The sequence below is a fragment of the Taurulus bubalis genome, assembly GCF_910589615.1.
Source record: "Taurulus bubalis genome assembly, chromosome: 7".
NCBI lineage: Eukaryota > Metazoa > Chordata > Actinopteri > Perciformes > Cottidae > Taurulus > Taurulus bubalis.
Window position 1 is genome coordinate 21,932,746 of NC_136595.1, and position 129,394 is coordinate 22,062,139.

The 129,394-nt window shown below is 41.9% G+C and overlaps 9 protein-coding genes and 1 long non-coding RNA gene across 11 annotated transcripts; 5 read left to right on the forward strand and 5 right to left on the reverse strand.

Moving 5' to 3' along the window:
- Positions 1-2,522: 2,522 nt before the first annotated feature.
- LOC306739205 lies at positions 2,523-3,252 on the reverse strand. Its single transcript, XR_013771030.1, has 4 exons — positions 3,196-3,252; positions 2,807-2,884; positions 2,655-2,698; positions 2,523-2,552 (listed from the first exon to the last, which is right to left on the reverse strand). It is a non-coding gene; the product is annotated as an uncharacterized lncRNA (long non-coding RNA).
- A 5,190-nt stretch (positions 3,253-8,442) lies between these two features.
- On the reverse strand, positions 8,443-9,450 carry LOC306738873 (chemokine XC receptor 1-like; the record flags this gene model as incomplete). Its single annotated transcript, XM_079220802.1, has 1 exon — positions 8,443-9,450. One exon carries the CDS (start codon positions 9,448-9,450, stop codon positions 8,443-8,445), a length of 1,008 nt encoding a protein of 335 aa, XP_079076928.1.
- A 3,764-nt stretch (positions 9,451-13,214) lies between these two features.
- On the forward strand, positions 13,215-28,604 carry fyco1a (FYVE and coiled-coil domain autophagy adaptor 1a). The gene is made up of 17 exons (XM_079221065.1): positions 13,215-13,317; positions 14,059-14,165; positions 14,316-14,441; positions 15,167-15,273; positions 15,741-15,884; positions 16,041-16,134; positions 16,243-18,717; positions 19,791-19,883; positions 20,795-20,913; positions 20,989-21,156; positions 22,362-22,514; positions 22,678-22,907; positions 23,302-23,452; positions 24,737-24,826; positions 25,368-25,578; positions 26,705-26,814; positions 26,915-28,604. The coding sequence occupies exons 1-17, from the start codon at positions 13,257-13,259 to the stop codon at positions 26,988-26,990; spliced, it is 4,515 nt and encodes a 1,504-aa protein (XP_079077191.1). The 5' UTR covers positions 13,215-13,256; the 3' UTR covers positions 26,991-28,604.
- An 855-nt stretch (positions 28,605-29,459) lies between these two features.
- ghrhrl (growth hormone releasing hormone receptor, like) lies at positions 29,460-45,384 on the forward strand (the record flags this gene model as incomplete). Its single annotated transcript, XM_079221338.1, has 13 exons — positions 29,460-29,513; positions 35,941-36,046; positions 36,592-36,699; positions 37,365-37,456; positions 38,120-38,223; positions 39,794-39,926; positions 40,082-40,235; positions 41,050-41,110; positions 41,472-41,541; positions 42,204-42,295; positions 42,956-43,085; positions 43,911-43,952; positions 45,283-45,384. 13 exons carry the CDS (start codon positions 29,460-29,462, stop codon positions 45,382-45,384), a joined length of 1,248 nt encoding a protein of 415 aa, XP_079077464.1.
- A 3,815-nt stretch (positions 45,385-49,199) lies between these two features.
- On the forward strand, positions 49,200-58,977 carry LOC306738874 (uncharacterized protein; the record flags this gene model as incomplete). Its single annotated transcript, XM_079220803.1, has 20 exons — positions 49,200-49,340; positions 49,463-49,523; positions 49,605-49,778; positions 50,446-50,586; positions 50,792-50,917; positions 51,264-51,296; positions 52,052-52,174; positions 52,377-52,499; positions 52,642-52,764; positions 53,020-53,142; positions 53,461-53,583; positions 54,178-54,303; positions 54,780-54,908; positions 55,023-55,115; positions 55,220-55,315; positions 55,499-55,594; positions 57,518-57,619; positions 57,757-57,862; positions 58,402-58,518; positions 58,816-58,977. 20 exons carry the CDS (start codon positions 49,200-49,202, stop codon positions 58,892-58,894), a joined length of 2,235 nt encoding a protein of 744 aa, XP_079076929.1. The 3' UTR covers positions 58,895-58,977.
- Positions 58,978-59,906: 929 nt separating this feature from the next.
- On the reverse strand, positions 59,907-64,014 carry LOC306738875 (cytochrome P450 2J4-like; the record flags this gene model as incomplete). The annotated part of the gene is made up of 9 exons (XM_079220804.1): positions 59,907-60,088; positions 60,412-60,553; positions 60,637-60,824; positions 60,951-61,104; positions 61,822-61,998; positions 62,157-62,317; positions 62,452-62,601; positions 62,894-63,053; positions 63,811-64,014. 9 exons carry the CDS (start codon positions 64,012-64,014, stop codon positions 59,907-59,909), a joined length of 1,518 nt encoding a protein of 505 aa, XP_079076930.1.
- Positions 64,015-65,160: 1,146 nt separating this feature from the next.
- On the reverse strand, positions 65,161-96,535 carry LOC306738876 (uncharacterized protein; the record flags this gene model as incomplete). The annotated part of the gene is made up of 23 exons (XM_079220805.1): positions 65,161-65,336; positions 79,212-79,353; positions 79,437-79,624; positions 80,591-80,732; positions 81,583-81,759; positions 81,989-82,149; positions 82,238-82,387; positions 82,839-83,001; positions 83,107-83,311; positions 84,394-84,544; positions 84,802-84,865; positions 85,055-85,283; positions 88,823-89,017; positions 89,840-90,030; positions 91,760-91,914; positions 92,398-92,539; positions 92,623-92,810; positions 93,794-93,935; positions 94,787-94,963; positions 95,216-95,376; positions 95,465-95,614; positions 96,066-96,228; positions 96,332-96,535. 23 exons carry the CDS (start codon positions 96,533-96,535, stop codon positions 65,161-65,163), a joined length of 3,816 nt encoding a protein of 1,271 aa, XP_079076931.1.
- Positions 96,536-99,074: 2,539 nt separating this feature from the next.
- LOC306738545 (cytochrome P450 2J4-like) lies at positions 99,075-104,556 on the reverse strand (the record flags this gene model as incomplete). Its single annotated transcript, XM_079220413.1, has 9 exons — positions 99,075-99,250; positions 99,734-99,875; positions 99,959-100,146; positions 102,633-102,774; positions 103,073-103,249; positions 103,556-103,716; positions 103,805-103,954; positions 104,087-104,249; positions 104,353-104,556. The coding sequence occupies 9 exons, from the start codon at positions 104,554-104,556 to the stop codon at positions 99,075-99,077; spliced, it is 1,503 nt and encodes a 500-aa protein (XP_079076539.1).
- Positions 104,557-111,986: 7,430 nt separating this feature from the next.
- uqcrh (ubiquinol-cytochrome c reductase hinge protein) lies at positions 111,987-113,910 on the forward strand. 2 transcript variants are annotated; one of them, XM_079221028.1, is made up of 4 exons: positions 111,987-112,114; positions 112,377-112,412; positions 113,092-113,253; positions 113,690-113,910. In XM_079221028.1, the coding sequence occupies exons 1-4, from the start codon at positions 112,070-112,072 to the stop codon at positions 113,720-113,722; spliced, it is 276 nt and encodes a 91-aa protein (XP_079077154.1). In that variant the 5' UTR covers positions 111,987-112,069; the 3' UTR covers positions 113,723-113,910. The 2 variants fall into 2 exon arrangements, with proteins under 2 accessions (XP_079077154.1, XP_079077155.1); XM_079221029.1 differs by having other exon boundaries at positions 111,991-112,114; positions 112,380-112,412.
- Positions 113,911-115,827: 1,917 nt separating this feature from the next.
- faah (fatty acid amide hydrolase) lies at positions 115,828-124,245 on the forward strand. The gene is made up of 15 exons (XM_079221337.1): positions 115,828-116,180; positions 116,616-116,729; positions 117,033-117,173; positions 117,756-117,889; positions 117,978-118,184; positions 118,301-118,341; positions 118,477-118,601; positions 120,674-120,799; positions 120,961-121,058; positions 121,528-121,627; positions 121,763-121,806; positions 121,909-121,948; positions 122,037-122,145; positions 122,498-122,643; positions 123,428-124,245. The coding sequence occupies exons 1-15, from the start codon at positions 115,965-115,967 to the stop codon at positions 123,548-123,550; spliced, it is 1,764 nt and encodes a 587-aa protein (XP_079077463.1). The 5' UTR covers positions 115,828-115,964; the 3' UTR covers positions 123,551-124,245.
- Positions 124,246-129,394: the final 5,149 nt, after the last annotated feature.

The window sequence follows — 129,394 nt, forward strand, 5'->3', positions numbered from 1 at the left end:
GTGAATAAATTGTGATAAAGTGATAGAGTAGGTCCCACAATATCTTGAGTACAGTATAAAGCATTGGAACCAGGAAGTTTCAACTGTACAACACAGCAGCTGTTCAATCATTTACTAAGAGCTTAATCAGTCAGAATTGTCTATTTGCAAAGTACATTCCACATACAAGGAATTTGTCTAGGACCTAGACAAATTCCTTGTATGTGGAATGTACTTTGCAATGAACCTTTCACCGAGTCTCTAGGTAAAGACATGGAATAAAACAATGAAAACAAACATAATTGAGACATAATTTAAAGATACATATGGTAAACAACAAGCAGTGCACCACTATATGTTCTAAATGGAACTAAAATTATTCATAAGAAATATTTATTATAAAATAAAAGTGGCATATGTATTTTAATAAAGAAAAGAACGGATGTGCAAGGGTGTTGAAGGAAATAGTCCTGGGGATGTGAGTCAGTCAGGGGGTCCTGGGCTTTGTCTTGGTCCTGATGGACCGCAGCCTACTGCCAGAGGGAAGGGACTCGAGCAGGTTGTGTTCAGGGTGCAATCTTCCTTGCCCGTTTCAGGATCCACAAGTCGTGGAGGGAAGGCAGTTTGCAGCCAATCACCCTCTCAGCTTGGATGATGCGCTGCAGTCTGGCCTTGTTGTCCTCGGCAGTGGCTGCAGCGTACCAGACGCTCTGGAGGAGCAGAGGATGGACGTAATGATGGCAGTGTAGAAGTGCACCGTCATGGTCTTTGGCAGGTTGAACTTATTCAGCTGCCTCAGGAAGAACATCCTCTGCTGAGCCTTCTTGGTGATGGAGCTGATGTTCGGCTTCTACTTGAGGTCCTGGGTTAGGATGGAGCCCAGGAAGCAGAAGGACTCCACAGCGTCAATGGGCAGTCACAGAGAGTGATGGGGGCGGGCAGGGCTGCGTTCTTCCAGAAATCCACAACCATCTCCACTGTCTTTAGAACGTTGAGCTCCAAATTGTTAAGTCCACACCAGATCACCAGATGTTCAGTCTCCCACCTGGAGGCAGACTCATCCCCACCAGAGACGAGTCCAATTAGGGTTTAATCAGCTAAGTTATTGATAGGTGTGCATTGTTATCTAGTTGGAAAAAGTTGAATAATTAGGTGAGTTATCTACCTGAATATGCACATACGTAGTTAATAGATAAGCTCCCTTCCACGGAACCATAAAAGTGAATAATCATGAATGCACGCTTTGCGGTATGACTGTAGATACAAATGTAGGGCCAAATTATTTTTAAAGTCACAGTACATAAATATTTGTTAACATATTAAACTGTGATTTAGGCTGCACGGCTAACACTGTCACCTCACAGCACAGTCCAAAGACATGCTCAGCTTAATCGGACTCTAAAACGCCCGTAGACGTGAGTGTGAATGGTTATCTGTCTCTGCGATAAACTGCCGACCTGTCCAGGGTTGAACTGCCTTCGCCCAATGTCCGCTGGGATCGGCTCCAGGTCCCTCACAACCCTAAATAGGATAGGCATGAGGTTGCCTTTGTTTCTGGATATATGTGTATATTTCTCTTTTTGGGTATATGTGTAGATTATTGCTATTGCAATTAAGTTAAATCTTGTCTCCTGGTTGAACGTCATTTGTTTTATTCCTCCTTGCACACTGAGCTTGCACACGTTGCAATGATTTTTATATTCTCTTGACAGAAGCAACAACAGGCTGAGTCATGACTTTATGATCCATATCGTGGACTGAAGTTTCCTTCAATGGACTTACCTTTGCCCGTAAGCACAAGGGGAGATTTATGCCATGATTGTGTGCTCAACATGTATCCTTCTTATCTCAATCTAGTATCCATCTATGTTAGTATTTCAGCAATATAATGTATAACTAAGTTTGTTTTTCATATGAGAAGTATAGTTACTAGCTGAGGACAAGGAAATACTTAACTATGAGTGAATGTAACTTCAATAAATATTTGCAGTTTGACCTTGATGACAGGCGTAACTCTGTTAATAAAAAGTTTAAAGATGTTATATGTAAACACGGAAACATTTATTCCAAGTGGTTTATACTGGTAGGCAGCATTTTCTATTTAGGATTTTTATTGTTGCTTTGAGATTGCTTTGAATCACTCATGACGCACCAACCAGGAAAACACAGTTTCACATTATCAACATACATTTTCATAAGCTATTTAGATTTTTTTTTAAATGAATATATATTTTATATATAAAAAATATTTTGAATGTGCAAGTCACAGCAGCAGTGTACAAACAAGATACAGAAAATAGTGCAAAAAAAAATAAGCAACACACACACAAGTACTCGCATACAATTACAAAAGGATGCCGTTTTAAACATGAGCATGCATACAAGTGTGCAACTGGCAATAAGGAATCTGGGATTTTAATAAAATTTGTATTCATGAATATCTTTTAAAAGCACACCTTCATGCACCGGGCTAATCAAAGTATCCCAACAGCGATAGCAACAGCGAAGCACAAGCCTCCAAAGATGAAGATGACTGAGACAGCGGTGACGATCCTTTCAGCTCCACTGAGCTTCTTCTGGGATTCAGAGGTGGAAAAAAATCAATTAACTGGCATCTTAACTGTAATGCATAACAACATGTCATCAAAACACACTATATTGTCATTGGCTCTCACCTCTTTGCTTTGTTGCCTCCATCTCTGACTGTTTAGTGGATTCCCTGTAACAGAAAATAGTGACAAATATTTTGGTCGTCACAAGATTCCGTATTGTATTTAATGTGTTTATTTACTCATTTTCAGACAGCACAATAGTGTAAGTCATTCACCTTGTTTGCTTCTCCCCAGTATTGTGTTTCTTTGAGTACTGCTTACAACATCCCAAATTAAAAACAGGAAAATCCAGACTGTGAAAGTGATCATCATTATCAGAAGCCAAGTGTTGGTGATGTACTTTCTGCAGTTCTCGATCTCCAAAACACCAACAAAGATGACAGCCACTGTGTGTAAAACATATTTGGAAATAAAACCAATGCAATAACAAGGCAGTGGCAACTAAGAGACAAGCTGTGACATTAGTTAGCAAGAATGCAAATAAGCGTATTTCCCAAAATGTGAAACTACTGCATTGAATACATTTAACATGTCTTCTCACAGAGAAAAATCAATGCATCTAAGTGTATTACTTCATAGATTAAAATCAGGGGAATCTCCTCACTTGTAAAAATCAGATGGACGATAGAACACACTTGGACAGCATGGTCGCAGATCTCCTTTCTTGAGCAGAACCAAAGAGAAACAATAACGGCTGAGCACAAAGGGTTGCAGTTGACTTCCAGGTCAAACATTCAGGCACAAGAAGGGGAAGTTGAACTTACAGTTCATGGCTGGGTCCAATTGGCAGACAGACGATTACCAGCTTTATTAAATTAATCACTATCGCCACACACAGAAGAGCCACGAGAGTGACCTAAACGTGTCCAAACAGACACACAGGCGTAAACACACAGTCAATATGACCTCATACAACTAAGACATTGATATAGATGTAGATACAGAGAAATGTTGCACACCTCTTATTATGAGCTACCTGTATAGGAGGAGTCACACAAAACCAGACCACAGAGAATATTTCAAATGCTGCACACAGCAGACTGCAACATATCTGTGACACCTACACAGGAAATAAAATGCACTTTCACTTATCTCTATAAACATGAATAATTAGTATTCAATATGTGTTTGTATACACACAAGCACAGCATAGGGACTGAGCCTACAAATGCCATATTTGTATAAGATGTTCTGATTTGCGATACCTGTCTCTATATGGAGGTTTTACATTCGAAAAATGAATTTACATTTTCAAAAAGACGTTTTTCAGAAAAAAATGCACTTATACCAAATGCAAACAATAAACACAGCATGCAAATGCCTACACTACATAGATTAACTCTACCATTAAAGTTCTGTGCAATTTTTATTAAATCAAATACCCTTTTTTGGTTGGCGTTCTCAAAAAGTAATTCAATGTCTTCAATTTCTATAATTACCTCTCTATAGTTTTTACTATACATTATGGGAGGACAGGGGTGACAACACAAGCTCCCCAACTCATGCCTTACCTTATTGAAACGACAAAGAATGGGGCCGCTGGGGAGGACGGTAAAGAATATATTAGGCAGTCCCTGGTGAGAGATAGAGAGAATCATTTTTTGGGGGTATAATTTTCTGTAATAGCACTATTGTGGAAATAGCATTCACTGTGTGACATAAATGTATAAATACCATACCGTATTGAGTACCCCAAGACCACTATTGATACTGATCGCCACAATTCCAAAGGGCTGTGTCTCATTTCCGCAGATCTATTTGCAGAAAAGGAATATCATATTCACTATATTTTCATTTGTGTATAATCACCTGAAAATAGGAATTGTTTTGTTTTCATCAGCTTAGAATGAGCCCTCCATATTCTACATAGGGATCTCTTCATGGAGTCTACCATGTTGCACCGCCATGTTTTTACAGTAGCCAAGAAAGGACAAACCAAACACTGGCTCAAGTCTGACCGGATTGGGAAATTAAAAAACATAGTGCTGCCAGCCACGATCTGAATTTTGTTAGTAGCGCTATCATGGTAATGCTGGCCTCCTAGCAAGGCGAATGGCGTTGCCACTGTTTTGCACTCAGCGGCTCACCGCAGCCTTGGAAAGGGATAATTAAGCGGAGGGGTATTCAGATGATTGCAATCTTCAATCACACAGCTAGATACCACAAAATCCCACGCACTGTTCTTTTTTACTGCATAGATTTCTGCACAATGTGGACAAAACTCAAAAATACATCACCTCCTTACCAATGGGTTTGAAATATTGGGTACTTGCTGAGTAGTCATGTCTATCCCTGTATCAAATGAAATAGTAGTACTTGCAGTAGTAATTGTACTAGTAGTAGTAATAGGAGTACTGGATGCTGGTGTGGTGGTTGAAGGGAAAACGAGATTCGTTTCCACTTCTTCCCAGAATGTATCAAAAGTCTGAAGAAATGTGGCTCTGAAACATATCAGACACATGTTGAAGAAAATTGTTTTGCTTTGCATTGTAATATTAACCATTGCAGGGCAGTCAAAGTGTACGAATACCTGAAAGTTATATCTACATTTTGATCCTGTGTGGTCCAGTTAACTTGAATCGAAGTCTTTCTTTGATTATTCCTTTGACTAACAGCCGCGCCCTGAGGAGAGAGACAAAAGTAAAGCAAGCGTCACATCCATAAATGTAGTAAGGCTTTGACCTTAAATTTCAATTAAATGTGTTAATTAAAATAGAAATGGAAAGTATTAAATTCATCAATGTAATGCATTTAATACCTGTAATAGTGACAACATGGGGTGGTTACTTACTTTTGAATTATGACAAGTCAAGAGTCGAGTCTGATCAGGCACAAGCGCGATAAACTGTCCAACACTACGGTTTCCGACGGTTCCATTTATTCTCTCTCGAGCCTCCAACATAAACCCATAAAACCTGGCCTGTGTCTTTCTCCTGAGAGAAACTGGAAAACAGTTTGAAGATGTATTGGGGAGAAGGTGGAGGGACAGAAAATGAAGACAGCGTTAGTAGTGGGGAATGACAACGGCAACATATATTGATAGTGAAAAACAAGCTTCCAGGAAAATGGATCCATTAGTCTCTATACCTGTAGTGGGGTGTCCCTTATTTCCGTTTTCGACAACTACCTCAAAGGGCGCCCAAGAGGTCTGAGCAAGAATAAGTGGCCCACCTAGTTTTCGATGCACAGGTGACATTGAGTCACACACTTCTGGGAAGTTACCACTTGAGTACCCATACACCTTTGTGATGATGTTAAGGCCAATCAAAATCCACAATCTCATCTGTAAAACAAAACAACTTCTTCATAAACATGCAGTCACTGGGGATTAATAATCTTGACCTGAAACACCGTCACCGTGATATTCCACTGATGCATTGGCACCATAAGTATCATCATACAAACTCCCCAAAGCCTTTGAACAATGTAGAAGGACAACAACAAATGTACAATTCCACACTGTTCATTCAATATGCCTTTAAACGAACCCATTAAACTCCGCTCTTTCATTTTGGAAAATGGCAATAATAAAGATAGGCCCAAAAGTTAACAGCAAGCATTTCTATAGTTTCATTCAGTCAAACTTGGATTTATAGCCTTCTAAGTCCTCAGTGGCAAATAATTAAACACACATTAACAACAACAACTCTTTTCTCTTACCTTAAAATATATCGATACAATTACCTTAAAAAAGTAAAGATGTCACACTCCAGACCCCAGAACTTGCTGTTTAAGTCTCTTGGAGGACAAAAAGAAGAATCTTGAGAAATGGATCCTCCTTCTGTGACAGTTAGGCGTGCAGTGGGTGCTTGAGAACAGCGCAACAAGTCAACAGACCGAAGGAGGAAGTTAGAAAGGGCAATCTAAGTGCACAGCTGATCCCACCCACATGCACAGCTAAATGATACAGTTTCCCTTTACTGCGCATTCGACCTGTGTCTCAGATTGTTCTCATAGTTTGTTGGTTTCCCAAAAGCAATGCAAGGTCCTTCATTTCTCCATATTCCTAATAACACGACACACAACACAGATCCAAGTCTGCAGTGCCGATAGAAAAACAGTTTCTTGATGAGAACCTCAAATCAAAATAACTGTCAACTCAAAATCAACCCAGAATGAAACAGAGTTAGCTTCTTCCCTTGGAAAGTGATACGTATGTATCTGCTCTTAGTTTAAATGACCAGACATCTGCTTCATAAACATACGTTTTTGTATTTTCAAGATTTAACATTATTTGGCAACGCAAAGAGGGTATAACAGATGTGAAAGCATCATCAGTCTTTATTTGGCACTGAAACCTGAGGGTAGGTAGAGGGCCATGGCGAAATGTAATACTATTCCAATATGTTGAGTATTATATCACTATGCTCGTCTTTGGCTCATGCCTAACAATGATTCAGCAAAGCCCAACCTAAGCATAATAATGATCACCGGGGAACTTCTGTTGAAAGGGTGTGTCCAGATTGAGGTGCCATGCCACCTGTAGAGGGCACATTTACAAAACAAAATGATGAGCAGGTTTGACTTTTTTCTACAAAGGCTGGACTGCATTTGAAGAAGAGAAATAAATGGTCCTTTATTAATCCCCTTGGGGAAATTATTCTCTGAATTTAACCCATCCTTAGTAATTGAGGAGCATTGTGCTACCGTGAAGCGCAACTGTGGGTTCAGTGTCTTGCTTAAGGACGCTTCAACATGCAAACTATGGGGAGACCAGGGATCGAACCGGCTACCTTGTGGTTTCAGAACACCCACTCTCCCCATGAGCTACAGCCGTCCCTTTGCATTATTTTTATGACTTTAAGCAAAACCTATTTTTTGTATTGTTTTTTAATACGTTTATGTGAAAACATGGCATGAACAAGATTGTATACATGTCATGAACAAGAATGTATATGTTGCTCTTGAAATTAAATGTGTTTTATTTCTCTTTAAAGAGAGATAAAACAAGATATATATATATAATCTATGACAATTGTTAAATACATACATTTGCTGGTAATGATAAATTGACTTTTTAAAATACATAGAGCGCCTTTCAACGCGCTTTACAACTTATCAACATTATTATTAATAATTATTACTTCAACATTCACCCTCACTCACTCTACCTCCTGAGCCACATCCGCTCCGTCCATTAGTGGACATTTAATTCGGTAAAGATGTATTTTGACCATTAATTGACATCTCAACCACTTGGTAGAGACTCATTATAAAAAACAACATGTGGTCAGTTGAAAAAAGCCATTGGGTTTTTTATTGCACAGAGAGACTCAAAATTTCAAATATGTGTACATTGCTTTTTACAGGGTGGGACCATTACCGGACTAAATATTATATACAAGCATATTCAGTAGCATTACAACATGTAGGCCATAAAGAAACCCCTTCCTTTTAAAATATGGGGGAAAACATTTAGCTGTCGTACACAATGACACATTGTATTAAATTCACAGAATAAATCCTAATTAAAGAGAGAAGTGAAAACATCCTCACAACAGCGAGATTGTGCATCATTTTAAATGAACATCATAATAATGAATTTAAACAGTTTCTATACCGGCTCCACTGTAACTAATTATTGATATGTTTATGTCCATAACAAACATGACTCTCTTTAAAGTGTCAGTAAATAAATGTATGTAACAATTCAAGATGCACGTTCCCATACAAACTATATAATATGAGGTTTGACACAAATAGATAAAGTCAGAATTGAATATTGAGTGCAGATTGCTACAAACTGAAAAGGATGAACCCTGTATTCATATATTTCGATACAATGGATTTTAATCAAGCGCACCCTGGACTTCAGCAAATGCAGCAAGGAAGTGGAATACATAACCAGCAACTAGAGCATTGATGCACGTGAGAAGTTTTGAATTCTAACCTGCTGTTCTTCAGCTGGACTTCGAATGAACAATCGGAGCAGCAACGACTTCAAATGACTCCTAAACTTCACACCAACAAATGCATAAAAGACGGGGTTCAGGCAGCAGTTGGAGAAAGCAATGAGCCGGCACACAAAGAAGGCGTAGTCAAGATTGATACTTAAGTCACAGTCATCGAATGGTGCAACCACATTGTCGGCCAAAACCCTCAGAAAGATGACCACATTGTACGGCACCCAGCCGAGGAAGAACACAGCCACGATGCAGAAGACTAACTTCACTGCTCTGTTTTTCGTGTGGGATCTTGTTCTTGTGATTTTCCACAGTAATTGAATGTAGCAGAAAGCCATCACTGCAAAAGTGACCAAGAAGAAAATGTTCTGTTGGAAGACACCAATGTTTTTCCACAGGGAGTCTTCGTACTCACAGCCCAGAGAGTGTATACCGTTGTGAGGGATCGGGACAAGGGAGCTGTAGAGCAGAGAGGGAATGGCTGCTCCAATGCTGATTGTCCACAGAAGGAAAGACACATAAAACCCGGTGCTGAGTCTCAGTGTGCTCAGGTTAGACTGTGGGTGAACCACTACCAGATACCTGTAGATGGTCATGATGGTCAGGGAGAGGATGCTGCTGTAAAACCCAGTGAAGAAGACGAAAGTCACTATTTTGCAAAGGGCCTCTGAAAACAACCATCCCCAGATGTGGTAAATCGCCCAAAAGGGCAGACCGGTGGTGAAGACGAGGTCGGAGATGGCCAGGTTCAGGATGAAAATGTTGGTGAAAGACTTGAGGTGTTCGTACATAACGAGGATTACGAGGACAAGCAGGTTTCCCGTGACACTCAGTGTGATCACAACGGAGAAGAACACAGGAATGGCAATGGATCCAAACTTGACCACCTCACCTTTTTCACAGACCTGATCATCATAGACCACGTCATATTCGCTGTCATTGAAAGTGTCATTCATTGCCGTTAAACTGGATTCTAGAAAGAAGAAAAAAGACAGGATTAGTTTGTGAATTACTGCAGGCGATTTCAAGTCATGTCATTGTTAAATCAAAATAAAATAGAGACAAGAGGGGTAATTACAGTAATAATAAGAAAAAATATATTTTCCATGTTGCACTGGATCTCCTTAAATGTGAGCATATGTCACTTGTGTAATGTTACTATCTTTAGTGTGCATAGAAAATAACTGACTTACCTCTTGCTTGGTGGGACTAATATGTTGAAGTCGTGCCTTCTGTATTCTCAGAGAGCTCGGAACGGTGTAGCTATTATAATCTCGTGACAGGTCGCGTTTTCTGTTCCTGATCTAGTAACCTGCTCTGTTTATAATCATAGGCTCCTCCTGTCCTCTGGTGTGTGCTTGTTTAGTTGGACCACATCTCGGGAAAAACAATGTGCAGACTTTCTCATAACTCCCCCCCCAAAAAAACAGTACATTATAGGACATCTATGACATGTGTGTGTGTGTGTGTGTGTGTGTGTGTGTGTGTGTGTGTGTGTGTGTGTGTGTGTGTGTGTGTGTGTGTATGTGCTTGAGCCAATACTAAAAATGACACACAAAAAAGGGTCATAACACTCGATATGCCTTGACTTTGAGTTGATAGTTTGGGTCCCCTTAAGAAACGAGAACCCACTCAAATTGACCAATAATCTGGGTGTCATATTAAATATCAGGCTATTTTACTTTCTAAGTGTATGCTATACAACGGCTTTGCAAGTAATAAAAGGCAAATCATTTTGTTGTTGTTTTAAAAATAATGAATGGTGTAGGGGGGTGCATTTGTACGGAAGCGCATTGCATTCACTGGATAAAAAAAAAAATAGACCCCTTTTCTCGTAATTACGACATCCTGATCTCGTAAATACAAGATCTTTTCTCGTAATTACGAGATCTTTTCTCGTAATTACAACATCCTGATCTCGTAATTACGACATCTTTTCTCGTAATTACGACATCCTGATCTCGTAATTACGACATCTTTTCTCGTAATTACGACATCCTGATCTCGTAATTACGACATCTTTTCTCGTAATTACGACATCCTGATCTCGTAATTACGACATCCTGACCTGATTACGAAAGGTGCCATACTGGCCACTGTATGTATGTGTACAGGCGTCTTCTTAGACGGTTCCGTTGCCTTAGCTACTCCTTGGGGATCTAGGATTTTTAACAGGTGCCGCACAGTTATTTGAGTCACTGTAGCATCCCCGGCAGAATTATAGTCTGGAGTCTTTAAGTGATGGTTCGTAAAGGTTTATTGAAGTCACCGTAATGCCGTGTTCACACCGGACGCGACGCGAATTTGCGGCGCCGCGTCCACCGCCGAAGTTTACTCGCGCGAGTAGAAAGAGGGTGTTCACACCAAACGCGAATTTGCGGCGCGACCAAAGGGGCGTGGCTTAGCTCTGTTGCTTGCCTCTGTGAGAGACAAGCGACGAAGCTTTCATTTTCGCTATCGACCATGGAATAAATAACCACTAGTTCTGCTTTATATTTGTTGTGGAAGTCCCAAACATGTCGGAACATGAAACGCCCTCGTATTTGGGTTCATAACATCATCCGTAGCCGCACACAGCTCGGTGAATTTCACCGACTCCTCCAGGAACAGCGTCTCGCGTATCTCCGTAAAACGATACCGATTATGCCAAAAAAAAATAAAAAATAACTTGAACAGGTGCAAACCTTGTGCCCATATCAGCCAGGTGCTAAACTAATACATCCGTAACCTTTTTATCACTGTTTTCCGTTGTTATGGCAACTTTTCCTTTCTGACCGTTTCTTACTAACAACTTCCGTTTTTTGTACCTTCAAAATAAGAGCGCAACCGGAAATGCACCGACTGCAGTAACAAAACGGACTAAAATAGACAACAAAAAAGGAACAAACTATTACAATACTTTAAACTCTCAGAGGTCCGTTACAGTCACTACCAAACCAGATTGGATGCATTTCAAATGCATGCATTTGTATCCATGAAGCATCCCGTGTTGGTTCAACTGCTCCTGCAGAAACAGAGCGACATCCAGCACGTCAGACTGGGCTTTCCGCCTGAACAATCCTAACGCCTTGAGATGCCTGCGCAGTGTTGACATACTGAATTTAATACCATCCTCATTTTTTAGAAACATCAGTATTTCCCAGTGTCTCAAACCGAGAAGGTAATAATAGCCGATTATCATCATTGCCACTGAGAGAGAATTTACAGACGTTTTCTTTTTCTTTATCTTCTCTTGTAATTACGAGATCAGGATGTCGTAATTACAATATCAGGATGTCGTAATTACGAGAAAAGATCTCGTAATTACGAGATCAGGATGTCGTAATTACGAGAAAAGGATGTCGTAATTACGAGAAAAGGGGTCTATTTTTTTTATCCAGTGAATGCAATGCGCTTCCGTACATTTGCGTTAACACTGATGTGCAATAACCGATAACAAAGGACCAACGCCATTGGGATCACATGACACCTCTGTTTACTCTGTTACGACAACTAAACTATGCAGCTTTAAGGTCCCGCCTCCCAACCTCTAGCCATTGGTCGGAGGGCTACATGTCGCTCTGTGAGTGGACGACTCAATGTCCATCACGACACTTTCAGCAAGATTGTACGATCACATTAAATATCTGGTTTGTTATGGACTTGAGTCATATCTGTAAAAGTATGTAAAAGTTATTTTTGTTTTCTTATTATTTCACCTGAAACTATAAGCCATAGCCTGTATGTATCGTTTCTCGTCGACGTCACGGTTATTTTCAAAATGTCTCTTCAAAAGTTCACTGTGTCAAAGCTAGTTAAATATACGTTAACTTCACCGTGACAGCCTCAAAAAGAACACACCCCGTCTGTAAAAAGAGCCAGCTAACTTCTTGTCTGTCGTTGTTTGGTGTTAGATAACATTGTTAGCGCTGAACGAGCTGACAGTTAAGGTTGTTAAACTGTTTTCCAACTGTTGAAACCCAACCAACCTCAACCTAGTTAGCTGTTAGCTAACGTTACACAAGGTTTAGCTAGCTAACCTAGTTATTAATAAGCCTGTGTCGATGGATGCTTGTGTGTTAACGTGGTTTTCATCATAGCTCACGGACAGGAGTTTACAGGAGGAGGACACTGCAACAATAGCTCCTACAAACTATCCAGTTAACCTATCATACCAACATGAGTAGCTACTTCCTCTGAATGTTATGATTTTCAGTTCAGTTGAAACTAGAGAGGAGTTGACTAACCTTCTTGGTAATCATGGCAGCCATAATTTGTGGAGATGGTGTTTCATGGACATTTGAGGTTGAAGCAGTACATATCATTCTTTACATGTGGGGGGTTTACCTGTGGGACCAAACAAAGACAGTCCTGGCTGATCCAAATTTCATCAGGATGCAGGACATTTGACTCTCTTGTTGTTCTTACAGTGATCAAGTTGTTATGCAAATGCCCTCCTTTGTGATTATTATTCTTCAGTAAATCAAAAACCCTGGAATGTGCATCCCTGTTCATAATTTGATCCATAAATTATGAATGTTGCAGTTAAATAGGAATGTAATTATGTGTAAAGTAACATTTATTATACAGATCATACACTATCCTTCATGAGAACTCTCATTAATGTGTCACACATTTTTGTGTATCAAGTGTGTCACGAGAGAGTACAGTATGTTGGAGCATTCATGTCCATCTTTTGTTCCTGACTGCTTCTGATTCTCTGAATCAGCAGACTGGATGTGACCCTGTGACCCCTGGTTGCCAGGGAGAGAGCGGTGGGACCATGGCTGCTGGGGCTACAGTCGGGGAGAGCCAACTCCAGAGGATTATCCGGGATCTGCATGGTACGACGGCTTTATGTGTGTGTGCCTGTTCGCGTGAATATGTGTGAATAGATTGGCTGCCGGCAGTTGTTGGCTGGCATGGTGTGACTGAAGAGAGGAGAAAGAAGAGACGTGATGTGATGTCATGACCAGAGTCTCAGCATCAAGTCTAAGTACAATCTTTACATCTGGAACTATCTGACCTTTCCTGGTCATCAAATCATTTGTAAAAATGTGCAGCTGATCTCATGACCCTGTAGAAAGGGTGTGGTGGAAGCCTCTGTCAGCATGCAGCGAGACAGAGAGTGCGTACTGAGGCTGCACCCATCACGGGTGTCTTTCCAGTTTTTGCGATGGATACGAGGCAAGTGGTTGATTTACAGACTAGCTGTGCTTGAAGAGGGTAGAAATAGAAGGGAAACATTAATAGATTGTTAGACACCAGGAGTGTTTGGGTGTGAGTGTGTAACCAAAATGCACCAAGAGGTGAAAATACTATGAATTTATTTTTATTTTGTTTTAAGCCTTGTGACATTAGGTAAAAGGAGATATTATGTACTGCCTTTCTGCTTCAATGCTTGTTCCCTAATATATTTTCTGACTGAAAACACATTTTTATATATTATATAAGTATCTGTAAGAAGCATATGTCTTTTGCCATTTATGTGTGTCGGTCAATCGACATGCCACCTGTTTGTATGAACTCTGTGCCATTATTATAATGACCGATCTTTTTTCATTTTTCAACCACGTGAATTGCAGAGGCTGTTGCAGAGCTTGCAAAGGAGTACAGGGAAAGTGGGGAGCCAATCACAGATGACAGTCCCAACCTGCACAAGTTCTCCTACAAACTGGAGTACCTGCTGCAGGTGTGATTCATTTAGCTTATATTGTCGCATCTGACCCATTGAATCCCAAAGGAAGATGTGAATACATAGATGATTAATGGCATGCCTCAAAATATCTGTTCAACAGTTTTCTGTTCTGACTGCATCTATATATATGTTTTTATCTTTCAGTTTGACCAGAAGGATAAGACTACATTTCTTGGTACAAAGAAGGATTATTGGGAATACTTTACTGACTGTCTGGCTAAACTCAAAGGAGCCAATGACGGGATCCGCTTTGTCAAATCCATCACTGAGGTAAGAAGAGTGGTTTGTTTTTTACAATGACACCACTAATATAACACGGATTACATGAATACACTGATTATTAACTCCTGAAACCATTAGAGAGTGATTGTATTGTTTTTTTTTCCCTCCAGTCACTTTTTACTCAATTTTCTCTCATCTTTTACAGTGCATGAAACGAGTTAAAGGGATAGTTTGGGTTATTAGAAGTGAGGTTGTATGAGACTTATCTATAGTCAACATATTACCTATGCTGACTATACACAGACTGGAGAACTAGCACGGGAGCAAAGCAGTATACTGCTATGGACTGGGGCAGCAGCACAAGTATTTTAGTCACCTAAAGGTTCAACTCAAGAACATTGATATCAGTTTAAGTATGCTATGTTTAGAATATTTTCTGAAGAGGAACTGAAGTGAAAGTGAAACTTATTTATACTGTTTTACTCAATGGAGTAATGTTGCTTTGAAAAGAGCTTAGATAAGTCAAAATGATCTAACTTATCTCGTCTTATGCTTTTGTAAATGACAAAAGATGCAACAACATTTGTTGCATTTAAAATATCTCCATCTGCAAGCGTTGCATCTTGAACAGATTGCAATTATCATTTAGATTAAATAATGAATTGTCATTTACTTTTTAGTTTTTGATGTGCGGGATGTCGCTGCAGATTGAGTACGAAGTTAACACTTACTAAAAGTTCCACATTAAACAATGTCTTTCTTTGCTTTGATAGCTGAAGACATCTCTGGGGAAAGGACGAGCGTTCATCCGATACTCCCTCGTACATCAGCGACTGGCTGACACCCTGCAGCAGTGCCTGATGAACCAGAGACTCACCAGGTAAATCTGTCAGAGCACAACAAGTCTCTGTGATGTTTTATTTGTCAGGTAGATATGAAGAATGATGGGCAAGTAAACTGAAGATAAAAATGGAACTGCGTCTGTTTTTGGATCACAAGGAAACTATTTTACAGAAATTGGCATTTGATTTCCTTATTTTAGCTGAGCTGAATGTTGTGCTGTTTTACGTCACCATTTTCCCTCTCCGTCAGCGGTAGTTGAATATGAAGAGCAGTCCAACAAAGAAGAATTAAGATACTGTTTTTAATGATTTGTCCGAGTTCAAAATGGGTGCCCTACAGTGTTATTGTTAGAAAAACAAACTACAAGGGAACATCTTCATTTTAAGGAGCCATACAGCTATCATTTGGTCAAAATATGGAACAAAACTTTATTAGCCACCCTTATTGTTCCTTGTTGTTTCGCGATGTTCTGCTGTGACCTCTTCCTGATCTCTTTTCCCACAGTGACTGGTACTATGCAAGAAGCCCCTTCTTGAAGCCCCACCTTAGTGTTGACATAATCAATCACCTGTACGAACTCAATGAGGTCCAGTTTGATGTGGCCTCTAGGGGTCATGACCTTGATGCGTCCTGGCCCACATTTGCAAGGTAACAAACAAAACAAGTCATGACAACAACATGTAGAGCAGATAAATACGACAAAAAAAAACCTAGATACTATTACAGAAACACATGTTTCTAAATACAACCATTTCTTTGCACCTACTTTGGAGAACAGTATCAGTTTTATTTTCTGATCAACAGGAGAACACTGGGAAGTGCAAATTCCCCTGGCCACATGTGGAAACCACCCAGTCGCAGTTCCAGTATTAACAGTCTGGCCAGCACCTACTCCCAGGTAACACACGTTATAGCATCCTGTCATTTAATCATAATAGTAAAATAATTCCATGATGTTCATCGCTCTTCCTCCCCTTCTCCTCTGGTTTCCATTGCAATCATCTAGCAAGCACACGAGTTCCCCTCCAGCCCTGACTATGGCCAGGGTCTGCTAAGTGACCTGAACGAGTCTCTGCCTGCCTGCAACGAGGATGTCAGCACAGTTGAAGATCTTCGCCTGGAGCTGGACCAGTCAGAGCTGAAGCAGCGAGAACTCCTAGATAAGGTGCATCAGCTGGGCGAGGAAGGTGCTGAGCTCAGGGGCGTAGTCGTGCAGCTCCAAGGGCAGCTGGATGTGTCCCTGGCTGCCCAAGAGCAGCAACAGGGCTTGCAGGGCGACCTCAAAGCTCTGCAGGGAAGAGAAGAAGCCCTGTCCAGAGAGGTGGAAGCACTCAGGACTGGGGAAAAAGCCAGGGAGGCTGAACAACAACTGCTTCAGGAAAAGTTGGCAGCTGCTGAGGGGAAGAACATAGAGCTCCTGGCCAAGTTGGACGGAGTTCTCAATGAGAAGGGCCAGCAGGCAGCCAGTTACTTTGATTCAGCTCAAAAGATACACGAGTTGCTGGACAGATTGAAAGAGGCAGAGAGAGGGACGATGGAAGCTGTAGCTGAGCAAGAGGAGAAGAAGAGACTGGCAGAAAGGCTTGAGGATGAGCTCAGAGTCAAGGAGGCAGCTGCAAAGCATGAAGAAACAAAACTCGGAGCCTTAGTTACATCCTCGTCTGAGGAGAAGGCCAAGTTAGAGGCGAAAGTGGAGGAACAGTGCCGAGCCATTGATAAGCTGCAGGGGGCCATGACAGTGAGAGAGAAAGAGGCGAGCAACCTACAAAGGCAACTGCAGGACCTTCAAGGATCTCTAGAGGAGAAGGAAAAAGAGGTGCAGGAGGTGAAGATAAGGGCACACAAAGATAAAGATGAAATGCAGAAGAATGCTCGTGGCTTAAAAGAGTCTTTAGAAGCCAAAGTCACTGCTCTTCAGGAGAATCTAAAGAGGAAAGAGGCAGAGTTTACCTCCAGCTGCAAGACACTACAACAGCTAGAAGCCAAGAACCAAAGCCTGATCACAGAGAGGGGCAAATTGACCACTAACCTTGTTGAGCTGGAGGGTGATGTGAAAGAACAAGTCATGAAGATAGAAGACTACAAGATGCAGTGCACCAATCTAATTGAAGTAAATAGGAAACTGATGATCACAGTGAGGAGAAACGAGGAGCTAAAGAAGGACATGGCGGAAAACCGAACAGTGCTTGAAGCTGAATTAGCAGCTCTAAGAGCTTCTGAGAAACAGCTTCGCGGTCAGCTGGATGATACCAAGATGACAGTGGATGAAAAAGAGAGGTGCCTGCGTGAGGAGAACCGCAAGCTGGATGAGAGTCTGCAGCGAGCCATCATGGCCGTAAAGCGGCAGGAGCATGAGAACCAGAGTCTGAGAGAGGAGCAGGAAACCGTGAAAGCAGCTCTTAGCCGCATGCAAGCTGACCTGAAGAGTGTTAACGAGCAGATCGGAGATTTTGAGAAGAACTTAGGAGCGTCACGCAAGAATGAAGCAAGCCTTCAAGAACAGCTTCAAGCCAAAGAGACCCAGCTAGAAAGTAAAGAGAAGAACCTTGCGGAGCTGTTGTCCAGCTTAAAATCTCTTGAGGCCAGGGAGAAGGAACTCGAGATTGCCAAAGCTGATGCAGAAGCAACTTGCGCTAAGCAGACAGAGATGATTGAAAGGGTTACCTCTGACAAGCGGGCAATGGAGGAATCTCAGCTGGAGAGGAGCACAGTCCAAGCAAAAGAGAGCCACGAAATGACAGGTAAACTTGAAGGCCAATTGGAGGTGTGCATGAAAGAAGTGTCTAGGTTCCAGGCAGAGATCCTGGACCTCAGGGTGCGGGTCCAGAGGTCTGAGGAGGAAAGGTTCAAATCACAAGCACAGCTGGAGGTGACGGAGGCCCAAAGAGATGAGCTCAGGACTCTGACCAAGCATGTTAAAGCCCAGAACGAGGCACTGAATCAAAAGCATGTAACAGAGCTTATGGAGTGCAAAAAGAAAGAGGAGGCTCTGATCGAACAGCGTGACAGAGAAGTAGCCGCCCATGCCGAGTTGTCTATCTCTGCGGCTGCCATCCGAGAAGAGCTTTCCACCCTCAAGGCACAAAATGTCAGGCTAGCCTCAGAGACCAGCGAGACACGTGAGGGTCTACACAGGGCAAACACGGAGATGGCAGAGCTTGGGATGACCATCTGTAAGATAAGTGCAGAGAAGGAGGAGGTTAGAGAGCATTGGGCGGGGGACGCTGCCAGGATTGAAGAACTGGAGAAAGAGGTGGCGCGACTAGAAGAGAGCATGGCAGGACTACAGCTGGAGAATACCAAAGTAAGAGAGGAGCTGACACAGAAGGTGAAACTCCCAGAGACCATCATCAAGCTCCAGGAGCAGCTGGACAAGGCCAAGAGCCAAATGAAGAGTGTCAAGGTCTCTAACCGAGAGGAGGTGGAGGCCACCAAGTTCCAAATGAGCTCGGAGAGCATGAGTCATCAGGTCCAGATGAAGGTGAGTCAGTCAGAAACTGTATTACACTTAAGACATTATTAATTTTTGCCGTTATGATTCTTTGCACTATAGATTTGAGTTTATTGGCCCCATTAATACCTGGTTTGAACATGTGATGTGTTACTGAATAATATATCTGGATAATGACATGTGATGGTTCTATTAATTTACAACTGGTATTAAAATGCATTGTTGCTATCTCGATTGTGCCATATGTAAATTAATTAGCTCTCAATGCCAGGAACGGACGTCAATCCTTTTTTGATTACCTTCGTGAGGGAAGTATTGTGAGCCAATGCTACTCATTATAGCTTTTCATAAACTTGTTTAAACCAACAGAAAAAAGTGTCCTTTCAATTTGCTGGGCAAAAACTTGGATCAGATCTCAATGCCGGCCTGAGCAGCTCCAAATGGGGTCTGACTGATACCATGCATGCATTTACACCTTGCATTAACATGCGTTTCGTCTCCAGATAAGTAATCCAGACACAGATTGCATTTGAACTCTGATCCCAAGGCAGTTTAATAGTCACATTTTACTCACTGATGCTTTTTCTTCCCATTGCAATCTATAAGCCCTGCGTGTTTATGGCACAGTCGTGGCCACGTAATAAATCATTAAAAAAAAAAAATAGGAAGGAAAATTACTTTGTATGCATTTTACAACTGGGATTCAATGATTTAAAAATGTCCAAGTTTTTGTACTGTTAAGTTGTTTTCTCGAAAAACTTAAATCATCCACTGATTTACAGATGTCTCTTTGTTAACTGACATCTAATGCCATCGTCAGATCAAAATTTTGATTTGTCCAATACTTATTTAATACTTTTGGTAAAAATATTTGGTATTTATGACCAGGAAAACTAAAGTCGTTCCTATCAGGCTCAGTTTTAAGTTTAGTGTTAATTATCAAATTTAAGCATGCCAACGCACTCCTAAGATTGTGAGCATTACATCTGATTAGCAGCACCATCATTGTAAGCATATTAGCATTTAGCTCAAAGCACCGCTGTGCCTTTACAGCCTTCCTGTTTCTTTTCTTTTTTTTCTTTTACATTTATCTCACATTCCAGAGTGTAACTGAGCAGCTGGACAAGATGAAAGTCCAGCTGCAGGAGGAGTCGAAGAATGTGTCCAGCCTGCAGGCCAAAGTGTCCGAACTAGAGGTCTGTGTCTTTCAAGCATCGAAACACAGCGATTGATGATTACATAAGAAGTAGACACATGGTCGTAAAATAATGTGTTTTATAATCTTTGAAGAAAAATGTGTGATGTACTCACTCTTTCAAGTCTCAGGAAAATATATATGATTAAGAGAAGACTATAGATAGGTTGCAGTCAAAAGTGCAACATCCTATACATAGTCACACCAACACCTTTATCATTAGTGGATTGGCAGAAGTGATGGAGAGAAGGAAGCGAAATACCACATGAGACATAATAACAGGAAGGTTGTTTGTTTTGTATTCATTAACAGTAGATGATTTTCAGGTCTCTGTTTTTTATTTTTTATAATGCGAGACCTTGATTGCCATTGCAGTTTTTTTTAGTGCAGAAGGTAGAATACAACATCACTGCAATGTAATGGTCCCTATCTAATTGATAGCTCAATGAAATAGCTTTCAAATCTTAATTATTCCCCTCTGGTTTGATGTGTTTAGAGACCGATATGGATGCTATTTGGATTTTAAGGAATTACATGTTTCTACATGTCTTTCAGTGCAATGGTTCTCAATCTTGGGGGTCGGGACTCTCCTGTACCACTGATATAATGCCTCAGAATAGGTTTTATTGAGTGTATTTCTAAGTGAGCTTGAATGAAGTCACGGAACGCATCAAAAAGCCACAGTATCTGGATCACATTGCACAACGCCTAGGAGTCGCCAACACCAGTTATTCACGAGGGTCGCGATTTAAAAAGAAAACTTTAGTAGTACAATTCTTAAAGTGTGTTCAACAGAACTGAGACAAATTTCAGAACAAACATGTAAAAATTGTTTACATACTTGAAAAGAATATTTCAAAAATGTATGACTAATGAGTATTTTTATGCATGTTCTCATAACATCTAATAAAGGCTCTAAATGAGAAGTACTTGCAGCTAACTGGCGAGAAAGATGCTCACATCACAAAGACAGAAACATCCATTCGTGAGAGCGAGAGCGAGATTCAGCAACTGAGAAATGCAGTCACCAGGTGCGTTCTTGTGATACCCGTCAATTTCATCCTTGTGCAAAATTTTGCTGCTGACCTATTTTCCTTGCACTTCAGTTCTACAGAAGCCCACTCAGCTTTGCAAAAGGTCTCCGAGGAATTGAAGCAGACACTCAAGACAGCAGAAGCTGCCAAACAAAGCCAGAGCCTGGAGATGACTGCAGAGATCGATGACCTCAACAGAACCAAGGTCATCCTCGAAGAGCGGCTCATCGAGCTTATTAGGTATGACCGGTCTCTATTACAGCTGCCAGCAGCATCACAGGTGTGTGCTTTTAGAGTTTCTTAATGAAGAAAGGGTTAAAGTTACATTTCCTGTTGGATGTCTCATCCTGTGTTTTGTTTTGGTTGCTGCGTCTCTTTGATAGACCCACTGGGGAATGTGTTCTGAAGTGGTTCTTCTAGTAAGAGCAGATATCTGATGTTGTACTTGACATGATAAGAGATAATTAAGGTTGAGGAGCAGGATCAGGGGGAAAAGCTTTGATGAATTCTGAGAGGATTTACAGAGAATAGAGGTGAGAACAGGTGATGCTGAGAGGCCTACAGGTTAAGTGTGCTAGAGAACTGAGTAGAAAGACATTGTTATATTATTAATTCTACTCTGGATTCAGGGACTACTATTGCCTCAAAAGGTTTCATACTCTGTCGGGAATAAAACACATCTAGATAGTACACATGTACAATGATTCAGTCAGCTCCTTTGGGGTGTGCCCACGTGATTTCAGTCTTTTCTTCTTTAGCGTCATGTGTGGCTTCTCGGCTGCTTCATTTGGAGTAATGAGGCTAATCCTGGTGTCAAGCATGGTAGTATAAAACTACAGTTCATAACAAGTACATGACATGCTCAATTTGTTCAGTCTTCAAAGATCATGTCTATTTTACAGCTAGCTACTGTGTGCTTCCACAACAGCTTTGAAATACTGAGCATTATATATTCCAACATCCAACAGAACACAATTCATTCATTTTGATGCTTCCATCCAAGTTTTAACTGAATGAAGTACTGATGTGACCTACATAAATAAACTAGACCACTAGCGAGTAGATTAGTTATTTTTTATAAAGTTATTCTTTGTGCTTGCACTGGTGCCACCGGGTCCGATTGCGACAAAATCAGACAAAAACAATGTAGGTTCACCAGAAACTCCTCCAGCTCAGACTCCAGCGGGGCCTCTGGCAGCGACCAGCTCTGGCAGGAGGAAGAGAGCTCCGCCTCCGGCAGCAGCATCATCTCCTCCGCCGACTTTTGTCCACACAGAACGGCAAATCAAAACAGATTTGAAAGTTCGTTGTAGTAGCTTCAAGTTGAATTCATCCATGTGTAAGCATTTTTCAACGTATCTTTGATCCTGGGGGCTAAACAGTGTTGTGACAACAGCGAATGACTCGAAACTTGACTGCATTTGTCTTTTTTGTCATTACTTCAGGGACAAAGATGCCCTTTGGCAGAAGTCAGACGCTCTGGAGTTTGAGCAGAAACTCCGAGCAGAGGAACGCTGGTGGTTAGTCGATAATGAGACCACGCAGTGCCTCGGCTGCCAGGGCCAGTTCACCTGGTGGCTGCGCAGACATCACTGCAGGTGGGCTTTCCTTGGGCACTGTTGCTCCTGCCACTTTCTGTACCTGCCCTGTTTGATTGTTAGACTACATACAGTATCACCTTAAAAATGCAAAGCATCAAAGTTATAGGTGTAATATGGATACAAACAAACTTATTTTCCCCTTGCATTTTTTTATTTCTAGGCTTTGTGGTCGCATCTTCTGCTACTACTGCAGCAACAACTTTGTGATGACCAAGCACAGTGGGAAGAAGGAGCGCTGCTGCAGGGACTGTTACACCCAACACAGCGTGGTGGTGGAGAGGTTCACGGAGGCAGAGCTGAGTCCCTCAGACACTCTGCCTCCTCCACCGGGAGCTGGACCTCAGCCACCACCTGAACCAGCCCCGTACACACCCACTCCCAGGGTAACAGGTGAGAGGCAAGCTCGAAAGAACCTCACATGCTCATGCTGCAGTCAAGTCAACATGTTCACCGGCCCTGTACTGTAACTTAACTGGGATGATTTTAAGCAGAAGTGAAATTATTGCATTTATTGTATTGAGGAACACAGAATTCTTGTTCAATGGACAAAAGGGGAAGAGGGTGACATTTCCTTTCATGGGAGACGCTGTTTTATTTGTATCAAAAATAGAGGAACTTGTTACGGAAGGTCTCTTTTTGTAGTGGCTTAAACTTGATTTCCAGAATAGGTTTTCTTCTCTACTGTACACTCAATAGGTGTTATGCATACTGTGTAACAGAAGATTATACCAAGAAAGTATATAATGGTCCAATAGTTTAATCTATAAATTCTTGTTCCTCTCAGTTTCAGACCCCAACATCAGATCTGATGATGGCGTTTTTGACATAATCACCGAGGAGGAAGTGAATGGCGTCTACGACAGTGACACCATCTCCCAGACCACAGCAGGCTCCCTAGAGGGAGAAGACCGACGGCCTCCAGGAGCACTGGATATGTGAGTGTAGTACATATATATATATAAACAAGTTGTAGCTCTAAGAAGAGTGATAACTACATACAGTACATTCATGAAGTGTAATGGTGTTGTGTGGGCTAATCAGAGCTTGTTTCAAGTCAAAAGTAAATTACGTGCTGAAGGCCTGTATGGGAAGGTGCTGGATTCATTTAAATACAAAACTGCCTTTCAGTTTACATCCATGTCTGTCCAAAAGTAGTCATTTGTGTGAAATTGTCATAATTAGCATTTGAATTATTGATGTATGGCCAAAACACGTCTTTTGTGAGGTCACAGGGATCTTTGACCACCAACATCTAATCTGTTCAACTATGAGTCCAAGTGTAATTTGTGCCAAATTTGAAGAAATTCCCTCCAGGTCTTCCTGAGATATTGTGTTCATGAGAATGGGACGGGCGTTTATACGTATTATACAAAAATGTATAAATGTTTCAAATCTTTGTTTTGTTCTTAAAGCAGCCAACCAATGAGGCTTTCTTTCGGGTCGCCATGTTGTTTTCACCTCCTCGAACCTTTGAAAAGTAGGATGAAGGAAGTGAACTAGTTCTGTATTATAATGAATGCACCAGAGAGACAATGTGTCCATTCTGACATATATCAGTCATTGTCGTAAACAACAAGATCATTGAAGACACTCATCATGGCCCCTTCACTATCAAGCACATGCCTGCTGTGAATGTCCCACTCTCTTAAGAGTCACAGTACAAGAAACAGGATCTGCACCTGAAACACGTATCTGCACCTGAAGGAATCCTGCACCCTTAACAGGTGTCAAATAGTAAATAGGGAAGTATTTATTTTCGCTTTCATTGATGAGTAAAAACAAAATTGCAAGAATAAAGAAGTGCAAGTTTCATGTTACTGAAGGTGACGGGGTCGTGGAGAGAGGCTGAAGCATTCATGTGTTAGCATTGTGTTGTAAATTGTATGGAAACGTTTTCAACACCTTTAAGCGCAGAAATATTCTGTTATTGCTGTCATCCTTTATTTCACCACACCAAGAATATGGGGGAAGATGAGTTAACATTGCAATAACTTATAACTCATAAATAATTATCAACATAATGTATTGGAAAATGCAAAATGCATGAGTAAAATCCATATTCCCTGATGATGAATCTGAAGAGTATCACCAAGGCATTTGGAAGACAGCCTTAATTATGTCAGCTACACCAGGAGACTTGACTAATGGTTCTGAATTCATCATTATCATTAAAGAGTTATATGCATTGAAAACATTGTATTACTGCGTATGTCTTGCAGAGGCACAGGAGAAACCCCCGATGACCCGGAAGAGCATGTTGCCACTGTACAGGATTCAGAAATCAACCTTCTCAAATCAGGAGAAGTCACGTAAGTCTTGATCTTTAGGTAATTTAATGGGTCACTTTGGTATTTTCAACCTGGACCCTATTTTGCCATTTTCTTGTGTCTCACTGACCAATACTGGGGACTATTTTTTTTTTTAAACCGGTCCATCATTGAGGGAGAACGCTGCAGACGCCAGCCGTGAAACGTCAATGTTCTTGCTTAATATTTAGCTGATTTCAACAATGTGGGTTTGGAGACTTCTCTGAGCCAACAGAGAAGTCACATCAAGCAAAAGGGGAAGAGAAATGTTTTCCATAATGTTGTCAGACAACAATAATAGCAATGTGCATCTGTCAGTGGCAAAAAAACAAGCACTTTTAGAGAGCAACGTAAATTGATGGTGATGAATAGCGAATTTAAGTATTCTCCCTCAACACTGGACCAGTTTAAAAAATAAGTCACGTAGACACAAAAACATGGGAAAATAGCATCCAGGTTGAAAAAAAATAACAAAATCACCCTTTAATATGAGTCACCTCGTCTTTATACCACTCAAACTAAAATGAATGCGTTCTCATTGCAGGATGGCTGTCCCTCTCAGCATTGAAGATATTTCTCAGTTTGGCGACGGCTCCAGGGAAATTTTCATCAAGTCCAGCTGTTACAGTGTGATAACGGTCGCCGTGGGCGACTGTGGGCCAACCATCAGCTGGACGTTTTCCTCGGAGCCAAAGAGCATCTCCTTTAGTGTGGTTTACAGGGAATCCACTGACACTCAAGTGGAGCAGTCAAAGGTACATGAGCTGTGATGGGATGTGTTGTAAGACTCAGTCCTTGTACTTCTGCAATTTTGTTGCATAATTTAAAATGAAAGTACATCATGAAGCTGAAGGCAGTGCTTAGACATTGTTCGAAAAATGCAGCCACTTCAATATTGATGACTCAAAAGCAGAAGTTATCCCCGGGACACAATGGACTGTGTATGTGCATGCTTTCATGGGCGCCCCCTACAGTTCTTTGTTATTCGCTTGAATATCAAACATCACTGACTGAGGGAAACCACTGCAGGTTGCCATGTCAGCAGGTCGAGGTACACGCCCTGCACTTCAAATGTCAGGGTTTGGAAATATGAAATATGAACGTTCGTGCCATATACCATCCCCTTCCTCTCTTGTTATTTTTCCTGATGTTACATTTTTCAGAATTTGCCTTATATTTAAGGTGTGTTGGAGTTTACAATACGTTACAATCATTAAGATAATGACGATGATTTAATTCTTGCTTAACAGCAAAAGCAATATAACGTAAATGTCATTAAAAAAAAAGCATCTTAGCCATCTTTTTTTATTTTTTATACTTAATATTTTATTTAGGTATTTTTACAGTTTAACAAGAAAGAATAACATTAATTAACCATACATCTGGCCAAGAAGGGTCATCAGGAAAACACATGTTTAAGCGAGTAAATAAGTAAAAAGAAAAAAGCATAACAATCAAAACAACCATGCAAATCTTAAACAACGTTGTCAGTCAATCGTGTCAACCATAAATTCAGTCCAACAAACAGATATAAAAAATATATAGTATATTCCAAAGGATCTCTTATACTTGGATCTAAACTTGTGGAGTTGCATCCTGATTAAAGATGGAGCTTCTAATGAGCCTCTAGAGCAACAAAATCTGAAAACCTGTGAGGTTATGGAGGGAGAGTCACCTGCGAATTTCCTTATTCTGACATATATTTGGTCCATTTTGTCCATCTTGCTATGCATGTGTCCTTTCTTAGTCTCTGAAGGAAGGTCATCATAGCCATAATTATTATGATTATAGCGGCCGAGGGGAGATTTGCTCGACAGCCTCTGGCAGAATCTTTCATCTGTACTTGATGAGTTTAACTTCACGTGTCTGTTCTTCTCTCAGGTCTTGATTCCTCTAACTCGCTGCAATTCCAATAAAGAGACAATTCGGGGACAGCTGAAAGTCCGACACCCCGGCCTCTACACGCTCGTCTTTGACAACTCCTTCTCACGGTATGGACCTCCTGCGTCTTTGTCTTAAACCGACTTTTCTTTTGTGCCACAGCGTCTCGTTTCATTTGCAGACTTTTGATCAAAACCCCTTTTCCAACAGGTTTATCTCCAAGAAAGTCTTCTACCATCTGACCATGGAGAGGCCCATAATCTATGATGGAAGCGACTTTCCCTGAAGCTGGATAACGCCCACAGAGACGTCGTCATGATGTCACTGTGGCAGCTGAGAAGATGGCAAATTCAATTTTGCTCTTTTATTCCCAAAACCTGTTTTTACCCAAGTATTTTATGTTTTATGTGCTATTTAAGTCTGTGGTGTTAAAATGTTGAGGCGTGCTCATGTTTTTACCAAGTGAGGTGTTGTCTACAATATGAAAACGGTTTTAGAAAGGAACAGAAAGACAAATGTTAAAGTTTTATCGTGTTTTTAAAATATAAACCAAGTATTGTACCTACTTTTAGTTCAGCAAGGTTTAAATTAGTAAGTTGTTAAGTTTAGGAAATTGTGTGATTTTGTTATTTTTTTCTTTAATTTTTGTTGGTCTTGCTTTGGCCTATTTTCCCCCCAAATATGCTCTTACGTCAGGGAATGCAGATCACTGCAGGTAACACTCGGGGTATGAAATGCGGTAAGAGACTGTTGTCCGACGATAAGTATTTATTTGCAAAAGAAGTCTGTAGAGACCCAGGAAAGATTTTAAAAATGTGGTCAGTTGTTGTGCAATCTTTTAAGTCAAAGCTTTCAAAGCAGAAAAAGGCAGACGAGTAGATTTCTCCTCGCTCGTTTATTAATTGACTCGTCTGAACACTATGTTTGCACTTTGCCAGCGCAGGAAAGGAAAAAAAGTAACTGGTTTGGAAAAATACTGTTTCTGTTTGATCACAAAACATATTCATTTTGTGCAAATCTCAGGAGTGGGACTTAACATTGTCCTCCAGTGGAAGCTGTTCTGTGGCTGTTCTTACAGACCTTCACTATAAGTATATTAATGACTGTCAGTTTGAGCTACAGTACTTTCAAAGTGCCTCATCACTCTGATTGCCAGAGATTAGTTTTCTTTTATATCTGTATATTATACTCTTTGTTATGCACACAAACCATGACACCTGGTATGAGTGGATACTATTCTGTAAAAACTTAATTCCAGTTATGTTTAAATCACAATATGCACAATATGTATCAGTTTTATCATTTGAAATGATTTTTCAGTTTGGATTTTGTTTGGTTCTCTGGAATTTTTGTGTGATATGTTTAGATAACCTTCTGCCCATCTGATCAGAGGGGTTTCAGTATTGTGTGCTGTTAACTGTTTCTTTTATAGCAAAGCAATAAGGAAAAGCAGGCTTGCTCACTTTTGGACACAAGCATACACTACCTAATGATGCAAGGGGCGTGTCTATATGCTGCTTTTATAGAGATTTGCTCTATAAAGAGCTCTTATATTTTTGATGGGTGTAAATTGGTTTCTATGCAAAAGCTCATATTTTCTCTACAGAGCTGCACTTTGTTATAATTGTTTTATAAATTGTTACAAACAATATAAAATCTGTTAAATTTACATTATCTTTGTCAAATTGTTCACGCAGGGACAGATTTTTGTACTTTCTGTTTTTGAAGGATCATTTTGGAGGAATATAATGTGCACAGCACACTGCCAGCACACTGTGTGCCTGGTGATGGATCTGTCAAACACCCAGTAAACCTGAATAAAACGTGAGAGTGAGGACCCCTCTAACAATCATCCAATAATCTGTGTCTGGTTTAGTGTTTGACAGCTTGGTGCAGCCTCAATCATTCAGAATTATGACCTGAACAACACACACACATTCCAGTTAAACAAGATCTCTCATCACAGGTTTTTAAATCCACAAAAATAAACAGTTCAATACAATCCTAGATTTTATGTGAAAACATCGTAAACATATAATAATCCTGAAATAGTTTTCCACGAAATTGACCAAATGCAGAAGAATTTATTAAATGAGCAACCTGACAATAATAAATGTGTCAGAAGAAAACAAAACACATTTTATTCAATTAAAGCCAGGTCTGCGACTCATGTCTCATGTATCTCTTCTTTCAGTTTGAGTTCATCCGGATGTTTCCGTCTAACACAACACAAGACCAACTTGTTGTGTGTGTGTGTGTGTGTGTGTGTGTGTGTGTGTGTGTGTGGGTGTGGGTGTGGGTGTGAGTGTGAGCCTGTTTGTGTGTTTGGCGACACTTTCAGCCTCATGAAAGCAGGGGGATGAATTTTGAGTATCTAACAAGCAGCAGCTCAGCAGCAGCTGTAAAGCTCTCTGGCCGAACGAGGAGCCATACCCGTGGCCTTCAAAATAAAACAGGCACGCCTCTCTTCACGATCTAGAAACCTCTGGTAATTCGACTTTCATCCTCCATCATAGTGTTGGAGGCAGTTCTTTGCAAGGCTTTGGAAATAAATGTAACTTATTTGCTTTCAGAGTCATTTCTGACCGATATTTTGCGAGTGGGGATTTTATTCTGAAAATACACACAGGACCTGCTACATTTTGATTGTTGTGTGCTTTACACAAGTTGTATCTCACACCTGAGCAGAGAGAAAGTGTCAGCATCCCGTCGTGCAGGAGTGCGTGCTGCAGTCTCGTTGGACTGAACCGCCGACATGTCCTGTCTCCACATCAGAGGGATCTTTCTCACTATGTGTTTGGCTTCAACTGTGAGTGATTTACTTTGATTCATTTAACCTTTGTCAATAGAGGAAAACAAATTATTAATTATTATTTTTGACACGTAGAAAACTTCAAGCTTTCCTTTGTTGTTTTAAAACCAAAACATTGCGAGCTATTTATGAGAGATGATGAATGAACAACTTAAACTATATATTTGAGAAAATGTATCTCGTGGTCCGTTCTCTTAATGTCTAGACTTGAAATGTATTCGACATATTCACGAGTTCAATGAGCTTTAATCAAAGACGAGCCTGTGTGCGTGCGTGCGCCTGTCGGACTGGGTGATAGTGCGCGCGCCCTGCACAGGTCCGCAGGAGTTTATTAGCGCACTGGTCTAAATGTATTTATAGGCGAGAATTAATGAGAATAACAATAACGTGTTTAGTGTAGCCCCACACACCATATACTTGTTTTGTGTAAAGTAATATTGATCTTTTATTATATTAAAATAAAATCAGTTTTTATATTTTAAATATATATTATAATATTTGTGGCAAAAGGCCGTAGATTAACTGGGTTTAGCTTCACGGCACAAAATATGAGGTGGTTTTGTTAGTCTCCTCATGTAATATCTTTTAATTTGGGACTATTTGTCTGCCAAAACAAGAGCTTTGAATTTAGTCGCCTCGGGCTCTGGGTAACTGTACTGTGTATTTTTTTTAGAGACAATGGATTTTTTATTTATCTATACATTTTCAGGGACAATGCACATTTATTAACCACTGCAAAGTGTCAGGCAAAATGGTAATTTCCAACTTTTCTACCTTAAATTAGTCATTAAAACAACAATAAAAGTTGAGTAGGCAAGCATCATGCGATGTATATAATAACAGATTTATCAGTTATAAATAAATAAACAAAGCATTATTTGCAATCCTAATGCATATATGATATATAATATAGATATGCTATTTTATCATTACTTTGTAATACTTTGTAATGTATTACTTTGTACTCGTAATTTACATTTCAGAGATAGGTTTGTATTTGTGGAGTTTGATACAAGTAACAGATAGTCTGATAGTACAGGTGACACACTGACACACACACACACACACACACACACACACACACACACACACACACACACACACACACACACACACACACACATTGGAATATGTTACCTGCATTTACTTCATGAACATGAGTTCTGTTTGCTGCTGTTACCACTTTATTTACTATCTGCAGTGTGTACAATCTGTCTCGGCAAATCAACGTGACGAAGCATGACAGCGGCAACAAACCACACACACGCACATCCACACGCCGACAGCCTTTTTCTTTTATCAACAGCTTTATAAAGTTATTATAGCACTGTCACCTTGCTAGTAATTTCCATAATAGAATAGAAATAGGAGAAGCAGGCAAACAGGTGGTATGATGATCAGCGTGACAGAGGGAGAATGGGAGCAGGGGAGACACTCATCACCATGTTCCACTTCAGTCTATTCACTTTCAATGCTCAGGACTGCAGAGAATTATAATGAACTGGGACCATAAACACACACAATCACGCATTGCATAATAAACAACAGTCACTACAAACAAGGCAACTAGCACATTGTCTCTTTTTAATGTTCAGATATGATTGGATTTTCGCACCTAAAGAAGCACCAGAGAGAGAGAGAGAGAGAGAGAGGGAGAAAACAATAGAAAATATGGAAGCTGTCTGATCATCTCTTTAGTCTTATGAATGAAACCTGAATTGTTTTACCAGCAGCCAGCAGGCAGTTGTCAGTTCAAGAATATTTGACATTTTGAAATGTGGTCATTCATTTCCAAGAGTTAGATCAACAGCAGTCTCATGTTTGGCTCGCTGCTTCCCTGTTTCTAATCTTTTGTGCTCAGTTAAGCTAATTAGTTGCTACTTAAAGCTTTATATAGCAAACATATGAGCATATACAATAAATATTCTCATTTCGCAAACAACCTAATAACCATATTTTCCAAAGTGATCCGTGCCTGTGATCTCTTTCTGATATCTGATTGTTTTATATTTTTCTCCCGTGCCACAGCACCATGGCAGAAGCATAAAAGTGCATCCTATTTGCTGTCAAAGATAAGGCAACATCTGCAAAGTGAGCCCAGTTTGATGGACACTTTTTGGTTCGTGGATAATGGGTTTCACCTCTCAGAGAGTATTTCTACAGCAGACTGCATACTAACCTGCCCGTGTGAAGGGACTTTTGGGTTTGCATTTAGTTTCATGGCTCATAGTACCCAGAGTCCCAGACCTACCTTATACGGCCCCACACCTCTCTCAAATGTTTCTTTCTGTTTCTTAGTGCCTTCCTTTATCCCATCGTGCACTGAAAATGCATGAGCATGTCATCAGCCACCCAGTCTTTTGCCTTGTTCCTCACCCCCTGCTCCTCAAAGCTTTGCTCTCGACTGCACACCATTCTTAGAATCAAATGTCTTTACAGTCTCCTCTTGCATGTAAATAGGGAAGCCATGTGTTGTACATCACACAAGCCCCCCCCCCCCCCCCCCCATCTAACACAGTGTGCCATTAAGCTGATGCTTTTGTGCGCTTTATAGTAACAATGCATGCATACGTGTTTCTGCTTTGAATGTAAATGCCCTAACTGTGGTGCTGTTCATCTCATGCTTGCTCAAACAATTAATTATAACAACACAGCCCCAGTTTAGCAGAGAACAATATACCTTTACATCTGTATACATGTTGCAGCTTGAAACACACTTGCTGCAAGACCTGGTATCTCAGCAGGAGGCAAGATAAACCCTTTTTTCACGGGTCCCTCGCCTCCCTTTGAACTGGCGCAGCAGTAATTACTTTGTAAATTGCGCGATGACACCTCTCATTAAATTATTGCCATTGTATTAAGAACAAAGAAGATTGGCAGCAGTCGGCTCAGGTTTCTTCCGTCACGTCTGTTCGTCCTTGATGGAGGGAGAGATGGTGCGGAGAGGTTGTACGCTTGTTCCTACTCATTTAAAGTTCCTGTGAGAAACTTTAAATGTTAATACAACCGTCTTCATTGAATACTGATGAGTCTACAGGATGTGACTTACACAAGTAAACACCATCAGTGAGAAGATTGGCTATTTCTATATAGTGCCAAATCAGACAAAATCACCCAGGTTCACCAGAAACTCAGGCAGCGACCGGCCCACTGAGGACCAAGCCAATACACAATGAAAAGTTCCTTACAGTAGCTTTAAAGAAAATAAAGGGAAACTTTTGTTTGCGTCTCACAACCGTTGGGAGGATTGTGTTCAATTCCAACTTGTGTTCTGTATTGGGTTTATTCTGAAGGTGGCAATTTCCCCACTGCAGGACTAATAAAGGATTATCTTATTTCATCTCATCTTACATAGTTGCCAAAGTGGTTTGTTATCCTGCACAAATGCAAGCTTATTTGTGCGTGTGTGTGCGTGACATGATGGACAAGTTCACACTTAAGACACAAAATGAGGAGAAAGGGCCGCGGTGATTGATTGCGTTGTAGGAACAGAAATGAAGTGTTTTGGTCCAATCCAATTTTCTATTCTATCTATTTTCACAGATACGGTCTTGACTGACTGTGCAGCATTTTTGGTTTAAATCCTTCAAATGCTCTGGCTTTTCCATTGATGAGAATCTCAAAGACAGACTGAGTTATGGCATATGGAGATAATAATCAATATGTCAAAGAAATGACTATGTTTGAATCTAAATATGTATCCCATTTTGAAACTCACAAATCTACATATTTTAATTCGTTGTCAAAAATATGTATATTTTGGACAAACATCCTGTTTATGCACTGCCATTACACGTTTGGCGATTTATTCTCAAATTAAGGAATGGTTTGGTTTTTCCAGTAACTACATGCCCTCACTCAGTTTAAATGATATGCACCACATTATGATAATAAAAAGCCTTATCTATGCAAGCCACATGCAGTCAGTGTAATTTCATAAACTGGCTCCAGGTGGGTTTGTAGATGTTGCTGTTTCACCCTCAGAGAAACTCATAGATCTTTTTACTGGAAATGTTTATAACGCACCACGGGCGCATCCTATTGGATGGCACTCAGATGGCTGTCGAGTGGGGGGAACCCTCCAGAGTGTTGGTGGTCCCAGAGGAATTGAGTCTCTGAAGCTTCTTTCATTATGAGTTCCATCAAGTGTTTCACAATGCGATGGAGCGAAGCTGAATCCAGCACAGAGGTCTGTGCAATGTGCCTATCAATAACGGAGAGGACTTCCTTACGGTTGCGTGTGCAACCTGTTGTGTTGTTCTCTGTGTTTTATTCATCTTTTTTTTTTTTTTACTGAAATAGCAGACTCAAAATGACTCAGCATGGAAAAAACTAAATGCTAAGCATTATGAAAATGAGTCATTCTGGAAATGGAGGGGCATCGTGATTACATATCTGCCTGTAAGTACCTCCATTTACTTTAATGCAAAATTTTAGCTTTTTGAGATACTTTTATTTTTCGTGATAGATTCTGCACCAGAACGGTTGCGTAATTGAAATCAAATTGTTATGTTTCTTTCCAAGTCAATGACTAATGTCTAACAATAATATGCCAGCAGCAATTCACATAAATACATATTTTCCAACATACAAGGACATCTCTTGTGTTTCCCTTGCATACATATAAAAGATCAAAAATCACAATGCAGAATGAAAGCAGATATTGTATTATGCCAAAATGTGGGGGTGAATTAAAAATAAGCAAATAGATTCTGTCAGTGGCAATACCATGCAAGACTTTTGACAACGCACATTGTTCGGCAGTATGCTTTCAAAGCTAACTAAAAGGCACCGACCTGCTGCTCTGACCTTTGCATTCAAGACCACCTAAGGTCCACAGCAGCATGAGATTAAATGAAATGATGCTTTAATTCAACCCAGTAAAGTTGAGCCCATTTACACAATATACTCCACTTATAGTACGGCCACCAGCTTTCTCCGCGAGCACAGGGAAATGATCTGTTTTATTGAATGTTTACAATAAATGTCACGTGGACTCACTTCTGACCTTTCTCTTCTTCTGCATACCAATCATCTGGAAACCCATGAAAATGACCCATTCTGACTAACTCAAGCGTTATATGTATATCCATACTGTGCTTCAAACCCTGAGTAAGTAATGCTTCCTTCTACTGATTAAAGCACGGCCCTCCTTCTCTCTCTACAACATCTGGCGTAATAGCGGAAGTGTTCAAAAACACATTACATTTATATCGAACCAAAATGGAAGGAGTGTCTGTCCTTCCAATTTTCTCAACGAACGTTCATCCGATTTAGTTCACACGTGGCGGGTGTATTGCTAAGGACCCAAGGAAGTGCAGTGTAGAGTGTGATCTCTTGAGATCTACTAGAATGTGTGTTTTAGTATTGAAACATTGTAGTGTACTGAGAATGGGATGCCTATTAACTGTTGCACTGCCGAGCGGCATGCTGGGTACAGCTCGCTAAGGAGGAGCAGGGTCGATTGTGAAGTTACTTGTTCTGAGCAGCTCTCGAGTCATGACAGTCTTGTCATCTATCGGTGCTTACTTCCTCCTTCCACCCTCTTCCCTGCGTTAAACTCCAACATCCACCTTACTTATGTACTATATATGTGTGTGCAATAGGATGAATGTGAAATGTCTTTCTTACACTGTGATATTTTCTCTTGTTTCTTTTATATATCTATATGCGATTCTTTTTTATCCATTGTGAACTTTTTATTATCGAACTGTTGTGTAGCGTCAGCTATAGACGATACTTGATTGTAGTTTATTACTACTGCACTTTGGCATGACCTTTTCCTCTAGGACACTTAGCCTGTACATTCTGGCAGGGGGACAGACAATGGAAATCAGCCTTGTGGCTGTAATTGGGTGCATTTACATTTTAATTTAAAGTGTTCATCAATGTACATTGTCCCTCTCGAACAAATACAAACTAAATGAAACATCAGTCCTTTTCACTCCCAGAAAAAAATGCTCTTAATGTCTTAGTCTGAGATCAATGTCAGTCAAAGGCAAATGCAGTTATTCTGTTTGTATTTGGCATCAGGAAACGAAGGGATGAGGAGCGGCGGAATAACAGAAGGACCTCCGAGCGGCTCAAAATGAATGGAGCGCACAGTTGTCGGGGCCAGGACTGTATGTGTCCTTTGGAACAAATTCATTTAATGAATGGTCTGAGCTTTCCCTCTCTGTATGCTATAGTGAAAGACCATTTTACTTAATGCCACTGACAGAAATAGACTGAAAGGTTACTGTTTTAGTGGGAAAGCATTTCCCGCTGAAGGCAAAATGACTCACTGCCCTTTAGAGATTGATGTACACGTGACACAGAATGCCTTTTTCTATGGAGTTACAGAGCGAGTGGTCACTGTGTCCTCAGCATGAATGTCTATATATTGAATCGATCATCCCTTCCTTCCCTTCTTTCTTACCTTCAGGCTTTGTCAAGCCTGCACCCTGAATGCGAGTTCATATTTCAGCTGGAGAAGGAGGAACGCCACTGCCTTCAGCACATTGCAGAGCAGGGCAACAGAAGCACAGAAGGTGTGTTTTCCATTTTCGAAATCACTCTGCAGCCGGAACTCATATAAATCCGGGTGTGGCTAATGAAATACATTGAAAATGCTGTGATTAAGTACAAGTCTAAGCTGGAATAAATGCTTCTCAGAGAATCATCAGTTGACAGGTCGCCCCCAACTGCAGAATTAAAAAGGGTTATCTGTCACTGTGATGGATTGGTAGAGAATACCATTAAGGATAGTTTCATACGATTTATGGATGTAATCTATCTCAAGATAAATGTATGGGTTGAAGATCAACACTACTTCCTCATTGATGTCTTAAAACAATTTGGACAGAGGCGGATGTTATGGCTCTGAGGTGTGTCGTTGTGGGATTCACCCCCTTTAGCTCAACTGTATCTTCATGAGAATATATTTAAACCGTGTGCATTTTCAAGGGTGGTGCATGACTTTGCATATAAATGTATGTTTATGTAATCTCTCTTCTGATTAACAACCCTGACAGACAGACACACACCGACCGACCGTGCTGTTTAATTAACCTTCTTTCTTCTTCTACAAAAAAAGGTTGTCAGCCGTTCTGGGATGCAGTCGCCTGCTGGCGTCATGCAGCCGTCGGGGAATCGGTCCAAAGAGCTTGCCCTGCCGTCTTTTCCCTTTTCAAAAACAACACAGGTGACTAAAGGATCACATGGTGAAGGAAGGGGGTGAGTAGGGTGTTCGGGCTGAGATAATGACGACAGCAGCGTTTTCACCAGTGAGTCAAAAAGGTTAACTTGCTGCTCTAATGAAAGCAAAGGGTGTTTTCTTTTTGTTTCTTGATTTTTATCTTATACAGTATCATGGATCAGGCTTGCTAGATTGTCACAGGAATCTGAAATCAAAGTAGTTTGTCTTTACAGGTAAATTAGCAGATTTGGGTCTAGGCAGATTGTGAAACCCACATAAATGAAAACTAAATTAGACAAAGTACCTTGATATGTTAGGGGTAAGAATATACAACAGTGTCAAAATGAGACTAATAGTCTCCAGCCACACTATTGGCCCTATGACCGTGGCTGTATTTAGGTGGTGTACAGTGGTGCTTTGAGCTAAATGCTAATGCTGCATTCATGTCATAACGGATGGATGTAAAGATGGGAAAGATTCTCATGTTCACAACAAGCGAGTGGTCACGACTATCGGAGTATTCAATGAGGCTGCATGATCACAGCGTTGGTTGTGGAAGGGACAGATTTACATTGTGGCTAAAAACACCAAACATTCAATTTCTATCTCTTGACAAGTTGTTGAATCTATTCTGAGGATGATCTTTTTGATACCTTGACCTTTCACCTCAGGTTCAGTGAGCCGTAACTGCACCAGAGGAGGCTGGTCCAGAGCTTTCCCACCGTACCACATCGCCTGCAGCGTGGATGATGACATACCCGAGGTGAGAGCTTCTGGGGCGCGGCAGATAAAGAGGAGAATGAAGAACTAGAGAGCACAGAGGTCAGAGGTCAGGACGAGAGGAGATGCAACCAGGACAAGGACAAACAGAAGCAAAGACAAATAAAGACATTAACAGACCAAACAAGCTACAAAAAAAGAAAAACGTACAATGTTACAATTTTTGTGCAGCCTGTCAGACTTTGTTTCTTTTTGGGGAATATATGTATATCAGGTAATAGCTGAAATTATCTTATCCCACAAAGAGAGAATGGTGCTTAATCGTGCGTTCACTTTTGGTGCAATATAGAACTACTGCTACAGATCTTTTGTCCGGAGTTTAAAAAAAGACCAATTAAGTCTTCCAATAGGACGGTGGATAGCCACAAATTACAAGTTCTGATGTAATTAAGAAGCTTTCTATGTACCTGTGTGAGTTGATTCAGTCGTCTGCTCAGCCAGTTATACTGCTATTTGACTCAGAATATGGAGAAAGCTTTCTTGCTCTTATGCCACCTTCATCTCTTCAGTACGGCTGAGCTTGTCGGCAATTTGCTGTCATTTTGAGAGATTAAATTCATTTAAGGCCTCACAGCATTTGGAAAAGCCTCGACGCTGGAGTACAACATCCTCTTATACAAAATCTTCCTTCTCCTCTTGCTTTCAGATGGAGCAATCATACTTTGCCACAGTGAAGCTGATATACACCGTCGGCTACAGCCTCTCTCTCGTGGTGCTGGCTGTTGCAGTGTTGATCCTGTTGCTCTTCAGGTAAGAAGAGATGACGTTAAAATATGTCGTGGTTTGTCCAGAGAGAAGACACACAGACTTTAAATTATCATTTTTCATCAGTAACCACCAGTGCATTCAAGGCCATTTCATTTACCATAGAGAGAGCCAAGCAATAGCAATCACAACAATATTGTTTTACTGTAAACAAAAAAAGATTATTCCACGGCACCTAAGTCCCGGGTCTAATAAAACACCTTTAATAATGTCTGACCCTCACTCAGTTTTTGGGGCCTTTGTTTGGGTCTTTTGCTTGGACACATTTAAAATGATGTTCGCATGCATTTTATTAAAGGAATAGTTTGCCATTTTGGGAAATGTCCCTGCGTTTTTGACACCACTTGTACGGTAAAAGCAGGTGATTATTTTATCTTAGCATGCAGACTTAACTGGAGGAAGCATCTAACCGGACCCTGTCAAAAGTCCACCAGCCAACACCTAAATTTGACTTACACACAATATATCTTGTTTATTTAATATGTACCCCGACATGAATATAAAAACGATAAATTGCATGACATAAATTATTCATATAGCGTACACACGGAAAAAGATTGCCAGCCTTCTCAGCTAAGTCTTGCCAAGAAAGCAAATAAGCATATATCCCATTGTACTTTTCTTTTAAAGATGAGGAGCGGTGCTATTGTAAGATGTCATTTTGAAGCTACTCACCTTGTAAACACAAACCAAGCATTACTGTAATGAAATCAGTTCCGTCATGTTATGACGCAAGAAAAGGACCATCATGTTCTTTTCTTTAATCCCTTACGTGCTTTTCCTTTATCTGTGTAGTCACTCTCAGTACCAATTCTTTCTGTATTGGATTTGGACCCTCGTTGACATGGGTCAACAGGTGCTATACGTCCACTTAGCAACTGATTGTCACAATGTCAATCATTTCCTCACCTCTCCGCATCACTCAGCTCTGTGGGTTGCTGGATTAAAAGAAGTAGGAACGTGTAGGACAATAAAACCGCTCAATTAATGGTTCCTTTTTTCTCTGTGCAGCTGGTGTGCAGTTCCATAACTTCCATCCATTTTTGCATTTGTATTCATTGTCTTAGTTCCTCTTACTGTGCTTTTTTAATTTAGTTGCTAACTAGTTTTTATTTTTTTTTACATCAGCTGCCTATCAAGAACCATGCACACCAAGGCATTATGGGTATTAGTTAGGGTGTGACAATGTAGTGTGATGCAAAACATATTTGACTTTTATAGGCCATTTTGGTGCAATAGACCAGTGGTTCTCAAAAAAATTTAAAAAATAAATATATATTTAAAATTAGCATGAATTCAAAAATCCTTTAAAATAGTTATTTAATAAATATTCAATACTATAAGTGTAAGTTCTTAAACTTATTTGTATATATTCTATATTAAATCAGACACTGATGGCACAGTGCTGTTGCATTGCTTTTTTAACCCAAAATGCTTTGCGCTGGTTAGTTGGTACTTGCCTGAAAAGAAATTCCACAAGGGTTTAAAAAAGGTTGAGAACCACTGCATTAGACAACACTACAGTGTATGTATTACTCGCATGATCTTTCAACAGGAGGCTGCGTTGTGCCAGAAACTTCATCCACATCCAGCTTTTCGTCTCATTTATCCTGAAAGCTGTGGCTGTGTTCATAAAGGATGCAACTCTGTTCTCAAGTGACGACACCAACCACTGCACCCTTTCCACGGTGAGAACAAGAGGCTCATGGTTGTATTAAGAAATCTTCACAGGGCAGATTCCTCATGCCTCTGATTGCATAACAACTGTACACTTCCCTCCTACTATTCCCCCCTTGCGACTCACCCTATGTCCTTCTTTTCCTTCCTGTCTTTTTCTGTCCAGTTTGCCTGTAAGGTCTCTGTGGTCTTCTGTCACTACTGTGTAATGTCCAATTTTTTCTGGCTCCTGGTGGAGGCGCTTTACCTCAATTCCCTGCTGCTTTCGTCCTTTTATCACAGCCTTCGATGCCTCTGGGGCTTCAGCCTGCTGGGATGGGGTGAGAGATCTTGACATGTGATTACCTCGACATTTGTTAAGCCGAGCTTCAGACTTCTTTGTGTCTATTCTGCAGCTAATACATTATGTGTATGTCTTTTCGGCTATATTATTATAAAAGTCACATAAGCAGTTTTGCAGTTTCAAATATATTATTAAATGTATATTTACTTTAGGTCTCCACAGTATTACTCACTAGAGAAGTGTTTACCTTTAATTACTTCCAAATAGCATGTATTATTAAATACCAAACATAGTGTAGCAATATATCACACCTACCACTCTCATCAACATCCTGCCAAGTGGGTCAAGATAACAATGGGAGGGCCAAACAGAATTATGCTTTGTTATCCAAAATCAGATAACTGATTTCAAACCTATTGAGCTGAAGAGTTTTTATTGCAGTTCTGTGATTCGAGAGATTCACATCTGCCTTTAGGTACAACAAGCAGCAGACAGATATCCCCAACGGAATATTTTAAAACAGCCAGAAACTCTCCTGGCTCGATTCGTCAGTAACAAACTGAATACAAGTTTACATCCATGTGGCAGACTCGACTAATGGATTTGATTATGTTTGTGTGTTGGATGTTGTTACCCCTTAAGTTCAATGAATATACAGGAATGTGTCCTAGCGGTGGCAAGGGAGGAACATGTTTCTGTCGACGTGTCGTGCATAGAGCCTCTGAAATATTTAATTGATTTGAATTCAACAGGCTCACACATTATATAACTATCTAATTAAGACTCAACCATCTCAGTGGGTATTGATTGCATTTAGTTGACATTATGTTTGCTATTCTGCCTCTCCGCAGGTGTGCCTGTGCTATTCATCATCGTGTGGATTGGATCCAGGGTGTATTTTGAGGACACAGAGTTTGTATAAACTTCCTGAACCACTTATATCTCAGCAAGCACAGTTATTTAAATATATATATATATATAGATATACTATATCTGTATATATATATATGTACAGACATAATGACCAACAGAACCACAGTGTATGGAATTTTCTTAAAGTGTAATGATATACAGCTTTTTGATGAAGAAACACACCCGTAGGTGTACCTTTTACACCTTGAAACTATTTTTGTAAAAATTTGCACTCACTTTGTTACAATTTGCAGGAGTTGATTTTTATTGTACGGTCAGTTGAAGTCATTGTACATCAAACCTTTAAAGAACTTCTGCAGACCGACTAAAGAGCACATTTCAAAATCGTCTTCCTCTCTAGATGTTGGGACATCAACGAGGACTCGCCCTACTGGTGGATCATCAAGGGACCAATTGTTATGTCTATTGCGGTAAATGCTCTCATTGTGAGACAAAGAAAACTGTTAGTTATGCACCCAGCAGATTAGAGATGGTTTCAGAGTAATTGTTTGGAAAGAAATGTATTTGTTGCATGTGTAAGGGCCTCAGGGTAAGAGTAGTGGCTGGCATCTACATTCCAGCCAGAAGGCTCCACCCACTCCTCGTCAGGGGAGCGTTGAGATCAGGTGTGGGAAGAGACACACCTGATCCTGATCTCCTCGTCAGGGAGGTAAAAAAAGCAGAGAGACATGCGACAAGAGAAGAAGAGAGGCTTCTCCTCTTCATGAAGGAGATTAAGTCGGCTAGCGGCCCGGCTGATATAGTTTAACCCCAGTTGGTGTAGTGAATTGATAGAGCTCTGGACTGAGCTACGTTTTCAGTTCTTTTGTGTTTGTTTAATTAAATTCCTTTAAAACCTGCAGAACTGACTGCCTGCGATTGCTGCGCTGCCCTAACTTCTGTGCCCTCTGTACCGCCCTGTTCCACATGTTTGAATAGATAGACGGTCAAAAACTGTCCTCGTCAATTATGCACTAGGCTGCCCATATTGTTGCCATGACATTCAATAATTACCTTGTTGTACAGGACATTTGACATTTTCTGTCATTAAAGCTTAGCATTTTTGTTGTGATTTTTTTTTTTAAATCAACAGCTCAATTTCATCCTCTTCATGAACATCATCAGAATCCTGATACAGAAGCTGAATCCTCGGCTGATCCACTTCAATAACTCCTCTCAGTACAGGTGATGTAGACCCATGTAGACACGGTGTGGGTGGCTGAACTCGGCACTGATACAGTTTCTCATACTTTAGTCATTACAGCATGTATTGCTTTTATCAGATTTTGCTTTCATCTTTTTCTCACACGGTCTTGCTTTTTCGAAGGACTTTATTTATCTTGAACTGTTAAGCTTTTACAGTCTGATGGTAACATTTTCGAGTATCTTTTCACTGTGGTTGATACTTTGATAAGTAGACACTTTGATGTAGAGGGTGATGCAATTTGCATGAAAACTTTTGATGCTCCACAGTGGGCAATGTATTATTCATTCAGTCACTACTGAATGTCAAACTAGTCAGTCTTGCGTCTAGTTCTCCGATTCCCAGAATTGGAATTTCTATTTGAAACTGGATCTAAATTAAGTAACATCATTTGAATGCATATCCGGATCTTATAAAAGACATATCAAAGACATGCAAATTGAGTGATGCTTGACTAATTGCACCAGGTAGATTGATCTGTTCCCCTGATCAAAAAGAAAACATTACCTCGGCGCTCATATTTTGTTACCCTCACTTTGAATCATGCACCTGCTGCTGCGACCTTTCCACTCATGAACAGAGTCTGCATACTGTAGCTTCACCTCCTGCATCGTGTTTCTTTCCTTCCTTCTGTGCAACAGACGCCTGACTAAGTCCACTCTCCTCCTCATCCCGTTGTTTGGGACTCATTACATGGTCTTCAATTTTCTGCCTGACTACTTCAATGTTAACTTGCGCCTCTGTATTGAGCTGTGCATTGGATCCTTCCAGGTACACACACACACACACACACACACACACACACACACACACACACACACACACACACACACACACAACATTCTGACACATATATCCTCTGTTATGAGTAGCCCAGGAATGGAAAGCTGTTTTTGTTTTGTCTTTGTCATGTTTTTCTTGTGTAGCAAATGGGCTAAAATATTATTTTTAATCCCTCATTGTTGTTGAGATATTAAAATCTGGACCAGCATGGCTTAAAATATTATCATAGACATTTCCCCTTGAACAAGAGCTTTAATACCAAATTCTCATTAGATAAAATGCTTTCGAAGATCACTAGTTATATGTGAATATAAGAATAAGTTAATTAGTGGGAAAGGGCTGTGCCGGTTTACTGGTCAGCTCTCCAAATTGTAATTGGCCTCTGCTTCCTGAATCCAAATTAATTAGGCACAAAAGTTTCATATATGTCTGGAATATACTTGGAACAAAAGTTCCCAAATCACAGTAACGCAGGCTTTGTTTATAAAAGAGGTGAAACAAGTAAGTCAATTTTTTTTCTGAATGTTTTTGTATTATTATAAAAAGAACGGCAGCAGAGTGTAGAGCCTTCTCCTTTAGATCGCACAGCCATGTGTTATTGAGATATACATCCATAACGGTTCATTATTCCACTTGTTTGCTGCTGTGAAGGAAACATAATAGAGTTTCTTGATCTATGTTTTATTCTTTAGCCTGTCAACTCTCATTTGTCATCTAATTTTTAAGCTTCATCTTACGCTTAAGCTTAATCTTCACACGAGCAACCTAATGGTGCGGTCCTAAACGTTAATGATTAAACCATCTCTCTTACAGGGGCTCCTTGTCTCGATTCTCTATTGCTTCCTCAATCAAGAGGTCAGTACAACCCACAGCACTCTCAAGCATTTACCATAACATATTCAACAAAGCACTCAGATGTTTTACAGCTCTACGTTGCATAATACACATGTGTACCCAGATCACATAGCAGTGAGGGTTGAGTGGTTCACAGTTGTCAGGGATTAAAAAGCAAAATAATTTGCACCTCTCTTTCCCTCGTTGCATAAGGGAAGGCCCTCAAGCCCTGATGTAAGCGCCAAGGTTTATATGAGGCCTTTCCAACCTCACACAGTCTGGGTTTAATATTCTGTACACAATAACTCTAAGCTTACGTTCATCTGTTTGCGGCTTTAGGGCCTCATGGGTAGTACTTGGAAATCACTTAATCTTCAAATAGATTCATGGATTAGCTAATTTAATCTACATCCTCTTGTAGATTATTAACTAAAAGTGGATTATCCATGATTAATATTCTGATGCCACAGGAAATGTATATCCAATGCTTCATACATTTTCACGATACCCCAATAACATGTCATATATATATATATATATATATATATATATATATATATATATATATATATATATATATATATATATATATGAATTTGCTTGATATCCAATAAAAGGATGTCTGTGATGGAAGGGGAACTAAATATTGAATTTAATGTTCAACTTCTATTGAAGTATTTTTGTCCTCTTTTTTAAGTATAAAGAAATAGCTTGGTGAATAGGCTGGAAACAAAGGGGAAAGCTAGCCATGCTCTGTCCAAGGGTTAAAAAAATTAAATTACTCGCACTCGAAAACACGATAGTATACGTTATATAACTTATTTAAAAAATCCATACAAACACAAAACCAGGGGTTCTCACCCTTTTTGAAACTTAACTCACACTTCTGATTGTTTAAAATACATTCTGAGGACTGTTAAAAAAAATCATTCAAGTCCAGTTCAGAAGTTTCTGTGGTGGTGTGAGTTTAATGAAGCATGCCGGCACACCGGTGAACTTACCGACACAGGGCAAATCTGAGCCGGTGAGTTGAACCAGAGAAAATGATAAGGAAGCGTTTGCTACATAATGGTGTAAATGGGAGAGAACAAAAGGATAAGGGAAGACCATGAGCAGACATACTGTAATTACAAGTGGTAACAAAAGGCAGGAAGGACAAACAGTTGGCATTTGACCAGTCAAGGGGCCAAAACAGGAAGTAGCAGTACGTCTGCACTGCCCAAATGTGTATTCTTCATCAGGACCACCTTTCCAAACATAGTTCTTTAAATAAATACAGTTACAACGGCATCATCTTACTCGTTTGAAAGCATCCTAATGCTTTCTGTCTATGTTTGTGTGTGGTCGACAGGTCCAAAAAGAGGTCCACATGCAGTGGCTGAGGTGGCAGGAGCGGAGCTACGGTGTGGTGTCACCCGCTGCTAAAGACAGCCAGATGGACACGCCCTTCTAGTGGCCGCCCTCACCCTCATCCTATAGGTCTTCTGCCAACTGGACTTCCATTGAGGACTGCTTCTGAGCATGTCGCTGCCTGCAAAGGGCTGCACAGCACACACAATACCAGTGATTGTCGGCCATGTCTGAACGTTTTCATTCCAAACTCAATGATAGACTTTTTTTACCGGCTGCGCTCCTTCTGCCGGATTAGAGGAACCGGTGTGAACTTTCCAATGGGGAATGATTCTGAGAGATCATGACATTTTGCACATTTCAATACAGATCCTGTGAATTTCATATGCTTTTCCCATAAGACACTGTGACAACAATTTGAGGAAGATCAGAGGACTTACTGGTCAAAGTAAAGAATGCAAACTTTGCTGAGCCAAGAATTTAGCTGAAAGATGAACCATCACTTTGCAAGTAAATAGTTTCACCTGGTATACCTATTAACCAACAAAAAAATACACTATTTTGTTGATTGTACATTTTATGTACTCACTATGTTCTGAAGACGCTAAAGTAATATACGGTATATTGAAATGTGTTGCCTGTTGAACATGTGATATCTAGACATTTTCTTATAAGTGCCATACAAGTGATCCACCACTAGCTGATCATTACAAAATATTATTTGACATTCATATTATTTACTGATATTATCACATTGTATTACATAAGTCATATAATATAATTAACATTATCTCACGATGAGCACTGATGGATTGTAATGAGTTGCTTTCTTCATACTTCAAATGCTTTTATGTGGTATTTATATTTGTTTATTTATGTTTATACATCAGGCTCAATGTAAACATGTAGTTACTTAATTGAAGCTTAATGAATAAACATATTAAAGATGATTCGTGATGGTAAGAAGGGACACTAGCTGCTCGTGTTCTTTTTGGGGGGGGAGAGTGAACAACTGCTTACTCTTGAACTTAAATAACTCGTTGAGCTGCGTCACCGTAAACTTGCATGTTGTATTCTGTCTTGTGGGCGAAAGAGATCTCTACCGCCACGTCTTAAATATCAATATGTATGATGCTAACCTATTGTACAGTGTTATGAACTGCATGGTTATATAAAGAATGATAAATCAGGATATATCATTCCCATAACCACTACATTTGCATTGGATCTCTTTTTGTGAGTATTCTTTATGTATGTACTGTTCTTGTCCAGATAACAAGTAATGCACAATATTTTATCACTGCCCACTTTTACAGCATCCACAACCCTCTTGTTACATTAGTTTATTTAATGTAAACAACACGTTTACCTAAAACTGAATATATACAACTAAGTCCCTGTTGGTTCATACTCACTTTTCTCTGTTGTTGCATTCGGATGTTGCTGCTCTCTGTGATGTTTTAATACCTTGTGAAAAAACAGGTTCCTGCAAGTTAAGAGCATAAACGTTTGTTTACTTTGTATGTCTCTCTGTAATCTCTTTCACAAAATGAAATAAAATCCATTTAACAATATTAATAGCTTCATATTGTGTATGTTATATTCCACATTGTATTGTTAAGCTTATTTAGATAGCTCTTAAACTGCGAAATAGTGTGTACATGATCCTGGTTGTGGAGAGGAAAAACATTACACATTATTAGAAGATATTTAATGGTTTCCAATGGGGAAAAGCAAATTAAACCATCATAACCCACTGGGTCCTTGACATCTGCATAAAAACAATTACCGACCTTTAAAAAGTCACACCTACAAGCACAAAAATAAACAACTGTTTTTGCATACGAATAATACACATTTTTTTATTTGCACTTTGCTTTTGTTTGCTATGATTTCAATAAAGCTTCCATCCTTGTTTAGTGTGCATCTCACATAGAGAGCATTTTGACTTCTAAAGATGGGGGACACAGTTCTTAGTGCAGGCTCAAATCCTCAAAAGGGCTTTAGATTTTCAGATACCCCCAGACGAGGTAAAACAAAACATGACAATTGTGTTTTTTTATAATTTGATGATGGTTGTAACACAAATATTTTATCCAACAAAATACAGCAAGTATAGAATGCCCAAAACATCTTAACATATCATAAACATGCCATAAAATAGCCTAGTATCATAGTGTGCCATTAGAAGTTAATAGAACAAAAGATATGAGTATATTTTTTTATCAGAAAAAAGACTATTAGTATAATATGTTATGTTATTCGGAGACACAGTATAATATGCCATGAAAAATGCATAGTATAGTATGCCATAAACACTGTCTTTCAAAATTCATAGTATAGTATATCATACAAATTTCATAAAAAATCATACTAAAGTATGTCTGAAAAATTAGAATAACGAATACAAAATTAATTTGATGTAGTATTTTATGAAAAGTCACAGTTTTGTTCGCCATATAGTCCACCCAACCAACAAATGTTGATAAATAATATAATTCATGTTTATTTAATTAGTATTTATGAGCACACTACTGCGTTTCTCGTCGCTCCTTGCTCACATACAGTCTTTGACTTCACTACTACCACTTTGACTGCTGGCTAAAATATTCCCATGACCACTTTGACCTCCATGATGTTCCCCGGCTGGCCGAGCCCCCTGCCTGCCTCATCATGACCTCTCCGTCAGGGTTCACAGCAGGGCCGAGTCCCATAGCGGTCTGTGGGCCCTGACTGCTGCTGCTCTTTAGCGGCGATTTGGGATTCGCGCAATGGGAAGTGCAGAGGTCCCGGACAGGATGTGGAGCTGCAGCGTACAGCCCCCCAGCATATTGACACAGAGCTGCCTCGCGTCTGCACGATCCAGCATCTGGAGAAGATAAGGAGGATCCTCCTGACATCTGGATAACTCGCTGCCTGGCCGTCTGTGTCCAACGCGTTCATACGCGCGAGCAGACCTCCCCCCGGTAAGTCTGTTACACTTTTTACTCAGTTTATGTATCGCATCATTTCCCTATAAGTTAGTTCCGCGGACGTATTTATTTATAGTTTTTTCAGACTATATTGCTGCGAAAGTTTTCTATAGACAGCGCAGCTTTTCATATTTTCATATAACTGACTTAATGTAAAACATGGAGCTGTATTCAGCTGCTGTGAGTTTCTTTTGTTCTGTGTAGACAGCCCAGGGTGATGTTAATAACAGGGTGCTCATCTTACCCCTATGTTGTTGTGCCTGCCTGGACATGCACTGTATGGCTGCTGTGTGTGTCTGCTGCACACAACTCATATACGCAGGCCTACATGTTCACAAACTCATTCACGCTCATAGATTGAGATATATATATATATATATATATATATATATATATATATATATATATATATATATATATATATATATATATATATATATATTCTTTATTCATCCCCAAGGGGAAATTTGTTTGTCACAGTAGCAAGACACAATAATAACAGAAATTGAAAGATACTCAATATATATATCAAAATTACATTTAGCTGATGCTTTTATCCAAAGCGACTTACATTTTTGCTCTATACACCATAGACACAACAACAGGGAGCAATTTGGGGTTAAGTGTCTTGCTCAAAGACACATGAACATGGACTAGTGGAGCTGGGGCTCGAACCAGCGATCCTCTGATTGAAAGATGGGCATGCTAACCACTAGCCACTGAGCCACAGTTGCTCAAGAAAACTCAATATATACAACAAGACAGCAGAGTGTATTCATTTGGGAAATTAAACAATAATAATGAGAAAGAAAGTGCAAAAATGCCAAGTATATGTTAAAAAGAAAGTACTGTTCATTTCTGCATTATTAAACACTTTTGAGCAGTTTTTTTCTCTTTGCTGGCTCAGCAAACACACCTCCCCATCTTCACACAGATTCGGGTGATGATGACTCACCTCAGGACTCCCCTGTCAGCCCTGCTGCTGGTTCTGGTTCTGGTTCTGTCAGTGTCGGAGCCTCTGAGCAGCCCTGAGAACAATGAAAATGAAGTTGTGAAACACACAGAGACGGAGCTCACCAAGAGCCAGGCCAGTGACCAAGGAAACCCTCCACGCTATTAAAGAGACAAATAAGAAAAAGAGACAGACGTCCTTGATGGATCCTGTGATAAATGATGTCCATGTGTTGGTCTCTCCTGTTTTATAACCAGGTCACTGAAAATGCCATCGGGAATCTCAGTGAGTCGACACCGAGCCCCATGCCTACCACAGGTGAGTTGTTTTTGTTGTTTTTTCTTCATTTGTTTCCACCGTTACTCCTTAAGTTGCTATATTTCCCTTTTACATGAGCAGCTCCTTCGACGACCACGGTTTCCCCGAGCCCCAGTCTTGCTCCTCGGTGTCAGGAGAACCAGGTGATGCTGGAGAACAGCACAGGCTGCGCTTGTCCACCAGGAACGGTGAAGGACAGGGACAACTGTGCCTGCCCGGTGGGCTTCACTCTGGAGCGGGCAGCAGGGTGCAAAGGTGAGAGGGGGGCGGAGTCAGCGACAGATCAAGTGTTTACATGAAGGTGCTGTGTAGTAACATTGGAACATCAGTAAATCAGCACTGCGTTCAATTACAAGCGTTATTACTGGACACAAATGAAGAGATAAAAGAATGATTAAACGATTTACAGCCATTGTTTTGAAAAGATTTCCTTGATAGGACCATTCTTCAGAAGAAGGCCACCACTCGTCTCCACTATCATCCGCTTTCTTTACAACGATTTTTCATTTGATATTTCAATGCCATACTAAATGTTTTCCACCAGTGGAGCAGTACAATGAAGCACCGGTGTTATGTGCCTAGTGGTTGCACACAGTGATGTTAGTTGGATGCAACATATTATCTTCTCTCTGTACTCAACAGATGTTGATGAGTGTGAAGAAGAGGGGCCAGGACCGTGTGGTCCCCATGCCAGCTGCACTAATAGCCCCGGCTCTTACTCATGTAGCTGTCTCCGTGGTTACCTGATGGGTGCTGGAGGGTGCCAGGGTTCGTCAGCATCTGTGTGTGTGTGAGAGAGAGAGAAAGAGATGAGATGTACTGTATGTGTATGAGAGTGTGTCAGAAGGACAGTTGATGATCTGTACCATTCTAGCCCCATGTAGTATGGTCATAATGCATGTGCACCGTATGGGTGTTACAGATATAGACGAGTGTGCGCTGGCTGCAGTGACGGGCCTGCAGGCCTGTCAGGGTGATGCTGAATGCAGGAACACCCCCGGGTCCTTCACCTGCTCGTGCCCTTCCGGATATGTAATGGCTCTTAATGGAAAAAGCTGCGCAGGTGAGGCTGATGTTCACATCTGATGTGCATGACTGGGAAATGTGGGTCTACACATAAAAAAAAGTTTGTTCAGAAGCATTGTAGAACCTCGAGGCAACATGTCTTCCCTGAGCACTCTTTGACAGGATGTTTGGTACCATTGCCGTATCCAAACAAGCTTTTGAAAGCCCCCCTATTTATAGTTCTCTGTTTCTCTGCTCTGTAGACGTGGATGAGTGCAGCTTCGAGGATCTGTGTCGCCGTGAGCTGGGGAACGTGTGCGTGAACACTCCTGGCAGCTTTGTGTGCCAGTGTCAGCCGGGCTTCAGAGCAGAGGCTCCAGCCTGTGTTGGTAAGTCTGACTTTAAGCTCCACCACAGCTGGATGAGACGGATGTCCAGATCTGCTGTTGTGAGTTTCTCATTATTCACTTGAGTTCCTGCAGACTTAATAACTCCTGCTGACAGGAAGGAAGGCTTTAAAGGGATAGAGCGCGTTAATCTGCTGCTTTGCTGCTGGCCTCCGCTGTTACTCTTTGTTTTCGTTTCCGCTCTTTCACCTTTCTTGAATGACTCATTTCCTCACTGGTCCTCTAAAATCTCCCATATATTCTATTAGCTTTCTTTTGTTTTCCTTTTTTTTTTTTTTTACATCTCCCTTGTGCTTTTTCTGAAACTCTTCTGCACTTCTGGTCTCAGGTCCTGTGTGTCCAGACTACACCGTGTGTCAAGGTATGATGCACTTCTTTCCATGCTGAACACATGCTGCTTGCTTTTTAAGGGGTTAAGCTGTCATGGTTGTCATGGTAAGACCCAAATCACAAGCAAAGCCTGCAGTTTTGGAAAAGATCATCTTTAATTAAGAGCTTTTTGTAATACCATTTTTTTTACAATTCACTGCAAAAAAAGGAATTTCAAGAAAGTAAAAAAAGCCTTGTATCAAGAAAATAAGTATTTTTTGCCCAAAAAGAATATTAATCTTGTCAAGCATGTTTTGATTTGAAAAAATATCTAATTTTAGGAAAGTATGCCTTACTTTTTCTTGATTTTTGGCTTATTTTAAGAAATCTTGTCAAGCAAAAAAATCTGCCAATGGGGTAATTTTTTTTTGCTTTGATATAGGATGATTTGATTTAATATAAGAATGTTTTGCTTCTTTCTAGAAGGGATGTTTTTGCAGAGTACATTTTCTTTAAATTGATTTGGGAAAGTACTACATGTGGTGTTGGACAAAGGGGAAATTAAATATTGTCTTACAACAGCTCCCCGTAGTGTTGCAGGAGCAACATTTTAAAATGACTTAAAAAAAGACTTAATTGGTGTTTGCTGATATGAAAATGATTATGTAACTGCAGGGTGCATTGCACAGACAACAGTTACTCAGCAATTACAATGTTTTATTGCAAACGGTGTCACAGCAAGTGAGTGAAAGTCGTCTACTTTATGCAGCATTCTCTCTCTCCCTCGTTCTCTCGTCTCTGTCCCAGATGTGGATGAATGTGCGGAGAGTCCTGCGGTGTGTGACGGTCAGGGTGTGTGTGAGAACACGCTCGGGAGCTACAAGTGTGTTTGCCGACCAGGTTACCGGGGAAACGGCACACACTGCGAAGGTAAGCAATTAGTGCTGACGTCCCTCCATGGAAAACTCTGGTTTCCTGTAGACGGGGTCAGCTTCCTTGTGTGCGCGTGTTTTAATGCTTGCTGTTATGCCTTCCATTAAAATGATCCCGAATGGCAGAATGATAATCATTGTATGGAAATGAACTGAGTTTTGAATCTATTTTTTCGTCTCTGTGTGTGCTCTCTTTCCAGATAAGAACGAGTGTGCATCAGGTGTTCACGGGTGTGACACCAACGCTCGTTGTGGCAACATCATTGGCTCCTATTTCTGCCAATGCTACCAGGGCTTCAATGGAGACGGACACGCTTGTTTCGGTGGGTAAGCAGCATGTGGTGTGTTTTCCACATCACTAAGTGTCCACCAGTGATACTTATGTCATGCAAACAATTACTTGTGCCTGCAGCCCTTGGGCACACAGCACTCAGCAGACACCTTGAGGACTGTTCTTGTTTCCAGACGTTGATGAGTGTGCGGTAAACAACGGCCACTGTCAACACAACTGCTCCAACGAACCAGGAGGGTACCGCTGCCAGTGTGACGCGGGCTACCAGCTGGACAAGGGCGGACTCAACTGCACGGGTAAAACCATAGGCTGTATATGCAATATCGAATAATAATCTTCTAATATTGAATGTATCTTTATATACAGCCCACGGGAAAACAACCTGCCTCTTATTACCTGGTCCTCTTTTGCAAAAGAACCCCACTCCCCTGGCCCTCCAAGCTTGTTGAAACAAGTGCTGAAAAGGATTGCAAATAGTGTTTAACTTCAGCCTGAATGAGCCCTGCTGTGCCATTACAGAAGAGTCAACTAAATGTTTCTGATCTCCCCAGATGTTGATGAGTGTCTGGAACTGAGTGGGACCTGCGAGCATATTTGCATCAACGCTCAGGGATCTTTCCAGTGCTCCTGCAGGCCCGGCTACCAGCTGCACATTGATGGCCACACCTGTGTGGGTCAGTCACTCACCCACACTCTTTCTCTGTTTACCTACTCATTTGAGTTGTTTAAACAGGCTGGTTTACTCAAACTGCCATGAATATGTCATCTCACATTGTCATTTTGAGTGTGTTGGTTTGTGTGCGTGCATAATGATCTGCCCATATGTAAGTGGAAGCCCTCAGGGCACATTTTGGAGGATTCATGAGAATGCCAGACTCTGTTGCGATGCAGAAATAAGTGTGTCCAAAAAATATGTTTATCTATGTGTGTGTGTGTGTGTGTGTGTGTGTGTGTGTGTGTGTGTGTGTGTGTGTGTGTGTGTGTGTGCTCAGACATTGATGAGTGTAAACTCCAGGATGGAGGCTGCTCTCACATCTGCATCAACTCTCTGGGAGGACGCTCTTGCCACTGCCCTCCTCCTCTTCTGCTGGACACAGACAACCTCACCTGCAGCAGTATGTTTCCCATTACAGTGTGGACATCACATTATTTTGAGTTGAAAAAATAAATAAACAAATTATTTGTACCTTAAAATTGGGACACTTTACAAACAGTGAGTCAAGCTGTTTTTTAAAGAAAAGTCCACACACCGAACTTTAGCATAAAATATATATTCTAACTCCTAAACAACAGCTTTTACAAATTATTTATAGCTATTGCATTTTCAGAGAACATTACTTTTTATTTGATATCTTTCGATAAAACCAATAATGTCCAATAATTTCACTGTTGCCCATAATTACAAGCTGCAAATAATTATTATTTGTATTATAAATTAATCTGCAGATGAAACTCTCAATTAATCCTCTTGTCTATAAAGTGTAAGAAAATAGAGGAAAAATGCTATAAAATAAGACAAAAAAATAGCAGTACATTTCACAATTTAGAAACTGGAATCAGGGTTTTTGCATTTTCGCTTAAAAAATTACAGATGTATTCATTCATAATTTTTTTTAAATCTTATTATATCGACAAATCAATATTTTTTTTTCATTTGTCATCATTTGTAAACATTCAGTGTTAAAATAATGTATTTTCGCATTGACCAGATGTTACAACCTGCACACTGAGGAATGGAGGATGTGAGCACACGTGCTCAGTGAGGGCTGAGGGCCGGGTGCAGTGTAGCTGCCGGCCGGGCTGGAAGCTGGGCGAGAACCAGAGGAGCTGCGTGGGTGAGACTTAATTTTCTCTGTTCTGATGACACTCTGTTTATTTATTCATCTCACTATATATTTTAAAAGGAATTTGTTATTCAAGGTCATATTTACATATTATGAAAATAAAATAACAACTTTGTTGAATCCCTTCAAACTTCACGATCTATTGAAGCAACCATTCAACGATTCCCAATGCATCATTTTGGAAACATTTATTGCTGCAGTCCTTCACATAATAACCGTTTTCTCCTTGCCAAGCAGGGGTTGTGCGTTAAAAGCAATCACGGCAGCTGGGATAAAAGAAAGGGTGGGAATCGGATGACTGGTTCAGCTGTGGCCACGTTTTATTAGATGATAAGTTTGTGTGCACACAACAAAGCTTCCCTGATTTTTCAGCCAAAAAGCATACAAACAGACTGTGTAACACAGATTGTTTTTTGCAGTTCTGAAATGTGAAACTGTGTAACTGTCCTGCTGTCTTTTGCCATCAGATGTGAATGAGTGCGGGGACTTCACAAATGGAGGTTGTGAGCAGCTGTGTGTGAACCATCTGAGTGGGTTTAACTGCACCTGCAGGGTTGGCTATGAAGTGCGAACCGATGACCTCACCAAGTGCACGCGTGAGTCAAACATAGAATCTTGCAGACAGCAGTAGTAGCAAAATGGATCGCTTTATTCTTATTTTTGTTAAATATTCAAATGAAATAATGTGTATTAACCTTTCTCCATTCCAGCTGTGTGTAACCCTCACTGTCAAAACTATGGCGTGTGTGTGGCCCCAAACAGCTGTGAGTGTCCTCCAGGCTACCCAGGACTGGGCTGCTCAGGTACCAACCTTGGCTGTTGTACATGAACACCACGTATGTCATTGTAATAACACAGTTATTTGCAGTTGCTGTGCGAAAATGGACGTATGCATTGTGTATTTCAGCCATGTGCTCCCCACCCTGTGCCCACGGAGGTACCTGCATGCGCTGGAACAAGTGTGTGTGTCCTTCTGGCTGGACCGGAGCAGGCTGCCACACGGGTACATCACCTCGGATGTTAATGAAGACTGCCACACTTCTGGATAGGCAAACACTGTAGAAACTCTGTCTGTAAACACAAGGAGGATAGAATTGCATTGAGTAAACAAAGCAGACTGTGCTAAAAAATAGCATAAGCAGTTACGTGATGGTCAATATGGTTACATTCTCTCTCTCTCTCTCAGCCGTGTGTGAGCTGCCCTGCGCTAACAGTGGTCGCTGTGTGGGGCCTGATACCTGCCAGTGTCCCTCTGACTACACCGGCCCCCAGTGCCTCTTGCGTGAGTAACAAAACCTCCAACACATCTGGCTTCAGTTACACCGGGCATGGAGGTGCTTTTGAGGGGGAGCTAGTCATTTCTACATCATTCCCCCATGCTTGTTAGTAGCACTGACTGCTAAAATGTGTCTTATACCATGAAGGAAAAACAAAAAGGCAACGTGTAATTTAAGAAACGTCATCTTTAGATAACGCATTATACCCCCAAGTGTCATTTTTTTCAACACAGACCTACTGTTATATCTGTGTGTGTGTGTGTGTGTGTGTGTGTGTGTGTGTGTGTGTGTGTGTGTGTGTGTGTGTGTGTGTGTGTGTGTTTTGCAGCCCTGTGCACTCCTGCCTGCCAAAACGGGGGAACGTGTGTGGATGTCAACAAATGCACCTGTGTTGGTGGATGGCAAGGAGCTCGTTGCCAGATAGGTGACAAACCACTCACTATTTGTATCTACCCGTTGCTATACAATTATAATATTAGTCGGCATGCATTTTCCATACAGAACCCATGTTCAACCCGTGTTTCGATGAAGTAAACTGTAGTATGATAAAAGTCATGAGAATTGTTCCCCACCTGTTGTAATTTATGCAACTGCAGTGCTTCTAATGGCTTTTACTCTGATGAGCTGCTGATTTTGTTGTCGGCCCCTCTGCACCCTTTTCACTCGCAGCGCCTTTTAATTTGCGTCCATCAGGAAGGTTTTCCCGCCCCAGTGGAGTCACTAACTGATATATGAGGTTCCATTATTCCATCAGCTATTGGGCTTTTTAAACAAAATGAGATTTGGGTTGTTACCGGCTGTGGATGCAAAATAGTTTTCCCTGTTCTGGCTTCTTCTTCTCTTTGCTGCTTTCTGGACATGTTCGGTGACAACTACAACAGTGATGTTGCCTTTTTTTCTATTGCTGCACTTTTCTGTGTTTATCATCATTGACGGTGTGTCTGTATGCCAAATTCCTTCTCAGGAGATAATATATTTTATATACTCTTCTTGTGGGTGGAAAGTTTAAAATAACAAATTGTGAGCTAAACTTAGTTTTATTGACTCTCAATGTAAGATGTAAAGGAAAATGTAAAACGCACAGTTGGGTATATACTGTATATGTGTATATATTATCATAACTTAGGGCTAGATTGGAACCTACTTCCAACCAAAGTCTCTATTTTAACAGTGTTGGTATGCAGTTCTCCGGGCAGCCAGGCAGTGGAGCTGTGCACAGAATTTAGAGCAACTCTCATGTCTGAAGGCTAAAGTTACTGTTTGTTGCTGCTGGACATACAGCCTCTATCTCTAATATTTGTTCAACACCACATCTCATCGTGTAATCAGTCATGACAAAATGATGTTTTAAGTGGATCTGGAATAGTCAATAACCAGAGAGAATTGCTTCCCTCCTCAGTGTCATGTTTGGTTAGGATACATTTAAAAAGCAATCCACTTTGTCATGGCCACTGTTCCAGGTCACTGCTTGCTCAAAGTACGAGGTAATAGGTTTTAGCTACACGTATAGTGTTTTTAAAGCTCCTAATGGTTTGGAACCGGCTTACATTGCAGACTCTCTGTCCTAAATTCCTTCATGAGCTCGTAGATTTTTAAATGCACACACTATATGTTTTCTTTAATCAATGCTCCAACATTTTGGAGAACCCGACCACATTTTTAAACAACAGCTGAACACCTATTTATGTACTTTGGCTTATATTTAGTGTCATTATTATTATTTTTATATTGTCTAATTGCCCTTGCGCTAATATGTTGTAGTATTTTTTAATTGTAAAGCACTTTGAGCTACATCTCTTGTATGAAAAGTGCTGACATTCCAATGGAAATAATAGAACCAATTTTCCCAACTACAACAACAGTAATAGATGTTCTGTGAATTTTTCACCCTAGACTAGACTGTGTGTTGTCTTTTCTGTCTCCCTCAGAGCCTGTCCATTGTCAGAAACCTTGTAAGAGTGGTGGAGTGTGTGTGGGCCTCAACAGGTGCCGCTGCGCAAAAGGATTTACTGGAAGTCTTTGTGAAACGGGTTAGTGTGTGTGTGTGTGTGTGTGTGTGTGTGTGTGTGTGTGTGTGTGTGTGTGTGTGTGTGTGTGTGTGTGTTTAAAATACCTTTTTTATGCCTTCACCTTGCATTAAGACTCTTGCTGTGTGGCATTTCTACAGCGGTGACCACCCCCTGTGTGCCGCCCTGCCGCCACGGGGCCACATGCAGTCCTCACAACAGCTGCACGTGTGCAGAGGGCACGGCCGGCCTGCGCTGTGAGAGACTGTGAGTGTGAACGACACCAAATAACACCAGCGTCTCTTTAATCTGTGGTCTGTCGAGTGCTCATTACTGGTCTGCTATTTTCAGTGAAAGTTTGTGTACAGCTATATAAAGACCCATGTGATCTATGACCGCACCGCGTTGTGTTGATCGTGCCGTTATGTAAATTCACACGGGAGCACGCACGTGTGTCGATCTGAAATCCTCCCCGTTCAGACTAGTATTACAGATAGAGGCACAATTCAGATGGTGCTGTTCTTTTATTTGACTGTTACAGTTCGCAAAGTAACGTTTTCACAATAGTGGAACTTGCAATACCAAAGCAATTATGATAAATTGTTGATAAAATGTGTCTCGGTTTGGGAAAGCCATGTGATTCAAATGAATACTATTACTTATTTCCATGGATGTGTGTGTGTGTGTGTGTGTGTGTGTGTGTGTGTGTGTGTGTGTGTGTGTGTGTGTGTGTGTGTGTGTGTGTGTGTATGTGTGTGTATGTGTATGTGTGTGTGTGTGTGTGTGTGTGTGTGTGTGTGTTTCAGGACGTGTCCTGTGGTCACCACGGTGGTCAGTATGGCTCGAGCCGTACGGAAGGCATTTAGGGAGAGTTACATTGACCGCTGTGGACCTCTGGGAGTTCAGCTTTGCACTAAATACAGGTGACCGGATTCCTTCTTCTATTCAATAGATATGTATTTAGTAGTTTGAGCATATTTGTTTCCAGTAGCAGACGGGTGGAGTCTGATCACAGTGCGGTTTAGTCATGTTACAAGAACTTTCCTGCCATCTCCTCTTCGATGTGTACTTTCTTGAATAGATTAGATTAGATTTGTAAATAGTGAGTCAAGTTCAGGATCAGACATTATGTGAGAGGTGTTTTACAGTAGCATTAGTTTGTTCAGCGAATGCAAAGGTCAAGTTGCATAATTGAAATGATAATAAATGCTTTGTTTCAGGATAAACCAGGTGCGCGTGTACCTGCAGGCCTACAGGGTGGGCTACAAAATCCAGTGTCCAGAGAGGAAGGGAAGATGAGTCATGTGGTTTTAAACGCTCCCCGTCACGAGGAAACATCCTCAACAGACGAAGTGAAACGCGGCGGCCTGTGAACTGTAACATGTAGCTGGATTAGTGAGAGGGTGTTGAGGCTTCTCCGAGGGCGAGCCTCTACTTATCCTTTCTGTACACAATCATGTTTACATTATATGAGAAATATTCCTCAGTATATAAAATGTGCAAAGGTTTTTATTATTATTTGTCGTGTGTGTATATGTCGAATGAAAGTTAATAAACATCACTTTTTTGTCTTTTTATAAAATGATGTCAAACTTGTAAACTACTTCAATGGTCAATGATTGTCTGCTTATAATGATAACTGTCAGAGTACGGTCTTACTTTTCTGAGGTTGCGTAACTGAACTGCAGTGTGTATATTCTTATCGCTGATGTCTGCCCTCTTACCCAGCACACAGGTTGATGACCTTTTTGCCCCATTTGCACCGCATTCCTGTTCAACTTTAATGTTTAAGCAGGTAACATTCCTTGATGTGACATACTTGGATTCAGGAGCTCCAGATGTTGGCAAAGATGTCCTTCTTTTAGGATTTTACAGATGTTTTTCATTACAGATGAATGACAGTAAAAGTGAAAAATGCTGTTGATAAAAATGGATAGGCCATATCTATCTTTCAGCCGAACCCTTAAGGTGACAATTATTGTGACCTTAGAGTTCCTTGTTAAAAAAAAAAAAAGCCAACCATTTTGCATGCTAAAGATCCAGATGGTTAATTAGGTTTTGTTGGAGACTAAAGCAGACCTAAAGGTAGACTGTATTGGACTTTTGGCAGAGACATTAATCTAAATAAATGCTCAAATTGCTCCATGCACATTAGACTGTAAATAGGCAGCAGTTTGCTAAAACATTAACCACAACATTTTAAGGGGACACTGTGTCAGGTTGTTCTTTTTCTGCCCCCGAGTAGCCAAAAATCTAGCAAAATGAATAATCTGAAATATATTTGTTCTGATATTTTTCTTGAAGAGGTGTGTCACTCTTTGCGTGGAGTGGCACAGATTTCAAAGGGGTGGGGTGAAAGGGTGAAGCCAAAACAGGGCTTCAGCACAGGCTCCACACCCAGAGGCGTGGAGAAGCTGAAGCCCTGCATGAAGGAGGTGAAGAAGAGGAAGAGCTCCATCTTGGCCAGGTTCTCTCCGAGACACAATCGCTTGCCTGCAGCAACATCACACAACAACAGTTGATCAGACAATTTCCCCATCACTCGATGATACCTATATATATATATATATATATATATATATATATATATATATATATATATATATATATATATATATATATATATATATATATATGTATATATGTATATATATACATATATTGATAATATTGATATGATACACATGAAATTCTGTAGATCTTCCTTTATTTGACCTTGTCGCCCCCCTTGCTCTGCCTCTTTCCTATCTATCTCCAGCTTTATCTAATGAAGGCAATACAACCGCCCCAAAAATAAGTTATGAAATCCTCCTCACCAGCAGAGAAAGGGATGAAAGCAGCTCGCTTCACAAACTTGCCCTCCTCGTTCAGAAAGTGTCCGGGGTTGAAGGTGTCGGGCGTCTCCCACTCATTCTTTTCGAATAGCACCGAGGTCAGATTGGGGATTATAGTCACTCCCTGGCGATGGGAATTGTAAGGAAAATTCATAAAGATGCAACATATTTGTGCATATGACATACAAATTGTGTATGAGAACTGACCTTAGGGATTGTGTAGCCTCCCAGCTGGATGTCCCGGTTGGTAGCATGAGGCACGCTGAGAGGAACTACGTTGCTCATCCTCTGGACCTCGTGTAAGACAGCGTCTGTGTAGGGAAGGTTGGTGCAATCCTTCATGGACGGCTGTCTGGACCGTCCAATCACTCCGTCTATCTCCGCCTGGACCTTTGCTGTGAAACAGGACAGCGAATGAGGACACATTACATTTGTCTGGGACTTAATGAGTGCAATTCAGGTCTGCACTGTTTCTGCCAAGCAAACTCCCGATGACGTCTTGACCACATGTGAGCTCTTACCCTGAATCTCGGGGTACGTTGACATGTAGAGCAAAGCCCAGCGCAGGGTGACGGCTGTGGTGTGACTGCCAGCCCCGAACAGATCAAAGCCACACATTACCAGATTGTCCTCATTAAAACCAGCATTTGCTTCGTCATCCCTCTTGTCCTGACGCTGAACATTTAACAAATGCACAATGTCATGTCATGCCTTTTTCACAACAGCAATTATTTAAAAATGGCCCTGTTCCATTGTGTTTTTTTTGCATGCTGGCTCACTGAAATAGAACTGGATCATAATTAATTTGATCAACTATGTGTTTATGCTGTGAAACGGGCCTATTGCTATCAATGTACATTTTCCTTTAAAATGTACATGCAAAATATGAATAACTTGTTTGCCTATAGGTTCCACAAAAGTAAAATATTCAGAGAGTGGAAATTGATGACATTGGATCACAGCAACCGCAACACCAAACTGGACTAAGGGTCGTAAAGGGAGAAAAGGGAAGGCGCCATTGAAACACATACTGGAGAGGTATTGGTTGGTATTGTAATGTGTTTTCACATTCAAATAGTTATAGGCCCATAAATCTGAGTCATACAAGTAATGTTACTTTCATTTGAGTGATATTAAAGCCAATTTACAGCCTTTAAACTTGATCTTTCTTCAGGAAGATGAGCGAAACCTTACAAATTAGGGCTGCAACTTCAGCAGTCAAAAACCCAAAGATGTTCATTTTACTATCATGTAAGACAAATATAAGGAGCAAATGTTTCACATGAGAAGCTGGGATTGAGGAAAGTCTGGCAGTTTTACTTGAAAAATGACTTTGAAAGATGAATCGTCAAAACAGTCTCCAATATCTTTTCTTATCGTCGGTTCACCCACCTTCTGAATCTCATTCAGGTAGCAGTCAATGAAGTCTCTGGGCTCAGAGGGGTTCCAGTCTTCCTTGTGCTTATCGATTTCTGTTTTAATCAAGTCCATTATTTCACCGTAAATGTTTTGAAGCGCGTGGTGTGGCCCCGGCAAACGCCTCATCAGCACAGGAAACGCGTTGTACAGCTGTCAATATCAACGAAAAGAATGTAAATAAGACTAAGGGGACTTTTACATCAACGTGCAATGCCTATAGCAACAATTTAGTCTTTGACATCAAAAGATGACTGAATCCCGAGGTTTTAAAGCATGACGCTTTCATCTGTAATTAAGAAATGCAGTACCTGTGCCCAAATGGAGCCTTCGATCTGGGACCCTTTGTCAAACAACTTCATCATTTTCAGAAACTTCTCATTACTGTACTCAAAGCGATGGCCGAAAACCAGGGAGCAGATGATGTTGGAGACGGCGTTGTTCATTATTAAATGTGGATTGAAGGGTTTTCCTGTACAGTTGATCACATGTCAAACATATCAAAATGAAGTGTGTAGTCAGTAAGAAGCCTTATGTATTTGACTTCAGATTACAGCAGTGTCACGTTGCAGCCAGTTTTAGACATTTGTACGTCAGATTCTTTACCTTTATGATTAGCGATTTCTTTCGATATATAAATAAATTCATCTAATATGGAGAATTCGAGGGATTTCTTGCCAACGCCAAAGTATTTGAGAGTGAAGAGGGCAAATCGCCGTTGCTGTTTCCACATATATCCATTAGAAAAAATAATACCTGATGAGAAAAAATTAATTTAGATTAAGAGCCAACTCAGAACAACATATTGTGATATAAATGAGTTCACAGTGAGTATAAAACAGTCTCTTTATAAAGTGTAAATTTGATAAAACTGTAGAGGAATGCTTGATTAACTAAACTTGTAATAAACCTCTGGATCATTAGCAACACTCGAACTTCAAAGCAGCTCCACTTGAGCAAAATATTGTATGTCACTTCTATCCACGAATCGCTGCATCAGTGATGGAGTAGAACATCTTAGACAACGTGATTATTAATAAGTCTTTACCCAGGTCGGGCAGCACATCAGAGTGGATTGGAAACTCCGGCCGGTCATTCATGTGGTCTCCTTTAGTGAGGCCCTCCTGCAGCGCGCTGAGGCCGTTCAACACCACCGTCCACGAGGGGCCCATTTTCAGGCTGTAGACTTTCCCGTATTTTTCTGCTAACTGCCACGAAGACAACACGAGGGAGTGAGGTGAAAAGCAAACATGCCACCATCACTTTGAGTTGAGAGAAATCTCTAAAAAAAGCAGGAGGAAGTATTAGAGTTTTCCCTCAACTACCACATTGCATAATATGCAGTGTTGGTGAAAATGAGGCAAATTAGATTTAACAACAGATATCAAAGCTGGGAAGGCTAGGTAAACTATTTTTGCACGTGTGTGCACTGTTGTTGTCTCCTCCACAGCGCTCCCATTTCTATGGTTTCATATTCATTGAATTGTATCCAACCCAAATATTTGAGTCTGACTGTTTCTTGAGATAATGCCCACATTTTCAGATTCTTAAAAACAGCAATACTGTTATATAAATAGTCCTTTACAAGTAAAAGTCCTGCTTTGTCCTGCAATCTCACTTATGTAAATGTCTTATTGGAAAAATATACATATATATACACATAGAAAAAGTACTCATGAAGCAGAAATACCCCATGTGCGCCTTATATATTACAGTTAATATAATTCATATAATTAACTCATATAATTTTACTCTTGTAGTTGGTCAAAGTGGAGATAATTTTAGTTAAGCTTAAATAGGCTAATATTTGTGTAGTTTAATATGGTGGATAATGGTGAGTGTCAAACTAGTTTTAAGAGTATTATTGTTTTAGTTTATATGATATATAATTTATTTATATCATTTTTTTAAAGTAATTTATTTCCCTCAATCTGACGATACATGGACGCATTACCTCAGTCCTACCTTAGTCATGTCTCCATGGACATTGCCGGGGTCAAGGGAGAACATGTTGCCCACGAGAGGAAAGGCCCAGGGCCCCGGAGGGAAGCTGCTGGGCCGACGGGCCCGCAAATACTCTGCGGTCAGCAGCAGGACCAGAGCGAAGAGGAGCAGGCTGCGGCCGTCCAGCCACAGCCACGCGGAGGAAACCGCAGAGAGTTGATCCATCGTGACCGGCTTCCTCTGGATCCTCTCATATCACAGAGGCAGTGCAGACTGCAGCTCTTTCTAAACACAGAGGTGAACAGTGCAGGAGGGTTATGGCTGGGCTGTGATTGGCTGTTTCCTGGAATGGACTTCGTCACCAGTGAAACACTTGGATCGCCAAAACAAAAACTTTTCAAGAGCAGAGAAGTCATCAAATTTGAGCAAAGCTTTTCTTAAAAACACTGCAGGTGGCCTTTATTGTGTAGGCTTCTAGTTGTGTTAAATACCTGTTATTTAACACTTTATTGTAAAGCCTATTTACCCAGATGACTTACAAGGTTTTTGCATACAGTGATATTCTCAATCATAAGCTCTACCCTTAGAATTATATTCTATATAATAGTCTGAATATCAAAACATTTAATTGAAAGTTAATTACGAGCACACATACATACAAAATATTAGATACATGCTGCCAATTAAGTTGCCATCTCATCTCAAAACAAAAAACTCTTCCTTTAACTCCTTAGCTTTAAAAATAATAATGATATAGTACCCTAACATATGATATAGGGATAATATTATACATATATAATAGGGATAATTGCCTTACTCTCTTACAACATAATTAAATGAGTCACAAAGTAAAATAAAAGGTATGTTCTGTAGATAAATATTGACCTCCATATCCTCTTGGGCAGGTGTCGGAAATCCAAAATGTTTTTTAAGATATATCACATATTTTACACTCAAATGAAAGAAAGAAATAGAAATATTTAAATAATGTAGACGTGCCTATTAAATTGCAGTTATTCTGAAATTCAAAAGAGACTTAATTGCTATGGGATGTCTATACTCAGTGACAACATTAATGGTAAAATATAGAATTGCTTATGTTACAAAGGTAAAGCAGAATTTGCATAGATAATTGTTTGTGTCTAATGATAAGGTACCAAGCCGATGTACCAGAAGTCACTCTCTGGCCTCCGACTAGTTACTGAAAAAGATCTCTGCAGTGGACCCCATGACATGTCAGTATATCCAAATATGCCAAATATCAGTTTGATATATTCAACAAACACAGTCACAGTGACTGTAATCACGAGTGGTGAAGACAAAAAAAATATCTATATTGCTTTAAAACGTTATTTGATGTCAGATCTACATTCAGCGGGAGGTTACGCAGATTTCATATGGAAGTGGTGCCAGAGTGATGCCGAAGCGAAAGTCCATCACAGGCTTCACCCCAGCCAGCATGGAGAAGGTGAAGTGCTGCATCAGAGAGGTGAAGAAGAGGAAAAGCTCTATTCTGGCCAAGTTCTCCCCGAGACACACCCGCTTACCTGAGACAATGGGAAAAAAAAAACGTTTTGGCCACTTGATCAAAATAATTTAAGTAATTCACATACGGCCTTTAGAGGAAGTACCGTCAAATTCGGGTTATAAGTCGCTACTTTTTTTCCTCAACTTTGACCCATGCGGCTTGAATATCGGTGGGGCTAATTTGTGTATTTTTTTTACGATTCTATATTTAGCAGCAGTTGCAGAGACATACGGTACAAAATTCACGTGAAATACTCACCCGAGGAGGCGCGATGGAAAACAGGTCTGACGGCAGGGGTCCTAGAGGCAGACGTTCTAACCCAGCGAGCTAACAAGCGGGGAGCTAGCGCTAACAACTCTGTTTACTTGAGCTCAAACAATGCAGCCACAATAATTTGTGGCTGCACTGTTTAAACTCAAGTAAACAACAGTGTTGTCAGCGCTAGCTGCAGCAGCTAGCTCCTCGACAACCACCGACGGTAGCGGGACCAGCCCCGGCTCGACGCCTGACTCGGGCAGCGAGGACGCGCGGGTAGTAGCAATAGCAACAGCGGCTTATAAACCGCCGCGGCTTGTTTATGATTAAATATAACTTTTTTATTTTATTTAGTAGATGCGGTTTATAAAAGGGTGCGCCTTATAACCTGCATTTTACAGCAAAACCGTAAACCGTTCTGGTAAAAAATGTGGTCCTAATTTTTTGTCAGACTAGACCAGTGGTTCTCAAAATGTGAGGTGCGACCCTCTAGTGGGGCGTGGAGGTATTACAGGTGGGGCGCGTAATACAGGATTGTATAATCCTTTCTTAATCCCACAGTGGGGAAATTATTCTCTGCATTTTACCCATCCTTAGTAATTAAGAAGCAGTGGGCTGCTGTGAAGCGCGGATCGAACCGGCTATCTTGTGGATTCAGGATGACCACTCCCCACGAGCTACATGATAACTTCACATAGTACAAAAGTACAAAGTACACGGACATAAAACGTCATTAATAAATACATGGCAAAATGCCTGTACTTTCATGAAAATGTTTACGTTACGCTGTTAACAGGCTACGCTTGTGCATGCGAGACGGCCAAGATTCTTGGCCACTTACCGATTCTTGCCGTTTTGCCAAGACAAAAACAGCAGAAAAGCATATCTCATGGAGATCGTTTTTTTCTTCCTCCAAAGTGGGGTGTGACAAAAAAAGTTTGAGAACTACTGGACTAGACACCGGTGATGTTTCTTAAAACAAAAACTACCCTAGCTTTGAGTAAAATAATGTATGCTGAAAAATGGCCACAAGACACCTTCAGTGATTGTTTTGTTGCTTGATCAACTAATCGCTTCATTATAAAGTATAAAGTGGTATAACAAGAAAATTCTGACGTAAAGTACAAGTACCATAAGTTGTACTTAATTGCAGTACTTGTAAATGTACTTAGTTGCATTCCACGACTGGCATTCACCAATCTGCAGTAATGATTGTGATGTTCACGGTGAGAACGACGCCACCTGGCGAGCATAGATATGCATGACATAGGCGAGTGAGCAGACAGCATATAATGTATACATTCATGGAAGAGAGTAGAGAAAAAAGGCCCGGGAATGTACATCAAGTTGTCGGTCATCTGTTGTGAAACCAACTAACAGAAACATTACATTGGCGACGATGAGTAAACGGAAAAACACTCGAAGAAACGACCCAGTCACTGCGTCTTTGTCTCTTGGTTTTCTCAAGCAGAAAAGAGAGGAGAAAAATGAACTCGCGGGTGAGTGAGGCTAACGCGAACGCTAGGTCAAGCTAGCGAAGCTAACACAGACGGAGGTGAATGGAAGACAGCACACCGCAGCAGCAAGCATGACAGTAAACACCACTGCGCTCCCACCTTTCGACACAGAAACTGACCCTGGCTCTGTTGGACCTCGCTGGAATAAATGGGTGCAAAGGTTTGAAAATTACACCACTGCTATGAACATCGGTGGAGATGCTAGGCTCAAAGCTTTATTGCTACATATAGCAGGAGAACGAGTGCATGATATCTACGACACACTAGCAGAAGAAGATGATAAATATGCAGAGACTAAGCAGAAGTTATCTGGATATTTCTCGCTCAGGGGATGAGTGGTTGTCCCGAAACCGCAAGGTACCCGGTTCGATCCCCAGTCCCCCCATAGCTCACATGTCGAAGTGTCCTTGAGCAAGACACCCAACCCCCAGCTGCTCCCCGGGCGCCTCAAAGGTCTGCCCACAGCTCCCGAACCAGGGATGGGTCAAATGCAGAGAAGAATTTCCCCAAGGGGACTAAAAAAGTGCATGTTTCTTTTCTTTTTTCTAAGAAAAATGTGCAAGATCAAGTATACCTTTTCAGAAAAACTGTACAGGAACCAGGAGAACATGTGGACAGTTATCACACTAGGCTAAGGATGTTAGCTAAGAACTGTGAGTTTGCAAATGTCAAAGCAGAGATTAAAACGCAAATCATACAAAGCTGCACATCACCTAGGCTGCGCAGGAAAGCGCTGAGGGAGCCCGGACTTGGTCTAGATGAGCTTCTTGATTATGGAAGAACACTTGAACTGTCTGAAATGCAAGCGACTGGCATCGAAAGAGGCACAACAGCCAACCTGTTGGACCAAAAGACTATGCAGAGGCATCCAAACAGCCGATGGTCAGAAAAACGACATTTGGACAACAGCTGCCGGAACTGTGGAGGTAAATATCCTCATGAGCGTGAATGTCCTGCTAGAGGCAGACAATGCAGAGTCTGTGGTAAGCTAAATCATTTTGCAAAACAATGTTGTTCTAAAACTGAGGACATTAACACAAAACGACCACAGTACAAGGATAACAAATACGTTAAAAAAGTTCATCACATAACGAAGGCACAAGGTGAAGAAACGGAACCCGACTCTTCCAGTAGTGATGACGCCTATGTGTTTGCAGTTGATGCTGACAATATATCAGAGCTGCCACAGACACACATCAAGCTAAATGGCAGTAGCATGCTAGTTTTAATTGATTCAGGAGCCTCAGCAAACTGTATGAACGAAAGTTTCGAGAAACTTATACCATGTCCTCAACTAAGCCCCACAAGCACCAAGATCTACCCTTTCCGCTCCAAAGTTCCATTGCCGGTTAGTGGTGTTTTCAAATGCAGTGTGGAGAAAGGACAGGAAAAGACAACGTGCACATTCTTTGTAATAAAGGGAGACGGATTCAACGTTCTCAGCTACAAAACATCCAAAGCACTGGGACTGATTAAAATAGTCACGGCAGTATCATCCACACAACAGTGTCGCACAGTCGCAGATGAGCTGGTGGAAAGTCATCCTGAACTGTTCCAAGTGTCACAACCCGGCTCCAAGCCTGCAACAAAACAGGGAGACAGACGAGCAGCTGCCAACAAAAAGCTATTTATTTAACAATAATACAATCAAAACTAACTAAGGTGAGAGTAGGAAAACAAAGGTACAAATCAAAAGACAAAATGGTGACAAGGTCAGCGACGCACCAGATGTCCTCCACCTTCCAGCGAGAGTGAGCCAAATCCAGAGGCCTTTTTATGACCAGGCCACACCGGAGCAGCTGTGGCTCGTCTCGGCTGACGACCCGCCAATCAGCACCTGTAAAGAGGATTGAAACAGTGACACCTAGGGTATGGGAGGAGGGTCGTCACACCCTACCCCATAAGAATAAGGGCAAGACAAGGACTGGAGAAACGCTATCGGATTGTGGTCGGTATAGACCACCAGAGGAACACCAAAGTCAACATATACTTCAAAATGTTGCAGTGCCCATATAAGGGCAAGAGACTCTTTTTCTATGACCGAATAATTTAATTGGTAGACATTACATTTCTTTGAGAAAAAGCTCACCGGACGTTCCACCCCATTTTCATCGTACTGGAACAGCACCGCCCCTATACCTACATCACTTGCATCCACCTGCAACGCAAACAGACGGTCCATGCAAGGCGCCACAAGGACAGGAGGTGAACACAGTACAGCCTTAACATTTTCAAAAGCTTGCTGATATGAATCTGACCAGATGTGCTTTGCTCTAGCTTTCAAGAGATCTGTCAGGGAAGCTACTACAGTGGAAAAATTGCGAGAGAAACTGCGGTAGTACCCCACCAACCCCAGGAATCGCATTAGCTCTTTCTTGGTGGTGGGCATGGGATAATGCTCAATTGCAGCCACCTTCGCCTGTACGGGCCGCACCTGCCCTTGGCCCACTACCTTCCCGAGATAGGTGATGGTAGCCTTTGCAAACTCACACTTAGCCAAGTTGATAGTCAGGTTTGCATCTTGCAGCCGATCAAACAGCCTCCTGATGCGGGAGACATGTTCCTCCCAGGTATTGCTGTAGATCACTACATCATCAAGATACACCGCACAGCCATCCAACCCGGACACAACCATATTCATTAGACGCTGAAAGGTCGCCGGTGCGTTCCGCAGCCCAAAGCTCATCACTGAATAAGAAAACAGCCCAAAATGAGTTCTAAAAGCAGACACTTCCCGAGCATGTTTGGACAGGGGCACTTGCCAATATCCTTTGAGTAAATCAAATTTACTGACAAAGTGAGCCGAGCCCACCTGATCCTCTATGCGCGGCAATGGATAAGCATCAGGTTTAGTTACCCCATTTACCTTACGGTAGTCTGTACAAAACCGAGGACTTTTATCCGCTTTATCCACAAGTAAACAGGGAGACGCCCAGCTGGAAGAAGAAGGTTCCGCAATATTATTGTCAAGCATATACTGTATTTCCTTTTCCATTACCCCACGTTTCTGTTCTGACACCCGGTAAAAATGCTGGCGGATTGGCTGCGCCCCACCCACGTCAATGTCATGCTCTATCAAATGTGTTTGAGTTGGCACGTCACTAAACAAAGACAAATAGTTGTTAATCAGAGCAGTCAACAAATGCTCCTTTGACAGGTGCCCAAGCAAGGAATCCAGGCCACCCAGCGTTTCTGAATTCCTCAACCGGCCCCGCAACAAACTCTCATCAGGGCAAACCACCCTATCATCCTCCTGTACCGTCAAATTAACCAGCGACCGTCCTCCCACAGTACCTGTCATTAGCACAGGTCTGACAGCGTGCTGTTGCCCACTTCCCCCCGATGCAACGGGCTCTGACCCACGAGTGTAATAGGATTTCAAGAGGTTTACATGGCACATTTGAGTTGTCTGGTGTCGACAACAAATAGTTCTGCTCAGAAACCTGATGCAAAACTGTGAACGGACCATGAAACTTTGCCTGAAATGGTGAACCCACAAACGGCAACAAAGCAAGAACCTGATCGCCAGGACTAAACTGGTGGATCTCAGCTCTTCGGTCATATAGACGCTTAATTTTTTCCTGGGCAGAGGCTAAACTCTCTTTAGCCTTCTCTCCAGCCAAGTACAACCGATGACGGAAACCGTTTATATAGTCGATCAAATTTCGAGGGGCTTCTGGTTGGGCAACCGGATCATGCAGCAAAGTAAGTGGCCAAACGATCATTCATCTGCGGATCTTGCTATGGTTGGGGGGGAAATACTAATTTTTATAGTCATGTTTTTCTTGCCGTATGCCCAAACACAAGCTTGTTCGGGCTAAACCCAGTGCTCTCCTGCACAACCTCTCTGGCAGCTAACAGCAACCAGAGAAGCCCCCACCCCCCTCCCAGTCTTGCTTTAACTCAACGCAATAACCCTGCAACAGGGACTTAAGAGTTTGGTGAAATTTTTCCAATGCCCCTTGGCTCTGAGGATGGTATGCAGAAGCTTGATTATGTTTCACACGGAGCTGCTTCAAGACTTGAGCAAACACATGGGAGGAAAACTTTGAACCCTGATCACTTTGTACGACCTTTGGAATTCCAAAGATGGAAATGAACTGCGTCAGTGCTTTAACCACAGACCTAGCAGTAATGGTGCGCGGATAGGCAGCCGGATACCTTGTACTTTGACACATCACAGTAAGCAAATAGTTACTTCCAGACTTTGAACGTGGCAAGGGACCAACACAATCAATGATTAGTAGGGGTGGGAATCACCAGAGGTCCCACGATTCAATTTTATCACGATACTTGGGTCCCGATTCGATACTATCACGATTCTGCAATATATTGAGTATTGCGATTTTATTCCCTTTTTTTCACCGCAAATTGTCCCCAAAGGAAAACTTTGTCAACATATTGTATCTAAGAAGATAACGTTTTCAGTCTGTTCATCTCAATTCAATAATTTTTATTGCAGCAAAATGTGATTGTCAAGCAGACAAACTGACCAACACTTTCATAAATGTTGCACCTGACAAACTGAACTGCTTGTATTACAGTCTGCATTGTCGCGTCATTCCAGCTGGACGCGCCATAGAGGGGACGGGGCTTATCTGTGTGGTTTATCTCCGTGCAAAGAGTTTCCATTTCTGCCATCCACCATGATAATAACTACTATTTTTGCGTTATACTTGTTGTGGAAATCCCAAAGAGGTCGGAGCATCAAATGCCGTCGTGTCTGGGTTCATAATATTACTTCTCCAGGAACTGCGTCGGGATGACGGTATTACGGATTAACAGTGGCCGTGTTAACTGGCAACTTTCGGCCGGAAGTCACCAGTTAACACGGTCACCTGTTAATCCGTAACACCGTCATCCCAACGCTACGAGAGTACAAGCAGCCAGTTTGATTTATGCTTGTCTTTTACCAGCGGCGTGTCGCGGACTTTGTCCTGTGCGCCGTGCAACAGCTGTGCAGCAGCGCCGCTACGAGTGACAGGAAGTCCAGACGTTTGATTTACACGTGGACGGCGTATTTCTCATTTCTTTCTCCGATGCCTCCCATAATTGATTACATAAAAAAAGATCGATACTTGGCTTCCGTGTATCGATACAATATCGCCATGCAAACTGTCGCGATACTATGCTGAATCGATTTTTTTCCCCCACCCCTAATGATTAGGTGCTCAAATGGCTGGGCAACTGCGGGAATTGGAGCCAGCGGAGCCGGCCTGATGGTCTGGTTAAGCTTCCCTGTCATCTGACATGTATGACATGTTTTAATATAACAAGACACATCCCTCTTCATTCGAGGCCAAAAAAAATACCTGAGAACATAATAGTACGTCTTTCGAACCCCCAAATGCCCAGATTGATCGTGCGACGTCCTCAGCACCTCTTACCGGAATTTGGATGGAACCACAACCTGAAAAAACGGGTTACCCACGAAGTTCTCCCTGTGCGGCATCCATTTTCTCACCAACAAACCATCTTGCAGCATATAACCCTTTGCAGCACTCTTCCCATCGACCCCCGAGAGCACTTGGTCGAACAGCTCCCTAAGCGCAGGATCAGCCTGCTGCTCAGCCGCCAAGTCGCTGCGGGAAACAGACAAAAGAGAGTTGGGTGTATACCCAGAGAAAGCCAAACTCTCATCTGTGATAGTCTACTCAACCTCAGCTTCTGCCTCTCCACGGCACATAGCCGGTATCTTTGGAACCGAGGGAAAAGAGGTTACTATAGGAGGTGGCGAATTGTCAGCCCATACCCGGGTACCAGCCAGATCATTTCCCAGAATGATATCCACCCCTCTAATTGGCAATGCAGGACGTACCCCCATGGCCACCTCACCCTGAACCAAACCACAGTCAAGCCCCAGCTTATGCAATGAGACAGGCAGTATATTTAAACCCATTCCCCGCATTAGAATGTACTCCCCGGTGTCAGTTCCTTGAGAAAATGTCAGCACAGAACTCACAATGAATGAATTAAAAGCCCCTGTATCTCTCAGTATCTTTACCGGTACCCTGATATAACTCCCAGGCAGTGACACATGGCCAGCAGACACAAAACCTGAGAAACCAGACTCTTCCAAGCTGCAATCCTCTCCAGGTTCTACCTGCTCACCGAAAGGAAACACACACAGAGGAACCACATGACTGGCTCGGACCGGCACAGCCAGTGCGGAAGGTTTAACATTCCCACCACCGAACCCACTTTTGTAACTTGTCCTAACAGGGCATTCAGCCTTCAGATGTCCCCTGCCCTTACATTAATGACACTGGTTACCAGCCTCAACCGACAACTGACCACGTGCGGCCCTTTCAAGTCTACCCTGTACACCTCCTTTCTCCCACCGCTTCTCTACGGGTCGAAAATTACCGCTGTTCCCACTGTACAGAGCATCGTCCCGAGGCCTGCCCTCGCGGTCCGCACTGTGCGTCAGCACATACTCATCTGCCAAAATGGCAGCCTCTGCCGCAGTCTTGACTTTACGCTCACTTAGATATGTAGCGATGTGACGAGGAACAGTATCCTTAAACTGCTCCAGAACTATCAACAGCACCACCAGGATCCAGTTTAGATCCAAACAGATTTTCTATTAAGATGACTTTCATATTCTCCTTCAAACGCTTATCCCCCACATCCAGTCGGAAATGCTCAGCAATTTTCACCAACTGCTCTCGTGAACAAAGGTCCAAGAACTCCTCCGACGGAGCTATCAAGAAGTCCTCAACACTAGCCATGACAACCCCAGATCAAACGTCCCATACACAGCCAAACAACACTGAAATCCTGTCCCTCTAACTGCCTAATTACAGACTAGCTAAACTCCCCCCTAGTCTTCAGGTGTTACTTATGGTGAGTATTTTCGCACTTAAGCCCGAAGGTTCGGTAAAGCCACTATGTACTGGCAACCCACCTGCAGCCTCGGATGTGCCCCAGAGACAACTGTTCCAACCATATTCATCAGAAGGTCGAGGATGACCTTTAGAAACTGGAGGCAGATGACATCATCGAGGAGGTCACTGGCCCTACACCATGGGTCTCACCTATTGTCGTACCTCCCAAGCCTAAAGACCCTAGGTCCCTAGGTTAGGACGTGTACAGGTTGTCAAGTAAATGAGGCTGCCGACAGCCTCTCTGTACTTCTTCACATCAGACATTTTAGGTGCATCTTCAGAGTAGTCTAACTTTGGGTCACATGGTGTTTCTCTGATCCTACACTCCTGCATGTCGAAACGTTCCAGTATCTTTTCAACATACCTCGTTTGTGACACTTTTACACAGCCATCAGACTGGCTGAAGTCCATGCCCAGAAAATACTTCAACCTACCTAGGTCCTTCATTTTAAATCTGGTAGACAACATGTTTTTCACTTTCTCTAGACTCTTGTTGCTGCTGGCTGCAATGATAAGATCATCCACCCAGATAACTACTATTACCTTCCCTGCCTCTTTAGACTCTTTTGTGTAGACACAGTGGTCTGTCGGGTTCTGAGTGAAGTTGTCATCTACTAGACATGTGTGGAGCATCTCATTCCAATTACGCCCCGACTGTTTCAGGCCGTAAATTGATTTCTCTAGTTTACACACTAGCTTCTCTCCCTCTTTTTCGTAACCTTCAGGTTGTTCCATGTAGATATATCGATCAATGGGGGCGTGCAGATAGGCTGTTTTCACGTCCATTTGATGCAAGATCAAATCGTCTTGGGCTGCCTTCTGCATCACTACCCGTATACTTGTAAGATTGGCTGTTGGTGAGAATGTCTCGTCATAATCAATCCCTGATCTCTGACTGTATCCTTTCGCTACAAACCTAGCTTTGTACTGGTCGTGTCCGTCAATGGCATCCTTGATCGAGTATACCCATCTTCCTCCCACTGTCTTCCTGCCCTCTGGTAACTTAGTCAGGGTAAAAGTCTGGTTGTCCTCTAGGGACTTCATTTCCTCGTCCCTCGCTTCCTTCCACTTTCCAGAGTCAGTTGATGTCATGGCCTCTTTAAAGGTCAGAGGTACACCACTAACTGCTCGGTAGCAATAATCTGCACTAATGAGTGTACTGTCATCATCAGTATCTTCCACAGTATAATCTCTCAGATACCCCGGGGGTTTACGCTCTCTGATGGGATATCTCCCACTGTCTGAGGCATGTGACGTCACCCTAGGGGGCCTCTCGCCATCATCCCCTGGTGCTGACTGTGGACCGTCAGCCTGTACATCTGTGCTCAGTACACTAGGCTGTAGAGCCTCTATGCTTTTGTCACAATCTACTGTGGGGTTCAGTCCCAGCTCCTGTGTCTGAGTCTCGTTTTCACAGGTTGTCTTGGTGGCAAACTTTACCAGTCTGTGCTTTTGCACTTTTCCTTTACCGGGGTAGTAAACTAGATAAACAAGTTTTTCTAGTTTTCCTCTGTCTTGCTAGTAGGCATAGCACACTGAGCCAAACTTATGTACACTGGCTAGATTGCATCTTTTACCCGTCAGTGCTGTATATGGAGTAGTGCCTGTGTGTTTGCTAAAGCACCGGTTCCTGGTATAGGCTGCTTCCTGGATAGCATAGTGCCAAAGACTCTTAGGTAGGTCACTGTCAATAAGCTTACATCTGGCCATCTCAAAAAGAGTCCGCCCTTCCCTTTCCGCTGTCCCGTTCTGGTGCGGCGAGTAAGGACAGGAAGTCTCGTGTCTGATTTTGTTCTTTCTCAGTAGTGTCTGAAACTCTCTGTTAGTGAACTCAGTCCCGTTATCTGATCTAATACATTTCACAGTGCCATAAGGCGCTACATCTGCCGGGTACTTCTCAGTGGCCTGAACTGCATCACTTTTTGCTTTCAGGAAGTAAACAAACACTGCCCCCGTACACACATTTGTGAAAGACTGCATGTATTTGAAACCATCTATGGACTCATTGTTTACTGGACCAGTCAGGTCTGTGTTCACCAGCTCAAGTGGTGCCTTTACCTTATCAGTCGGATCTCTGTTTCTCGTTTGAGTGAATTTTCCCTCTATGCACACTGCACATTCTTTATCAGGCCTACGCTTTTCACCTTTAATGTGCATGCCTTCTGTTACATCCTGCAGTTTCAAGATATCTTCGTAATTGCAATGACCCATTATCTCATGCCATATCTGGATATCATAGCTGACATGACACACATCATCTATATCACACTCGGTTTGCAAGTAGTACATTTTCTTACATACATAAATATTATACCTTGTGCCACCCGGCATCACTATGACATCTTTACCTTCGTCGAAGAACACTTTGGCACCGTGAGAAGTAGCAGACTTCACCGAGAAGAGTTCTTGGGGGTACGAGGGGATGTAGAGGGCTTTCTTTAAAGTCACTGCACACCGGCGCCCCTCGCTGTTTATGAGGCATACTTGTGCATCCCCCCTGCCTTGTGCCACCCCGACGGTACGCTTCCCGTCTGCCAGCTCCATGCTGTGTCTCTCCGGCTTGAAGGTGCTGTCGAAGCTCTTGAATTTGCTCCTGTCGTTGATGATGTGGGACGACGCGCCCGTGTCCACGATCAGCCCCTTTCTTTGGGTCTGTAGCCCCTGAGAGGCTGGCATTTTCTGCGTGTGCCCTGAAGGTGCGGTCTTCTCCTCCCGCGACTTCCCGGGCGCTATCTTGTTCACGACCTGTTCTACGGCCACCGCCGTCGCCGCCATCTTGGACACACGCACATCGGGTGCTTCGTTCACGCTCCTTCTTTGAGCACGCCTTGTCTGTGTGCCCCCTGTTTTTGCAAAAACTACACCAAACTTTCTCTGTGCAGTCATCCCTTCTGTGGCCTTTTTCTCCGCACCGCCAACACACTATCTCCATTGGCCAGGTCTTTTTCCTTGGCGCCGCTTGGGCCCTCAGCACCCTTTCTCCCGCCTCTTCCGCGACTGGGTCTGAGTCTTCTGAAGCCTCGAAGTTTCTCAACTTTGCCTTGAACTCTCCCAGCGTCATGTCTGCTGAGCCATGCGTCACCATCAATGTGAACGGCATGTACTTCTCCGGTAACCCCCTCATGACCATCGCCATCATCAGTCCCTCACTCGGTGCTTCACCTGCACCCCTGAGTGCCGTAATGATCTGCTCAGCTCGGATAACGTATTCGGTTACAGTCTCGTCGTTAGCTTTCTTCAGCGCAGTCATTGTTATGTACAAGGAAACAATCCGGGGTCTACCTTTTCCGATGTAGTGTTCTTTTTACACTTTGAGGCTCTCTCGGCCCTTGTCCTTCGTGTCTCTGAATATTAGTCCCAAGCTCGTATTGTCAAGTAGCGGCGCCAATGCACAATAGGCGTCAGCATTCAGTTTATCATCCTCAGCCTGTTCTTCAACCGTCAGTGGTCCATGGGGCTCTGTGAGGATCGTCTTTTTCAGCCCCGCTCCGTGCATGCAGCATAGCATCCTTTCTTCCCAGAGCTCATACTCCTCTGCTCTTCCGTCAAACGTGGGCCACTTGCTCTTGCTTCTGTTCGCCATGACTTTTTCTGTTTATAGCTCAGTTTAGCTCCTTTTCAGCCTAGCTTTAGCTTCCCGGTACTCCCGATGCTAAACTAGCTCTTTGCTTCTGTATGCTAGCGCAGTCTCGCTAGCTATCTGCGCACGTGTCCGTCAAACTTCAGAATCATTCTCCGTTAGCTGGGCCCATAACCTGTTAACAGGTAGGCTTATACCTTTTGCCTACCTGCACAGCGGAATAATAATTCTGAGGAATGAACGGACGTCCAGACGTTTGTCTCTTCAGCCATCAATGCACGGCATAGTTTATTTTCTACAAGCTGCTCTTCTGTGAGAGTCAGGTACAAACAGAGAGAGAGAGGGGAGAGCGAACATCCCCCTTATAAGGAAGTGGTGTCATGTGACTTCATGCAATATGGAGGTGAAACACCGCCTACTCCTGAACAAATGTAATTACATGCATTCATACATTTATCAACTCTCAACACTGACAAACACAACTGTCACACTGAAAATCAATGTATCAGAGTGTATTCACTCACCAAAGCTTTGCATCTGTGTGTGTGTGTGTGTGTGTGTGTGTGTGTGTGTGTGTGTGTGTGTGTGTGTGTGTGTGTGTGTGTGTGTGTGTGTTGTCTCTAATGTTGTTGTCTGTGATGTATACCTTTGGCTTACATTAAACTGCAGTTGCCTTAAATGTACTGCGGTTGACTGACTGAGACAGCACTGACTGTGGAGCCAGATCTGAGTTTCCAGAGACCGTATAATTCATAATTCATAATTCATATCCTCTTGGTCACATTAGAAATCCAAAATGTAACACACGTTGTTTTTTTTTTACTTAACTGTTAACAAACAGTGATTTACAAAAATATTAAACAATTGAGGCAGGCTATACTAAACTAGCCTAAAAACCACAGATCTATTTTAAAGCCACATATCAGTTTGATATATTCATTAAACTTGTCACAGTGACATAATCATATGTGCAGAACAGTCAATCTCTGCTGCTCTTTTCATTGTTTTTCTTTATTTTAGAGCTCCTCTTAGCGGGAGGTCAGGCAGACTTCATATGGAAGGGGTAACAGAGTGATGCCAAAGCGAAAGTCCATCACAGGCTTCACACCAGCAGGCATGGAGATGGTAAAGTGCTGCATTAAGTAGGTTAAGATGAGGAAAAGCTCCATCCTGGCCAGGTTCTCCCCGGGACACACCCGCTTACCTGAGACAGGAAAACAAACTGAAACAAACTAGACATTTCTTTAAGACTAATATCAGACAACAGTAGCAGTCATTGTCATATGGCTTTTATATTAGCTGTCCTGGTAACCATAAGAAAGTGTAAACTATATCGCAAAAGTAATAAACACTTCCCACTCTTAATCTTTTAAATTCCTAATTTCTATACATTCAAATTACTTTACGTGGAACAAAGATTACCATCTCTGCAAACCCCCCAAAAACATGGTGCCTTCCATAATGAATGAAATGATTAGTGACCGACATTCATCACAAGAAGGAAGTGGTTATGATCCCTGGCCTCTATCTTGCCTGTGTCCGCTGCTTGATTGTGAGACTTTATCACATCAGCAGTCATTATGTGAGTATCACATAATCCTCCAGTATAAACAAGTGAAGACACCAAGAACACAAGTGATCGTGTTGCTCCTCACCAGCAGAGAAAGGGATGAAAGCAGCTCGCTTCACAAACTTGCCCTCCTCGTTCAGAAAGTGTCCGGGGTTGAAGGTGTCGGGCGTCTCCCACTCATTCTTGTCAAACAGCACCGAGGTCAGATTAGGGACTATTGTCACTCCCTGGCGATGGGAATTGTAAAGACAACTCAGAAAGATGCAACATGGTTGTGTACGAGACATAACAACTGTGTATGAGAACTGACCTTAGGGATTGTGTAGCCTCCCAGCTGGATGTCCCGGTTGGTTGCATGAGGCAGGCTGAGAGGAGCGATGTTGCTCATCCTCTGGATCTCGTGTAAAACAGCGTCCGTGTAGGGCAGGTTGGTACAATCTTCCATGGACGGCTGTCTGGACTGTCCAATCACTTTGTCTATTTCCGCCTGGACCTTTGCTGTGAGACAGAAGGGTAACAGACAGAAGTTAAAACAGTATTTCATCAACAGGTGGCAAAATGCTCAAAAAGCACAATGAAGTACTGCCACATTAGTGACAATAGTGGTGTGGGTTTCTTGCACCAGTCAATAGAGGCCATGCTGTATGTTTTACAGGAAGAGGTCTGTTGCACAGAATTAGTCATAAATATGAAGGTCTCAAATTATTGCACAATAATTGGGTAGCACATTTTTAGCATTAGTAAAGCATGAGTAAATACTTAATTCATCATTTAGAAAGCATTGTTCCAACATGAACACTCATTAGTAACTCATTAGTATGCAATTAATAAACACAATTCTAAATGTTTTATTCTTGATAAATAAGCTTGACTATTGTGCGTTTCATGATTGGGTTTTCATACCTTATAAATGATGGCTTCACCATTTGCAAATGAAGTAATATATATTGCAAACCGATTAGTAATATTTAATGCAAACCAATTATTAAGGACTTATAGATGATGCACTAATCGTTAACATGTGCTTGATGAACGTGTTTTAATACTACAATTCATGATTGATTCAGGTAGTTACTAGTCGTTAGTTAAGTACAAGTTAAGTATTTTACACCATCTAAAGTGAGGACGCTCTATTCTTTACAAAACATTTATAAATGACATTGAAAGGTCAGCAGTGCCTCAAAGCTAACAAAAGTCAGAAAAGGAAAATAGACACAACACAAAGGGATAAGGAAAAAGAACATTAATATAATGGTGATGGGGGCGATGCCCATCAGTGGCTTCATAAATGATGAATTAAGTGTTTACTCATGCTTTACTAACGCTAAATAGTGTGTAGTTATTATAACGTGCTACCAATATTTGTAACCTTGGGAGTCAAAGCAGTCACATTATGCACCTAATTTTCACTGATACAAAATGTGTCTAAGTAAAGAGCTTCACGGATTTGGTCGGTGCTCTTACCCTGGATCTCGGGGTACTTCACCATGTAGAGGAAAGCCCAGCGCAGGGTGGTGGATGTGGTCTCAGTTCCAGCCAAGAACAGATCCAAGACACACACAACCAGGTTTTCCTCATCAAAGGTATTGTCAGCCTGTCCCTTACTCTGAGAATATGTACAAATACATGTATTAAAATGTGCTACAAAAAATATATATTTCAACTGCATGTCACAACTATCACAGTCAGGGTTATAATCATGATGATGGTTACTAGGTATACTTTGCTGGAATTTCCCCCAAAAAGAATATGGACCCATTAATCAATACCCCTCAATCATCACTTATGAACAGCACCGAAGTGTGTGACTGTATTTTCTCTTTTCTTCTTACTTTGCTATTTTCAGCCTTTGGGCAGTGTGTGTATACCCCATAAACACCAGTTGGAATTTACAAAAAAAGGGAGTAACCAGGTAACATCTCTATCTCCGTCTCTCACCTCTGCTCGACCTGTGTGAGCTCCACACACACACACACACACACACACACACACACACACACACACACACACACACACACACACACACACACACACACACACACACACACACACACACACACACACACACACACAGAACAGATCCAAAAAACAAAATACGTCAATTTAGCACCTTCCCGCAAGTAACCTTTAAGTAAAGAAAACTAACTTTAATCTATGCTAGACCTTGTACCTTGAAAATATTGTCTTTGTTAGATTCAAAGGAGTGGATGCTGTTGGAGATAAAGCCTTAAAAATATTAAAGACAGGCCGAGGCCATGACAAAAGTGCTCTCAGGTCTTTGCACATTTCAACACATAGCAGCTAGGAGTGGCGCCCTAATGAATCATTGTGTCAGTGCATCACATGAACAGCTGATAGCTGTGATGTAGATACAAAACAAGCAGATATGATGTTCAGAGGAACAGCCTGAAAAACTGCAGCATAAGAAAAACAAAACAACATCTAGTGCCAATCACCTGCTGAATCTTATTGAGGTAGCAGTCAATATAATCTCTATTGTCGGAGGGATCCCAGTTCTTTTTGTGCTCCTTGAGCTCTACTCTTACGAAGTCCTTTGCACTGTTCCAGATTTTATGGATTGTCTGATGAGGCCCTGGCACGCGTCTCATCAGCAGAGGGAAGGAGTTGTAAAGCTGCAGAGTAGAGAAGATTGCAACAACAGAGATTGAAACAGCATTTCAGAAAAAATGTTAAAATCCATGTATTTCACCTTGGGCTGTGTGTGTACAACATACTGCATACCTGTGCATTAATAGAACCACAAGCATGAATGATAGACTTTCAAATGTATAATGAGAAATGCATTTCAGAACAAAGGCAAACAGCATTAGGATTAACATCAACAGCTTTAAAATGCTGTACCTGCCCCCAAATGGAGCCTTCGAGCTCAAGAGCTTTGCTGAACCACGATATCAGTTCCATGAACTTCTCATCACCATATTCAAAGCGATGCCCGAAAACCAGGGAGCAGATGATGTTGGAGACCGCGTTGTTGAGGATGAGGTGTGGATCGAAGGCCTTACCTCCACAATTAAACAGAAAATGAGATTTAATGTGTGTATTTGTTTCTTGTGTATCACTCCTGTGTGTAGTTGTGCATTTACTATTTACCTTTATGGCTCTGGAATTCTTTGGCACAATATGTCAATTCTTCCAAGATGACGGGTTCAAGTGACTTCTTTCCAAATCCAAAATGTTTGAGGATTGAAAGTGCAAAACGACTCTGCTGCTTCCATAACTTCCCATTACTGAAAATTACACCTGATAGTGGAAAAAAGGTAATTCAAATTAAGTAGATAGAAAACAGGAAAATTAATGAATATTATTTTACATATACAATATTTATATTAACAATGCATGTAATACCAAACTTGTATGGTTCAAATGTATCTTCCGGTGCACTTTGAATGATTTCTTTTTAAAGCACTGTTATTTTATTAGAAATGGTTAAACTATTTGGGAGTTGTTTTTTTATATTTGTGACTGTTAAAAAAAGTGTGAACTTTTATGTGTAAAATGTTCTAAAAGGTAAAAAAAAAAAAACGCAGTTTGGATTGTGGGGGCAATTCATTGCACAGTGTCACTTAACATTACTTTCCTATATCACAGAAGTCACAATAGCAGTGAGTTGAATACAGACTTTGCGTGTGTGCGTGTGCGTGTGCGTGTGCGTGTGTGTGTGTGTGTGTGTGTGTGTCTTAGGTCCTCTCACCCAGACCCTGGGACTTGTCCTGCAGCAGAGGGAGGTCTGGTCGGTCTGCCAGGCTGTCTCCCTGATGCACTAGAGCTTCTTTCAGAACCTTGAACCCGTTTAACACCACCGTCCACCTCTGGCCCATTTGAAGGCTGTACACATCTCCGTATCTCTCTGCTAACTGTGATTGGAATTGTAGGAGGAGAGAGAGCATGATGCTTAACATGACATAACACAAACAGTCCTCATTCGATCTTTAGATTAGATTTTCAATGACATCTGTTACCTGTGTCAGACTCTCATGGGTCCTGTTGTAATCCACGGTGAAGATGTTGCCTACAATAGGAAATGCCCGGGGCCCCGGAGGGAAGCTTCCCAGCCGACGGTTCTTAATGTAATCTGCAGTGAGGATGAAAACTGCAGTGAAGAGCAGCAGACCTTTGACATCCCAGATGTCATAGGATCCAAATATAGAAAATATTGAATCCATTCTGCAATCGAGGACTCCAGCCGGTCTAAACAAAGCCTGAAATTGCTTCTCCTTTCACTTAAAAGGCTGGTGTGTTGCCATGCGCCAGTAAGCTCACCTATTTTAGGGCGAGGCTCACTATTGGCTCTACTGGTTGCACTAGACTCTGCCCTGTAAATATTATGTAAAGGGATCAAACATTGTTAATCAGTGACCCATTACATTACATTTAATTTAGCTGGCGCTTTTATCCAAAGTGACTTACAATAAGTGCATTTAACCATGAATACAAACTCAGAACAACAAGAATCAAGAAAGTACAATTTCTTCAAGAAAGTTAAACTACAAAGTGCTATAAGTAAGTGCCATTTTTCCTTATGCTAAATATGCAGCATAGGGAATATCATTTGTTGTCAGGTAAAGTGTAATCTCATCAAAGTATTCTCTGGGGGTTCAGTGTCTTGCTAAAGGACACTTCAACATACAAACTATGGGGAGACCAGGGATCGAACCGGCTACCTTGTGGTTTCAGGACAAGCACTCACAAGCTACATGAGAACTTCACATAGTACAAAAGTATAAAGTACACGGACATAAAACGTCATTAATAAATGCATGGCAAAATGCCTGTACTTTCATGGAAATGTTTAACGGGTTACGCTTGCGCGACGGTCAAGATTCTTGCCATTTTGCCAAGACAAAAACTGCAGAAAAGTCTATTTTTTTGTTGGGGCGGTGGGGCATGAACATATTTCTTCCTTCAAAGTGGGGCGTGACAAAAAAAGTTTGAGAACCACTGGACTAGATGCCGGTGATGTTTCTTAAAACAATAACTACCCTAGCATTAAGTAAAATAATGTATGCTGAAAAATAGCCACCAAGACAAAGCAGAAAATAGTCACGGCAGTATCATCCACACAACACAACAACAACAGTCGCAGATGAGCTGGTGGAAAGTCATCCTGAACTGTTCCAAGTGTCACAACCCGGCTCCAAGCCTGCAACAAAACAGGGAGACAGACGAGCAGCTGCCAACAAAAAGCTATTTATTTAACAATAACACAATCAAAACTAACTAAGGTGAGAGTAGGAAAACAAAGGTACAAATCAAAAGACAAAATGGTGACAAGGTCAGCGCCACACCAGATGTCCTCCACCTTCCAGCGAGAGTGAGCCAAATCCAGAGGCCTTTTTATGACCAGGCCACACCGGAGCAGCTGTGGCTCGTCTCGGCTGACGACCCGCCAATCAGCACCTGTAAAGAAGATTGAAACAGTGACACCTAGGATATGGGAGGAGGGTCGTCACACCCCACCCCATAAGAACAAGGGCAAGACAAGGACTGGAGAAACGTTATCGGATTGTGGTCCGTATAGACCACCAGAGGAACACCAGAGTCAACATATGCTTCAAAATGTTGCAGTGCCCATATAAGAGCAAGAGACTCTTTATGTATGACCAAATAAGTTAATTGGTAGGCATTGCATTTCTTCGAGAAAAAGCTCACCGGACGTTCCACCCCATTTTCATCATACTGGAACAGCACCGCCCCTATACCTACATCACTTGCATCCACCTGCAACGCAAACAGACGGTCCATGCAAGGCGCCACAAGGACAGGAGGTGAACACAGTACAGCCTTAACATTTTCAAAAGCTTGCTGATATGAATCTGACCAGATGTGCTTTGCTCTAGCTTTCAAGAGATCTGTCAGGGAAGCTACTACAGTGGAAAAATTGCGACAGAAACTGCGGTAGTACCCCACCAACCCCAGGAATCGCATTAGCTCTTTCTTGGTGGTGGGCATGGGATACTGCTCAACTACAGCCACCTTCGCCTTTATCGGCCGCACCTGCCCTTGGCCCACTACCTTCCCGAGATAGGTGATGGTAGCCTTCGCAAACTCGCACTTAGCCAAGTTGATAGTCAGGTTTGCATCTTGCAGCCGATCAAACAGCCTCCTGATGCGGGAGACATGTTCCTCCCAGGTATTGCTGTAGATCACGACATCATCAAGATACACCGCACAGCCATCCAACCCGGACACAACCATATTCATTAGACGCTGAAAGGTCGCCGGTGCGTTCCGCAGCCCAAAGCTCATCACTGAATAAGAAAACAGCCCAAAAGGAGTTCTAAAAGCAGACACTTCCCGAGCATGTTTGGACAGGGGCACTTGCCATTATCCTTTGAGTAAATCAAATTTACTGACAAAGTGAGTCGAGCCCACCTGATCCTCCATGCGCGGCAATGGATAAGCATCAGGTTTAGTTACCCCATTTACCTTACGGTAGTCTGTACAAAACCGAGGACTTTTATCCGCTTTATCCACAAGTAAACAGGGAGACGCCCAGCTGGAAGAAGAAGGTTCCGCAATATTATTGTCAAGCATATACTGTATTTCCTTTTCCATTACCCCACGTTTCTGTTCTGACACCCGGTAAAAATGCTGGCGGATTGGCTGCGCCCCACCCACGTCAATGTCATGCTCTATCAAATGTGTTTGAGTTGGCACGTCACTAAACAAAGACAAATAGTTTTTAATCAGAGCAGTCAACAAATGCTCCTTTGACAGGTGCCCAAGCAAGGAATCCAGGCCACCCAGCGTTTCTGAATTCCTCAACCGGCCCCGCAACAAACTCTCATCAGGGCAAACCACTCTATCATCCTCCTGTACCGTCAAATTAACCAGCGACTGTCCTCCCACAGTACCTGTCATTAGCACAGGTCTGACAGCGTGCTGTTGCCCACTTCCCCCCGATGCAACGGGCTCTGACCCACGAGTGTAATAGGATTTCAAGAGGTTTACATGGCACATTTGAGTTGTCTGGTGTCGACAACAAATAGTTCTGCTCAGAAACCTGATGCAAAACTGTGAACGGACCATGAAACTTTGCCTGAAATGGTGAACCCACAAACGGCAACAAAGCAAGAACCTGATCGCCAGGACTAAACTGGTGGATCTCAGCTCTTCGGTCATATAGACGCTTAATTTTTTCCTGGGCAGAGGCTAAACTCTCTTTAGCCTTCTCTCCAGCCAAGTACAACCGATGATGGAAACCGTTAATATAGTCGATCAAATTTCGAGGGGCTTCCGGTTGGGCAACCGGATCATGCAGCAAAGTAAGTGGCCCGCGCGCCGTATGCCCAAACACAAGCTTGTTCGGGCTAAACCCAGTGCTCTCCTGCACAACCTCTCTGGCAGCTAACAGCAACCAGGGAAGCCCCCCTCCCAGTCTTGCTTTAACTCAACGCAATAACCCCGCAACAGGGACTTAAGAGTTTGGTGAAATCTTTCCAATGCCCCCTGGCTCTGAGGATGGTATGCAGAAGCTTGATTATGTTTCACACGGAGCTGCTTCAAGACTTGAGCAAACACATGGAGGAAATTTTTTAACCCTGATCACTTTGTACGACCTTTGGAATTAAAAAAAAATGGAAATGAACTGCGTCAGTGCTTTAACCACAGACCTAGCAGTAATGGTGCGCAACGGATAGGCAGCCGGATACCTTGTACTTTGACACATCACAGTAAGCAAATAGTTACTTCCAGACTTTGAATGTGGCAAGGGACCAACACAATCAATGATTAGGCAAGGCAAGGCAAGGCAAGTTTATTTGTATAGCACATTTCAACAACGAGGCGATTCAAAGTGCTTCACATAAAACCATTAAAAGCATCAAAACATAATGCAGATTTAAAAACATTAAAAACAGTCAAAAAGCAAAATAAAAGTAGAAAAAGCAACATAAAAAATAAAAGTTGAATAAAAGTTGCAGTGCAGTTTAAGAAATAAAATGCAGTAGTGAGATGCAGTAATTGAATCTGGTTCAATTAAAGGCAGCAGCAAACAGAAAAGTCTTCAATGTGGACTTAAAGGAGCTGAGGGTCTCAGCAGACCTGCAGCTTTCAGGGACCTTGTTCCAGATATGTGGAGCAGAAAAGCTGAACGCTGCTTCTCCATGTTTAGTTCTGACTCTTGGAACAGAAAGTAGAGTGGCCGGGATGGTTCATAAGGTAGCAGCAGATCACAAACGTACTTAGGCCCTAAACCATTCAGTGCTTTATAAACCAGCAGCAGGATTTTAAAGTCAATTCTTTGTTTGACAGGGAGCCAGTGCAAAGACCTCAGAACTGGAGTGATGTGATCCACTTTCCTGGTCTTAGTGAGGACTCGAGCTGCAGCGTTCTGAATCAGCTGCAGCTTTCTGATTGACGTTTTACAGAGGCCTGTGAACACACCGTTACAGTAGTCAAGTCGACTGAAGATAAATGCATGGACAAGTTTCTCCAAATCCTGTTGAGACATAAGTCCTCTAACCCTTGATATATTCTTCAGGTGATAGTAGGCTGATTTTGTAATTGTCTTGATATGGCTGTTCAGGTTGAGGTCTGAATCCATAACAACACCTAGATTTCTAGCTTGGTTTGAGGTTTTTAACATTCGTGATTGAAGCTGAGCGCTGACTTTCAATCGTTCGTCCTTGGGACCAAAAACAATTACTTCTGTTTTATCTTGATTTAATTGAAGAAAATTCTGGCACATCCAGTTATTGATTTCTTCAATGCATTTAGCCAGCCCTTGTATGGGACTATAGTCCCCTGGTGATATAGTTATGTAGAGTTGTGTGTCATCTGCATAATTATGACACACTTTGTTGTTTTTTTATAATCTGAGCCAGTGGAAGCATGTAGATGTTGAACAGAAGAGGCCCCAGTATTGAACCTTGGGGAACACCACATGTCATCCTAGTCAGCTCTGATGTGTAATTAGCTACCGACACAAAGTATTGTCGGTCCTTCAAGTAGGATTCAAACCAGTTAAGTGCTGCGCCAGAGAGTCCTACCCAGACTTTCAGTCTGTCTAGTAGTATGTCATAATCAACCGTGTCGAATGCAGCACTGAGATCCAGTAATACTAAGACTGAGGTTCTGCCATTGTCTGTGTTTAAGTGGATGTCGTTGAAAACCTTAACAAGAGCAGTTTCAGTACTGTGGTGCTGACGAAAGCCGGACTGGAATACATCGAAACAGTTATTTTCGGCCAAGAAGTTGTTCAGCTGTTGAAAAAACGCTTTTTCCATTATTTTCCTTAAGAATGGGAGGTTTGATATTGGTCTATAGTTTTTCAATATTTCGGGGTCTAAACTACGTTTGATTTACACGTGGACGGCGTATTTCTCATTTCTTTCTCCAATGCCTCCCATAATTGATTACATGAAAAAAAGATCGATACTTGGCTTCCGTGTATCGATACAATATCGCCATGAAAACTATCGCGATACTATGCTGAATCGATTTTTTCCCCCACCCCTAATGATTAGGTGCTCAAATGGCTGGGCAACTACGGGAATTGGAGCCAGCCTGGTCTGGTTAAGCTTCCCTGTCATCTGACATGTATGACATGTTTTAATATAACAAGACACATCCCTCTTCATTCGAGGCCAAAAAAAATACCTGAGAACATAATAGTACGTCTTTCGAACCCCCAAATGCCCAGATTGATCGTGCGACGTCCTCAGCACCTCTTACCGGAATTTGGATGGAACCACAACCTGAAAAAACGGGTTACCCACGAAGTTCTCCCTGTGCGGCATCCATTTTCTCACCAACAAACCATCTTGCAGCAGATAACCCTTTGCAGCACTCTTCCCATCGACCCCCGAGAGCACTTGGTCGAACAGCTCCCTAAGCGCAGGATCAGCCTGCTGCTCAGCCGCCAAGTCGCTGCGGGAAACAGACAAAAGAGAGTTGGGTGTATACCCAGAGAAAGCCAAACTCTCATCTGTGATAGTCTACTCAACCTCAGCTTCTGCCTCTCCACGGCACATAGCCCGGGTAACCGCGCAAGCTGTAAAGACACCAGGGAACGACTGCGCATTCTCATCAGGTATCTTTGGAACCGAGGGAAAAGAGGTTACTATAGGAGGTGGCGAATCGTCAGCCCATACCCGGGTACCAGCCAGATCATTTCCCAGAATGATATCTACCCCTCTAATTGGCAATGCAGGACGTACCCCCATGGCCACCTCGCCCTGAACCAAACCACAGTCAAGCCCCAGCTTATACAATGGGACAGGCAGTATATTTAAACCCATTCCCCGCATTAGAATGTACTCCCCGGTGTCAGTTTCTTGAGAAAATGTCAGCACAGAACTCACAATGAATGAATTAAAAGCCCCTGTATCTCTCAGTATCTTTACCGGTACCCTGATATCACTCCCAGGCAGTGACACATGGCCAGCAGACACAAAACCTGAGAAACCAGACTCTTCCAAGCTGCAATCCTCTCCAGGTTCTACCTGCTCACCGGAAGGAAACACACACGGATGAACCACATGACTGACCGCTCAGACCGGCACAGCCAGTGCGGAAGGTTTAACATTTCCACCACCGAACCCACTTTTGTAACTTGTCCTAACAGGGCATTCAGCGTTCCAATGTCCCCTGCCCTTACAGTAATGACACTGGTTACCAGCCTCAACCGGCAACTGACCACGTGCGGCCCTTTCAAGTCTACCCTGCCGAGGACCACCTCCTTTCTCCCACCACTTCTCTACGGGTCGAAAATTACCGCTGTTCCCACTGTACAGAGCATCGTCCCGAGGCCTGCCCTCGCGGTCCGCACTGTGCGTCAGCACATACTCATCTGCCAAAATGGCAGCCTCTGCCGCTGTCTTGACTTTACGCTCACTTAGATATGTAGCGACGAGGAACAGTATCCTTAAACTGCTCCAGAACTATCAACAGCACCACCAGGATCCAGTTTAGATCCAAACAGATTTTCTATTAAGATGACTTTCATATTCTCCTTCAAACGCTTATCCCTCACATCCAGTCGGAAATGCTCAGCAATTTTCACCAACTGCTCTCGTGAACAACGGTCCAAGAACTCCTCCGACGGAGCTATCAAGAAGTCCTCAACACTAGCCATGACAACCCCAGATCAAACGTCCCATACACAGCCAAACAACACTGAAATCCCGTCCCTCTAACTGCCTAATTACAGACTAGCTAAACTCCCCCCTAGACTTCAGGTGTTACTTATGGTGGGTATTTTCGCACTTAAGCCTCGGATGTGCTCCAGAGAACTGCTCCAACGATATTCGTCAGAAGGTCGAGGATGAGCTTCAGAAACTGGAGGCAGATGACATCATCGAGGAGGTCACTGGCCCTACACCATGGGTCTCACCTATTGTCGCACCTCCCAAGCCTAAAGACCCTGACAAAGTCAGACTTTGTGTTGACATGCGCCAAGCTAACACAGCTATAGAGAGGGAACGGCACATCAGTCCTACCATGGAAGATGTGATACATGAGCTAAATGGAGCAACTATGTTTTCCAAACTGGATTTGAGAGCTGGATAACACCAGCTAGAGCTACATCCACTTCACCACACACCCCGGGTTGAGGCGCTACAAGAGACTGAGTTTTGGTATATCTTCTGCCGACCCTCATAATCCAGGTGAAATCTAAGTAAAAATCTAAGTAAAAATCTAAATAAGGGTGTCGGCATCTCCCACTCATGGCGATGGGAATTGTAAAGGCAACTCAGAAAGACTCCACACATATTAAATCAGATTAATAATAATAAGTTAATTATTTGTCCCCTTTGGTAAATGTATTTTTGCTGGGGCGGCAGCACAACGCCCCAAGCGTCTATAGTGAGGTGCCTAACTCAAGGTCACCAAAATGAAGATTCACAGGAGCAAAAACACCTCTATCTTTTGTTTATTCAATATATATTTAAAAATGCATTCATCAATAACTTGTATTCACAATAACTTTTGTCCACTATGGCACAAAACAACATGACAATAGTGCACTTTAAAAGCCTGACTCGATGAAAAGGGTACAACAAACTTTGAACCTGACAAACACAACTGTCACACTGAAAATCAATGTATCAGAGTGTATTTACTCACCAAGGCTTTGCATCTGTGTGTGTGTGTGTGTGTGTGTGTGTGTGTGTGTGTGTGTGTGTGTGTGTGTTGTCTGTAATGTTGTTGTCTGTGATGTATACCTTTGGTTTACTTTAAACTGCAGTTGCCTTAAATGTACTGCGGTTGACTGATTGAGACAGCACTGACTGTGGAGCCAGATCTGGGTTTCCAGAGACTGTATAATTCATAATTCATAATTCATATCCTCTTGGTCACATTAGAAATCCAAAATGTAACACACTTTTTTTTTTTTTTTTACTTTAGTGAACAACAGAAAGAACACCTGATATATTTCATATTTGTAAACAAAAAGTGATTTACAAAAATATTAAACAATTGAGGCAGGCTATACTAAACTAGGCTAAAAAAACCACAGATCTATTTTAAAGCCATATATCAGTTTGATATATTCATTAAACTTGTCACAGTGACATAATCATATGTGCAGAACACAGTCAATCTCTGCTGCTCTTTTCATTGTTTTTCCTTATTTTAGAGCTTCTCTTAGCGGGAGGTCAGGCGGACTTCATATGAAAGTGGTGACAGAGTGACGCCAAAGCGAAAGTCCATCACAGGCTTCACTCCAGCAGGCATGGAGATGGTAAAGTGCTGCATTAAGTAGGTAAAGATGAGGAAAAGCTCCATCCTGGCCAGGTTCTCCCCGAGACACACCCGCTTACCTGAGACAGGAAAACAAACTGAAACAAACTGGACATTTCTTTGAGACTAATATCAGACAACAGTAGCAGTCATTGTCATATGGCTTTTATATTAGCTGTCCTGGTAACCATAAGAAAGTGTCAACTATATCGCAAAAGTAATAATCACTTCCCACTCTTAATCTTTTAAATTCCTAATTTCCTATACATAAAAATTACTTTACGCGGAACAAAGATTACCATCTCTGCAAACCCCCCCAAAAACATTTGCCAGCCTGGCTTCAGCATGTCTGGTGCTTTGCATAATAAATGAAATGATTAGTGACTGACATTTATCACAAGAAGGAAGTGGGTATGATCCCTGGCCTCTAGTTTATCATGGGCGGATCAGCAGTCATGATGTGGGGGTCCCCGTAGGGTCACAGAGTGTGTTGGGAAAGGCTACCAGCTCCAGTATAAACAAGTGAAGACACCAAGAACACAAGTGATCGTGTTGCTCCTCACCAGCAGAGAAAGGGATGAAAGCAGCTCGCTTCACAAACTTGCCCTCCTCGTTCAGAAAGTGTCCGGGGTTGAAGGTGTCGGGCGTCTCCCACTCATTCTTGTCAAACAGCACCGAGGTCAGATTGGGGATTATAGTCACTCCCTGGTGATGGGAATTGTAAAGGCAACTCAGAAAGATGCAACATGGTTGTGTACGAGACATAACAACTGTGCATGAGAACTGACCTTAGGGACTGTGTAGCCTCCCAGCTGGATGTCCCGGTTGGTTGCATGAGGCAGGCTGAGAGGAACGATGTTGCTCATCCTCTGGATCTCGTGTAAGACAGCGTCCGTGTAGGGCAGGTTGGCACGATCTTCCATGGACGGCTGTATGGACTGTCCAATCACTTTGTCTATTTCCGCCTGGATCTTTGCTGTGAGACAGAAGGGTAACAGACAGAAGTTAAAACAGTATTTCATCAACAGGTGGCAAAATGCTCAAAAGGCACAATGAAGTACTGCCACATTAGTGACAATAGTGGTGTGGGTTTCTTGCACCAGTCAATAGAGGCCATGCTGTATGTTTTACAGGAAGAGGTCTGTTGCACAGAATTAGTCATAAATGTGAAGGTCTCAAATTATTGCACAATAATTTAATTTAACTTTATAATAACTACACACTATTTAGCATTAGTAAAGCATGAGTAAACACTTTATTCATCATTTATAAAGCATTGTTCCAACATGAACACTCATTAGTAACTCATTAGTATGCAATTAATAAACACAATTCTAAATGTTTTATTCTTGATAAATAAGCTTTACTATTATGAGTTTCATGAATGGGTTTTCATACTTTATAAATGATGGCTTCACCATTTACAAATTAAGTAATATATATTGCAAACCGATTAAGTAATATTTAATGTAAACCAATTATTAAGGACTTATAGATGATGCACTAATCGTTAACATGTGCTTGATGAACGTGTTTTAATACTACAATTCATGATTGATTCAGGTAGTTACTAGTCGTTAGTTAAGTACAAGTTAAGTATTTTACACCATCTAAAGTGAGGACGCTCTATTCTTTACAAAACATTCATAAATGACATTGAAAGGTCAACAGTGCCTCAAAGCTAACAAAAGTCAGAAAAGGAAAATAGACACAACACAAAGAGATAAGGAAAAAGAAAATTAACATGATGGTGATGGGGGCGATGCCCGTCAGTGGCTTCATAAATGATGAATTAAGTGTTTACTCATGCTTTACTAACGCTAAATACTGTGTAGTTATTATAACGTGCTACCAATATTTGTAACCTTGGGAGTCAAAGCAGTCACATTATGCGCCTAATTTTCACTGATAAAAAATGGGTTAAGTAAAGAGCTTCACAGATTTGGTCGGTGCTCTTACCCTGGATCTCGGGGTACTTCACCATGTAGAGGAAAGCCCAGCGCAGGGTGGTGGATGTGGTCTCAGTTCCAGCCAAGAACAGATCCCAGACACACACAACCAGGTTTTCCTCATCAAAGGTATTGTCAGCCTGTCCCTTACTCTGAGAATATGGACAAATACATGTATTAAAATGTGCTACAAAAATAACATATTTCAACTGCATGTCACAACTTTGCTATTTTCAGCCTTTGGGCAGTGTGTGTGCGTGTATACCCCATAAACACCAGTTGGAATTTACAAAAAAAGGGAGTGACCAGGTAACATCTCTATCTTCGTCTCTCTCTTCTGCTCGACCTGTGTGGGCCACACACACACACACACACACACACACACACACACACACACACACACACACACACACACACGAACACACACAAACACACACAAACACACACACACACACACACACACACACACACACACACACACACAAAACACACACACACACACACACACACACACACACACACAGAACAGAGCGGGCAGGAAGAAGCGTAGACTGCATCCAAAAAAAAAAAATCGTCAATTTAGCACCTTCCTGCAGGGTTGTTCTGTTTATTTGTGCTTGAACGAAACCAACGTGAAACGTAAGAAATGCATAGTATACCTTTAAGTAAAGAAAACTAACTTTAATCTATGCTAGACCTTGTACCTTGAACTTGAAAATATTGTAAAATATTGTCTTTGTTAGATTCAAAGGAGTGGATGCAGTTGGAGATTAAAGCCCTTAAAGATATTAAAGACAGGCCGAGGCCATGACAAAAGTGTTCTCAGGTCTTTGCACATTTCAACACATAGCAGCTAGGAGTGGCGATGAATCGTTGTGTCATTGCATCACATGAACAGCTGATAGCTGTGATGTAGATACAAAACAAGCAGATACGATGTTCAGAGGAACGTCCTGAAAAACTGCAGCATAAGAAAAACAAAACAACATCTAGTGCCAATCACCTGCTGAATCTCATTGAGGTAGCAGTCGATATAGTCTCTATTGTCGGAGGGATCCCAGTTCTTTTTGTGCTCCTTGAGCTCTACTCTTATGAAGTCCTTTACACTGTTCCAGATTTTATGGATTGTCTGATGAGGCCCTGGCACGCGTCTCATCAGGAGAGGGAAGGAGTTGTAAAGCTGCAGAGTAGAGAAGATTGCAACAACAGAGATTGAAACAGCATTTCAGAGAAAGATTCACTATCACAATCAATACCACATATTAAAATCCATGTATTTCACCTTGGGCTGTGTGTACAACATATTGCATACCTGTGCATTAATAGAACCACAAGCATGAATGATAGACTTTCAAATGTATAATGAGAAATGTATTTCAGAACAAAGGCAAACAGCATTAGGATTAACATCAACAGCTTTAAAATGCTGTACCTGAGCCCAAATGGAGCCTTCGAGCTCAAGACCTTTGCTGAACCACGATATCAGTTCCATGAACTTCTCATCACCATATTCAAAGCGATGCCCGAAAACCAGGGAGCAGATGATGTTGGAGACCGCGTTGTTGAGGATGAGGTGTGGATCGAAGGCCTTACCTCCACAATTAAACAGAAAATGAGATGTAATGTGTGTATTTGTTTCTTGTGTATCACTCCTATGTGTAGTTGTGCATTTACTATTTACCTTTGTGGCTCTGGAATTCTTTGGCACAATATGTCAATTCCTCCAAGATGACGGGTTCAAGTGACTTCTTTCCAAATCCAAAATGTTTGAGGGTTGAAAGTGCAAAACGCCTCTGCTGCTTCCATAACTTCCCATTACTGAAAATTACACCTGATAGTGGAAAAAAGGTAATTCAAATTAAGTAGATAGAAAACAGGAAAATTAATGAATATTATTTTACATATACAATATTTTATATTAACAATGCATGTAATACCAAACTTGTATGGTTCAAATTTATCTTCTGGTGCACTTTGAATGATTTCTTTTTAAAGCACTGTTATTTTATTAGAAATGGTTAAACTATTTGGGAGTTGTTTTTTATATTTGTGACTGTTAAAAAAAGTGTGAACTTTTATGTGTAAAATGTTCTAAAAGGTAAAAAAAAAAACGCAGTTTGGGTTGTGGGGGCAATTCATTGCACAGTGTGTCACTTAACATCACTTTCCTATATCACAGAAGTCACAATAGCAGTGAGTTGAATACAGACTTTGCGTGTGTGTGTGTGTGTGTGTGTGTGTGTGTGTGTGTGTGTGTGTGTGTGTATCTTAGGTCCTCTCACCCAGGCCCTGGGATATGTCCTGCAGCAGAGGGAGGTCTGGTCGGTCTGCCAGGCTGTCTCCCTGATGCACTAGAGCTTCTTTCAGAACCTCAAACCCGTTTAACACCACCATCCACCTCTGGCCCATTCGAAGGCTGTACACATCTCCGTATCTCTCTGCTAACTGTGAGTGGAATTGTAGGAGGAGGGAGAGCATGATGCTTAACATGACAGACAACACAAACAGTCCTCATTCGGTCTTTTAGATTTTCAATGACATCTGTTACCTGTGTCAGACTCTCATGGGTCCTGTTGTAATCCACGGTGAAGATGTTGCCCACAATAGGAAATGCCCGGGGCCCCGGAGGGAAGCTTCCCAGCCGACGGTTTTTAATGTAATCAGCAGTGAGGATGAAAACTGCAGTGAAGAGCAGCAGACTTTTGACATCCCAAATGTCATAGGATCCAAATATAGAAAAGATTGAATCCATTCTGCAATCGAGGACTCCAGTCGGTCTAAACAAAGCCTGTAATTGCTTCTCCTTTCACATAAAAGGCTGGTGTGTTGCCATGAGCCAGTAATCTCACCTATTTTAGTGAGAGTCTCACTATTGGCTCTACTGGTTGCACTGGACTCTGCCCTCTATATACGATGTAAAGGGATCAAACACTGTTAATCAGTGACCCATTACAATACATTTCATTTAGGTGACGCTTTTGTCCAAAGTGACTTACAATAAGTGCATTTAAACATGAATACAAACTCAGAACAACAAGAATCAAGAAAGTACAATTTCTTCAAGAAAGTTAAACTACAAAGTGCTATAAGTAAGTGCCATTTAAGTGCTACTAAAGTGCAACTTTCCTTATGATAAATTTGCAGCATAGGGAATATAATTTGTTGTCAGGTAAAGTGTAATCTCATCAAATTATTCTCTGGGGGTTCAGTGTCTTGCTAAAGGACACTTCAACATACAAACTATGGGGAGACCAGGGATCGAACCGGTTACCTTGTGGTTTCAGGATGACCACTCATGAGCTACATGAGAACTTCACATAGTACAAAAGTACAAAGTACACGGACATAAAACGTCATTAATAAATACATGGCAAAATGCCTGTATTTTCATGGAAATGTTTACGTTACGTCGTTAACAGGTTACGCTTGCGCGACGGCCAAGATTCTTGCAATTTTGCAAAGACAAAAACTGCAGAAAAGTCTATCTCACGGAGATCGGCTTTTTCTTGGGGCAGTGGGACATGAACATTTTTCTTCCTCCAAAGTGGGGAGTGACAAAAAAAGTTTGAGAACCACTGGACTAGATGCCGGTGATGTTTCTTAAAACAATAACTACCCTAGCTTTAAGTAAAATAATGTATGCTGAAAAATGGCCACCAAGACACCTTCAGTGATTGTTTTGTTGCTTGATCAACTAATCGCTTCATTATAAAGTATAAAGTGGTATAAAAAGATAATTGTCACGTAAAGTACAAGTACCAATAAGTTGTACTTAAGTGCAGTACTTGTAAATGTACATAGTTGCATTCCACGACTGGCATTCATCAATCTGCAGTCATGATGTGAGGATTCCCATAGGGTCACAGAGTATGTTGGGAAAGGCTACCAGCTCCAGTATAAACAAGTGAAGACACCAAGAACACAAGTGATCGTGTTGCTCCTCACCAGCAGAGAAAGGGATGAAAGCAGCTCGCTTCACAAACTTGCCCTCCTTGTTCAGAAAGTGTCCGGGGTTGAAGGTGTCGGGCGTCTCCCACTCATGGCGATGGGAATTGTAAAGGCAACTTAGAAAGACTCCACACATATTAAATAATATTAATAATAATAAGTTAATTATTTGTCCCCTTTGGTAAATGTATTTTTGTTGGGGCGGCAGCACAACCCCCCGAGCATCTATAGTGAGGTGCCTAACTCAAGGTCACTGTTACGGACGGGGTCCTATGTCTAGCATGCATACATGTATTGCGTTTGTTTTGTGTTGCTTTGTTGTTTCTTTGTCTCCCCCTCCTGTTTTCTTTCTCACATTTCTCAGATGTACACACCTGGTTCCAGCCATCCAATCACCCCACCTGTTCCAGATCTCCAATCAACCAGTCCCCCTTTTAATAGTCCTCTGTTTGTCAAGTCTAGCTGTGGACAGTAGGTGGCGATCCGCCAGTCAAATTTATAGAAGAAGAAGAAGTCTCGCTCTGCCCCCTGCACGCGGGTCTCTGTGGTTGAGCTGTGGCAGAGCTCGGTTTGAGCACTGACTGGTTGTTAGTGCTTGCTTGCTTGTTTCCTTGTTCATGTTTTGTCTTTAGTTACCCCACCTTTGTGTAAACTATTTCTTGTTAGCAGCCTGCTTTGTTTTTGTCTTTGTTACTTTTTCTTGTGCGCACAGGGTCAGTGAGGACAGGTAAGATACCCTGGGGTTTACATATTGCATACACGTAGGTTTACTTGTTGTTAATACCCTAGGTTAGAGTGAGCACCACCCCCTGTCCTTTTTGGGTGCAAAGCACCTGTAAATGGGGGGGATGGGTTTTTGTTAAGTTCTTTTCATTGGTGCCACTGACAGTCTTTGTTCCCTGTGTTGCGTTTTTGTGAATAAATGTGTGACCGTACCCGCTCTTGTTCAAATCTGTTTTTATGTTGCGTCCCACTCCGAGCCACCACGGGGCGTAACAGTCACCAAAATGGAGATTCACAGGAGCAGAAACACCTATCTTTTCCTCTATCCTCTTGGTCACATTAGAAATCCAAAATGTAACCCACGTTTTTTTGTCTTGTTTTTCTTTAATGAAAAACAGAACACCTGATTTATTTCATATTTGTAAACTAACAGTGATTTACAAAAATATTAAACAATTGAGGCAGGCTATCCTAAACTAGCCTAAAAACCACAGATCTATTTTAAAGCCACATATCAGTTTGATATATTCATTAAACTTGTCACAGTGACATAATCATGTGCAGAACACAGACAACCTCTGCTGCTCTTTTCATTGTTTTTCTTTATTTTAGAGCTTCTCTTAGCGGGAGGTCAGGCAGACTTCATATGGAAGTGGTGACAGAGTGACGCCAAAGCGAAAGTCCATCACAGGCTTCACTCCAGCAGGCATGGAGATGGTAAAGTGCTGCATTAAGTAGGTAAAGATGAGGAAAAGCTCCATCCTGGCCAGGTTCTCCCCGAGACACACCCGCTTACCTGAGACAGGAAAACAAACTGAAACAAACTGGACATTTCTTTGAAACTAATATCAGACAACAGTAGCAGTCATTGTCATATGGCTTTTATATTAGCTGTCCTGGTAACCATAAGAAAGTGTCAACTATATCGCAAAAGTAATAATCACTTCCCACTCTTAATCTTTTAAATTCCTAATTTCCTATACATAAAAATTACTTAACGCGGAACAAAGATTACCATCTCTGCAAACCCCCCCAAAAACATTTGCCAGCCTGGCTTCAGCATGTCTGGTGCCTTGCATAATAAATGAAATGATTAGTGACTGACATTTATCACAAGAAGGAAGTGGGTATGATCCCTGGCCTCTAGTTTATCATGGGCGGATCAGAAGTCATGATGTGAGGGTCCCAGTAGGGTCACAGAGTGTGTTGGGAAAGGCTACCAGCTCCAGTATAAACAAGTGAAGACACCAAGAACACAAGTGATCGTGTTGCTCCTCACCAGCAGAGAAAGGGATGAAAGCAGCTCGCTTCACAAACTTGCCCTCCTCGTTCAGAAAGTGTCCGGGGTTGAAGGTGTCGGGCGTCTCCCACTCATTCTTGTCAAACAGCACCGAGGTCAGATTAGGGATTATTGTCACTCCCTAGCGATGGGAATTGTAAAGGCAACTCAGAAAGATGCAACATGGTTGTGTATGAGACATAACAACTGTGTATGAGAACTGACCTTAGGGATTGTGTAGCCTCCCAGCTGGATGTCCCGGTTGGTTGCATGAGGCAGGCTGAGAGGAACGATGTTGCCCATCCTCTGGATCTCGTGTAAGACAGCGTCCGTGTAGGGCAGGTTGGTACAATCTTCCATGGACGGCTGTCTGGACTGTCCAATCACTTCGTCTATTTCCGCCTGGACCTTTGCTGAGAAACATAAAATAAAATAATCCTTTATTAGTCCCTCAGTGGGGAAATTACAGGATTACAGCAGCACTGCTCACAAGTGAATAAGAATAATAAAATAAAATCAAGTAATATAAATAAATAAAAATAAGCAGTAAAACAGTAGAATATTAACATACAGACCGAATAGAAAAGTATATATATAAAAAGTACTTAAATGTAAACGTATTGCACGTAATATAATATTGCACCAGGTGAATGCTAAAGTGACCAAGTTCAGATCAAGTGTTCGATTGTCAAGTGGTCTACTGGGAGCTCAGCTGGTTGTGCAGCCTGACCGCAGCAGGGAGAAAAGACTTGCGGTACCTCTCCCTCAGACACCGGGGATGGATCATCCGGTGACTGAAGGAGCTGTGCAGCGCTGCCAGAGTGTCCTGCATGGGGTGGGAGGCGTGGCTTATCATGGACGAGACCACCCCGGTCTGCTCCAGCTTGTCCCTCAGAAGTAAAGGCTGGATGGTATTGAAGGCGCTGGAGAAGTCGTAGAACATGACTCTCGCAGTGCTTCCAGCCTTTTCCAGGTGAGAGAGGCATCTCTGCAGCAGGAAGATGACGGCGTCATCCACCCCGATGCCAGACTGGTAGGTGAACTGAAGTGGGTCCAGGGATGAACTCACCAGAGGGCGGAGATGGGCAAGGACTAGCCTCTCCAGGGTCTTCATCAGGTGGGCTGCCAACGCCACCGGCCGGTAGCTGTTGAGGTCCTTGGGCCGCGGGGTCTTTGGTACCGGTACCACGCAGGACGTCTTCCATAGTTGTGGTACTTTCCCCAGCCTCAAGCTCAAGTTGAAGATGTGCTCCGCTATCCCGCACAGCTGGTCTGCGCAGGATTTGAGGAGCCTTGAGCTGATGCTGTCTGGACCCGTGGCCTTCCTCACCTTGATCCTCCTCAATTCCTTCCTCACCAGGTTAAGGGACATGCTGGGGGGTGGGGTGCTGTGAGGTGTTGGAGTGGGTTGCTGATTGTAGAGTGTTGAGTGCCGCGGAAGAGGGGGAGGTGGAGGGAGAGGGGGGGCAGTAGTCCACAGGGATTGCAGATGATGAGGGTTGCAGCAGCAGGGAGGACAGGGTGGGGGGAGGGGTGGATGGCTGGGCAAATCTATTAAAAAAATAAATTCAAGTCATTCACCCACTTTTGGTCCCCCTCAGGCTGTTGGTTGGGCCCCTTGAACCCAGAAATGGCCTTGAGGCTCTTCCAGACCCCAGACTTCTGCTGCAGCTTGTCCTCCATCTTCGTCCTGTAGATCTCTTTCCCCTCCCTGATCTTCATCCTCAGCTCCCTCTGCACAGTCCTCAGCTCCTCTTTGTTGCCAGATCTAAAAGCCATCTTTTTCTCCTTGAGGAGGACCTTTATCTCTGGGGAAATCCAGGGTTTGCCGTTTGAGAAGCACCGCACAGTCCTGGTGGGTACAGTGTTCTCCACACAGAAGTTGATGTAGAAGGGTAACAGACAGAAGTTAAAACAGTATTTCATCAACAGGTGGCAAAATGCTCATGGAGAGTGAAAGCACAATGCAGTACTGCCACATTAGTGACAATAGTGGTGTGGGTTCCTTGCACCAGTCAATAGAGGCCATATGTTTTACAGGAAGAGGTCCGTTGCACAGAATTAGTCATAAATGTGAAGGTCTCAAATTACTGCACAATAACTGGGTTGCACTTTATAATAACTACATTTAGCATAATTAAAACATGAGTAAACACCTAATTCATCATTTATAAAGCATTGTTCCAACATGAACACTCATTAGTAACTCATTAGTATGCAATTCATAAACACAGTTATAAATGTTAAAAACCAAGGTCTTTTTTAGGATTCTGCTCGAAATAACATACCCAAACTAAAAAGCTTGTATCTCTGCAACCACAAGGGCTATTTGAATAATTTTGGTGTCCTAATAAAGGCAACCCATGTGAGCTTTTGTTCAGATGTGTAAATATTAGTATATATATGTTACTAGTTAAGAGTAAATAAAGATTGAAAGACAGCAAAATTAGAAGTTTCAGGTCCGCCTATAAAAAAAAGCATTTCCGGGATGATTATCTCTTTGAAATTATGCAGCAGTAAGGTCTAAAGCTCTCCCAAATCATAGCGCAATATGTGAACAGTCTCTCTGCAAAGTTTGACTTTGAAAAAGTGAAGCAGAACGTTAGAGAGGGTTTACTACAGAGAGAATTCAGGCGAGGTCTCTAAATTCTGTGCCATCTGTGCCATTTGAATTTTCTCATGGACCAAACCATATATTTGGCACAACTGTTTCATAGTTTGCTAGAACAATGCTTTATAACTGATTAATTAAGTGTTTACTCATGCTTTACTCATGCTCAATAGTGTGCTACCAATATTTGTAACCTTGGGAGTCAAAGCAGTCACATTATGCGCCTAATTTTCACTGATACAAAATGGGTCAAGTAAAGAGCTTCACGGATTTGGTCGGTGCTCTTACCCTGGATCTCGGGGTACTTCACCATGTAGAGGAAAGCCCAGCGCAGGGTGGTGGATGTGGTCTCAGTTCCAGCCAAGAACAGATCCCAGACACACACAACCAGGTTTTCCTCATCAAAGGTATTGTCAGTCTGCCTCTTACTCTGAGAATATGTATAAATACATGTATTAAAATGTGCTACAAAAAAATAATATTTCAACTGCAAGTCACAGCTATCACAGTCGGGAGTATAATCATGATGATGGTTAAAAAGGAAAAAGAAACATGCACTTCATTAGTCCCCTTGGGGAAATTCTTCTCTGCATTTGACCCATCCCTGGTTAGGGAGCAGTGGGCAGCCCTTTCCGGTGTAGATACAAAACAAGCAGATATGATGTTCAGAGGAACAGCCTGAAAAACTGCAGCATAAGAAAAACAAAGCAATATCTAGTGCCAATCACCTGCTGAATCTCATTGAGGTAGCAGTCGATATAGTCTCTATTGTCGGAGGGATCCCAGTTCTTTTTGTGCTCCTTAATTTCTACTCTTATGAAGTCCTTTACACTGTTCCAGATTTTATGGATTGTCTGATGAGGCCCTGGCACGCGTCTCATCAGGAGAGGGAAGGAGTTGTAAAGCTGCAGAGTAGAGAAGATTGCAACAAACAGCATACTGATAACGTATAATATTTTTCTATAATAATCAAAACCATATATTGAAATATAATTTACAAATAACTATCGTAACAGCATTTAAGAGAAGGATTCACTATTACAATCAATACCATATGTTAAAATCCATGTATTTCACCTTGGGCTGTGTGTACAACATATTGCATACTTGTGCATTAATAGAACCACAAGCATGAATGATAGACTTTCAAATATATAATGAGAAATGCATTTCAGAACATCACTAACATCAACAGCTTTAAAATGCTGTACCTGCGCCCAAATGGTGCTTTCGAGTTCGAGACCTTTGCTGAACCATGATATCAGTTCCATGAATTTCTCATCACCATATTCAAAGCGATGCCCGAAAACCAGGGAGCAGATGATGTTGGAGACCGCGTTGTTGAGGATGAGGTGTGGATCGAAGGCCTTACCTCCACAATTAAACAGAAAATTAGATTTAATGTGTGTATTTGTTTCTTGTGTATCACTCCTATGTGTAGTTGTGCATTTACTATATACCTTTATGGCTCTGGAATTCTTTGGCACAATATGTCAATTCTTCCAAGATGACGGGTTCAAGTGACTTCTTTCCAAATCCAAAATGTTTGAGGGTTGAAAGTGCAAAACGCCTCTGCTGCTTCCATAACTTCCCATTACTGAAAATTACACCTGATAGTGGATTAACAGAAGTCACAAATGCAGTGAGTTAAATACAGACGTGTGTGTGTGTGTGTGTGTGTGTGTGTGTGTGTGTGTGTGTGTGTGTGTGTGTGTGTGTGTGTGTATCTTAGGTCCTCTCACCCAGGCCCTGGGATATGTCCTGCACCAGAGGGAGGTCTGGTCGGTATGTCAGGCTGTCTCCCTGATGCACTAGAGCTTCTTTCAGAACCTCAAACCCGTTTAACACCACCATCCACCTTTGGCCCATTTGAAGGCTGTACACATCTCCGTATCTGCCTGCTAACTGTGAGTGGAATTGTAGGAGGAGAGAGAGCATAATGCTTAACATGACAGACAACACAAACAGTCCTCATTCGATCTACTAGATTTTCAATGATATCTGTTACCTGTGTCAGACTCTCGTGGGTCCTGTTGTAATCCACGGTGAAGATGTTGCCCACGATAGGAAATGCCCGGGGCCCCGGAGGGAAGCTTCCCAGCCGACGGTTCTTAATATAATCTGCAGTGAGGATGAAAACTGCAGTGAAGAGCAGCAGACTTTTGACATCCCAAATATCATAGGATCCAAGTACGGAGAAGATTGAAGCCATTCTGTAATCGAGGACTCCAGCCTGTCTAAACAAAGCCTGTCCTTCTCTTGTCACATAAAAGGCTGGTGTGTGTTTCCATGAGGCAGTAATCTCACCTATCTCTCTCCAGAGGGAGAGGCTCACTATTGGCTCTTAGCAACAGCAAAGGCCTACTGGTTGTACTAGACTCTGCCCTCTAAATGCTATAAAAAAGCATTCAAACACTGCTAAATCAGTGACCCATTACATTTAGCTGACGCTTTATCCAAAGCGACTTACCATAAGTGCCATTTAAGTGCTACTAAAATGCTACTACGGTGCTACTTTCCTTATGCTAAATTTGCAGCATAGGGAATATCATTTGTTGTCAGGTAAAGTGTAATCTCAATGTAAAAGCCATAATAGACTTTAATGAGATGTATTCAGTGATTTATGAAAGTGTGTTGAAATGCTCCTTTATGTTACTGACTATGTCATAGCCTATATCCCTCAGTTGAGGTTAATCAGTCTGCGGAGCAAGACAGTTTTTTGACCATTGTACCAAGTTGAGCACTGAATGATTCTTGTATCTTTATTTTTGTTGAGTAAACTTTTAAAATGGAGTTACTGCCTCTGAAGACTCATTACATGTCAAGCTTATTGCCCATACACAGACTGTAACAGTAGTGGTAATAGGGATTACCGGACGGAGACAAGATTGCCGCTACACTAATCATATATACAACAAGAGGCAGCCAATTTCTAACGATTGGATACTATTTCTATCGAAATAGAAGCTTATTTCAGTGCATTAGAATTAATTGCCGCTGCCTTTCATTGGCCAAAGGAGGTCTGGCCTCTATTACTTCAATGCATAAGTTGGTTGGTCAGGCACAGAGGCATGTGCAGCACTTTCCATTGAGAACAGTCTTAGGTACGATAAAATAAAAACTGCAATACTTAGGACTTATGAGCTAGTACCTGAAGCGTACAGACAAATTTCGTAGCCTGAGGAAATCTCCCCCTCAAACATTTGTTGAGTTTGCTAGAGAAAAAGGGATACTTTTTGATAGATGGTGCCTAGCCAGCAAAGCTACTGACTTTAGCTCACTCCGGGAACTGATGTTGCTGGAAGAATTTAGGAACTGTGTTCCAGAGAGGACCATGGTGTATCTGAATGAACAGAAAGCCACAACCTTGCAGGAAGCTGCCGTCCTGGCAGAAGAGTTTGCCTTGACCCACAAGAGCACCTTTGTGGGGAAACAGGAAATGGTTACTCATGACAGTATCCTAAGAAGTGATGACTCACTCCCCAGCGTTCAAAAAGGGCCCCTGCAAGCCCAAAGTCAGAAAAGCAGTGTTTCTATTGCCACAGAGCTGGTCATGTCATCAGTGAGTGTCTGACTCTCAAGCGCAAGCGGCAGCCTGGACCAGTGATGCAAGCCAAGGGTATTGCGTTAGTCAAAATGGTTACTCGTTCTGACCACCCGGAAACCCCTGGTATGCCTGAAGAACCGGATGCATGTTTTAAGCCTTTTATCTTTCCTGGATTTGTGTCATTGACAGGAATTGTTGAAGACCAGCGGCCGGTGAGGATACTGAGAGACACTGGTGGTTCACAGTCCTCACAGACCTCCTGTAAAGCTAGCGCACTAGTACGGGGTGTTGAGATGGGTTACGTACCCGCACCTTAATCTCTGGGTTATTTGATGTTGCTGTGCGCTACTCATTCCCTATACCAGGGGTTGAGTTCATTATGGGAAATGATGTCGCATGGGAAAAGGTACAGCCTAGTGCTGAAGTGGTGAACATCCCTGTTACCAATCCAGATAAGGATGAAGTGTTGAAAAGTCATCCCGATGTGTTTTGCGCCAGTGTGCTCACCAGGTCCCAGACGCGGAAACAGAAAGAGGACGATAACCTGGCTGACTCTCGCATTTGTCTTGGCCGAAGACACATTGCCCCTCAATCTTCTTTACTCTGCACCTCCTGAATAAGACCTAACCTCTCTCACAGTGATTGTGGCACCATTGCCGGCGACACATTCTCAAAAGCAGGAAGTATGGGAGCTAATTCAGTCTTACCCTACTCTTTTTGGAGATGTGCCCTTGCGTACCACGATGGTGAAGCACAATGTTGATGTTGGTAACACTTAACAACAATTAAACAACATGCTTATCATTGTCCAATGCCAAAAAGAGAGCTTATGAAGCAAGAGGTGAAGTACGTACTTGAAAATGGTTTGGCTAAGCCCAGTCGGAGCTCGTGGAGTTCTCCCTGCCTATTGACTCCTAAGTCGGATGGTTCCCCTCGTTTCTGCATAGATTTTTGTAAGGTGAATGCAGTCACTGTAGCAGACTCGTTACCTTTGCCTCGCATGGAGGACTGTGTAGACAGTATAGGTGCAGCTACTTACATCACCAAACTAGACTTGTTGAAAGGATACTGGCAGGTTCCTCTTACCTTCAGAGCTTCTGACATCTCCGCTTTTGTCACACCCGATGATTTCCTTCAGTACACTGTGATGCCTTTTGGGATGCGCAATGCCCCAGCCACTTTTCAAAGGCTCATGAATCTGGTACTGGGCGACCTTCCCAACTGTAATGGGTACTTAGGTGATGTAGTAGTGTACTCCTCCTGCTGGTCTGATCACATAGCTACTCTAACAAATGCCAAATCTCTCCTCTGTTGTGCTCCTGTATTGGCTGCCCCTGACTTTACCAAACCCTTCAAGATTGAGGTGGACACAAGTCCTACTGGAGCTGGAGCAGTGCTGCTTCAAGATGGAGCAGATAACATCAGCCATCCGGTCTCTTACTAATTGAGTAGTCAACTCAAGTTCAAACGTCCGCAGCTGAATTACTCCACCATCGAGAAGGAAACCCGAGCTATGCTCTTTGCCTTGCAACATTTCGAAGGGTATGTGGGCTCCAGCTGCGGCTCCAGCTGCGGCTCCAGCTGCGGCTCCAGCTGCGGCTCCAGCTGCTGATGTGGTATACACCGACCACAACCCTTTGGTATTCCTCAACCGGATGTACAACCAGAACCAGAGGCTGATGCGCTGGGCATTACTGGTCCAAGAATATAATCTCGAGGTCGTTCACAAGAAGGGTGTTGATAATATTGTGGCTGATACGTTGTCCAGAGTGTAACTTTCTAAAGATTGGTGGTATGTTAGGTGTGACATAACTTAGGAAAGGTTATGCATGTTTTTATGGAAGGGGGTGTTACGCCCCCTGATTTTAACTTGCTGTCTAATTGTTGCAGATCTGGCACACCTGGAGCAGCGCCACCTGAGAGACATCAGGCAATCAGTGGGATGGAGATATAGACACCCAGATCCAGTGCTCTCTCTCTTCCTCTCTGAGCTTCGAGCGGTTGGACTTGAGATTGTATGGTGCCTGAGTACAGGCCACCATTGGTGACATTTTGGGGGAAGCTGTGTAGTGGTTCTCTGCCATTTTTGTTGTCACTTCTGTTTTATCCTGTTTTGTTGCTAGACAGGGAGGTCAGTACTGTTGTTTACTTTGTTCTACGATAGGCAAGAAATACTTTCTGTTCTAGCTAGTGTGGGGGGTTTTGTTTGTTGTGTTGGCCTTTGAGACCCTGAGGCCTATTGCTTCCATTTTAGTTAATTTACCTTTTTGTTTACTGATAAGCTGTCAATAAATTATATTTATTGCCGCATGAACATCTCACCTGCCTTGTCGTTTCCCTTCCTTGTTCCACCTTTGTCAAGGCTATTTTCCCTTTGTATGTGTGTTAGGCCTGTGTATCCCTAGGCACACCAGGCATGCCGTAACAGATACCAAAACGCAATGTTGATTGTGTTCGTGAATAACTGGTCAACACTTCACTAGTGATCAGGAAACACTTTGTGTTAACAGGTGTTAATGTCATTTAAAATGTCCACTACATGACTGTTGAGTGAACTACAGTTACTATACAGTAATTACAGTTACCAGGAGTAACTGTAATTACTATTAGAATACAAATGTGCAATATGTTAGTGTGTGCAATAAACACACCAAGAAATACTGCAATGAAAAAAGAAAAGTTTACTTTTAACAAGGCCTTCACATTACATTTGACAAAACAGGGCACCTAAATAACCCTGAACAAATACATTGTTCTATATGATACTGCTTAAAACATGAGGTTGCTATTAACTGTTGCTTTCCCCAAAACACCCGTCCGGCCCAACTCATAAACATTAGTGTGTCCATAAGTGCCTGTGTCCATATAGTAATTTTTCCAGACACTATATAGCGTCATTTTTCAATTGTTCACTGTTAGAAGAAAAACTTATTTACTCTTAATCAACTACTGTTTCACAGTTATATTATTAATCATATACGGTTTAAAGGCTTGTGGCTTCTCATTTGACCTCCTCTCCTGTTAAAACATACATATGCTTTAACAGTGACCTTCTGATGGAGTCTTGAGACTGTGGATGCCTACATGTCTCTGTGTGAATAACGTGGTGTTCCTTGTTATCATATGACCATGTCGATGCAAGCGAATCTGAAGACGTCATGAGAGCTTCTGTGATTGTGTCATTAATGTATTTAATGCTCATTCATTGAGCAGTCCAGGATACGCAATTGACATATCATGTTGTCATTCTGACTCTGTTCCTTCTTCGAAGAATACATGTCCTGATCTATGATTTTACCTCAAGGTGTCGAGTAAATTTCTGCTCTCTGTCTTTTTTGTGCGGCCGCTTTGAGAGCTACTCGTTGAAAATCTCTGAACTTTTCAGAAAAGCATTGGTGACGTCAGTGTAGAAAATGGAGGAGCAGCTTGTGTCTGTCTGAGCAGATTGGACGCGCAAGATCACTTTCCTTGCTCTAACATTAATGCTGTCACCTCATGTAGTACTCAATATTTAATTAAAGTATGCAACTTCCATACCCTGGTGTAATAAACTTACCCTTCAGTCTTAACCATCTGCCTTCTTCTGCTGTCACACAGCGCCCCAGTTTCAGTGATCAGGATGTAGCCGCTGTTGTTGATGTCGAGCTAAAGTCTAAAAATGTACATTTGTTAACGAACAGGTTTTGTCTGCAGAGTTTGTTTCCTCAGCTAAACAGGTTATGAAAACATGAAATTAGAGTGCAGTTGTCATAATATAATTCTAACAAGCCTGAACTGTCTTGGCCTGGATTTTGCTCTGTCTATCAAAAGCCAAGTTTAATGAATAATCTCTTGATCCAGATGGACATGGGAATCAGTAACAAACAAATAATTCTACAAACAGACGTGAATAATTCTACTAACACACAAATACAAATGAATAAATTTAAAAAAGATGTGAAAATAAATTCCTCACCCACTGAGGTAAGATTGATCAGAAAGGTAAGACAGGTGATAAACTCACAGAACTGGATGAGGAACTCCACAATGCTCCTTCATCACTTCTAGTTCGGATGGGTTCTCTTGACATCACACTGCCGCTGCTATTCATGGAGCGGTACGAGAGGAAAGCTTCCTCTGAATGAGGATAGCGGTGAGGATGGAGGGGATTCTTGACATGTGCCTGAATGCAAGAATAAAATATATGCTAATAAATAATTCATCATATTTGCAGCACAGTTGTGGATCTTATCTGGATATTGAACGCTGGCCATGACGCCCACTTGCAGCCGTGCAAGAAACTTACTGTGCAGTCAAGAATCCAGAGAAAACTTCTGCTTGATAGGAAAAAAGATATGCCCCATTCTGTGCTTTTAAGACATTGCTCGTTTTTAAGCAATCGTTTACCACATCAAGTTAAAGGGGTTTCCATCAGGGTTTTTTTTTATATTTCATATGCTAATGTTACAATTGGATGGAAGATAATGGAGTCGACACAATAAATGCATCTGAAATGAGCACCACTATTAAAGCAATAGTATATTATTATTGCATAATGTATTATTTAAATATAATGCACAGTCTGAGTTAAACTTAAAAGTGTCCACAATATTTTAATAGTCATTTTCACACTGGTACATACATGAAATCTTGAGAGAGCTTTCTCACCAAAAACTGATTCAAGAGCCTGCTTTTGTGATTGAACGGTGGAGCAACATGCTTGCACCTATTAGATCAGAGCTGAAAGGGATTGGAGCAGTCTATGAAGAGCTACAACCAACATCACGAAAGATCATGAGATCGATTACTTACCTTAGTACCCACAATGCCCAGGACCAACTAATTGTCAAGTATGGAAGTGCATACCTTAGAGCAGTGGCACCAATAGTCCCAATATAATGAGTTTGTGCAGGTGAAACACGCTGCTGAATGTAAACATCAGAATCTGAATCAGAATCAACTTTAATGGCCATGTGTGTTTACACCACACAGTGATGGAAGAACAGAGAACAGACTGGAGGATGGAGGAGTAGAACAGGATCAGCCACTCCTGAGGCAGGTTGTAATTCCTGAGCTGGCGCAGGAAGTACAACCTCTGCTAGGCCTTCTTCCAAATGGTGTTGATGTTGGAGGCCCACGTCAGGTCCTGGGAGATTGTGGATCCCAGAAACCTAAAGGTCTCCACTGCAGACACAGTGCTGTTGTGTATGGTGAGGGGGGGGGGGGGGGGGGGTCCACAGTTCACAGTTTTGAGCTTGTTCAGCTCCAGGTTGTTTTGACCACACCAGAGGACCAGCTGTTCAACCTCCTGTGACATGTCACTAAACCTGAAGGGTTCCGTGTGACCTGATGGAATTAGATCGGTTACAGATCGGTGTGTAAGAGAGTACAAACTCTTGAACCTGGTGTGCTGTATTTTATCACCTGAAGATGGCTGAGGCCCTTTTAAATGCTCCGTACTGCAGGATGATTTTGTAACATTTGTGTACCTCTGGTGGCACCTTCAGGCCAAACTTCAACTTTACTATTTCATTTTTGTTGACTTGTGTTGGCCAATAATTTTACTGGCAGAAATGAGCTCCCATAAGTTCCGCCTAGTTTTCACTAAGGGGACTAGTCTAGACCATTAAAGTACAGTGGTGTAACACCTTAATTTAGATGGTGTAGTACTACTAATAAACATACGATGGTGGTATAGAGCTTTATAAATTTAGCCGAGGGAAATTGCACAAGTAATTTCAAAGTAAAACACATCTGTTGCTTCATTATTATTCTTTTTTTTATTGAAAACTCGCAACTTTTGTTGTGAAAAACGCTACTGAGTGAGTGGCAGGGTACATGTTAGTGTGTTTCTTACACTGTAGCATATCATGTCGGATATCTTAAAATCGTTTGAAGTGGTTATATTTCAAGTTGTACTATTGCCACAAATGTAGATAGTCTGTCGACTTCAAGCATGGCTCAAACAAAATGTATACGTCTATTTTCATTAAAGTTTTGAATCATGGCATCTTAACTTTTGTTACGTTTGATCCCACAAAATAACGGCAACAAAGTTGTTGAGCTGGTGGTTTTGTTGTGAAAGTCCGATGACCGGAAGCTGCGTGTCTAGTTTTCGCTAACTTCCGCTCTGCTCGTGTGACCTCCAACAGTCGAGATTTGACAGCCGGCCATCTGAGGACAATAACACCAAAAAGTCATGGTTTTCGAGGAGAAGATGATCACGAACGGAGAGCCCGAGGATGTTAGTTGCTCCGACATATTTAAAATAACCTTGCTAAGCCAGTAACGTTTGGTTAGCTAGCGTGCTAACACAACACGGCTAACTAAGCTGTATCATCACCAGCTTACGTTAATGGGCAGAGACATGTTGAGGCTGATTCATGCAGCGGAATTAAAATGACATTCTAGTTTGTCGTTGGTAAAGTTGTCTCTCTAAATTGTTGAATGTGTGATTCATGACAAAACAACTGCCTGGCGGTCACGTAACGTTATGTCTGTTTCAGGAGGAGGAGGAAGAAGAAGAGGAGGAAGACATGGTGGTATGTTCATTTCAAATTCACACATCAGAATGAAAATATGTTCACTGCTTCTCTGTATTATTATAGGAACACGCGTTTGATCACGAGTCTGACCGCCTTTTAATTTAATTACATTTTAATTATCAAGCGCACCAGTATTAAACTGACAGACATGAGAAACTCAAAGGTAAAACAAACAAAAAAAGACGTTACCAGTAATAAGTAAACACGGGGTCGTTTCAGGTCTTATCCTTTGCCACCCCCTCCCTCTGGAAATGTGTCTATATATACGTATACATATATATATATATATGTGTGAGGCATTTTTCTTTCTCCACATTAATCATTATTCAAAATGTATTCCTTTTTACTGGTTGGTACCAGACTTCTCTGAATCACTACTGTTTTGATGTTTTGAACCTCGAAGGAAAAAGGAGGTTGGATGTCTGGTTGTTTGTTGTCTCTTTTTTGATAAAGGGTGTTATTCCCTCTGAATGAGTTTTATCAGGCACAATGTCATGGCCATTTTGTGTGCTGTAATTTGTGGTGGTGCTGCTTCAATTATTCCAACATGTTTAGTTCATCCTGGTTGATGGCGATGGGGCAAGTGAATGCATCGTGAATCTACTGAATGTGTGTCTCTTCTTTTGATGGACACTCAACAAGGTACGTGCTCTGAATGCTGCATTATGTGTTTCAGGATCCCCTTGAAACGATGCGACAGAAGTGTGAAGCGACGGAGCACTGCATTCACTCTCACGAGCGTCTGGAGCATTGTGAGACCAGAGTTGGCTCCCGGTCTTCAACAGTGGAGGATTGCACCGAGGAGCTGTTTGACTTCCTGCATGCCCGCGACCACTGCGTAAGTATTGACATTTGCTAATTGTATCAAGCAGATAGACTAAGGATACACCACGAGGCATTTGTTATTCGTTTTCAAATAGAATGGGTAATAATATTATTTTGTCACGATAAGTTCCATTGATAAATGTGGTTTGCAAATAATTCATACAGTAGTTGACTCATGATACAAAGTTAAATGTATTCCAGACAAATGTTAATAGTTGTAGTTGTTACAGTCATTGCATCATTTTCCACAGCTTTTCCTTTAACTTAAAAATGTGCCCCACACCACCCCTCCAGTTGGCCGCATATTTTAATTGTAAAGATTAATTTTCACAGATTTGGGGATAACTGTATCAAAGAAATATGTTATTTTTACTAAACAATTTTTGCCAAACATTTGCAAGTATGACTTGCATGTAGCAGTAACTACAACTTCCTCTTGTCCTCTGTAGGTGTCCAACAAACTGTTCCATTCGGTCAAATGAAGTCCTCCCTGAAGGTTGCACAACTGGCTGATTCTTCAAATGTTATAATGAGAATATTGTATTAAATACATCCTTATGTGAATCTGCTGTATGTTGTAACTTTAAATGTACACATTACTTTATCTGTAAGTATTTAACAAGGTAGCCTGAGTCAACATTTCATTAAAGTGGATGGCTTGAAAACCTTACCTGGTGTTACAAGTTTACTTTTTGACCATATCAATACAAATTCCACTGCACACTTCATATTTAAACACTCATGCCACCTAACATACACTTAACTTTAACTTTAACTTAAACACACATGTCACTTTAACTGTTGTCTGAGCGCTTTATCTTATCTATAATTGATTTAAATATCATTGCACTGTTGCTGTCGTTGTCTGTGATTGTTGTTTGTCTTGTCTCGTCTAATGTGTAATGTATGCACCTTCCACCTAACTAAATTCCTTGTTTGTGTAAACATTCCTGGCAATAAACGGTTTCTGATTCTGATTCTGAAATTGGTAAATATGTCTTGCCATGCTGAACCTCGAGAAATGGATTCCCGTAGAGATACGTGTATATTAAGTAAGGGCCATTTTCTAAGAATGCCTCATCATAATGTATCGGCCATCATTCAGTCTGTTCTCTGCAGTTCCATCACTGTCTGGTTTGGATCCGCCACCAAACAGGACCGGTGTAACAGGCCAAATTACCCTCCGCCCAGAGTATACCCTGGGGATAAACTATCCTAGGCCAAACTATACCCAAGGTTGTAAAATAGCCTAGGCCCCTTTAACCACAGGTATCTTCCGGACTGAGGGTATACTATGGCCTGTTACACCGGAACAGACTACAACAAACTGTCAGGTATGCAGAGAAGATCATTGGTGGCAGCCTGCCCTCCATTCAGGACTTGTACCTCTCCAGAGTCAGGAAACAGGCAGGACAAATCACAGCAGGACCATCCCACCCTGGACGCAACCAGTTCCAACTCCTCCCCTCTGGTCGGGGCTACAGAGCCAACCAGTACACCAAAACCACCAGAACAGTTTCTTTCTACTGGCCATCACTGATGAACAATGAATCAGTCATAAAGCACTATTACCTCCATTTCACTGTCAGTGTTGTTGTTTTTTTTAATGTTTATATACATACATATATATACTCTTGTATATACATTTATATTTGTACATAGTAGTTATACTTTGTTGTTCTTGTTTTTTGTTGTTCTTGTTTATTTGGTGTATTTCTGTGTGTGTATGTTGAGAGCAATGCAATTGAGAGAAATCCAGAGTCAAATTACTTCATACATGGCCAATAAAGCTGATTCTGATTCTGAAGTGGGGGCAAATGATGTAATTAAATAAAACAGTTGATCAAAGTGTGGCTATCTGTTGGCGAAACAGGATCCGTTGTCTTGCATCTTTCTTTCTATCTTTCTTTTTTTAAGGGACCATGTACAGTTCAAACATACATGTCACCATTTGTACCAGATTATAGCTTCAGCTAATTTGCATCTGTATTCCCTTGACAGGTCATAACAAACATAACACAATAGCAAACAGTACAGGATGAAAGACACAACACAACAGTATACGTGGTGAGAACAACACACAATAAGACACACAATACAAAGCTACAGAGCAGCACATTCAAGTAGTAAAAAAAACAAAATAATCTACAGATCTGGTTAGACTTTGTAGCCTGACCTCAACCTGAACTCCACAAGCACCTACAACTTTACTGTGTCAAATAAACAATTTAAATGAGTGACAAAATAAAGTTGCCTGTAAAACTATCATCCCTGCCTTTTTAAAAAAAAAAAAATTAATTATAAGAATTTCTAAAAACTAGATAAACCCTCCTGCATACACTGGTTTGCCAGCTGAGGAATGTGGAGCATTTTAGAAGAAAACACAAAAACACATTTTGGGGGTATCGTTCAGATTGAAAGGCTCCTTCGAGGCAGCGATGGCGCCCTCTACACTGCAACTGAGGAAAAGCCTTCAGCTCCGGTTTCTCCTCCGGCGGTAGTTTGCTCCGCCACTCGCGGTGAGCTCCGCTATGAATATGTAACCAGCAAGCCGCACCCATCTGTTGATTTTATCGCTCTGGTAAATGAACCACTCCGGCCAGGGATGCATTGTTTAACGACACCCGCCTGTTGGTTTTAGCGCCAGTTACCCGACGGTCATTGGGGAGCGAGTCAAGCGAAGAAGAAGACTAAGAAGAAGAAGAAGAAGAAGTAGTAGTAGTCATGGACAACGTGAAAGAGTTCCTGCAGGGACTGAGGCTCGACGGCCGGACGGCGGCTCTGGTGACGGGTGCCGCGTGCGGCGCGGGAGCTCTGCTGGCGCTCGTGCAGAAGGTCCACCGGCACCAGGCGGCGAAGGAGAAGATGCAGAGAGCCCGGAACCGGAGAGCCGACGGCCTGCGGCGGGCCGAGCAGGCGGTGCGGCAGTACAAGAAGTCGGTGAGCAGGGGAAGTTATCACACACTTTGAAGTGTTTTCTGTTAGTTCAGACCTACACGGTCATGCAGTTTTTGGACGTGAATTTCACGTGACATCAGTTTGTTGTAAACACGTTTACGAGCTTACGAAATGTTAAAACTGCCATTGTCTATTTTCATCGCAGGCATTTTTTTCTGCTTGACATAGCAGGTGGCGGCGCTCATCAATAACATGTTGCTTTTAATAGAGGATGTCTTGCGTCATGTAATGTTGAAGTGAAGTATCAGGGTCATGTCTGCTGTCAGTTGTTCAACACCTCTGCTTCCACACAGTATTTGTTCTTCTTGCTGGTCTGGTTAACGTGTGTGTGTGTGTGTGTGTGTGTGTGTGTGTGTGTGTGTGTGTGTGTGTGTGTGTGTGTGTGTGTGTGTGTGTGTGTGTGTGTGTGTCCTCCAGCATCCAGGGACCGACTCTGCTCTCATCTTGGCGATGTCTCTGTCTGAGTTGACAAACAGCCTGCAGGATGGCTCGCTGAGCCCTGAGGACGTGTTTTACTCTTACATGGAAAAGGTTCAAAACCAAAATAACACCAACCATTTTTCACATATATCGCAGAACAATCATGTACAGTATGTACATATTCTTTTTTAAATTTTTGAACAGCCTATAGAGCAGTGTTATAATTGAAAGTTATCATCTCAGAAATGAATGAATCATTAACTTTACAAGGGACTTGCGTTATCAAGTACATATTTAGCTACGTGTTTGCACATTTCTTATTTGATTTTCATGCTCTACTACACCAGGATTTTGGAGGAAAGGCAGTCATACAAACCCGTCTCTGCTGTTTTTTGTTTATTTTCTTCCCCACAGACTCTGGATGTAAACAAAGATCTGAACTGCTGCACAGGGATCTTGTTGGAGAGCTTTGACCAGCTGAAAACTGTTGCTTCCAAGAAGGAAGGTCTCTTGTATGGCGTTCCAGTTAGCATCAAAGAAAACTTCTCATACAAGGTATTTTATAGGTGTTTATTGCCTGCATCTTTTAGATAGATGGTGATGGGGAGATGGAGGGGTGCACATAACGGCAGCATGAACGCACTACAATAAGGCACATTTAAAAAGAGTCAGCAGCAAGATTATAGGCGGACAATGGAGGTGTGTTGCTGTGCTATTGGACAGAAGTGACAGCTGAGAATGCGGTTGACAGCCCCAAACACTGAGAGCAAGGAAATTATGAGTGAGGATTTGTGATGGAGGAGTAAACGCCAGGATATATGATATATGTGGCTGATGCTTAGAGTAGCCGTCCTGCGACCACAAGGTTCACGGTTTGATCCCTGGTCTCCTCATAGTTCGCATGTCGAAGTGTCCTTGAGCAAGACACTGAACCCAGAGTTACGCCTCACGGCAGCACACTGCTCCCTAATCACTAAGGATGAGTTACATGCAGAGAATAATTCCATCTAAATTTCAACTATTGGTGACTAGATTGCAGGAGGTGGCAGCAGTGTGTGCAGTCCGGGATCAGTTGGTCTTATTTGAGACAGCATGGTTTATGTATTTACCTTGCCTGTGTCTACTTTACACCACCAGAATCATGACTCTTCTTGCGGCGTCCTTGTTCATCTGGAGCAGCCTGCCGAGGAGGACAGCGTGATAGTGGAAGTTCTGAAGAGACAAGGAGCTATTCCCTTCGTGAAAACCAACCTGCCCCAAGCGCTATTAAAGTAAATTATTTCTTAAAGAAGCTATCCGCCAGATAAGATGTGACACAACAAAGTGCGCAATTAAATGTGTTACTTTTTTATTTCTTAGTTACGACTGCAGTAACCCCATCTATGGGCAGACCGTGAACCCCCACAACCTCCAGAAGACCCCCGGGGGCTCGTCCGGCGGGGAGGGGGCTCTCGTCGGGGGAGGAGGCTCCGTGCTCGGTTTCGGTAGTGATGTGGGAGGCAGCATCCGGATTCCAAGCTCATTCTGTGGGATCTGTGGCTTAAAGCCAACAGGAGGTCGGCTAAGGTGAGCGTCTCCGCTTCAGTCAGTCATTTGGACGGTCAATGCACAGTCATGACATTTTGTGCCACGTGTTGATATTGGCTTTGTTTTATATGATGTATTTCTTTGTGTCTTGTTAGTTCACGCGGTATACACCCTATTTATCGAGGACAGAAATCAGGTACGTTACAGGTGTAATTTTAAATATATATTTTTAAATCTCACGTACCCCCATTTGAGAACCACTGGCCTACATACTACGTGTGGTGTCTGAAAAACGTGCTCACCTTTTTTTATTTTTTTATTATGAAATTAGTGGTGTCATGTCCCGGACCCATGGCGAGGGATGTGGACAGTCTGGCTCTGGGTATGCAGGCATTGCTCTGTGACCACATGTTTTCTTTGGACCCCACTGTTCCACCCGTTCCTTTCAATCAGCAGGTGTGTACACTACAAAACAAAAAAAATGACATGTTTTAAGGGGGATTATGCACCCGACTGTTTCCTGCAGGCTCCTCGGCCAATAAACAGTCCGGCACATAACCCTCTGTAAAATGAGAATTGTGGATTTTTACACAGATTAAACATTATTACCTGTTTGTTATTGAGGTTACGAGGTGGTGATTGGCGGATTTCTTTTACCAACTGACAGCCAATCTTGCTGTTTCCCGTCTCTATGCTAACTAGCTCCAGCTACATATTTAGCATTTGCACACACTTGAGAGAGAGATATCAATTTTCTCATCTCACTTGTGGCAAGAAAGCAAATAAGTGTACTTCTCCAAGGTTGAGGGGTAATGTTACAGCATACAATGATAATTCAAGTCAAGTTTATTTATAGATCACATTTAAAAACAACAAGCATTGACGAGTTTTTAGTCCGTGGGGTGGAGAGCAGTGATTGATAATCAGCTCTGAGGGGTCCGGAGGTTGAACAAGGGGATCAATGGCTCAATCCCAATCTCCACCCTTACGGACTCACAGACTTTGAGGTTTTGGACCAATAATGTAGCCTGGTGCTAGTCCATGCAGTGTTTAAAAATCAAATAAAAGAATCCTATAATCTATTTTAAATGAAAGTGTGAATAATTATGTAAAAGGTATCCCCTCAAAGGGTAAAATTGCTATATCAGTCAAATGAGATATTGCTTTCCCAAATCGTTGAGCCCAAGCTCTGAATCTACCACAGCAAACACTTTGGGACAAACGGGAACCGTATCACTAACTTCAGCAATCCTAATCGCTAATGCTCTTGGTGCTGAATGGGAACACGTCCTTTTAGAGAGGTTCAAAGGTCACAGATCACTTTAGGGATGTACAGAGATGACTTTGAGATCATCGATGCGTTTCCTTTTCTACAGCTGTGAAATCTGGAATGACTTATTATACCAGTTTTCTGACAAAAAAACAAAACCGAAGTTTACTTTCTAGCTAACAGAGATGTTTGTGTGCTTCATAATGTTGTCTCGTCTTACAGTGAGTGAGGAAAGGGGAAAGGGGAAAGCTCCCGTGGGTTTTGCAGCCTGTTTACAAAATGAGGAATGTGCTATAAAGAGTCGGATTCAGCTATACAATGTGCAGGGGCAACATAAAGGATCATTATTATCCATGTTTGTATTGATTTTTCTTTTCTTTTTTTCTTTTAGCATAGGTTAAAAAAACACAAACACAAAACACATCAGACTTGAGAGGGTGGAGTTGAGGTCAATATGGCTTACTCAGCTAGGGGAACGTTACATGGTCATCCATTCATTATTCCACAAAATCTGTTCGTAAGGGTTTTATGTATCTCACCCACCTGTCCCAGAGTTGAATAAACACATTTCTCTGAAGGCGAAGGGAAAAGGTTATCCTTTCCATAACACAGATGTCGTTTACGACATCTATCCACATCTAAAATCAAATTTTCCTAAGAATATTGTAGAAAATTGCAGGGGCACGGCAGTGTTAATTATGCTTTTTAATGTGAAATGCACCAAATATTTTTTGGTGCATTTCCATTGAAATGTACACATTTCTAACTAGTCCTAAGTTAATATTGAGAGGTTCCCTTCTCTTTCCCATTTTTCCTTAACATATACTGCAGTGTGTTTTGTTGTTGTTGTTGTTGTCGTCATAAGGCCTTTGTAGAATCTAGAGATAATTCCCTTTTGAATCATTTTGGTAGGCACTGAGAAATATTCTCTGTATTGGCTCATCAAGTTCAGTTGTATTTCTAACAAAGCACAGACTGTGTGGACACACTGATCCTCATAAAAGGATATAAAAGGATATAAAAGGACCACGAGTAGATAAAGCTCAGGGACGTTTAAGCGCACAGATTAAAGCTATAGTTCATCGTCAGTAGCAGTTCACCCATTCCTTTACCGTAGATAAGAACTAAGCTAGCCGGGAAGATAAACAGAAAAACTTTCCACAGATATGTCCTAGTTATGTACAAAACAATTAAACTGTGTGTTTCCACCCAGATGTCCACCGACTGATCTGACCGAATGAAAATGTCTTGTCCTCAGATATACCAGAGCTCCAAACCTCTCAGGATCGGTTACCTAGAAAACGACGGCTACATACAACCGACTCCAAGCATGACCCGAGGCGTCAGAGAGGTCAAAGCTCTGTTGGAGCAAGCAGGGCACACCGTAAGACACACACACACACACACACACACACACACACACACACACACACACACACACACACACACACACACGCACACACCATATGATCTATGGCCACATGAAATATGTGATATGGGCTTTTGTGTTTAATACACTTACTTGTTTCCCCTCTCTGTCTGTAGTTGGTGCCCTACAGCCCTCTGAAGATCAACTACGCTATGTATGAACTTATTATGAAGGGTATCCTAGCAGACGGAGGTGCTAGCCTGATTGAAAAACTGTGAGTTGACGTTCCAGGTCATTTGATAATTGTGTGTAATTGAAGTGTTTTTTAGAACTATAGTGCAAAACTTTGCACATGCATCACAAGTGCAGATACTTGTCATCTGATATGAGCGCCTCAAGATAAATAATTGGCGCAACAAGGTGAAACAATTAAAAGGGCACTAGTCGAACCTCAAACAGCAGAAAACAATGCAGAAAATGGTTAAAAATAGGAAAATAGGTTTGATTCATCAGCTTAAAATTCCCTTGATTGTGACATCTAGGGATTGTGGAAAAAATGATCATGTGACCATTGCAAGAGACCATGTCAAGCTGTGGGAACACATCGTTTATCAAATGAATGCGAAGTGTCTAATATTTCATCTCCAGCACGACGCACTCTGAGTGAAATGTTTTGACCATATTATAATCCCCTTGAACAGATTATGTTGTGTGCCAATGATCCCTTATTGTATCTATTGAAGGGAGGGGAACCCTCTGGACCCTTGTCTCGGACCACAGGTTATACCGTGCTATTTTCCTACGTGGTTGAAGAAAACCCTCTCCTTCCTCCTCAAGCCCCTGGTGAGTTCCCTCCCTCTGTGACAGACATGCAGAAATACAGACCAAAGAAAATGTCCTTTGCAGCTCTTTTATAAAACAGTTTCTGTGTGATTGAACACTTGGAGTGTGTTTTTAAGTCTTGCTTGTTTTTGGCAGTCTCCTCGTGGCTCTGCCATCTTAAATTCCATCTGTGGAGTTGGGTGAGAAAGTTGTTCTGATGTTTTTGCACTTCAGGTTTTGTTGCTCACACATTGCATCTAATGCTCAAACATTCGCTGATTCTTTCTCCTCCTTGTTTTTAGATCTGTTCAAGATCTGTGGAAGCAGCACAGCGCTGTGGAGGTACTGGTAGTGGTCAGCTCATGATACTCATGCATGAATGAATGAATGCATACACTGGGGACATTGAATTATCTTGTATTTTCACAAGGACTACATTCATGAAACCATATCCGAGTGGAGAAGACTCAACATAGACGTGCTGTTGTGCCCCATGATCGGACCAGCCTACAACTTCTACTACTGCGGCAAGATTACCAGTAAGGAACGTGTGTGTGTGTGTGTGTGTGTGTGTGTGTGTGTGTGTGTGTGTGTGTGTGTGTGTGTGTGTGTGTGTGTGTGTGTGTGTGTGTGTGTGTGTGTGTGTGATACGAGATATAATACTGTACATTCATCCATCCATCCATTTTCTATATTTTAATAGTATTGTTTAGAGATGTTCTGTCTTGGCTGATAGTTTCTGTAAATGATGGACGGCTGTTATTAGCATAGAAACTGAGCTGTTGTAGCCAAAGAGCTCTGGAGCCATTTACCTGAATGATACTCATAATAACTGTATCAAACCCAGTGTACGACACTGAATAACCTGCTGCTATTTCTCTCTACTTCCAGCTGTTCTTTCTAACACGATGATTTACAATCTCCTCAACTTTCCCGCCGGCGTCGTTCCTGTTTCAACGGTGACGGCAAAGGATGAGGTGGAACTCCGGCACTATGAGGGCAACTTTAATGACTACTGGGACAAGCTGTTCAAAAAGGTAAGAAACACCTGTCGGAGAGATTGCTGATACCAAATGATATGATACGGTAGTTGGTATGATACAGCCCGAAAAAAATACTAGTTTTTTTTCTTCTTCTTGAAGCTGTAATGTGTTTTAAACGGAGAGACTTGAGCCTATTTCCTCACTTCCCCCCCAAACTTGAACAGCGAATGGCACTGTCTAGAGCCCGTGTTTGGTTTGTCCATTCTGGGCTACTGTATTCCATTACTGCTAATAAATCCCCCTAAATGTTACACACTGTTCCTTTTAGTAACACTTTTTTGTTGCTGGCGGTGACTCATTCATTTACAGGCACGAAAACAAACCCCACATTGTTGAGCATGAGGCGGCAGAAACAAGCCTAACGTGTTTCCACTTGTGTGCTTTGTTTGTTAAACCGTTGCTGATTGATTTGCTGATTACTCAAAAGAGGCAACGACGACAACTTGTGTTTTGCATTGACTTTTATATTTAAGTAGAGTAGAGCTCACGATTCACTTTTTTTTTTCTTGGAAATTATAAACTGTAAAAAAAATTTCAGTGCGGTGAATGAATGCCAATAAACAACTTCAGATATTCTAATATGAAATGATATCAGTAGATTGCTACTATTTGTAACACATGCCACCCTTCTGACCCGGCCCTGAACTTCAGTCTCTGGCCGTTTAGGCATCTATCTTCAACGCGTAGTTCCACAGCTGGTCAGTAGATGGAGCCAGAGGACTGTGGTGCTTGTGGTTTGCTGTCTGTTGACTGACTGGATGATGCGTTTGTGTTGAAGGCTGTCGCTGGAGGCGAGGGTCTGCCTGTGGCGGTGCAGTGTGTCGCCCTGCCCTGGCAGGATGAGCTCTGCCTGCGCTTCATGAAGGAGGTGGAACAGCTGGTCAAACAGAGCAGAAAGTAAAGCCCGGAGGACTCAGGTGGGGCTGCTGCCTTCAGGGGCTTCAGGATGAATTAGCTTTGAGCACACTGTAAATATAGCAAGCAATACCTGTTAAGGGAATTAAGACAAAATAGAATGTGCGTGTGTAAAGTTAACACAAATTAAGATTGCTTTAGAAAATGTATTTGAGTATTTAAAAACATTTTTGTTGAACATAATCATGTTAACTGATTGAGAAAGTTCACTCCTTCTTTGTTTAATTATGTCATTAACAAACAACAATTAACATATTGTTTCATTTGTATTGTACATATAACATAAACTTAGGCATTTCAATAATCCTGTTGCTTTAAAATTAGGAGGCTAACTGAAATTGCTATGATCAGATGATCATTATGTTTGGTTTTTGTGAAACTCAGCATCCTGTTTGGACTTTGGTAGGTATGAAATATGCCAAGTCCTTGCTTTGTTTTTCCTCTGCTGGCTTTGTTTAATATGTCACGCAGTATAGCGTGAACAGACACTACATGTTTTAGAAGAAATTGAAATTACATCACCATTAGCAAGCAAGTGCTGAAAATAATGTTGAAAATTAGGATTTACATGAAAACAGAAAGTGATCTCTCCTCAATCAATGATTGTCTCTTTCCAAGAACTGACAGCTTTCTGTGATGTGATGACCAAGGATGAAATAAAGTAACTGATTTATCAGAGGAGCCGCTGTGTGTGCAGTTATTAATTTCCACAATAGAAATGTGTAAAATCACTTTTCAGGAGTTGGTACAAGTCGCAGCGTCGTGATCGTGCTTCATCACGACTACTTTTGTGATGTACCCTTTTTGAATTGATGTGTCCAGCTTTTAAAACCTGTACAGCTAACATGTTGTCGTTGTTGAATATTTACCGAACTGACTTCATGAAGTGCGATGCACCTTCAAGGCATCCGGCAGCTGTGAGGGCACACAATCTCTTTCTTTGCCTTCTTTATCTTCCTCCTCCACCTCTCCCTCTCCATCACTGTGCCAGAGATGAGCGCAGATCATTTTCATTCCTATTGTGAGTGATTGTTGCACTGATGCCTTAACAGGAAACAAAAAAGAGATAAAGGTGACTAATGACACATGGCGCCTCCATCTACAAGGCCAGCGCACCATGTCGTCATATTGTGATTACCCCGCGCTATTGTAAATATGTGTTTCTGTTGGGTTTACATAAATTTACATACGTTTTAAAACTCTCCTGGGATGGGAAACCATTAGGGACAATGTTAGTGTTTTCCATTACAATCGCCCACGTTTGCACTGCTGTCTCATTGAATGGAAATGGCCGTGTGCGTGCGGTAGAGGAAGGAGGGCACATTAGACGAGGAGGGGAGCTGGAATTGAGAGGTTGTTCTTAGCATTATCTGTGGCACATAGAGAGGGAGAGAGTGTGGCTCTCGCTGTGCCACTCAGTCAGGGAGCATTAAGCCTTAAGAGGCAGTGAAGAGACTCAGGTCTTCAGAGGGAACTTGACATTGTTCATAAATCCCTCAGGAGCTGAGACAGAAGTAGTGACACACACACACACATGCACAAAGTTGGTCTTTAAATTGCCCCATTCAATACATTTACCAATTACAATATTGGCTGTCATGTGCATTACATCACATATCAAAATCAATTTAAATGTTATTAATATACAGTAGCACTTACAAAACATCACAGAGGATCAAAGCACGAGTGATGAAGTGCAAAGCACTCTGCTTTCCAAGTTCAATGCCCATATTTAAAAGAAACCATGGTGACTATCTAAACTCAGATTTGTCCCATTATTCTTAATATCTAAATTCAGATACATGATAATAATAATAATGCATTTCATTTTTATCGCACTCTTCCTTCAAAGAATCCCAGAGTGCCACATATATAGTAAAAACAAATAAAACCGATTTAAAACATAGATAAAGCAACCCATAAAAATAAAAAAAAATAGGAATGTAATAGCTACCAATAAATTAACTCAAGGTAAAAAATGCCTTCTTGAATAAAAAGGTTTTTAGGCCAGTCTTAGAAGAGTTCAGTGTCTGAGTTGCCCTCAGGTGGTCAGGGAGACCGTTCCACAAGCGTGGCGCCGCCGAGCAAAAGGCCCGGTCGCCCAAGGTGCGGAGCTTGGTGTTGGGAACCCGAAGGAGCGAGCGGCCTGTGGATCTGAGGGTGCGGGTGGATGATAGTAGCATAAAACACATTCATGTGACTTTAAACGTCTAAAACATGTCAGGTTGTAATGAAAATGGTCCTCATGTCGTGCTTTCTGGCTCATTGTCACAACTTAGCGGGACACTTGAATAGAACGGAGCCATCGTTAATGTTTTTATTAACGCCTGTGCGTTATGCCAAAATGTGGAAGAAAAGGCATATTTCACAAACAACAGAAGACAGTGAGCCACGTCTACATATTGATAAGGGATCTTTCATTGGTGATGGAGGGGAAAGACAAGTATGTACATACTTACACATGTACTGTATATGTTGGCGTGTGTGCATATACACCTGTCACATAATAGATCCAAAATGATGTTTTGATATTTGCTGGATCTTTTGCTGGAGTTACTATGGTTTCAAATCCATTGCTGGGACATTCAGTAAGTTGCAACAATAAAACAACAGACCAAAGCCCTCTATGATTGTTATAGTCGCATCAAACTCTCCATAATTTATGAAGCCGTGCTTCAGCGAACTGAAGTGTTTAAAGTTACATTAACGATGTCAACATTAGATAAATTGTCTCCTTGTAATGTGAAAGCGTTGCTATACTGTTGATCCCACTTATAATCAACACCCAATTATTCAAACCTTTACAATGGCTCCAATGTCTCGCTGCATAATTCTAGAATACTTGTTTTCTTCTTTTTACCGTTCACTGATGTTATGTGACAAGAAGTTTTATTAGTATCAACATTATCTGAAAGAAAACTTTGTGAATGTTACGATGTAGTCATGATGCTGAAAATGTGATCCAGGATTTAAGTTTAGAAAGTGTGTATGCGCTATAATGAAAGAGTTTGGGAAGTTGGATGCAAAGGGCACATGGCCAAAGATCAGCCTGTTGTAATCATACGCAGAAGCACCCAACAGCCCTGTCAGGCCAAGGTGCTCTTCTCATGTAACGTCTCATTGATAAGAGCAGCAAACACCTCATTTACAGGAACCTTAGGCTATAAGATCAGGTACTTTAAAAGCCATCCAAACACATTCAGACTCTGCCTGTGTGCCAGCAAATAAAACACCTTGATATCGCCCCAACTAAACTAGGATGATTCTGTCTTAATGTCCCATTTCAGGGACCAAGGAGTCCATAGTCTTTATGGCTCCACAGAAATGCCGGTAGTAATGTTTGACACAGCTGGGCTCCTGTCTTTCAGATGATCAAAGTGACAAGTTCAGCCTGCAACCAGAGCCACTTACAGGAGACATCAAGAAGCAGCAAGATTGGCAGCTTTCAGGTCTTTGGTCCATTTCATCAGCCATTACTATACTAGCAGAGGCGACGTGCTGTGGAGGACTAGTCGGAGGAGGGGAAGGCAGATTAACAGACAGCTGATACAGGTGTATAGGCGGTATCAAACAGCAGCTCTGTCAATACAGCAGGCTCCAAATTTCTACAGAAGAGGCTGGGATCCCCAAAGTATGCCCACCGGTTTCACTATGACGGGATTAACTTGGAGCTTCGTATGATTTTCGCAGATTCTGTGACTCAACAATTCGGTGATCCACGTTCTATCGGCTTTAAAGGCCCCTATCCCAAGTTTCAAAAGCTTACCCTTCGGACAAGGGACACTCTTTTTCTCCCATGCGGTTCCGCTTCCCCCTTTTTGCTGCATTCAGTTGTTCATCAAACCCCCGCGTCCTCGCCAGCTCTCCCATCCTCCCTTCCCTGCACATCTGCTAGGTTTGAGTTTTCCTTTCTTCCCTCCAGCGCCTTGCTTGGCCCAAGGCCCTTATAGCCAAATTGGTTTACATTGGAGAGATAAATGCTCTGCAAATGCGCTTAAACACGTACAGTAAAAAATGCAGACAGTGCGTGTCAGGATTATCACCCAAGTCAGGGGGAGAAAGGAGAACGTCTCTGTAGCACAAAGCTGGGGAGCCAGAGTGAAGCCTGCAGATATAGTCCGTCTCATCCACTTCTCAGGAGAAAGAGAGGAGGATTTAGCATTTGCATGCTAGTCTGTAATTCCTGGCATTATATAACTTGTCGCCAACAATCAAACTCCTGTGGTATTGTGAAAGTATTGTTTCACATGGGTGAGCAAAGTGTGGAGTTACACTCTTGGGGGAAGGGGTTTTGGTGCATGCAACATGGAGACAGTTGGTCCAAGATGCACGGTAGAGACCACCCCATAAGCCCACTGAACAACTGCTCTGCAACACAACCTCTGGTCCAAATATAGAAGGTGCACCCCAAAATCCTCTCAAAATATTTCAGCTTATAGAGCACAAATGACTCACCTGAACTTGGCGAGTGATATGTGTAAAGAGGCTGATCCAGCGGCACGAAAGCAGAGGAAAGAAAACACAAATGTGTGCAGCCAGACGTCTGCTGTAAAATTCATAGATTCACATGTGGAATATTGTGAGATATATTTCATTGTAAATGCATCACATTTGAAATGTGGTTTCACAACCTCTTAAAATATCTAAAAATCAAACTTTCAGACATTTTGTTGAATATAATTTATTCGAGTATATTTGAAAATCCCATGTGCCATAAGAAAATTTGGACATGACATTTTTGACAAAGCAGCTGTACTTTCCTATTTATTACTCAAACAGGAAGAACAATATGGTGCATTTGTTGAAACTATTCATATAGCTGCGGATGAGTATGTGGTGTATTAGTGACGGCAGCAGGACGGTGTATGTGTTATTGACTCAAAATACACAACCATTTTAATCGCAATGTGGTTTTTTTTTTTTATAGATTTTAGACATCAGTGTTAGTCTATAACAGGCTTTGGCTACACAGAGAATACTTGCTAGCAAGATCAATTATTGTTTTCGGTCTTTAAATGGGAATTGTTACTTCAATGAAATAAGATAAACTAATCACAACATGGAGCCACCGTGTCCTCAAATGAGCCCACAGGAACACTTGACACTCCTACTAAGTGACCTACTGTCATTATGTGAAAGAGGTCTCACTCGGTGAAGACCGGTCGGGCTCATACAGACCAACTGGATCCTAAATATTCAGGAAACGGCGTTCTCCCTTTCCTCCCACCTGCTGCTGCTGCTGTCACACACAGCTGCTGTCCCTGTCCACTAGCATCAATGTAAAACCCCTCCACATGCACTGCCATAGGGATTTGGGTGTAAAACTTCCAAAAAAAAGAACCCCCCTGTCCCCTCCCAAAAAAATAGACCCCTTTTTCTCATCACCACGACCGGCCCCTCCCTCCAAATCAACGCCGTCCCCCCTCAGACCTCTCAACACAAAGCCCTCAGTGCAAACCCAGCAGCACAGAAATCATAGCACACCATTCAATCATTGTTTTTTCCCCTCTCTCACCCCTTTTATGGTCCCACTAAAGGTTTTAGCCGGGCAGAGAAGGAGGGCTGTCACTGAGGAAACCTTAGCCCATTGATGAAGTGACAGGAGCTGCCAGAATATGATCCTAATCCTGTTTCCAGCATTCTTTTAGCCCGCTGGCATCGCAATTCCTCCACACATTCTCTGAGCTGTCAACTAGGAAAATCCCTCTAATAGCGCATTGCCGAGATACACATCAAAGAGCTCCTGGAAACCTTCAGCGGCTTAGCTGCCATAGACACACTCGCACACACTTTCTCACACACACACTCGCACACAAACACAGAATTCCCA

Coding starts and splice junctions, on each gene's coding strand:
- fyco1a (XM_079221065.1), top strand. CDS start 13,257: ATGGCTGCTGGGGCTACAGTCGGGGAGAGCCAACTCCAGAGGATTATC. Junction 20,914..20,988: donor CTGAGAAATGCAGTCACCAG/GTGCGTTCTTGT, acceptor CTTGCACTTCAG/TTCTACAGAAGCCCACTCAG. Junction 22,908..23,301: donor ACCCACTCCCAGGGTAACAG/GTGAGAGGCAAG, acceptor TGTTCCTCTCAG/TTTCAGACCCCAACATCAGA.
- uqcrh (XM_079221028.1), top strand. CDS start 112,070: ATGGTTTTCGAGGAGAAGATGATCACGAACGGAGAGCCCGAGGAT. Junction 112,115..112,376: donor CGAACGGAGAGCCCGAGGAT/GTTAGTTGCTCC, acceptor TGTCTGTTTCAG/GAGGAGGAGGAAGAAGAAGA. Junction 112,413..113,091: donor AAGAGGAGGAAGACATGGTG/GTATGTTCATTT, acceptor TATGTGTTTCAG/GATCCCCTTGAAACGATGCG.
- faah (XM_079221337.1), top strand. CDS start 115,965: ATGGACAACGTGAAAGAGTTCCTGCAGGGACTGAGGCTCGACGGCCGG. Junction 117,890..117,977: donor CTGCCCCAAGCGCTATTAAA/GTAAATTATTTC, acceptor TTTATTTCTTAG/TTACGACTGCAGTAACCCCA. Junction 118,342..118,476: donor TTATCGAGGACAGAAATCAG/GTACGTTACAGG, acceptor TTATGAAATTAG/TGGTGTCATGTCCCGGACCC.